This window comes from Choloepus didactylus, chromosome 6, assembly GCF_015220235.1.
Source record: "Choloepus didactylus isolate mChoDid1 chromosome 6, mChoDid1.pri, whole genome shotgun sequence".
NCBI lineage: Eukaryota > Metazoa > Chordata > Mammalia > Pilosa > Megalonychidae > Choloepus > Choloepus didactylus.
The window spans coordinates 50,686,656-50,830,834 of record NC_051312.1 but is presented as its reverse complement, the minus strand read 5'-3'; the positions used below and the strand labels follow the sequence as shown (position 1 = coordinate 50,830,834).

At 37.6% G+C, this 144,179-nt stretch overlaps 1 pseudogene; it reads left to right on the top strand.

The window, feature by feature from the left end:
• The first annotated feature begins 43,815 nt into the window (after window positions 1-43,815).
• Window positions 43,816-96,179, top strand: LOC119536925 (annotated as a pseudogene).
• The last annotated feature ends 48,000 nt before the right edge of the window (window positions 96,180-144,179 follow it).

The window sequence follows — 144,179 nt, the reverse complement described above, 5'->3', positions numbered from 1 at the left end:
TTGGAGATGCAGACAGAAAGAGCTTTTGAGATGCTAAGCCAAGAGATGAAGCCCAGAGTTTGCCATGGGGGAGCTAAGAAAGGGCCTCCAGATGCTTAGAGAGAAATACCCTTGGGGAAACAAGCAAGAATGCACAGGAACTGTGAGAGATAAGCTAAGAGCGGCAGAGAAGCATTTTGGAGAAAACCATTTTGAAACAAGCACCTGGTAGGACCAGCAGACACCAGCCACGTGCCTTCCCAGCTGACAGAGGCATTACAAATGCCATAGGCCTTTCTTAAGTGAAGGTATCCTCTTGTTGATGCCTTAGTTTGGACACTTTTGTGGCCTTAGAACTGTAGGTTTGTTACCTAATAAATCCCCTTTTATAAAAGCCAAAAAAAAAAAATAAATAAATAAATAAAAAGAAAGAAAAGAAAAACAACAACCAGATGTTACTCCTAATTTGATATCCAACAGTATAATTCCTGTAAAAGAAGCATCGTAAATATGGGATTCTTTCTCTTTATTTATCTGTTTCTCTAAACAATGAATTGGCTTTCTGTCATTCTCCAAAAGTGACTAATTTGGTTTTTTTAAAAATCATTTTGGACTCATGGATTCCAACATATTCCATGAGTTGTAATAAACTGCAATTATCTTTTCTGAGGCTTAAATTTTCTCCTCTTTGGCCAATTGGACCTCTCTTTGATAGCTTCCTTGTCATCTGACAAAATGTTTCAAATTCATCTCATATATGTTCTGTCTCAGACCTATATAGAGAGATAAAATACCTTGTAAATTAATACTAATACTTCCAATCTAAATTAAGCACTACATGTTTTGTTGTTGTTGTTGTTGTTTTGTTCTTTACTTAACCTCTTCTTTATTTCAGTAGTATCTCTTTTGAATCCTATTTCTCAAGGGCACAGGAATGAAAGTATTAGAATACACCATTACTCATGTATTTGCACACACAATTCTCTCAGAATAATAACATCAAGACTATGACCACTAATAGAATTACTGAGAACAGTTAAAAGAAAAGTTTTTTTTTTTAATATTTTCTCCATCTCCCCAGACCAAATTTTTGCAGTTGTCTGAGCAATGCCATTACCATTACATATCAGACTTTCTTCCTTTTAACCAAAATTTAGTCCTACTTCTAAAGATAACTGTATTTTAATGCTCACTACCAGTCCTTAAATTGATAGCCCCAAGTCATTTTGATTGCCTAGAGATTATTTCTTAGTTCATTTCCAGGAAGTTCTTATGGGACCATTATTTCCCAAGTTTTTGCATGCACCTAACCTATTGACTGTGCCTGAACGTCACTTTTGCTGAATACCCTTGACTCAGTTTTTTTCTTTGTATATCTTAAATACGTTATCCAATATTCTTCTGACACAAAATATTACTATGGTAAAGTCTTACATAATCAAATTTTCTTTCTTTTTTTAATCCCAAATGAAGTCAGTCTTCATTCTGAAAGTCTAGTAACTTTACTAGACTATATCTTGATTTGTTTTTTCTGGATCATCAGTATTCTCAAGAGTGCAAAGTCCTTTGTCACCATCATATACTCAATTTAAAAAAATTGATTTTTGTATTTGTTGTTTTTTTCTTTTGCTTTGTTTTATTTTCTTCAGATTCTTGTTCTCCAAATGATGAATCTTCCTTATCTATACTCAGTATTTGCCACTTTCTTTTTAATTTTAATTTTCCCCTTCTATTTCTGACAAGAAATTGTGATAGACGGCCTATAAGATGGCTCCCAATGTTCCCAACTCCTGATATCCACATTCCTGTGTAATGTCCTTCCCTTGGGTGTGAACTGGAGCTAGTACCTCACTTCTAATGAATAGAGTGCAACAAAAATAATGGGATGTCACTCCCAGAACTAGGTTAAATAAACACCATGGCTTCCATCTTGCTTTCTCATGTGTTTGCTTGGAGAGGCCCACCAAGCAAGAAATCAGTGTCTCTTATAAACAGTCAGAGAGAACCTGAGGCCTGTCAGCATCACATAAATGAGCTTAAGAATGGACCCTTTGCTCTGTTGAGCTCTGATATGATTTCAGCTCTGCTGACACCTTGATTTCACCCTTGTGAGAAACCATGAGCTAGCGGCCCCTAGCTAGGTTGAACCCAGATTTCAGGGACTCTGTGAGTTATTAAGTGTTTGTTGTTCTAAACTGCTAAGATTTGGAGTGACTTGTTAAACAGCAATAGATAACAATATAGACATAATTTTTTGTGTTTACTAAATTTTGTGTTCCCTGTATGTTAGTATTCATTTCTAACACTAATATTTCTTTTCTTTTTAATTTTTCCCCATATTCTGGCACCTTATAGCAGAATTTTTGCATTAATGATTTATTCTTTCATGTCTTATATCACTGTCTTAATTTATTTTAGCTTGTTTTGAAATAGGTTAAAGTTTTGTTTTATTTTGTAGTCATAACTTTATGTGAGCTTTCTGTAGGGATGTTATTTTGCTTCTTATTCTCTTTTTTCCCTTTGTTTTATAATAAATTTTTATATTATTTGACCTTGATTCTCATCTGTTTCTCATTTTTATGTGAAATTAGTTTTCCTGAACTCTGAAAGCAGATTCAGGCAGCTTTTCTAATTCACAGAATGCCATCTTCTTTTGTTTTCATGTAGAGTTCAAAATATAGCAGCTTGTTTTCTGAGTGTCCTGCCTCTTTTCTATCCCTTGCTGGACCTCCTTTCCTCCATCCCTAATGTTCATATACTACTCAGCTTTTATTCTGGTTTCATCAGTTTCTTCTCCAGGTGGGACCATATCCAAGGAGGGAGATCTGGTAGCTCACTTTTGAGAGATCATAGGTCTTAGACTGTCCCAGCCCTTCAATCCTTACTGAGGGCCCTGTGTGCTGAAGGACTATTGGAATGGGCCAAACCTCTTCAGTTTTGGCTGCAATTCTCAAGTCATTGACCAATTTTCCTGGCAAACTATTGGCTATTTTGGAGGTTCTCTTGTTTTCAGGTTTATAAAACTCATTACACTCTTCTGCTTTCTCCCCCAAGGACTCTGACACCAAATAAGTTTTGTAGCTGCAAGTGGTTTGCTCTTACCACTTATATTTTGAGGTTTATGGGAAACATTTGTACCTAGTTTTGTTGTAAATGTCCATGGGTTTTTTATTTTGCTATCTATCCTTGTCTTTGTTTTATATGGGGATTTCAGTAGATTAAAAAACTATGCCCTGCCATTGCTACCATCTTACCACAATCTGTACACATGATGCTTTCAAATCCCACCTGCTAACTCTCCTTTTGACCAAACACATATACTGCAAGAAGGTGAACTGAAGTATAAAAGTGGAAGGAAATAAGTGTGATACACTGAGGAACTGTATCTTATTTTTTTATATTTCTGGAAAATATGATATGTAATTATTTATAGTAAAATATTTCTTCTCCAAACCTCTCTACTTTTATTCTCCATTGCCTTCTTACTGCTCATTGAACATGCTCTATCTTCTAAATGAGCCTCTTGAGAATAGAAAGTTAATTTGTTTAGGTAAACAAGTCTCAAGAATGTCATGGAAGGGAAAATATGTACATCAGCACTTTAATTGCCAAGGAAGTACTGATTAAGTCTCTGATATAAAAACTCAGGTTCCCACAGTTTATTTTTCTTTAATATAAGATGAAACAATGTTCAAAAGCAGAAATTAACATTTCAGAAATAAAAATTTAAAAACATTAAAAAATGGAACCCCATGTTTTGTTTTTCTCTGATCCCTTTAGTCCTTGGTATGAGATTCTTTTAAAGAGTTAGTAATGTCATCCAACAAATATTTAGCTGTCTCATTTTATTTCCTTAGGTACTCTTCTATATAAAAATGGGGCAGAGAAGTGGATACAGTACTTAATTATCAGAGTCAAGATGAATGATTATGCAACCTTCAAACAGTTAGTTTTATCCCTAGGAAGGCCTCCTATCCAAAGACTTCCTTCTCTTCCTAAATTTATAGGTCACTGCTCAGAATATGAAACATACATTGTGAATTCCTTACGAGTGGGCAGGAATTTCAAGTGAAGAATTTGTTCCAATGAAAATGGAATGGACTTGCTTCAAGGCCAGTTTCTGCACTTTTATTTCTATATTAAAAATATGACTATAAGCAACACAATGGAGAGTTCAAATTACAATCTATGTTCACAGCAATTTCATCCAAAATGTTCCTTGACAGTCAAACATATGTTACACAAGGCTTTTATTTCCAGAAAAGATAGGTTTAAAAACAAGTCAGAGAAGTCTAAATACATGTGTGTTCTGTGTGTATTAGGTTGAATGTATATGCAAACACTCAGACATGTGTCATTATACTTAAAACAGGCTAAGGAGAAACAATGGAAAAATGAAACCATTTGAACATATTTGGTATTCAGCTGCTGAGAAATTTGTTTTATCTTTAAAGAAAATGAAAGATATTAAACTCAATTTCCATTTGAACAAGTGCTATTCTACAAATTTTGAGGCAGGGCTAAAGTCCATAAGGATTCTGAAGGATTCTAATTTTATTTTCCTTTCTAACTGACCTCATGCAGAGAACACGAGAGTCACAGTACTATGTAATTGAGCAAGTTCTTTCTAATAGCAACATATTTAAATCTCTTTATATTTGTCCTATGAAATTAAGAAAAAAATGAGTCTAAGTATTTTTCAATGTCAACATTAATGATGTGACCTTAATATTACAATCAGTGCATTTACAAAATCAATAGTTACAACTCTAAAGAATGAGTACTTGCTCACAAACTAAGCTGAAGAATAGAAACTCAGAGATAAAATGCAAATAACCACTGTTATTTATTGACAACAATTTTGAAAATTCATGTTTGGTATTCAAAGATTTAACATTACCTGAAGTCTCTATTTGTAATAGACACTCTGATTTATAAAGAACTATGTGTCAAACATGAACATACATACACATACCTACCTCTGTATAAATAGTAAGTGCTTAATTTAAGTAATTATGAAATTATCAATTTATAGTACATGAACACTTAAAGGGATCCTTATAATCCAGAAAAGTCTTTGTCCACTCTTGCAGGGACAAGATTGTGTGAAGAAATAATGTTATGCATGAAAATATCCACTAGTGACTGATGCATTATAAAATTAGTTTCTATTTATACATCCCTCCAAATTTAAGAATAGATCCTGTCTTCCATATTATGGCAACATCTCCATAGGTCAGTCTTTCCTACAGTTGGCTATATGCTACAAATGTAATTCAAATAATTTCAAAGTGAAATATCAAATCTTGCAAAAATACAACACAATAAATTACCTCAACAGTATCTTGGATGTAATTTTTGAATTGCTTGAATTATAAAAAACTCAGGTCAGGTAGAATTCTATGATTTAACAATTGAAAAGAATTGACATGGATGATGGCACAGTAGATGCTTCTAAAAAAGGGACTGGTTTTAATATCAAAAAAAAAAAAAATTGGCAAACCCCTGAATATTTTAGCAAAAATTATCATCTTCATGACCTTACTATGAAAGTAAAAAAAATTTACACTTCATTTATTTTTGTTCATTCTAAACATTAGTTCATTATTTCATTTAAAACCTGAATTTCATTAGACAAAACATCAAAAATGCTTATTTTTGCAACATTTTCTCTCATCTTTTAAAAAGATAGCCTCAACTTTTTTTCTAATTTGATAAGATTTGTCAGTTTCTGTTTTAATAGAATCATTTTAGGGGGTTGCAATTTTGTGTGAACTATGGACAGTTAACACTATGTATTTAAAGTTGTTCTATTTGCTTGATGGTATATTGTCCAGGCATTCATGCACTTTATTTTTTTTGTACTGCTGGTACAGAAACATTTTTTTCTATTGTTACTTGCTGTTTAAACTTTCTTTAGCGACTTACTTGCCTAAAATGCAGTCTTGGTTGTGTATTTGTTTTCAATTAAAATTAAAATTTACCCCAATTTAAAAATATCCTCAGATACTGAAGATTTCCAGAATTTCCACACCACCCTTCAGAAAACCATTCAGCTCTCTGGTTTTCTACTTCATTATTATATCAAGGAAAAGATTCAACCAAATAATGTCTAATTTCCCTTCTAATCTAGATTTTAAATTATATAATCCTGTCAATTATATCATTATGATACCCCTCAGATGTGCTTGATCATTGCATTCCAACAGATCTCCTCCCCTTTAGTTCATGTTTGGACTGCCCTGCTCATATTTGATAGACATTACAAAAATATCTACTGAGCCAATACAAATGATGCTGTCAAGAAACTAGCATACACTAATACAATTAAAACAAATCCTTCCTACTTTAATTAACAACCACCAAAAACTTTTTGTTCACCATTGTACAAAGATATAAGATTTGCTTTAAGCTATAGAAAACCTTAGGGAAGCAGTTATTGCAATGTCAAGAGCATGTGCTTTGGAGTTAAAGAGCCCTGAATTCAAAGCCTAATTTGATGCTTACTATATGTGTATTTTTGGCAAAGTACTAAACTCCTTTGAGCCCTAATTTTATTATCCGAAATGCTAGAATATAGTAGCATGTAATAAATATTTGTTGAGTGAAGGATTAATATAAGATTCTGCTCATAAAGTGTGCATAGAAACTGTATAATGCATAGAAATCCCTCTATAGATTTTAGCTATTGTGAGCTTCAGGCTAAAGCTATGATAATGACTTTTTTTTTTTCTTTTTTAGTTCACATGTAGCATATTGGTGTCTTGCAGATGGGTATTGAACTAAGCTGAGTCCAGTTGGTTTGAATATTATAAAACCTCAACGTTGATTTGAAATATGCCATTTTAAAAAGAAACTGAAACCCTATGAATTTAAAGGAAGCCATCACATTGACATTTTAATAATTTAAATCATGCAATAATAATCTTAACTGCAAAATAAGTATCTTTTTTAAACCTTATATTTAAGTTTTAAATTCACTGTTTTCTAATTCACTGAAAATGTCTTCCACTCATCCTGTAGCTAAGTCTTGGATAAAACTTTTCTCTGCCAATTTTCATGTGGAAAAAAACAGTTTACCAAATTGTCAATTTATCTGCATGAATAATATGATGTATCAGTGTAACCAAGGTGATATTCAAAACACTTCTCAATACAGATTGCTGACCAATCATAATGGAAACCAGCCATGATTAACCATATGGTTTTATCAATGCACATCAATTGAATATCAGCCTTGAATGTTACAAATATCTTCTTTCACACCTCTCATTATTACTCACCACTCATATTACTCACCACTTGTGTATCACAAGTCATTTCTTAGAGATTGGAAGGGGCATGTATTTAATAGACTGTATCTCAAATTTGGAGGTAAGACAGATATTCTGTCCACTCAAACCTTTACAATATTCACCCCAGTGAATCATGCAGGTTCCCTGCAGGAAAAAAACAGCACACTCACATTTGTAAAACAATTGTAATGGGTAGAGCAAAGACAGGACGCCAGCAACTACACCCCTAGGCCTGAAGAAACAGGGACCAAGAAGTCTCCAGCAGCTGGACACAGAGAGTCCTGTAGAAAGGGCTATCCTGAGAGGAATGGGGGCATTTCATGGGAGAATATGGCCAGCTTGAAGCAACTTCCTTGGCTTCATAACATCCTACCTTCCTCCTCCCTATGTATGCTCTACTGCCAGGACTTATTACACACTAAGCCCTGCCAGAGCCAGAAGGCAAGTACCCTTCAGGGAGTCCATACAGGTAAGACTCTTGAAGTAAAATAAGAATGGAGATTGCTAGAGAGTAAATTGGAGGGGCAGAAAGAAGACGTCCGGCACAATCAATTTGCCTCTTTCCACCTAGTTGTTCTATAAAATATTTAACTCTGATACCATAAAGCAAACAAACAAACAAGAAACCTCCAAAGAAGGTTTCTACCTAGGTCTTGCTCCTGGTTTAAACCCTTACAAGGGAGCAAATACTCCAGGAATAGAATAAATATGTGATACCATCTATCATCAGACCATGTTACCTGAATTTTTCCTTTAGGAAAGTCAAACTACTGTTCTTAGTATTTGCACATTTACATAGTCTATCAATCCAGCCTTGAGACTGACACAGGAAGAGTTAAAACTTGGATCTTTAAACTTACTACAAAGATATATTTTCCTTAACTCAAAAAGAGAATTAGGGAGGCACAGTAAGGATAAGTGCTGGTTTCTCATCAGAAACCATGGAAGTGAGAAGGCAGTGGTGTGATATATTTAAGATATTGAAAGAGATAAACTTCCAGGCAAAAATTCTTTATCCAGCAACATTGCCCTTCAAAAGTAATGGAGAGTGCCTGCCACATTTCTTTGGTTGTGCGCTCACTCTTGCAAGACCGAGAATAAATTATTTTCTCCTCCACAATCGGGTGAGCATTTTTAGGAATGGTGCTTGTTTCTAACAACATGGGGGCTCATCCAGGATCTGAAGCATTGAGGGAGACCCCCAGGATAGAAGAAGTGAAGGTGTGCCCTGCCATTTGAGCAGTCTCGGACTTCATCATTGGGGACCCACCTCTGACTGCTGGTGAGATCCATGATCAGACACGTATGTCTGCCAATTGTGGACAAGACAAGGGGAAGGAAAAATGTGCCTCACAGTGACTGGATAACTCTATGCATAGACCAAGGTAAGAAAAAAAAAAAAGAAAGGCCTATTAAGCATTGCCTTGGTGGTTGGAACATTCTGATGGATCTGCAGCTGATCCTAAGGGAAAGATGCCCAGACAAGACTCAGAATGGTGAATAGAGGCAGTCAGCTGGCTGGGGATAAAGGGAAAGGGATACCTGTAGGGTCCCCTGGGAACATTCCTCTAAATAGTCCATGGGGAAAATGTTGAATAATTGGGCGGAAAGTGATCAGACCAAGGGAAAGGATAAAAGGAAAATGATCAAATATTGTTGTTACATTTAGACAAAAGAAAGCATTTTGCCACCCAAAGTATTCTGGCCAAAATACAGGGCAGATAAGGGTTGCTCTGTGCCAACCTTGTGCATTGTGTTGATGGAAGGAGGCCTTTTTCCAGGGAGGAATATGGCTGTGCCATGTGCTGGCTGTGGGGAGGGCAACTGGTTTTTATCCCATGGAAGTTGAAGCTCCTGAGTCTTTGGAGGATGGAACCTGGGATCCTTTGTTGGGCATTCCCCCACCTTGTGTTTCCCCTCCCCCACTGGGATGGGAACCACTGAAGCCTGGGGATTTGGTGGGACCAGTCCATGCCCCTGGCAATTGGAGAGCCAGTTGGTGCTGATTGCTCCACCAGTTACAACCACCAACAGTTAAGAAAAGAATTAAAACAGTGTAAGAAGAATATCCAAAAGTCTCCATTTCCAGAGGTTCCTAAGGAAAGGAGAGTGAGAATCATTAATGGAAGACCCAGGTGGGTAGCAGAACAATTAAATCAATTCTTAGGCCCCAGTTTATATACCTGGTCTGAACTTATGTCCATACTAAATATCCGCTTTACAGGAGAAGAAAGGGGAATGGTGAAAAGGGCAGCTATGAGAGAAAGGGAGAGGCAGCACCTGCCTGGAATAAAATTGGCTGTACCCAAATTCCAAAACCTAAGTAAAGCCTTTCAGGTAAATCAGGAAAAAGATGAAACCCCTTCAGCCTACCTGCAAAGGTTAAGAGACCAGTGATAAAATACTCAGGAATGGATCCTAATGATCCTGTAGCCCAGGGAATGCTAAAGTTCAGCTATATAAAGGGATCTTGGCCTAATATTCAGAAAAGATCCAGAAAGTGGACAAATGGCTGGATAGGCCATTGGAGGAGTTATTAAGAGAGTCTACAAAGCAGGGAGGAAAACAGACAGAAGTGAGATAGAGAAGTAGTCGGTTCCAGTTAAAAAGAAAGAGGGGGGATTTGTGCCATGGGATTTGTGAGATTCTCTATTCATATACTTAAGAAATATGGAACTAAATAGGTATTGGGGGATACATTTGCATATTTTAGTGTGTTTTGTAAGTGAGTCTATTTAAGACACATGGAAGTTGCATTTAAATTTCTTTAATGTGTGTATTCAGGGTGCATGGGAAGTTGTATGCACATTTTCTAGGACTGTGTATTTGGATTTTGTAGTAGAAAGTCATTAGTGTGCATTATGGGAGTTGAGAATTTGTGTATCTAATGGAAGTTTGGGTTGTGTGTTTATACAGGGATGTGGGATAAGACTGGGGATATTTCTTTTTGTCCTTGTAGTGTATACTAGTTTGTGTGTACTCAAGAGCTGGGCAATTGTGTGCAGGTTCATGATAGTGTGGAGAATGAGACAACACTTTACTTCAAAGTGTGAGAGAGACTGTGTAGAGGTTTTCTGTATATACATAACAGTAGTGTGTTGGCTGTACATGCTTGTAAATGAGCATAATCCGTACATGTTTTGTATGGTTATGGGTGTGTATATAAGTTATATGTGTCTGTCTGTGTTCCAGACATATAAGGGGCTGTGTGTTTTTGTGATTCATAGTATGGCTTTGCTAATATATTTTGGGCAAAAGCAAATGGTTCATACTCAAAGTGCAAGTGGATTATATGCACATGTTCCTGTAAAAGGGATTGAGGTTCACTAAAGCTGAATCAAACAAACTTAGGATGGTGAGTGATGCATATCTCTTCCCAGCTCTGCATTTGGTGATGCCAGGTTGCTAGCTTGAAATTGGCTCTTGTGGGAATAGAGACACCACATATATTGTCAAATGCCACACACCAAGGCTTGTCCTCCTCTCCCTGGAGAGTGGGTTATTACTCATCTGATGGCAAACCTTGTGTGTGTATTCAAGGTTTACATATATGTGAATCAGTCATCACTAAACTAGGTGTACTGAAGACTAGATTTTGAGTGGGCATTTAAGAATGGTGAGCCTTTTGTGTTCATTAGTCTAATTGTTCCATTCTTTTTAACCAGTAAGTAGCCCTAAATGTTGGTAAATTCTTGCTGCTCTTCATGCAAATGAGTTCAGGAGTGTCTGTACCTGAAGGAGATATTAGCAGTTTTACACCAGGGGAGTCATTGTGGGGCACAAGCCATGTGTAATTTAGTACTTAGGTAATTTGGATGTGTAGGCCTTTATACAGTTGCTAAACAAATATGTGAACAGTGCATAATTTGTCAAAAGATTAATAAAAAGCTCTTAAGAAAGCAGGTACAAGGGGGAAGAGAGCAGGGCCTCAGACTATTCCAAAGCCTTCAGGTTGATTGCACTGAAATGCCCCCAATAGGTTGGCTAAAGTATATTTGGGTAACTGTAGACCATCTAAACAAATGGGTGGAAGCCTGTCTTCTAGCCTCAGCTACAGCATTAGGAACTTCTAAAATTAACTTTAAACAAATCATTCCCCGTTATGGTTAGTAGAGAATATAGATTCTGACAGTGGTAGCCACTTTACCTCCCATGTGCTGCAGAATGCTATGGGAAGCCTGGGTGTCACTTGGTACTTCCTTACTCCCTGGCATCCACCATCCTCTGGGAGAGTGGAAAGAATGAATCAAACCTTAAGGAAACATCTTTCTAAATTGGTCTTGGAAACAAAGTTACCCTGGATCAAGGGCTTACCTATAGCCCTATTAAGGATCAGAACTGCCCCTATACAAGAACTGGGAATTACCCCTTACAAAATGCTTTTTGGTTTGCATTTTCCCAGGAGGACTGGAGAATTCCCTTCCCTAGACACAAAAGATCTCTTCCTTAAAAATTATATACTGGCCTTATCTTCTACTTTATCATCCCTCAGGCATCATAGTTTGCTGGCCCAGACCCTGCCTCTCAAATTTGCTGTCCATTGACACCAACCCAGCAGCTGGGTCCTAATCAAGTCATGGAAAGAATCCAAACTTCAACTGATCTGGAAAGGACCCTATCAAGTCTTGCTGATGACTGAAACAGCAGTCTGAATAGCAGAAAGAGGCTGGACTCATTTCACCCAAGTAAAGGGACCAGTGCCTGAACCAGACAATAAGTACCCAACCACTCAGCCTGAGTCCTGAAAAATAAATCTTACCTTGGATCCCCTGAGAATCACTCTAAAAAGGACACTAATTAGGAAAGTGTATTGGGAGGGAAGAGGGAGGTGGATGAAATCTTGTGCTTGTGTAGTACCTTACGTTCAGCCTGAAGATGAAATTACTTATATTGGTTGTAATGTTCCATGTTCAAAGTGTAACAAGTTCCATCAAATTGGTTGTAAATGTAATTAAGGGCTGAGCATCCCAAACTGTGCAGTTCAATGCTTGTCAGGTAATTAACTGTGAGAATATAAAACATCAGTGACAACTGAGGGAAGAACGTAAGTATTTATGTGTGTAGACTGTCCATATAGAGAGCGAGATTGTTGGGGGTTGAATATTTGGGAGTATAGCTTATGAGTCACCTGAACTGTGTTACTCTTGGAATGCTGTTTGGTAGACAGCACAGCATAAGGGATGGGTCTCACCCACGTCAAAGGGAAAAACCATTAAGGGAAACTTGGCTGGAGCCCAAATCTCCAGTTCAAAATGACCTCAAGGTCATTAGAGTACTTGAGGCCAGAAACTTCAAGCAGACCATAGAAACAGAGACAGGTTACAGAGATACAGATGCCTGGGTATAATGGGTCAAATACACCATCCAGAGTCTAAACAAAAGTGACTATTACGCTTGTGCAACAGGCCGACCCACTGCTCAGATTGTGCCCTTCTCCTTGGGTATGGAAAAGCATGAAAAGGAGTTTAAGTGTATGATACTCCTCTTTCAAAATGCTACTCCTGGTGAAAGTTGTAGTACGTTGTCTTCCCTTTTCCCTCCCATCTGGAAGGGAAGTGTCAAAGCCATACCAGCTTCTTGCCTTGGTCCTGGAAACCACTCTGCCTATCTCTCCAGATGGGAAGAAGGGCTCCAGGATCTTGGAACCATGGCCCTGTGTACACAAGTATGGAATGTAAGGATAATACTGGCAACTTCTCCAGCTTAGCTATACCCCGAGCAGACTTCTGGTGGTACAGCGGGAAGAGCATCCTCCAGCCAACACTACCTGAAAAGTGGGGAGGAACCTGTGCTCTGGCTCATTTGGCTATCCCATTCACCCTGGCATTTAAAAGTAAAGAAAAAGTACCAACCCAAGGCAAAAGAGATAAGAGAAATGTACAAAATGTACCTGGTTCTTTTGATGAATGAATCTATTTAGATAGTATAGGGGTTCCCCGGGGAGTTCCAGATGAGTTTAAAGCTAGAAATCAAGTGGCTGCAGAATTTGAATCATTCTTATTCTGGTGGGTCACCATCAATAAAAATGTGGATTGGATCAATTTTATCTATTATCAACTATACCAGGGATGTCATTAAGGGAATAGCAAGACAGTTAGATGCCACTAGCTGAATGGCATGGAAAAATAGGATAGCCCTAGACATAATGCTAGCTAAAAAGGGAGGTGTCTGTGTTATAATTGAGGGAAGCTGTTGGACATTCATCTCCAACAATATGGTACATGACAGAACTATCATCAAGGCATTACAAGGCTTACCAGCCTTAAAATTGGTTTGGGAAATGAAAAGGAGTTGCAATGTCTGTTTTAACTTCCCTTATCATTTCAGCCACAGTACCCACAGTGGTTGGGTGTTGCATTATCAGCAGAATAATCTATACCCCCCTCAAAGAGAAAGATCCCTATAATGAGGAATGTAAAAAAAGCTCTCAGCAAATTTGAGAAACTAAAATGTGAAAACTAAAAAGAGTTTAAAAAGAAAGAGGAGGGAATCTGTAAGAAAGAGTTTAATTTAGCTTTCACATAAAGGCAACGTGGAGTAGGGAAAATGGAAACTAAACAAGACTGGCTCAAATGGGCTCCACAGTTAAAGGGAAGGAGAGAGCCCCTGACATAAGCCCAGAGTTGGTGCTAGCTATCATCAAAGGCAGGAACTCTTGGTGGGAAATTTAAACTGGATGAGCTCTCTTGGATAGGCTGTATAGTTTAAAATCCCAAGGGCAAACTAGTTAGCTCTCTTGGATAGGATTACCCTCTGGAGTATACAGCCAATGGAGAAACAGGGGAGGGACTTGCGTGTTAGACTTAGGATATAAAATGTTGTTGTGTCCTATTGTTTGGCACACCTGCCACATTTCTTTGGTGGTGTGCCTGCTTTTGCAAGATCACAAATACATTCTTTTCTCCTACGGAAAAAAAAAGGAGTTTAAAATATTCACAGATAAACAGAAGCAGAAACAGAAAATTCATCAAGACCAGCTCTACAAGAAATACTTAAGGAAATTCTGTATGCTGAAAGGAAAAGACAGGAGAGAGAGACTTGGCATACAGCAAAGAAATGAAGATTATCAGTAGGGATAACTAAAGGATAAAAAAAGACAAAACAAAAACAAATAATAAAATGGCTGAAGTGAGTATTGCCTTTACAGTAATAACATTGAATGTTAATGGGTTAAACTGCCAAATAAAAGACACAGATTGGCAGAAGGGATTAAAAAAATTATGATCTAATTATATGCTGTTTACAAGGCACTCACCTTAGATCCAAAGGCACAAATAAGTTGAAAGTACAAGGTTGGAAAAAGATATTACATACAAACAGTAACCAAAAGAGAGCTGAGCTAGTTATACTAATATTGGACAAAATACACTTTAAATGCAAAAGTTATAAAAAGGGCACTATGTATTAATAAAAGGGTCAATCCACCAAGAAGAAATGACAATCATAAATATCTAAGTATCTAAACACAGTGTTCCAAAATACATGAGGCAAACACTGGCAAAACTGAAAGGAGAAATATATGTCACTACAATAATAGTTGGAGACTTCAAAACATCAATTTCTTCAGTAGATAGAGCATCCAGGTAGAGGATCAACAAGGAAACAGAGAATTTATATTCTATGATAAGTGAACCATACCTAAGAGACATATACAGAACATTGCAACACAAAACAGCAGTATATAAATTTTTCTCAACAGCCCATGGATCATTCTCCAGGATAGACCACATGTTGGTTCCAAAAGAACTCAATAAATTTTAAAAGATCAAAATTACACAAAGCACTTTCTCTGATCATAATGGAAACAAAGCTGAAAATCAATAACAGATGGAGAACTGGAAAATTCTCAAATATTGGGAAAGTAAACAACACACTCTTAGTCAAATATTGTGTAGAAGAAGAAATTTCAAAAGAAATCAGTAAATATCATAAGACAAATTAAAATGAGACTACAACATACCAAATCTTATGGGGTGCAGTGAAGGCTGTGCAGAGAGGGCAACTGAAAGCCCTAAATCCTTTCATTAAAAAAAGAAGAAAGAGAAAAAATCAAAGATCTTATTGCACACCTGGAGGAGCTAGAAAAAGTATAGCAAACTAATTTCAATGCAAGCCAAAGGAAAGAAATAGCAAAGATTAGAGCAGACATAAATGAAATTGAGAATTTAAAAAAATAGAGAGCATTAACAAAACCAAAAGTTGGTTCTTTGAAAAGACCAATAAAACTGACAAACCCTCAGATAGACTGAAAGAGAAAAAGAGGGAAGACGCAAATAAGTAAAATCAGAAATGGGGGCGGGCATTATTACCGACCTCACAGAAATAAAAAGATCATAAGAGTACACTATGAACAACTGTATGCCAACAAAGTAGATAATTTCAATGAAATGGACAAATTCCAAGAAATACACAAACAACCTACACTGACTCTAAAAGAAACAGAAGACCTCAACAGAACAATCACAAGAGATTGAATCGGTCATCAAAAACCTCCCAACGAAGAAAATCCCAGGACCAGATGGCTTCACAGGTGAATTCTACCAATCATTCCAAGAAGAGTTAATACCAATCCTGGTCCAACTCTTCCAAAAAAAATTCAAAGGAAGGAACACTACCTAACTCATTTTATAAAGCCAACATCACTCCAATACCAAAGCCAGACAAAGATACTACAAGAAAAGAAAATTACAGATCAATTTCTCTTATGAATATAGATGCAAAAATCCTCAATAAAATACTTACAAATCAAATCCAACACACATTTAAAGAAATATACACCATGATCAAATGGGTCTTATCCCAGGTATGCAAGGGTGGTTCAACTTAAGAAAATCAATTAATGTAATACGCCATATTAACATTACAAAAGGGGAAAAAACACACAGTCATCTCAATTGGTGCAGAAAGATAAAGATACTTTGAAAAATAGGAATCAAAGGAAACTTCCTCAACATGATAAAGGGCACATATGAAAAGCCCACAGCTAACATCATACTCAGTGGTGAAAGATTGAAAGCTTTACCTCTAAAGATCTGGTACAATACAAGGATGACCAGTATCACCACTATTATTCAACATTGTGCTGGAAGTTCTTGTTAGAGCTGTTAGGCAAGAAAAAGAAATAAAAGGCATCCAAATTGGAAAGGAAAAAGTCAACCTTTCACTATTTGCAGATGACATGATCCTATTTATAGACAGTCCCCAAAACTCCACAACAAAGCTCCCAGAGCAATAAACAAGTTCAGCAAAGTGGTGGGATACAAGACCAACATACAAAAATCCGTAGTGTTTCTATACAACTTGCAATGAACAATATGAGGAGGAAATCAAGAAAAAAAGTTCTGTTTACAATAGCAACTAAAATAATCAAATATCTAGGAATAAATTTAACCAAGGATGCAAAGGATTTGTACACAGAAAACTATGAAACATTACTAAGAGACATCAGAGAAGACCTATATGAATGGAAGGATATTCCAGGCTCATGAATTGGAAGACTGAATATAGTTAAGATGCCAATTCTACCTAAACTGATTTACAGATTCAATGCAACCCAATCAAAATTCTAACAACATACTTTGCAGAAATGAAAAAGCCAATTATAAAATTTATTTGGAAGGGTAAGGAGCCTAAAATAGGTACAAATATCTTGATAAAGGAGAACAAAGTCAGAGGTCTCACACTTCCTGACTTTAAAGCATATTACAAAGCTACAATGGTCAAAACAGCATGGTACTGGCATGGTAGATACATTGACCAATAGAATTTAATTAAGAGTTCAGAGATAGACTCTCACATCTACGGTCTGTTGATTTTTGACAAGGTTGCCAAGCCCACTTAACTGGGAAAGAATGGTCTTTTCAAAAAATGGTGCTGGGAGATCTGGATATCCATATGCAAAAGAATGAAAGAGGACCCCTATCTCATACCATACATAAAAATTAACTCAAAATGGGTGAAAGACTTAAATATAAAAACCAAGAATATAAATTCCTAGATGAAAATGTAAGTAAACATCTTCAAGATCTTGTGGTAGGCAGTGGTTTCTTAGACTTTACATATAAGTCACAAACAACAAAAGAAAAAAACGGATAAATGGGACCTCATCAAAATTAAAAACTTTTGTGCATCAAAGGACCTTTCACCAAAGTGAAAAGGCAACCTATTCAATGGTAGAAAACATTTGAAACCTACATATCCAATAAGAATTACTATCCAGAATGTGTAAAGAAATACTCCAACTCAACAGTAAAAAGAGAAACAACCCAATTAAAAATGGTCAAAAGATTTGAATAGCAATTTCTCCAAAGAGGAAATGCAAATGGCTAAAAAAGCACATAAAAAAATGCTCAATGTCACTAGCTATTAGGGAAATGCAAATAAAAACCACAATGAGATAAAATTTCACACCTACTAGAATGGCCTCTATTTACAACAACAACAGAAACTACAAGTGTTGCAGAGGATGTGAAGAAATAGGAACACTCATTCACTGGTGGTGGGAATGTAAAGGTGCAGCCACTGTGAAAGATGATTTGTCAGTTCCTCAGGAAGCTAAACATAGAGTTATCATATGATCTGGCAATCCTGCTACTAGGTGTATACCCAGAAGAACTAAAAGCAGGGACTGGAAAAGATATTTGCATACCGATGTTCATAGCAGCATTATTCATAATTGCCAAAAGATGGAAGCAACCCAAATATCCATCAACCAATTACTGGATAAACGAAAGATGATATATACATACAATGGAATATTATTCAGCTGTAAAAAGGAATGAAGTCCTGATCTTGCAACAACATGGATGAACCTTGAGGACATTATGTTGAGTGAAATAAGCCAGATAAAACAGGACAAACATTGTATGATATTGCTTATAAATTAATTATAATAAACAAACTCATGAAGTTTGAATCTAGAAAACAGGTTACCAGGAGATAGACCAGGGTTAGAGAGTGAGGAGTTGATGCTTAACTTATGGAGAATTTCTATTTAGGCTGATGGTAAAGGTTTGGAAATGGATGGTGGTGATGGCAGCACACTATTGTGAGTGTAATCGATAGCACTGAAAATTTTAGGATGTATGTATTACTAGATTAAAAGATGAAACATAGGACTATACAACACAGTGAACCCATTTGTAGATGATGGACTGCAGTTAATAATACAACTATAAGAATGTTCTTTCCTGAATTATAACAAATGTATGATACTAACACAAGGTGGTAATAACAGCCTGGTGCACGGGAAAAAAACACCTAATGTAAATCATGGACAATAGATAGAACTATTTTAATAATCTTTCATCAATTGAAACAAAGTTGCATAACTATTATAACTCACAAAAAATAATACAATCTGTTTTTAGAAGTGTTATCATTAATAGTAACAAATATTCCACACCAGTGCAAGGTGTTGGTGGTGAGGTGGTATACAGGAATCCTGTATTTTTTCATGGTTGTTTTGTAAACTCATGACTTCCCTAACAAACAAACAAAAAAAGATAAAATGACTGCTTCACTTACTTCGCAGTGTTGTTGAGGGGGTCAAATGAGATTATATATGTGAACTTTTTTTTGTTTTGTAGCAGGGAAAATACATATTACGATCAGTACATTATTTGCAGTAGAGGCAAGACTAGAAGAGAAGTCTGTTCTATCTCCTAGTTCTTTTACTTTTTTAACCATTCTCTATTGAATCGGTGACTATACTACACTGCCTTTTATGGGACATTGTATCTATCAACATATAGTATGGTGCTGATATATATGATATAAAACCATTACAGTGGTAGCTGATTTACATAGTCACGGCCCACATGCTTTACAACTTTGCTACTCAAAGTGTGATTGGTTCAAGAACCAGTAGCATCAGCCTCTCTAGTGAGCTTGTTAGTGATGCAAATCTCATGCTCCACCCTAGATCTACTGAATTCAAATTTTCAGTTTAACAAGATCCCCAGGTAATTCACATGCACATTAAGGTTTGGAAGTACTCTTCTAAAAGATCTCACAATGTCTTTGGCATGATGAAACTAGGATCAGTGTGTTTTAAGCAATATTTGTTTTATTTTAATTCTTCAAAAACCGGAAATTCATATGCTATTTATATGCACACAGAATTCTATTGCATCTGTTGGATTAAGTAAGTGTTCCCTTACTCTCTTTGGGCTAAACAAACAGCATGCATTTCACTACTTTCCTCAAACTCTTTTTAGATTTCCGCTCATAATAACCAATTCTTAGCAGCAATTCTCATTCATGTGAACTAATTACCATTAGATCCTGTGGAAGCTTAGGGATTCAGCATTCTTATTCTGAATGAGATTTCTTGAACAGAAATGATTAGAGTCTATATGATCAAAGTTCCCCATTGACTGTGGCATGTCTTTCCCCCCATTCTCCACAGCAACAGGCTAATTTTACCCAGTCTAGATTGATTCTTAGGGGTGCCCAATGCAATTTATTATTTGGATCACATTTTCTTAGCTGCAGAAGACACATTCTTGGTGATTTTAATTTAATCAGTGTATTGCAAGTTTGGGGGAATCAAAGGAGCAGAATCTGGTCTCATTATCCAGACATAAAATAAAAAAAAAGGAAAGAGAAAGAAGCAAACAATTTTGTCTGTATTTTTTCTGAAAGATACATGCTCCAAATTAATTTCCCTGTCTTAAGTCATTCCCCAGACTCTGCACAAATTAGGAGTGTTTGAGTGGAAATTAAATAAGGTGAGATCTTAACTAATGGCACCTATATCAGTTACTCTGCCATCAAGCAGCTACATACTGAGTGGAAATCTTCCTGCAACCTCAGATTTCCCTTCACATCTAATTGGGTGTAAACTGTTGCCTATTTATACTTGATCTATGAATAGATGCCAATCCAAAAGTGTCATGGACTTGAGGTATATTGTAAGCAGCTTATAATGAATTTGTTTCTGCAGAAGTTAATGATTTTTGAAAAGTGTGGCCACAAAACGTGAGCAGGGCAATAGGAAGTAGCAGGAAAAATGTTTCCTAGAATATCTTTTAAACTGTGAAAAATGAAATAGCAGAAAGGAAATGCAAAGTGATCCACTTTGGTTGAAGAAGGGGAATGGGGGCTCCCACTTTGTACAACTGTCGATTTCACTTTGGAAAGTATAGGAATTTTACCAAAGCATGGAGAGATAAACTAAGCCTCAGACATAAGGCAAAGCTTGTTGGGGAGGATGAATTTGTTTGACTAGGTTCCATTCACATACACCAAAAAAAAAAAAAAAAAAATTCTGGTTGTTATTAGATATATGTGACTTGTCAATACTTCTGGCATAGTTCTCTGGAATGCAACTTGTAGTAAATGAATTAAATAATGCAAAATGTATATATACCCTTAGTACTAGAAATAACATAATGAGCTATGTATGGAGCCCAACCTGTTTTATATTTATTAATAAGTCTTTATCATGTCATATATCCTTTTTGATTTATTACTACATGGAATTTTATCATCCTTTTCATTTTCTGCAGGAAAAGTCAACGCTGAAGCTCATTTGCACATTCATCAATATCGTCACCTTGGTTGGATTCTCACTCTCTCTCTCAACATAAGCCTTTCTCTCTATGGCTCCTCATCCCCACCCCAGTCATAAGGACACAGCTCAGGCAGGGATTATAGGCAGCCTGCAGAGATGCCTTCTTTATGACTGTAAGTATGTTCTTCCTCAGTTTATAGACAAAGACGATCTCTCAAGTGTAGTAAGTGGGGATGATAGAATGGATATTCGGTGACTATTGCACACATTGAGGGTAGTAAAGGGGTTCTAAATCCAGTTCACTTACTAACTAGCTAGGTTTTGCAGGTCACAAAAACGCTTAAATATTATAGCTTCTGGCAGAGCGTAACAGGAAGAGAATCAGAAAACTAGGATTCAAACCCGGGTTCTGCCACTCAGTTACAGAACAGTCTCAAATCCTTTAATATCCTTATCTATAAAATGGCTACCTGAGAAACATATGACATTGATAAAATGTGACTAGGTATATAATGCACCCAGCACAGTGCCCACTACATGTAAAGAAGGCTTTCAATAAATGCCACTTCCTTTCTTTTATTTTAAAAATAGTTCACAGTACTTTCATGAGGAGCAATTATAGAAAATGTGTGCAAATAAGCAACACAACATAAAGTTAGGGTATTATTAAAAATATAGTGAAGGGTATGATGTGAACACCCATATGCTATTTGTGATTGATAACTGACACTATGGAAGTTGGTTTGAGTATCACTGAGAAATGGAGAAGTGCACATACTCAAGCTATGTGTCTTTATTTGTCCTAGAACTTCTTTTCTGCCTAGCATCTCACAGAGTTTGTGACCATGAGAGCTGCTTCCCTTGGAGAATGAAATTTAATTTTGAACTGGTATTTTTCGATCAAATGGCTCATGTATCCAACCAACATCTTCTAAGACACATGGATATAACTATACTACGTAACCCCTCTTCAGTACAGTGCATCCATCGACACAGTATTTAACAGCACCACATGGCATACCTCTACTTTTTTTTCTGATATGTTTTTATTCTTTATGTATATATTAGTATAGCCATGCCAGTGGCCAAAATATTGAAATACTGCTATACAACTGGTAAAGAGCTACTGCCCTGAGTCCCTCAAGGGTCCTCTTATTCCCACTACCATTCCCCTGGAGCCTCATAAATGTCCCCACAATCCGGCAATCCAGTATTAAAAGTGTTTGGGCTCTGAGGCCTGCTCTGACACATGTACTAGAGTCTGCTCTCATTGATAGGTATTTGTGTTGTAGCTATCATTACATAGTTGCCTTTCTTATTCATCCTGTGTCTATCCTTGTCCCTCTTTCTCCCCAACATACCATAGAAAACCTCCCCGGCTTATTTCCACAATTGTTTTGATTTTCTTTGCTACCCACCCTGTTTCTTATTCCACTGACCTTCCATTGACAATCAGGCCATTGACTACAGCCTGGGTATAATCTCTTCTTTTAAGTACTCAGTTTATCTCTTGTGAGTCAATTTGGATACCCCTTTCTCAAATATCTCTAGGGAAGGTACCCAGAACTTAACTCCCTGAATAACTTTAGTCCTTTTTCCTACTTTAGTGTCATGACATTGAACTGTCCTTCAAAGTCTTCTAGGTTCTCTTCGAGTCTGACCTCTCTGACTGCTGCATCATAAGCATCATAATGTCCATTTCTATGAAGAAGGAGGGGTGAGGAGTTATTCTTAGTGCTGTAGTAGGAGTCCTGTCTGGCATTTACCCTCTAAAGGGTATGAGATGCTTTTAAAGGGCAGACAGAGAGTTACAAAAGAGGAGAATAGACTTTGGTTGGAAAGCCAGAGCTTTCCCATTGAGGCGAAACCATGAAAAGTCAGAAGAGATCATAGTCTATGTTACGAACAAGTCAGATACTGTAGCTTTCAAAGATGACCTGGGTTTTGTTAATATACTGTTTGGTGGTGTGGATGCAGGTGAAATTCTGTAGAATGGTAGAAGATTTGATAATAGTAAAATGCCCAAGATCGAAGACCTCAGCTTCGACTCTGTATCTTCCCCCCAGCAAGCCTACTCACTCAGCACCATGCTCTAAGAAAGCTCCAGTCAATCAAGTTCCACCCCCAGCTCTCTCATCTGCCTTACACATTGTTCTCTGTTACCCTCTCTGATTTTTTCATTATCTGGGTTCTGACTTTTGGGTTTGTTTTTCATTTTTATTCTCCCTACCCCTTCAGATTTAATGATTGATATGGTTTCTTTAGCTTGAATCTTTGCTCTCAGCTTTTTTTTTTTTTTTTTTTTTTTTCCTATGGTTAGAGGGAAGTTATCCCCCTTACTCTTTCCTAGGGTCATCGGCGTCACTCACCGATGTCTCCTGGGCCACAGGGAACTGGTGCAGACTGCCCGGGTCCTCCCGTGCGAGCGTTGACAAACTGTGAGCTGCTTCATTTGTGGAGTTTTATTACTGGGCTGGGAATAAAATGATCATCCCCCATGGCTGAGACTTCCGTTTCTTTGGTTAGCGATGAACTGGAAGCGCTTTCGTTGTGAGACATAGGACCCTACGAGAGGTCCGCCGAACCTGGGCCTCACGTGACCTCTGCCATCGGGGATCCGGCACACCATGTGACTCTCTAGTAGAACGCAGGGTTCACAAAGCCCCCTAGTGGTTTCCAAGCGTCTTCACTGGCTCTTTCGTTGATATACCTTTTTTTTTTTTTTTTAATCTTCATTTTATTGAGATATATTCACATACCACGCAGTCATACAAAACAAATCGTACTTTCGATTGTTTACAGTACCATTACATAGTTGTACATTCATCACCTAAATCAATCCCTGACACCTTCATTAGCACACACACAAAAATAACAAGAATAATAATTAGAGTGAAAAAGAGCAATTGAAGTAAAAAAGAACACTGGGTACCTTTGTCTGTTTGTTTCCTTCCCCTATTTTTCTACACATCCATCCATAAACTAGACAATGTGGAGTGTGGTCCTTATGGCTTTCCCAATCCCATTGTCACCCCTCATAAGCTACATTTTTATACAACTGTCTTCGAGATTCATGGGTTCTGGGTTGTAGTTTGATAGTTTCAGGTATCCACCACCAGCTACTCCAATTCTTTAGAACCTAAAAAAGGTTGTCTAAAGTGTGCGTAAGAGTGCCCACCAGAGTGAACTCTCGGCTCCTTTTGGAATCTCTCTGCCACTGAAGCTTATTTCATTTCCTTTCACATCCCCCTTTTGGTCAAGAAGATGTTCTCCGTCCCACGATGCCGGGTCTACATTCCTCCCCGGGAGTCATATTCCACGTTGCCAGGGAGATTCACTCCCCTGGGTGTCTGATCCCATGTAGGGGGGAGGGCAGTGATTTCACCTTTCAAGTTGGCTTAGCCAGAGAGAGAGGGCCACATCTGAGCAACAAAGAGGCATTCGGGAGGAGGCTCTTAGGCACAACCATAGGGAGGCCGAGCCTCTCCTTTGCAGCAACCGTCTTCCCAAGGGTAAAACTTATGGGAGAGGGCTCAACCCATCAAACCACCAGTCCCCTATGTCTGTGGTCATGTTAGCAACCATCGAGGTGGAGTAGGCCAATACCCCTGCATTCTCCACAGGCTCCTCAAGGGGGCACTACATCTTTTTTTTTTCCTTGTTTTTCTTTTTTTTTTTTTTTTAACTTTCCCTTCTTTTTTAAATCAACTGTATGAAAAAAAAGTTAAAAAGAAAACAAACATACAATAAAAGAACATTTCAAAGAGACCATAACAAGGGAGTAAGAAAAAGACAACTAACCTAAGATAACTGCTTAACTTCCAACATGTTCCTACTTTACCCCAAAAAAGTTACATAATATAGCAACATTTCTGTGAACTTGTTCCTACTATATCCATCAGAAATTAACAGACCATAGTCATTCCTGGGCATCCCCAGAACGTTAAATAGCTTATCTGTTCTTCTTGGATTATTGTTCCCCCTTCCTTAATTGCTCTCTATTGCTAGTTCCCCTACATTCTACATTATAAACCATTTGTTTTACATTTTTCAAAGTTCACATTAGTGGTAGCATATAATATTTCTCTTTTTGTGCCTGGCTTATTTCACTCAGCATTATGTCTTCAAGGTTCATCCATGTTGTCATATGTTTCACGAGATCGTTCCTTCTTACTGCCGCGTAGTATTCCATCGTGTGTATATACCACATTTTATTTATCCACTCATCTGTTGAAGGACATTTGGGTTGTTTCCATCTCTTGGCAATTGTGAATAATGCTGCTATGAACATTGGCGTGCAGATATCTGTTCGTGTCACTGCTTTCCGATCTTCCGGGTATATACCGAGAAGTGCAATCGCTGGATCGAATGGTAACTCTATATCTAGTTTTCTAAGGAACTGCCAGACTGACTTCCAGAGTGGCTGAACCATTATACAGTCCCACCAACAATGAATAAGAGTTCCAATTTCTCCACATCCCCTCCAGCATTTGTAGTTTCCTGTTTGTTTAATGGCAGCCATTCTAACCGGTGTTAGATGGTATCTCATTGTGGTCTTAATTTGCATCTCTCTAATAGCTAGTGAAGCTGAACATTTTTTCATGTGTTTCTTGGCCATTTGTATTTCCTCTTCAGAGAACTGTCTTTTCATATCTTTTGCCCATTTTATAATTGGGCTGTCTGTACTATTGTCATTGAGTTGTAGGATTTCTTTATATATGCAAGATATCAGTCTTTTGTCAGATACATGGTTTCCAAAATTTTTTTCCCATTGAGTTGGCTGCCTCTTTACCTTTTTGAGAAATTCGTTTGAGGTGCAGAAACCTCTAAGCTTGAGGAGTTCCCATTTATCTATTTTCTCTTTTGTTGCTTGTGCTTTGGGTGTAAAGTCTAGGAAGTGGCCGCCTAATACAAGGTCTTGAAGATGTTTTCCTACATTATCTTCTAGGAGTTTTATAGTACTTTCTTTTATATTGAGATCTTTGGTCCATTTTGAGTTAATTTTTGTGTAGGGGGTGAGGTAGGGGTCCTCTTTCATTCTTTTGGATATGGATATCCAACTCTCCCAGCCCCATTTGTTGAAAAGACCATTATGACTCAGTTCAGTGACTTTGGGGGCCTTATCAAAGATCAGTCGGCCATAGATCTGAGGGTCTATCTCTGAATTCTCAATTCGATTCCATTGATCTACATGTCTATCTTTGTGCCAGTACCATGCTGTTTTGGCAACTGTGGCTTTATAATAAGCTTCAAAGTCAGGGAGTGTAAGTCCTCCCACTTCGTTTTTCTTTTTTAGAGTGTCTTTAGCAATTCGAGGCATCTTCCCTTTCCAAATAAATTCGATAACTAGCTTTTCCAAGTCTGCAAAGTAGGTTGTTGGAATTTTGATTGGGATTGCATTGAATCTGTAGATGAGTTTGGGTAGAATTGACATCTTAATGACATTTAGCCTTCCTATCCATGAACATGGAATATTTTTCCATCTTTTAAGGTCCCCTTCTATTTCTTTTAGTAGAGTTATGTAGTTTTCTTTGTATAGGTCTTTTACATCTCTGGTTAAGTTTATTCCTAGGTACTTGATTTTTTTAGTTGCTATTGAAAATGGTATCTTTTTCTTGAGTGTCTCTTCAGTTTGTTCATTTCTAGCATATAGAAACATTACTGACTTATGTGCATTAATCTTGTATCCCGCTACTTTGCTAAATTTGTTTATTAGCTCTAGTAGCTGTATCGTCGATTTCTCAGGGTTTTCTAGATATAAGATCATATCATCTGCAAACAATGACAGTTTTACCTCTTCTTTTCCAATTTGGATGCCTTTTATTTCTTTGTCTTGCCGGATTGCCCTGGCTAGCACTTCCAGCACAATGTTGAATAACAGTGGTGACAGCGGGCATCCTTGTCTTGTTTCTGATCTTAGAGGGAAGGCTTTCAGTCTCTCACCATTGAGTACTATGCTGGCTGTGGGTTTTTCATATATGCTGTTTATCATTTTGAGGAAGTTTCCTTCAATTCCTACCTTTTGAAGTGTTTTTATCAAAAACGGATGTTGGATTTTGTCAAATGCTTTTTCAGCATCTATTGAGATGATCAATTGATTTTTCCCTTTTGACTTGTTAATGTGTTGTAATACATTGATTGATTTTCTTATGTTGAACAATCCTTGCATGCCTGGAATGAACCCCACTTGGTCATGGTGTATGATTTTTTTAATGTGTCTTTGGATTCGATTTGCAAGTATTTTGTTGAGGATTTTTGCATCTATATTCATTAGGGAGATTGGCCGGTAGTTTTCCTTTTTTGTAGCATCTTTGCCTGGTTTTGCTATTAGATTGATGTTAGCTTCATAAAATGAGTTAGGTAGTGTTCCATTTTCTTCAATGTTTTGAAAGAGTTTGAGTAAGATTGGTGTCAGTTCTTTCTGGAAAGTTTGGTAGAATTCCCCTGTGAAGCCATCTGGCCCTGGGCATTTATTTGTGGGAAGATTTTTGATGACTGATTGGATCTCTTTGCTTGTGATGGGTTGTTGAGGTCTTCTATTTCTTCTCTGGTCAGTCTAGGTTGTTCATATGTTTCCAGGAAATTGTCCATTTCTTCTACATTATCCAGTTTGTTGCCATACAGTTGTTCATAATATCCTCTTATAATTTTTTTAATTTCTTCAGGATCTGCAGTTATGTCACCTTTTTCATTCATTATTTTGTTTATCTGGGTCTTCTCTCTTTTTGATTTTGTCAGTCTAGCTAGGGGCTTGTCAATCTTGTTGATCTTCTCAAAGAACCAACTTTTGGTGATATTTATCCTCTCTATTGTTTTTTTGTTCTCTATGTCATTTATTTTTGCTTTAATCCTTGTTATTTCTTTTCTTCTACTTGGTTTAGGATTGGTTTGCTGTTCATTTTCTAGCTTCTTCAGTTGATCCATTAGTTCTTTGATTTTGGCTCTTTCTTCCTTTTTAATATATGCGTTTAGTGCTATAAATTTCCCCCTTAGCACTGCTTTTGCTGCATCCCATAGGTTTTGGTATGTTGTGTTCTCATTTTCATTCGTCTCTATATATTTAGCCATTTCTCTTGCTATTTCTTCTTTAACCCACTGATTGTTTAGGAGTGTGTTGTTTAACCTCCAGGTATTTGTGAATTTTCTAAGTCTCTGATGGTTATTGACTTCTAATTGTATTCCATTGTGGTCAGAGAATGTGCTTTGAATAATTTCAATCTTTTTAAATTTATTGAGGCTTGTTTTATGTCCCAGCATATGATCTATTCTGGAGAAAGTTCTGTGAGCACTAGAAAAGTATGTGTATCCTGGTGATTTGGGATGTAATGTCCTGTATATGTCTGTTAAATCTAATTCATTTATCAGATTGTTTAGGTTTTCAATTTCCTTATTGGTCTTCTGTCTGGTTGATCTATCTATAGGAGAGAGTGATGTGTTGAAATCTCCCACAATTATTGTGGAAACATCAATTGCTTCCTTTAGTTTTGCCAGTGTTTCTCTCATGTATTTTGTGGCACCTTGATTGGGTGCATAGACATTTATGATTGTTATTTCTTCTTGTTGAATTGCCCCTTTTATTAGTATGTAGTGGCCTTCTTTGTCTCTCAAAACATCCCTGCATTTGAAGTCTATTTTATCTGAGATTAATATTGCTACACCTGCTTTCTTTTGGCTGTAGCTTGCATGAAATATTTTTTTCCATCCTTTCACTTTCAGTTTCTTTGTGTCCTTGTGTCTAAGATGAGTCTCTTGTATGCAACATATTGATGGTTCATTTTTTTTGATCCATTCTGCGAATCTATATCTTTTAATTGGGGAGTTTAATCCATTTACATTCAATGTTATAACCGTGAAGGCATTTCTTGAATCAGCCATCTTATCCTTTGGTTTATGTTTGTCATATTTTTCCCCTCTGTCTATTAATATCCTTTATTGTACCCATACCGAATCTCTTTAGTACTGAACCTTTCTCCAAGTCTCTCTGTCCTTTCTTTGTTTCTCTGTCTGTAGGGCTCCCTTGAGTATCTCCAGTAGGGCAGGTCTCTTGTTAGCAAATTCTCTCAGCATTTGTTTGTCTGTGAAAAATTTAAGCTCTCCCTCAAATTTGAAGGAGAGCTTTGCTGGATAAAGTATTCTTGGCTGGAAATTTTTCTCACTCAGAATTTTAAATATACCGTGCCACAGCCTTCTCGCCTCCATGGTGGCTGCTGAGTAGTCACTACTTAGTCTTATGCTGTTTCCTTTGTATGTGGTGAATTGCTTTTCTCTTGCTGCTTTCAGAACTTGCTCCTTCTCTTCTGTGTTTGACAGTGTGATCAGTATATGTCTTGGAGTGGGTTTATTTGGATTTATTCTATTTGGAGTTCGCTGAGCATTTATGATTTGTGTATTTATGTTGTTTAGAAGATTTGGGAAGTTTTCCCCAACAATTTCTTTGAATACTCTTCCTAGACCTTTACCCTTTTCTTCCCCTTCTGGGACACCAATGAGTCTTATATTCGGACGTTTCATATTATCTATCATATCCCTGAGGTCCATTTCGAGTTTTTCAATTTTTTTCCCCATTCTTTCTTTTATGCTTTCATTTTCCATTCTGTCATCTTCCAGGTCACTGATTCGTTGTTCAACTTCCTCTAGTCTTGTACTATGAGTGTCCAGAATCTTTTTAATTTGGTCAACAGTTTCTTTAACTTCCATAAGATCATCCATTTTTTTATTTAGTCTTGCAATGTCTTCTTTATGCTCTTCTAGGGTCTTCTTGATATCCTTTGTATCCCGTACTATGGTCTCATTGTTCATCTTTATTCTTTGAGTAGCTGCTCTAGGTGCTGTGTCTCTTCTGATCTTTTGATTTGGGTGCTTGGGCTTGGGTTATCCATATCGTCTGGTTTTTTCATATGCTTTATAATTTTCTGTTGCTTTTGGCCTTGTGTCATTTGTTGAACTTGATAGGGTTCTTTTAGGATTTGTAGACCAATTGAAGTCCTTATCTCTAATTTATCAGATCTACAGCTTCGTGGAGTACACTTTCTCTAACTAACCAGCAGGTGGCATCCACGAGCCACCTGTTCTCCACAAGCCAGTTCTCCCCTGCTTAGCCTTTTTGGTGAGTGGGTGAGTGAGTCTTGTGTGGTCCAATTGGTGTACCAAGCTTGCGTGTGTACTTGGTGTTGCCTGCCCTGTATATGGGGCGTGTTTCTGGGCAGTCAGGGAGGGGGGGTGGCCCTAACAATCAAATCTCCCTGGTGATCCTAGAGTTTTAAAGCTGGTGCAATAGTCTAATCCTTCAGTTCAGTTCTGCCAAAGTTTGTCTCTGCCACTGACACACAAGTCCTTGGTATTGGCGTATGGCTCCTGATACTTGCAAGTGGGCCCCTCTTCCAGGCTGTGCACCCCTGTTCCTCTGTTGAGGGATGACTGTGCTATGTCACAGGTGAGTGCCGTCCCCCCAGGGCAGTTCTGGGCTGCTGGGCTGTGTAGGGAGGCTCCCAGTCTGCTGAAATGATGGCTGAATGGGGCTTTGTTAATTCACACTGCTCCACCTTCCCAACTCTGGGACAATCAGCTGAGGTTGCAGGGAAGGCTAATGTCCACGCCCAGTTTTGTGGTGTGTGCCTGTTATTTGAAGCACTTCCGTCACACTGGGTTGTCTGGGGCAGCTCTGGGCTATGGGGCTGGCGATGGGCAGGAGTGTTTCCTGTCCACCAGGATGGTGGCTGTGAGCGGATACCCCCCTTTTCTTGGGAAGTTGTGGTGTTTAGTGAATTTTCTCAGCCACTGGATTATTGCCTTTTGTCTCAGAGCTCTCTTAGTTCTGCTCTTGACTTGACCTGCCCAAATTGCAAGTCTTTGAAGCTTTCTGTATTGGGCTTCTTAGAGTAATTGTTTTAGAAAAAGAAAAAAGGATTTAAAAAAAAAAAAAAAGGGGGGCCCTCCTCAGAGATCTAATGGGTTATTGAAATGCTAAGAGACAAAGCAACCAGGGCCATTAAGGAAAGGTTCACAGGGCAGAGAGATCAGCTTTTCTTTGGGATTTGCATATGCGCCTCAGGGCCTGAGCTCTGCCCTTCCCCTTTCTATGTTCATCAGAACTCCAAAAATCCTCCACTTTTATTTTGGAGTTTTTCGTGTTGTTTTTTTTCTATGCCTGTCTCCTCTCTGCTGGGCTGGCTGCTCTCAGATTCTCTGGTGTCTGGTCTCAGTCTATCTATGGTTGGAGTTTGGATCAGTAGAATGAGTTTCTGGTTAGGGCTGCCACTGCAGTTCTCCCTTCTCCTTCCCGGAGCTGACAGCCCCTCCTCCCACGGGACTGAGCCTGGCAGGGAGGGCGCGGGTCCCCTGGCTGCAAAAACTTACAGATTTCACTGATCTCAGCAGTTCCACATGTTCATGAGTGTTGTATGAAGTATGCCCAAAGTCAAATTGCTCTGTGGTGTCCAGTCCACACAGTTCCTGGCTTTCTACCTACTTTCCTGGAGGAGTAACTAAAACATACAGCTCACCAGTCCGCCATCTTGCCCTGCCTCCCACTCTCAGCTTTTGCATGCAGAGATATGAATTCTCTTTAATATTCTACCCATTTTCTGTGGCTCCTGAAAAATACCCTGCCTTCTTCTGCTTTGCATTTATTCCACTGGTTTCCATATAACTGTAATCCAACAAAATGTAAACTTTCTAAGAGGTTGCATATATTTACTATGAAATTGGTCACTAAAAATAGAATATAAAATTATTTGATGTGTGTAAACTATAAACCATTTACATATATTCTTTTGGCATATTTGAAAAGGCCACAGAACCTTAAGCTCTAAACGTGTCCCTGAACTGGTCCATTAAAATTATATAGGAAGATAATCTCTCTTTTTCTCCAGTGACTAGACTGCCACTGAAGATCAATTCAAGTATTGGACCTCATGTTAGACTAATGTCCAGAGCCTTGGATTAGAATCTTCAAGTATAAGGAGAGCAGGGGGGCGACAAGCACCCCAAACCATCTGGTGTGGGTTTCCTGGGTATACAAATTGGGCACACTTCATACGTTTATGCCAATATCATGCTGTGACCAGAAAAGAGACAAAAAAATCCAATTTATCAATCCATCCCTTGGGAATTAACCTGTTTTTTCCCACTTGGCTACTTCATCAGACTGGCCTGCCTCAGTCTCTCCTATTGGTGTGTCATTTTTTTTTTTAAATCTAGAATGTGATGACAAAAGCAATCATACCTATTTATTTAGGATGGTTGTCATAAAGTGTTGCACTTTAGGCTATAATAGTTCCTTTCTGGTTTTTGCAGCTTACATTGTAAATCAAAATGTCTTTCTGTGCATTTCGGAAGAAAAAGAATAAAATAGGTATCCATTAGAGAAGTGTTGTATGGTATTTCTATCTCCAGATTTTACCTGGGAATTGGCTGGAAAACTTGTTTTAAAGTGTGGTTCCCTGGACCCCAACCTCAAATATTCGGATGCAGCCTTTCTCTGGAATCAGGGCCCAGGTATCCACAGCTTTAACGAGTACTCAGCATAATGCTGATGCAAACCATACTTTGAGGCACACCCCTCAAGGGATGGCAGGCCAATTCTGAACCGATGCTGTTGACTTCTTAACTGTTCAGCAGATGCAATCAAATACCTTAAATATACATCAGTTATTTGAACAGAGAGACCAATGAAATAGAATATCCATAAATAGACCAAAGTGCATATGGCAGTTTGATATTATCATAAAAGTAGCATCTCTAACTAAGGGCCAAAAAATAAACCACACACACTTTTTAAGAAATTCTATTAGGACAAGTAGATAGTCATTTAAGAAAAAGATAAATTTGGATGTATACCTCACACTTTCTACCACACGTGAGGGTAAACACAATTGATCAGAAATCCAAATGTAAAAATAAACCCATACGACAAATTTTTAAAATAGCATATTCTTTTACAATTTCTAAGTGAGGAAACTTTAACTATGGCTTGATCCAGAAGCAATTTTTACAAAATTAATACATTCCACTATCTGATTTTTTAACTTTCCTTGGGAACATTTATATTAAAGACAAAGGCAAGGGGATAATGCTACTATATATACAAAGAACTCATAAAAACAAAGAAGACCAAAAACCTATTTTTAAATATAAAATATAGAGACATCTCACAGAAGAAATGCAAATAGCCCTTAAACATATAAAATGCTTAGCCATACTCACAGTAAAAAATGCAAATTACAGTTACACTGAGATACCATTCTTCCCCTATTAGACTAGCAGAAATATAAAAGTCTGTTTATGTATGGCTATCAAGGAAAGTCTTTCTTGGGAGGTGGAATTTGAGTAGAAATAAGAGTGAAGTGAGGGAGTGAGTGAGGGTGCAAGTCATGTTGATATACTGGGAACAGTGTTCCAGGCAGAGGCAATAGCATGTGCAAAGGCCCTGGAGCAGGAGCATGCCTGGTATATGCAAGGAAACAGTGTGGCTGTCTCATACACTGAAGTGGAGTGAACAAGGGGGAGAGTGGTAAAAGACTGTGTGGGGCCTTGTAGGCTCAGGTTAGGTCTTTGGATTTCATCCTAAGCAAGTATGGAAGCCATTGGTGGGTTTTGAGTAGAGGAGAAACCTGCTATGACATACATTATAAAAGGATCACTCTGACTGCTGGGTGAGGAATACACTGACAGTGAATGGCCCATATATCCCTTTTCCTACTATGACCCATATCCTTCTTAAGGCACAAAGACAGGTATGTTACCTCCAAACCAAGCCCTCCAACTCGCCCTCCTCCCCCCCATACATGTATTCAAAAACAAAGGATTCTTAAATGCCAGAAGGCTCTGACTCTTATTAGCCCTGAAACCATGAGCAAATTATTTACCCTCTCTATCATCTATTATTTACCCTCAACATTATCTTCTATTGCATGGGTTAGTAATGGGTATTTCTTAAGACCACTGAGGGAATTCAGTGAAGTAGGGTGCGTAAATGTCTAACTTTAGATGCTTACCCATTGTTTGTTGTGTCTCTTTCTCTTTCCTTTCAGGCTAGGTTCTAAGGCTGAACTGTACAAGGAGATGTTTCATGCAAGGTGCCAAAGTCAGGGATGGAGAACCAGGTGAGAGACTGTTCTCTGCTGAAGGGTAAAAAGCCCCATTCTCAGAATCCTCACTGTTCTTGACAATGTTCACAGTCCAGCTCTAAGCTAAAAAGGAATCTACAGGAAAAGACTTTTTGAGTTGCTCCAAATTAGATCTGCTTTCACTGCTAACATCAGGCATCTGAAAAGAGAGTTCTCTATGCTTTATAAATACTATCTTGCCTAGACCAGAGTACTCACTGAGCCCACAGTTGAAACTTAAAATCCAAGAGTCGGGAAAAAGAGCCCACTAGTTTGTTTCACACACTGCCTGTGACATTCTTAGAGCCAGACCAGTCAGTCACTCATACGCTGTAGGCCTACTTTAACAATTACCCCCAGAAGTAGAAATGTGTCCAGAAAGATGTCACTGTTTGCTAATGGTTCTTCCTGACATATAACATTATTGATCAGCATTTTCTGCTATTCACTTATGTCATTGGGGGAAAATCAATTACCCACCATCTGCATCTGACCATGCTCTTCCCCTCTCCATAGCTGTCCAATAAAGTCAATTTCCTTCATTTTCCAACTTTTCTTGAATCATCTGTCTGGCCGCTTCAACAGATAACGAGGTGCATCTGAAAGACCACTGGTTATAAGGCTCTTACTCAATGTGTCTCTTTGATACTAAAGCAGAAGAAATAGATTTAAGATGCTGGGAACATTTACAGACAGAAGGTTGTCCCTAGTTGTCATCTGCATCTCTTTGTTCTCATCAACAAAGATGACAGTATAACAGTAGCCATAAAGGAGATACTTCTATTCACTCATTATGCCCTTCTTTCTGGCATAGCATCACAGCTGACATTTCCCTTGCTAAATCGCAAAAGCTCTGATTAAGGCACTGCCCTGGGCAAATCTCTTATCCAGCCTCAGGTGAAACGTGAGCCTTCTGCTTCTTAGAGCTTTCTTTATGTGCTATACATGAAGGAGCCTTGAAGCAGACACAAGCTCTGTACAGACACTGGCAAAGGAAGACAGATGGAATGATGATCTCTTCTTAATCAAAATCGATGGGAGCTTTGATTACATCTTCTTTCCCACCAGAAAAAGTCGAGTTACACATATTTGTTTGGAAAGAAGACTGGAAAAAAAAATGTGTTTATTAAATTATAGACGAGTGATTACCTCATATCTAGTACCATACCATTGTGAATTAGAAAAATTAGAAAAACTTCAGAGGGCAGAATGGAGGCTGGAAATTTAGGGCTTAACTTAAGGAAGAGAATTTTAACCTTTGAAATGTCCGACACAAAACAAACTGCTTTGGGAGGTAGTGAAGTTGTTACAAAGACAATTCATGCTTGAGTGAATCATTATCATCCTACCATCTCTAAAATTATTTGACTTTTTATGTTAAAATTCCAATAAAAATAAGTTGAAAGCATAAATGGACTGTAACTGAAACTGGAGAGATGCTGCTGGACTCTTCCTAAGGTTTCCTTATAGTACATTTGGATGTATATATTCAGCAACAGAAATTAATAGAGATTGCCATTTTTTTTTTTCATTTTACATTTTGTACCATGTTACACCACATCTAGCAAATTATGAGATTCCTGCTTTCCTACACTGTGGCTAACCCACGATGTGTAATCAAACCTTTTGACCTTTGCCACCTGAGAAGTAAATATGGAAACTGTAGTTTTAGTTTACATTCCTTTTATGATGAGTGAAGTTAAATAAGTTTTTAGATATTTAACATCCAGTTTTATTTCCTTCTAAGCAAACTGTTTGTCCATATCCTTTGCTTATTTATTTATTGAACTTTTGGTCTATTTCTTACAGATTCATGGAGCTCACAGCCATTTGTCTGTAAGATGATTAGTAAATGCTGCCCAGAGTTCCTTGTTTGAGTTATGACTTTATTTTGTTTTTCCAAAATAAATTTAAAAAAAAATTTTAGTGGGATTTATATCTTTTTTCTCTTTTTTTATACTTCTGGCTTTTATGTCATACTAAGAAAAATATTTTAAAAATTATTCTCCAGTTATTTAACCTATATTTTTATCGGTCAATTTTCCATGTTTAAATATGGAGTTCATTTAGGAGTGAAATATAAATCCAACGTTATTATTTGAGGAAGTTGTGTAAGAGAATCTACAAAGCTTCTTATGGTATAATATCAGAAGTCAAGTAGTATCCCTTCTGCCTATTCTATTGGTCACACAGGGCCAACTGCAAATCAGTGTGAGTAGAGAATGCACAAGAGCATGCATATGGGAGATGAGAATATCTGGGAACTGTCTAGAAGTCTGCCTACCGTACTGCCCTAGATTTATGCCTTTTTCTTATCTCATCAAATGTCAAATCCTGCCTTCTCAGAAAACAGTCTTTGCAATTAGATCTGCCACTCAGTTGTCTTTCTTTTTTTGTAAAACACTTAACTTCTATGTGCCCCAGTTTCTTGTTGCTTAAAGTGAGAGTAATTGTCTTTTCTCTTGATGGATTGTGGTGAAAATCAATGAGGTAACAAATGTAAACTTCCAGATAGAGTGCTAGCACAAAGTAGATGTTCTGTGCAAAGCAGATGAAATCTTCACTCTTCTAATTCCTATATCCTTCTTTCTCCCATTTTTTTCTGATCCTTTCTGATGGGGTTGCCACATTTTCCTTTCTATTATAGTTGTTATATATATTTCTTGTTTTACCTAATAAATTATAAAACTCTTTAGAGACAAGAATTAATCTTTGTAATCAATCCTATTCACTTGGTACTTGGTAGGTGCTTAATAAATAATCACTGATTAAATGTCTGCTACTTACTATTTTCACTATTCATCTGGCAGTATTCATTTGTTGTTGCCTAGTGAAGGGTAAGCTCCCTATTGGAAATGACCATGCCTTGCTACTCTTTATGTCTCCATTCTCATTCCCAAGTCTTGTACAAAAGGTTCACTACTTGTAGTCTTTGGAGCAAATTTAAATACCCACTGTTCACTTAACACATTCCTTTATTCCTTTAACTGGATCCTTCTTTCCTCCTAGTAGGAAGCAACAGTGCAAAGTGGAAGAAGACAGGATAATAGAGTGGTTTTGGACACTCATACTCAAGGATCAGACAAACTGGCTTTAAACCAAACTAAGGCAGTTACTACTTGTAGACCTTCAGAATGACTTAATATTGCTAAGATTCATTTTTATCACTTGTAAAATGGGGAAAAATACTTTCTCCTCTTAGCATAGTTGTGAGAATAAAATGGGATAATGCACATACAGAACTCAGTATGGTGCTTGTACAAAGTGTGTGATAAAACTTGATAAGTCAAATGTCATTTCTTCCATGAAACCTTCTTAGATGGCCCAAGCTGGAACTCCCCCTGGCACTTTTATATTATTTTAGCTGATTTTTCTTTATGGAAAATGCCTTACTCAAACTTGTATCATAATGACTGTGTTGTTCTCTTGTCAAGCACACAAAATTGAACATTCTTAAGCTTGTGTTGTTCTCTTGTCAAGCACACAAAATTGAACATTCTTAGGCTACAGCATCTGGACAAGATTTGGCAAGAAGTACTGAATATAGAACAGGTAAAGGAATAGTTGTTGAATTCTTCCCTCACTCTACCTCTGCCAGTCCTCATCTTAGTAACTAGAGCTGAAAGAAGCTGCTGTTGTTATTGGTTAAAATCAATGGACCATTTTCCCTCGGCAGCACCCCTTCAATGCTGTCTCCTTCAGCCTACTGTTCTGATTACCGCTCTTGTGGTAGCAGGCTCAGAGCACCTCTGTAACAGCATGTCTCTCTCTGAAGGCACACCTAAGTGTGCGTTTCCCATCTCCCACCCACCCCCAATAAGGATCATCCTTTTTTAGCCTTCCTGGAAATAAAAAGGTGAATAGATTTCTAAACTTCATTTTCCAGTACAAATCTAATCAGAGAGCCCCACTTTGGGCATTTTAGTACTGGCTCAATATTACTCACTCTTCTTTTATTCCTTGTGTATATTTCTCTCAACTTAGAATTCTATAAGGAAGAGAGGTAAATGGAGAAAGGATATGGGTATACTGTTTTTCCCAAATGTAATCCAAAATCCACCCCCTGAATATCTACTGCATTATAATAGCAACAAGCTTAATGTAATCCAAAGTCCACCCCCTGAATATCTACTGCATTATAATAGCAACAAGCTTAATAACAACAGGAGCTGACAGGCTCTGAGCTCCTCCAGGGCCCTTTTATATGTTTTATATGCATAAATCATGTAATCCCCAGAACAACCCAATGAAGTAAATACTGAGCCATGAGGAAGTTAACCATCTTACCCAGTGCCATCCAGCTGATAAGTATCAACATTGGGGTATAGACTCAGGGAATTTGGCTTTAACAAGAGATAGCTTTTAACCTCTATAATATACCGTCTCTCACTGGGTGCTTATAAATACGTGGTGAATACAGAAATTGAACTGTTCCAATATACCCCACTATTATGCTGGAACTAAAAAGTTAAGACAAACTGCCTACTAGCCAGATCTCAACTAAATAAAAATAAAGCAAATATAATTCCATTTGCCGGTAGAGATAGAAATAAAAGAAACTTTGAAGGATATAATAGGAGATTAATATGACAAATTTCTGACATAATTAGTAGGGAAACATTATTATCAAAGCTTTAGAGTAGTCAGCAATAATAACTTATTTTCTCAAATGGGTTTGAGGTTCTTACATTTGATTTTTGGAAACAAGGGGTCATAGTCCATCCACATTCCTACGTACCAAGCCTTCATATTAACCAAAGGCCTACCATCCACTAATAAGGAGTTAAGACTGTCTATATTTGGAAACTGTCACTCCTTCATTCCTTTTATCCTTTGGCAGTGGAAGGGTCTAAGGCTATAATACCTACACGGTCACTGAGGAGGATGAGGCTAGGAGGTTTATTCAACTAAGTTCAACTTTGGTAATTTACCTGGCAAAGGCCCAGTGCCATGAAAGCCAGATTCCACTAACTTTTAAGACTTGCAATGTTTAGAACGATGGGCTAATCAACAACACATACATTGGTTGATTGACTGATGGGGCTGTGAGGATCCTGACACTTGCTCAGCGTTCATCCACTGATGACCTATGTAAAAGAAGGAAGAAGTGCATCAGCAAATCAATACATATTATTCAAGCACACATTAGAGGCACGGTCTCTCAACAACACAATGGTGAATCAGGCTGGATCTTGTCTTCAAACAGCCTAAAGTCTTCTTAGGTAAATAAGATAAATAAATAAGGAAGCTAACTCAAAACCACCACAACAAAAGGTATCAAAAAGAAACAAAAGCGAAGGGGTAGTACTGATTATGATTTGGGTATTTCTCAGTTAGCAATTTGGTTCTAAATAATAGCATTGCATACACAGAGTATTATACAGTTGGAAACAAATTTCAAAAACATTTGAAAGTTTATTTTTTATATTGTTGACATGTACTGAGTATAAAAAGTTAACAGAGTTCCACAATATGTATGTGCTGGGGTGGGGTGGTGTGGGAGGAAATACTAATAATAGAAGGATGCAATACCTAAAGCCTTCTAAAAAAAGAAATATCCTGTGATTTTCCATTGTGCCATATATTTCTAGAGTAATTTGTGTGGTTATTTGCTTAGTATCAGTCTAGCTCTTTTAGGAAAAGAATTATATCCGGTTTTGCTGCTTATCTCCAGGAACTATTATAGCACCTGATGCAGAGTAGGTGCTCAATAAATAATTATCAATGAATACATGAACATTAGATGAAAGTATTTAAACAATGAGGCAAATGGAACAATTCCCTTCAAGCTGAAAGAAATTGAGAATTATAGAATGACAGCATTCAAGTTCTATGCAGAAAAGGTTCTTTCTTTTCTTAAAGCATTAATTATGCATATACACAAGTTCTGGGTGAACATGCCTACGTGTACTAACACGACCAGCTTCTTCACGTGTCTCACTGTGATTTGCCTGTCAGATTAAAGAGTGACATTTTCCTTGACTCCAGAAATACACTGAGGGAACTTGTTAAATGGTGTGTTGTACAAATGCCAAACATGCCAAATACTCAGCACTCCCCAGCCATTTCATAAACAAACTTCAAAAGTCAATTGGTTTAATTGAACTGTCAAAGTAGGCCAGACTGAAAATGCGGAGAGTATATATAAATAGTACAATGTCTGTCAGTCTCAGGGAGGTAGTCATTAGATTTTAATCTGATCATAATTAATATGTTATTAAAATCCTCACAAAACAAATTGGCTTCATTTAAATCAGAGATTTGAAGGCTCACAAGAGAAGCGAGGAGGAAGAAGATTCAGGGCAAAGTTCTGTACTTTCCTGACATTCCAAATTTGAGCAAACCAACATGGACTATCTTATTTTATTGCTTGAAGAAAATGTGAGATCTTTTCATTTATTAGTAACCTACTAATATTTTAAAGCCTCAGAAACTTTGAACAAACTTACCTAAAATTTTTTATATTGAGTTAGAGCCATGATTTTCCCAACCCAACATTTTGTCTCCAACAAAAGAAACATGTGGAATGTTTTGCTCACCTGCACACAGTCTTCAAGGTTTAGTTATGTTCTCAAAATATATGTGTGTGTAATGCAGTGCCTAGAAGAGAGCAGAAAATATTTGTTGAAATGAATTGAAATACTAATTTCCAAACATAACTCATTCATACATTTTCTCCACCATTCTTTAGTTTTGAATCCATCTCTTTTCTGCCTTACAACTATGGTGGAATTATCACATATGAGGTACAATATTTATAGGGAATTTTTACTTGACTGTTCTCTATGCATCAAGCACAGTAACTCATTTTAACCTCATAAGAGCCTTATATAGATCAGGAAACTGAGACTTTGAGAAATTCAGTAAGTTATCCAAGCTTATGCAGCAGAAAAGTGAGAGAGACAGAATTCAAACAAATTCCTTATGTCTTCAAAACATCAACTTCTCTTTACTCCAGCTTTCAAGTTAAATGCAGTGGCAGTAACAGCATTATCCCTCCTGCCTCAGCACAGTGTTTTCTCTCTCTGTGTCCTGGAATGTCCTGTTTCAGAATGTTCAGGATCATGGGGGAAAGAGAGACATCTTTAAATATACAAATTCATCAGCTTAACCCAGACCTACTGAAGGAAAATATCCAGAGGGAAGGTGGAACCCTAAAATAATAATAGCAATTATAACAAACATCTGTCACACTGGAAGGAAGCTGCAAGAAATCAAATGAAATTTTGATTAAATACTGTTGATAGTTTCAGAATTCACTTATGTGAAATGCAAATATATTGTTCATCTTTGGAAGCTAAGATTAAATTTGAAGGAGAATCTCAATCACTTTAAATTCCACAATTACTCATAGAGACAAAACCTAACAGTTTAATAAAGAAAGTTGCATACTGTTGAAAGGAAGCTAAGAATTAGTTAGATAGAAGTGACTGTTATAGTTTCCTAGGCTACTTAAAGACAGCTACCATGAAATGTGTTGGTTTAAATAATGGGAATTTATTAGCTTACAGTTTAAGTCTGTGAAAATGTCCAAATCAAGGCATCATCAAGGCTATGTTTTCTTCCCAAAGACTGGCTGCCAGCGATCCTTGGCTTCTCTGCCACACGACAGGTTCATTAATTTTAGCTTCTTGCTCCCATGGCTTTTCTCTCTTTGCATTCATCCCATGTATTAAGGACCCCCGTAAGAGGATTAAGACCCATCCTGACTGAAGTATGAACATCATCAAAAGACCCTACCTTCAATGGGTCCACACCCATAGGAATGGATTATATTTAAGAACATATTTTTCTGGGTGCATACGTATTCAAACCACCACAGTGAACAATCTGCACACTTTACTAGGTGATCCTGAACATATTAGTTAAACCTACCTAAACCTCAGTTCACTCATGTATAAAATGGGGAAAATAACATCTATAAAGGATAAAAATAAAAAAAAAAAATTGTAAGTAAAAATGTGTAGCTGAGTTCCTGGCATAGAACAGGCACTAAGTTAGAAATAGCTTCCTTTTATTTCAAAATAGCTATTTTCTCCTGTGTGGATAGCCCTAAATTCTCTGTACATTTTTATAGCCCTATGCTTAATTTTGACTGTATTCTAGGCTAAAGAGCTGATTCTATGGCCAAATAACTATGCTGCAAAACCACCCTCCAGGATCAAATTCAGGAAACATGGAGTTGTCGTATAGGTCCCCAAGAATAGCAAGCATTCACTTTCTCACAAACCAAATACCCTTTACAAACACTAACCAATGAGAAAGTTGTTCTGCTCCAGATATTCTAAAAATGGAATAAAGACTTTTTCAGGTTAACTAGCCAGTTCTTTGTTGGGTCAGACATATGATCTTGGAGTTAAGATAGCAGGGGTCATCTGAAAGAAAGTCAGCAACCATTTTAGAGTCAGTTCTGCAGGCAGACTGTGCTAATAAGGACTGGATCACAGCTTCTATCCCTGTGTGGGCTGATTATATTCACTTTCTTACAGAACTTCCTGTAAGATAGACTGTGATGGTGCAAAAATTAGCTTCGGGATTAATATTCTATAACTTGATTTGGGAAGTGGTCATATCACCATATAAATTTGTGAAAATTCATAGAAATATATAATTAAAGTAGGTGCAATGCATTATATTTAAACCATATTCCAATGAATTGATTTAAAATGTAACTACAACTCTCATTGCAACATTTCTCATCTTCTCCTAATTTCAGCCCTTTCCAACTGCCATTATAGAACATGGCAAGAGTGGAAGGAACACACTGTCAGGAGAGATAGGAGTTGTCACCCTGTCACTAGGATCTTCACAAATAGTTTCAGTTGTCTTTTCTGTTTGTTCTCTCCTAGAACTGTGTGACCTTCAGAAGCTTCCCATGAACACTTTAGTGAGCAATTAGCAGCAAAAAACTTTACCCAAATTAACCCCTCAAGTGCAATCAATGAATCAGAGAAAAGCACCAGAATTTTATAGATACAGCTTATCAACATCTGAAAAAGAAAAAAGTGCTGTAAGAGAACACTGTTTATCTCCTGTTGTCCTGTTTAACTGATGCACGTACAGGATGACACAGGACTGAAATGTTGCCTAATCTGGGAGAACAATGATGAAGAAATTTAAAGCAAAGAATATTTAGCTCTGCTGGTTAAGAAAAAAAGTCAAGAAAACTCCACAATTTCAATAAATTATTCATTTTTGTTTCCCCAACCCAATAAATACTAATAAATTTAAGTTTATTTTATCTTATTAATTCATAGACATGGGAGAGCTTTAATTTGAAGTGAAGAGTTGAAAAGAGGAAAAACTGAATGCAGGAAGGAAGATGGGTGGGTGACAGGAATAACACAAGGTATGTGATTAGTGTTGCTTGTTTGGTTTACCTATGAACATGAACATCCTCTGTTTCACAGAATCTGAATTATCTATATAAAAATGGAAGCTGAAATTTTCTCAGAAAATAGCAGAAATAATTTCTTTTCCATTAGATTATAAATGATACATTTTTCTCACTTGTATAAATGGGAATATCTAAAATATGAGAAAAACGAGCACTGACTAAGCCAGCAAAAGTCATTCACAGAACTAACGGGCCTTGTGCTAACTCTCTTAGAGATGGATCATAAATCACATGAGGGCCTCCTTTCTCCCAATTTGCACACAAAATTAAACAATGGAATATAATTTGAGTGTTCACTGTCAGCAAAACTATCAAGTTTACATGTAGAATTCCATCCCAAATCTATCTTTCTAGCCATTCTTCAACTTCTGAAAATATTACCCAACATTTACAGCCACAATTTAGGGTAAATTTTTAACCATGGCATACAGGAGGCCAATTAGACCGGGGTGACTAGCCTTGGCCAGTCCCTGACAAACAATCCCAAATAAAACTGAAAAGAGGGGAGACACTCCCGTTCCCATGAGTCTGCTGAACCTGTCCCTGCAACGCCTGCCATATCTTTCCGTAAATACCTGCTGTAGTAAGAAATGGAAACGTAAGTCAGTCAGAAATAGATGCCTTAAGAGGGAGCTTTCCACCAGAAACAGCCCAAATAAAGCAATGTAGCTTAGATATCCAATCAGAACATTCCCTCACTTTCCTCCCTTTTGCCCTGTATAAGCTTCTTCCCCGTACTCCCTTGGCAAAGCTTGTTACCACTTTTGGTTTAATGCTGCTCAGTTTGGCAATCTTTTGTTGCCTAAATGAAGCTGGACAGAATTTTTTAATTACCTCAATTTATCTTTTACAACAGAAAGAAGACCTTGAATCTATTCTATCTAAATCACATTTCATTGCAATGTTCAGTATTTATGATTCAGGAGAAATGTTCCAGCCACATACACTCGCTTTCGCCTTCAACCCCTTTCTGGGCACTGACCTGATATGTTACTGTGGTGGGTTGAATTATGTAGCCCACCAAGATATGTTCTCAATCTTAATCCACATTCCTGTGGCTATGAACCCATTTGTAAATAGGACCCCTTGTAAACAAGAATGTAATGGAGCTCAAGTTTTTCCACACTCTTTACCACCATTCCATATAGAACCTTACCAAATGTTGGGTTGGGCTCCACTGTCACAAAAGCAAAAAGAGAATGAAAACTATCATTATACTTTTTTGCAGGTAAGGAAAATGAAATTGATTTTCGAAAGGTATCTCAAATGTCATTGGATCCATCAGGCCGTAGAAGCCAAGTGAGAGAGATGCTTGCAATGGGTCACCTAGAACAGTTAGTTAAACGACTCCCTAATGAGACAACTGTCATATGTATTATAATCTCTTGCTTTTTAAGGGACAAAGAAAAAGCATTTGATTTTGTGTATAGAAAAATAACACTATATTAGGCAGAAACATTTGTTGCTTTTGTTGTAGTTTGGATTTTAAATATCATCTAAGCATGTAATTTGATATTAGACAACAAAAAGGTGGACTATAGTAGATATTTTTCTTTAATTTGATGCTCTAAGCCTTTGAACACTCTATGTTTATGGAATTCTGCACTTTATGAGATCTTGGGTCCCTTTTTAGAAGTCAGATATAGAAGCTTTCATCAAAAATATGCATCCATATAGAAGTATTTTTATTCCAAAGCTATTGATATAAAAAAAGCATGTCCCATGTAAAATCAGTTTTGTTGAGGGTGGCAGCACATAAATCAATATCCTAGCAGCAACAATGCAGAGGTTCTAGCAGCAGCATTCAGAGTCCAGCATCCACGGAGTTAGCAAGTTAGCCATGAAAACCTCATGTTCAATTTCCAGCATTAGTGTCACCACTGTATGAGTTCTGGAACTGGATTTTAGACATTATTCCAACTTCATGGCCCCTAAATATGGTTCTCTCATCCTTCTAGGAAACTAATGAGCTATGTAGTATTTTTAAATAAATGTATTTGCTGCTTTAAAATGATTTGAATAGTTTTCTGATATTTGTAACAATAATCTCTGACCGAAACAAGCAATACTTTTAAATATTATTTATTAGTACTTTGTGCAAGGCAATGTATTGAATTACTTCTGTTCATTATCTCATTTGTCACAGAAGTAAAAAGAGATGAAAACTATCATTATACTTTTTTGCAGGTAAGGAAAATGAAATCACCTGGGATTAATTACCTTGCCCAAGGTCACATAAACAGCAAATGGCCAAACCAAAACTGGAACCTAGAGTTGCCTGATGCCAAGGTCTGTGCTCTTAACCATTGCCCTATGAAAGTTACTGATTGATAGTCTTTCCCTAATATATTCCCAAGGTACTTTACTTTTAAGACTTAAGAGAAGTGATATACTTTAGGATGGCAATTGAACTAAAGTCTGAAGACCTGAGTTAGAGATCTGACTCTCTTCTAACACATGACCCATTTTCCCTGGGACCCAAATTTCTCCTCTGTAACATGAGTGGTTTGGATCAACCTAGAGTTTAGGTCCTCTAGGGCTCTGCCTTTCCACAGTTCTAGTTGTCTAATTAGAAGTCTCTCCTTTTATCCGTCTCATTAAGAAAGAAATGTATAAAAAGCTATTAACTATCCATAGAGCTTTGAAACTGCCCTCACATCCTCCTCATTCCCCTCATCTTTAGGCCTGGCTAGAGTCATGTTCTGATTAAAAGTCCAAGGAACTTTTTTATGTGCAACTCAGATAATCCAAGGTCAGGCTTCAGAAGCTGTTGTATAACTGCCAGTGGAAAATCAATAGTACATGCCCTGTACTCAGGGACACACACACACACAAACAAGCACAAATCACTTAGAATGACCTCTGTTCCTTTGACTTCATATAATAGAAATGCCAAAGGGTTGTATTTTCCTCAATGTCATCTTTCACAGGCAAAGTTTTCCAGGGGGCAGGCATTGGACCCAAATATAAGAAAGGTCATTATTGTTGAATTCCAGGATTCTGCCTGGGAATCTAGGTATCACTGAAGAGGCCATGTTGTTTTCATCCTTGAGCAACCAATCAATGTCCATACATCAGTTCTTTTTTCATTGTGACTGCTGTACCAACTCGAACATCACTGATCTTTTCATTACCTCAAATTAGCTTACAGGCTCTATTACCAGACTGGGAACTCCAGCTTACAGACTATTCCATCCCATTATACTATTTGTAGATGATTTACTATTGATAATAAAATAATAATACCTGTACTATTTATTTAGTTTGTTCCAGGCATTGGTTTATGAGTTTTATAATCATTATCTAATAGCATGGTGTGCCGGTTTGTATATTTATGTCCCCCAGTAAAAGCCATAGTCTTTAATGCATTCTTGTAGGGGCAGACTTATTAGTGCTGATTGGGTTGGAACCTATTGGTTCAGTGTCCATGGAGATGTGACCCACCCAACTGTAGGTGATAATTCTGATTGGATAATTTCCATGGAGTTGTGGCCCTACCCATTCAGCGTGGGCCTTGTTTAGTTTACTGGAGCACTGTATAAGCTCAGACAGAAGGAGCTCATAGCTAGCTGGAGCTAAGACAGACATTTTGAAGATGGCCGTTGGAAGCTGATGCAGACATTTTGGAGAATGCATTTTGAAATGCAACCTGGGAGCAAGCAGACGCCAGCCGCATGCCTTCCCATCTAACAGAGGTTTTCCGGATGCCAATGGCCTTTCTCCAGTGAAGGTACCCTTTGTTGATGGACACTTTATGGCCTTAAGACTGTAACTGTGTAAACAAATAACCCCCCCTTTATAAAAGCCAGTCCATTTCTGGTGTTTCACATTCTGGCAGCATTAGCAAACCAGAACATATGGCAACATTACATGATAGATGCTATTATTATCATCCTCATTTTACATCTGGAGAAACTGAGGCTTGGAGAGGAGGAATGATCTCCTCAAAGTCACATAGCTAGTGATGTAGGGCTGCCTGACATCAGAGCCTATGCTCTTAACCTCTGCATTATTGAGATAAAAATTCCCATTGAGAATCATTCTGCCTAAAATACACATGAAATAAAACCTTGTTTAGAAATTCTAACAGAATAGCTGAGCTAGTCACCTATACATTACTGGAAAAAAGGTTCGTTTAAATCTGAGACTGAGTTTCATTAGGGAGTAGCTTTGTCATTCACCTCTGCTTCAGGGTAGAGCCTCCCAAATAGGACAGAACCTTGGGCAGGTCAGGGCATTTTCTGGAGTCCAGAAAATTCCATGCAATATAAGATGCAGTACAGGATAATGATCGAGAAAAAAATCTTTAGAGTCAGAATAGTTAAGTTAGATACACAGCTTAAGCACTAATTGTGCACCCATAAGCAAATCATTTATCCTCTTTATGTCTCAGTTTGCTCATCTATAAAATAAGGATAATAATATCTATATCACAAGGTTGATAAGTAAATAGATAATGTCAGTACAGTATGAGCTTTTGGAATCACAGACATAGACACTTCACTCAGCCTTTGAACAACGAATCATTCATACCATGAAAAAAAAAAAAGAGGAAAGAAGCATATAAAGTCCACGTGTCCACAAAAAGAAAGGAAAAGAGGCCTTGGTTTTATCCAAATCTTATTGAAAGATATTTCCATTCTTACTGCATGCAAAGAGCCAATAAGTTAGTTTACTTTTGCAATGCTGTCTATACAGATAAATGAAAACAACAGTCAGTTTAGATTATATCTGTGCCACTAAAGAGTACGTAAGTGTACATGATGATTGTTCTAACTTTCTTGCCAACAAGTCCTTTCCAGGATGTCCCCTGCTGTTGAAAGGTTCAGAACCTCTCACAGCATGGCAGATTGGAAGGAAACTCAAGTCCATTAATGGTCAGCTTGGCAGAAATTAAGAGGCAAGCATATGTAGTTTGAAATAATATTCTCAAAGGAGAAATTATAGCTGTTGACTTTTTTCCCACTGATGAAGAGATTCACTTGTGATAGGTGATGGATTTCCAAGTCTCTCTGAGATGCTGAAGGACAGAAGAGGCCATCTCCTGAGATTCCTTCTCCACATATCCTATAATGCTTAGAGCGCAGTTTGGCCAAGTATGTTGGCAACAATACCTGGGAAGTTGATCCCAGGCCCAGATGCCAGTTGTCTGCTCCCAAAGCCCGGAGGACTTGCAGGGCCAGCATGCTGGATGACAGCTGGCTCTTGCATTCATGAGGAACATTGGAGTTTTGGCCTCTTAGCCAAAGCCACTCACCAAAGATATTAAAATGCTTAAATACGTCCTAAAGTCAGGAGGCAGATAACTAAACCCCATAGCAGGAACCAGATTCCACTTCAAGTAAAGACATCTTGTGCAAGAATGAAACAAATATTTCAGTCTTATCTCCCAATGAGCCTTCTGTTCGAGGCATTTTAGCCTGGCAGAATTCTATATGTGATATGCACAGTTTTACATTCAGTCTTGACTCCTGCGGGTTATGTCTCCTCTCTGGCACTCAAAACCCTATCAATTGTTTGAGGTCTAGCTCCAGAACTAACTCCTCTACTGAAGAGGCCTGCATACTCTACCCTGGAGTAATCTTGCTTTACTCAGAACTCCTCCACTTTACAGGCTTGGAAGGGAGGGAAATGGCTTAATCAAACTCCTGATGATATAAATATAGGTAATACAAATAAAATGGCAGCTATAAACATGCATTCACATGTCAAATGAAATCAGATGTTTCCTAGATTTTCCCATTAATCTATTGTTACTGGTTTATTTGTTTTGTCTACAATGAGCTCTTGTTAGCAGGTAATAAATAAGTACAGGTATCAGTGTTTTGAAAAAAAATATTTCTTTCTCAATTTTAATATTTTTCTGAGCTTTTGGGAAATTAAGATTAAGACATTTCAAATATGAGATATCACAGTGTGGTCTACAGAATACTGATGTTCGTGGTAAATATATTGGGACTCAGTGACCCAGATTCTTTAATAATATATGTTCAGTTCTGTCCATACAACCATATTTAGCATCCCCTTCCAGATAGAGACTGAGCTTCTTGTACAAGGCAAGGAATGCTGAAATTACCTGCATTTTGCCTGACCAATCACCTTGCAGACAAATAGGCTGTTGGACTTAAGGTTTGACAGGCCAACTGGAAAATTCCTTTGGAAATGTATAATCCCAATATAAATGTACCCAAATATAGTATGTTTAATAAGTCTCAGAAAAAAGAGCTCCCTCTAAGGACTAGAGCTGAGTCTTACTGGCTTTCTTAGATATCTTTTCCCACAACTGGAGTTCATTTGCTTCTGGGATGTGGTGGTGATATAGCACTGCCGTCATAGCTATCTATGTTGATTGAACTGATCCATTCCAGAACTTAAAGTAGCACACAAACATGCCTTCTCCACAGGCTGCTGGTATGGACACAAGACAGAGGGCTGATTCTCATGCTACTAGATAAGACAGAGTCATCCCCACAAATGATTGCTCAGATCAGATGCTCTTCCCACTGCCTGCCCCACCACAACCCCAGGAAAGGAGGATCTGGCAGGGAGGATATTATCAAAGGCAAGGGATTTAAATACACATATGCACATGCACAAACAACACACTCACACACACACACACACACACACCATATCCTCTGCATTCTTATCTTAAGGGAAAGTCAGCCCTTTTTAAAAAGCATCCTCTTTAGACTTAACAAAACAAAGGGAATAGAGATTTGTGTCTTTGTTTTTTAACAAATTTTCCCAAAAAACATATTTCCTGAATGTGAAAGAGGCAACTTGGAACATTTGTGCCTAAAACAGGAAACTGGCAACCCAAAATGTGCTCCACAGACAAAAGGGATGGGACTTGTATTGAAATCCGCAGTGTACCCTACCTTGGGGGCTAGAGAAGGAACTAACACCTGTTACCTATTGGTACCTGGGGCTCTTCATCTTCTCAGAAGCCCAACTAAACAAGGAGTGTAGAATCTGCTTGTCTCCAGCAGTGCTCTTGGCCAGTCTCCTGACTTAGGTCTGAGTGAATGGCAGGAAACCAAAGCTTAGACAGAGTCCTTGGCAGACTGGCTGCACCATTGCTTCTCACCATCAAATCCCAGCAGCATCAGAGGGCTCTGCATCTTGACTTTTCACGTTTTCATAATCAATTAACTGGTAATACTCTAGGACCAGAAAAAAAATCTAGCAAAATCCCAAATTCATCTGGAAAATTTAATTTTTTCAACTTCTTAGCTTTATCTCCTAAACTACTCATATCTCTGTCTCATATGCATTAAGTGTATCATATTTTCACCACATTATTTCACCCATTTGATAATCCTATACTATAGATATGAAAATACATTCATTATTACTGTTTTTTAAATTAAATTCAGTTTTATTGAGATATATTCACATACCATATAATCATACATGGTGTACAATCAACTGTTCATAGCACCATCATATAGTTATGCATTCATTATCTCAATCTATTTTTGAATATTTTCCTTACACCAGAAAGAATAAGAATAAAAAAAAAAAATAAAAGTAAAGAAGAACACCCAAATCATTCCCCCCCATCTCACTGTATTTTTCATTTAGTTTTTGTCCCTATTTTTCTACTCATCCATCCATACACTGGATAAAGGAAGTGTGATCCACAAGGTTTTCACAATCACATTGCCATCCCTTGTAAGCTACATTGTTACACAATCGTCTTTAAGAGTCAAGGCTACTGGGTTGGAGTTTGATAGTTTCAGGTATTTACTTCTAGCTATTCCAATACATTAAAACATAAAAAGTGTTATCTATATAGTGCTTAAGAATGTCCACCAGAGTGACCTCTCAACTCCATTTGAAATCCCTCAGTCACTAAAACTTTATTTTGTTTCATTTTGCTTCCTCCTTTTGGTCAAGAAGATGTTCTCAATCCCATGATGTCGGGTCCAGATTCATCCCTGGGAGTCATATCCTGCATTGTCAGGGAGATTCACTCCCCTGGGAGTCAGATCCCACGTAGGGGGGAGGGCAGTGAGTTCACCTGCCGAGTTGGCTTAGCTAGAGAGAGAGAGGGCCACATCTGAGCAACAAAGAGGCACTCAGGGGGAGACTCTTCAGGCACAATTATAAGTAGGTTCGCCTCTCCTTGTAGTAACAAGCTTCATAAGGACAAGCCCCAAGATAGAGGGCTTGGCATACCAAGCAGTCAGTACTCAATGAATTATTATTGTTTTTATAGCAAACAATTCTAAATATCATTCAAAATGGATAGGTATATGTGTTTGATAAAGGATGACTTTGCAAAGTTATATATAATATGGGACCTACAGTTATAAAACCTAGCTGAGTTACATTTTATCTGTAGTATAAACTTGAAAAAGGTATTTAATCTGCATGGGCTTCAATCTATATAAATGTAATGGGACAATTATTTCAGCTCCACTCTTATAGTAATGATTAAATAAAATAAGAAGTAAGAAAGATTTTTTTAATGCTAAACACCAATTCAATAATAAGGAATTTTCTGGAAAATCATAAGATGATGCCGATCATAGTATATGATTGTTAAGATCTTTAGCTCTGGTGGCTCTGTAATCAATAGCACTGAATCCAAGTAACAGTTCTGCTACTTACTAGCTCTGTGAACTTTGTTAAGGCTCCAAATTTCTGCCTTGGCTGCTTCATTTGTAAAAAGGGAGTGACAATATTTACTTCATATTGATGTTTTGTCCAGTTTATCTTATTTAATGAACAATAGGCTCTTTACATAGTGTCTAGCAAGGAATAAATGCTTAATAAATTGTCAGCCAGGGTCCCATTGGATCACATAGGTTAGAGAAATTTGAGAAGAGTTTAATAAAGGGACTATTTGCAAAGATGTGGAGAAGCATTGGAAAACCACAAGCGATGGTGCAGAGCCATTATAATCACTATGTGTGATGTAATGAAGGTACAGGGTTACCTGACCTAGCAGATGAGAGTAAGGGAGAGAGAGCTGCCTTGAGAACAGCTAGGACTCCCTAGTCCAAGGGGACATTGCAGAGAACTCACTCCCCTCCCTCCCTCCGCTCTCTACCTCTGTGCCATTGATCAAACCAACTGGAATTTAGAGTGCAGGGAACTCACTGATATAGTCCAGAATTTACCAACTGTTTCTTTAAAATGCCAGAGAGTAAATATTTTAGGTTTAGAAACCAAATCATTTCTTAAAAGCAGCCATAGACACTACATAAATGAATGCGTATGACTGTATTCCATAAATGAATGCGTATGACTGTATTCCATTAAAACTTTATTTGCATAATCATGCTATTAGTTTACAGACCTCTGATACAGTCCATACAAAACAGATTGCTGGTACAGAGGGGAAGATTGGAAAATGAATCAGAAGGAGTGGTTGGAAGATATCCAGCTCAAAGCAAATGTTAGCTATTTTAGCAGTTATGGTTGCTATTATTGTGAACATCATTTTAACTGTACATAAATTGAACATATTGGTATATTTTCCTCAGCTGTATAGTAGCTTTTGCTTAGCCACACCCATTGTATACAAGTGTGTACAATTAATTAATGAATCCTAAAATGTATCCAATGTCTTGAGAAGGATAGGATCATTGTCTTGTATAGAAATCCAACACACATACATAAGAGGACACACATTATAAATGTACAGGCTCAATAACATTTAAGAAAGCTAATGCATCCATTTAATCATCACTCACATAAAAAATAAAATGTTACCAGCACCTTAGAAAACCTCCTTGAGCTTCTTCTTTCACTATCCCCTTCCCCCAAAGGTAATTACTGTCTTTATTTCTACCATCATAGATTAGTTTTACCTATTTTTGCTTTGTGTCAGATTTCCTTCATTCAATATTGTGTTTACAACATACATTCATGTTGTTGCTTATAGCAGCAATTCATTCTTTGTTATTGTTGTGCAGTATTCCATTATATGACTACACCACTAATTAATTTTCAATTCTACTGTTTATATGCATTGTTTACTTTTTTGCTATTACAAATAAGACTATCAACATTTTTGTGCATGTAGTTTGTTGCATATATGGATGCATTCTTTTTGGACATGCTGGATCCTATGGTTTGAGCTTGTTTAGCTTTAGTAAACACTAGCAAAGAGTTTCCACAGTAACCCTAATAATTTGCGCCCCCACCTGCAGAGTATGACGCTTAATTTGCTCTACTTTTTGCTGATACTTTGTATTATCAGTCTGTTTAGTTTTAGCCATTCTTTTAGAGATGAAACTTGCTATTTTAATTTGTCTCTCTCTTTTGACTATTGAGGATAAAAACTTTTTCTTATGTTTATAAACCATGTGAACATCCTCTTCTATGAAGTGTCTCTTCATGTCTTTTGCACATTTTTCTATTGAGTTGCCTATCTTTATCTTAGTGTTTGGAGGCATTTTTATATACTTTGGCTTTGGGTCCTTATTCAGATATATATTTTTGGCAAATATCTTACTCTTTAGCTTCACTTTTTATGGCTACTTTGAGAAATCTTTTCCACCCTAATGACACTAAGATATTTTCCAATGTTAACTTCTAGAAACTTTATTGTTTCACTTTTCTTCTTAAGTCCACAATCTGCAAGAAATTTACTTTTGTGTATAGTGTTAAGTAAGGACAGAGATTTGTTCTTTCCTTACAGATTTCCAATTGATCTAGAACCATTTATTTAAAGTTCATCTTTTACTCACTGCACAGAAATGTCACCTTTGTTATAGTTAAAACGCCTATAAATGCATGGGTATGTTTTTAAGCTCTCTATTCTGATCCATTGGTATATTTGCCTAAGTTAGACTCTCTTAATTGTTGCACCTTTATAAAAAGTATTTTTATTTCCAATTCTTTCTTCATCAAGGCTGTGTTAGCAATTCTTGGTCATTTTCATTTCTAAATATATGTTAAGAACAGCCCATAAATTTCCACCAAAGTATGGCCGAGATTATTATTGCAATTACCGTGACTCTTTAGATAAATTTGGAGATAATTTTTATCCAGATAGTATTGAGACTTTCACTATATCAACATGATATGTTCCTCCTTGTATTTGGTATTGCTTTAATATGTTGTAGTTTTCTGTTTACATATCTTTCAAATCCTTTATTAGATGTTTTCTTAGGTGTCAAGTGTCATGTCCTGTTATAAATTTTTTCCTTCTTAAATTGTTGAAGTGTCTGATGTTGGTGTATAGAAGTACAAATGCTTCCTGTATATTGACCAAATGTCATGCAGTTTTGATAAATTCAATGATTACTTCTATAGAATCTTTTAGCTATTCCATGTATACAAACTTTACATTGGAAAATAATGCCACTTTTTTTTCTTTCTCTCCGATCTTTATGCCTTAAATTTATTTTTCTTACCTTATTGCACTAGCTAGAACCTCCAGGATGAAGTTGAATTAAATAGCGAGAGCAGCTCTCCTTGTCACATTCCCAATTTTTGCAGTAAGTATTTTATTATTTCAATTCATATGAAGTTTGCTGTGGAAATTGTACAGATATCTTTTATCAGGGAATTCCCTGCTACTCCAAATTTGTTGAAAGTTTTATCAGTAAGGGATGTGGAATTGTATCAATATTTTTCACACCAATTGAAATGACCACATGGTTTTTCTCCTTTATTCTCTAAAAGCGGTGAAATAATGATTGATTTAAATGTTAAACACTGCATTTCTGGAATCTAGTCAACTCTGACATGGCCCATTATCCTTTAATACATAGGTGGATTCAATTTGTTAAGATTAAGGATTTTTACATATTTGATCATGAAAGACATTATCACATCAATATCTACCTTATAATAATCTTATCATTAAGGTTATGCTGGCTGCATGATACAAGTTAGGAGCTATTTCCTGTAAATTTTCTATTTTTTTGGAAGCATTTTGGTAAGATTAAAATCTATTTTATCTAATTAATTTTTGAGGGAGGGGGGTATGGCCCTGAAACCACATACACCTGGAGTTTTCTTTCTTTTTTTTTTTTTTGGTTAAAATTCAATTTTATTGAGATATATTCACATACCATACAATCATCCATTGTGTACAATCAGTTGTTCACAGTACCATTATAGAGTTATGCATTCATCACCACAATCAATTTTGGTATATTTTCATTATCACATACACAAAAGAATAAGAATAAAAGTTAAAGTAAAAAAGGACACCCAAAACATCCCATGCTCCCCATCCCTCCCTATTACTCATTTACTTTTTGTCCTCATTCTTCTATTCATCTATCCATACATTGCATAAAGGGAATAGAAGCCACAAAGTTTTCACAATCACTTGGTCACACAGTATAAGCTATATAGTTATACAATTGTCTTCAAGAATAAAGGCTACTGGGTTGCAGTTCAATAGTTTCAGGTATTTCCTTCTAGCTATTCCAATACACTAAAAACTAAAGAGGGATATCTATATAATGCATAAGAATAACCTCCAGAATGACCTCTCAACTCTGTTTGAGATCTCTCAGCCACTGAAACTTTATTTTGTTTCATTTTTCTTCCCCCTTTTGGTCCAAAAAGGCTTTCTCAATCCCATGATGACAAGATCATTTCTGTGAGTGATTTCCCATGTTGTCAGGAAGATTTATATCCTTGGGAGTCATGCCCCATGTAGGGGGAGGGCAGTGAGTTTAGCTGCATAGTTGGCTTACAGTGAGAGGCCACATCTGAGCAACAAAAGAGGTTCTCTGGGGGTGACCCTTAGGCACAATTTTAAGTAAGCTTAGCCTCTCCTTTGCAGCAACAAACTTCACAAGGGCAAGCCCTAAGATTGAGGGCTTGGCCTTCTAATTTGGTAGCCCCCGATGCTTGTGAGAATATCATTAATTCCCCAGGTGGGAAAATTTAATATTTCCACATTTTCTCCCAGTCCCTGAAGAGGGCTTGGAAAAAACATTTTTATTATCTGCCCAGATTACTCTGGGATATACTGGGGCTTCACACTAACCTGTACAAACCAACCAGATTTCACTCCCCATTCAACATCCCATGCAATTATGTTGATTGAATAAATCGACCATACAAGTTAAATCATATAGAGTACAAAAAATATAGATTTTACACCCAACAAACATCTCTTCCCTTGGTCTCACACAGAAGTTGAAGTTTTAAAAACACCATTAATATCGTCCAATTTACCTTAGTCCCAATGAAGTCCATTTTGTTCATATTTCTAATTGAAGTCTGATCTCTTTTTTCAGACTCCTTAGCATTTGTTGTATGGGGTAATGCTGACATTCATAGCTGCTGGACTCTGACTCTGAGTCTCAAGTGTCACACAGATACCAAAAGTTCCAGGAACTGACCAGGTCATACACAATGAGCTCAGCATCTCAGAATTTAGAAATAACCATTAAAACTCAGGAATAGCTGTAACTGCCATAAAAGCTTCCAATCTAGGAACCTTTACAATAAGCCTTCCCCTTATAACCTATGCTCTCAGACTCAACTCTCAGAGTTGGCACATGATAGTTAGTCCATATTAGTCAGGCGTTATAATGTTTTTCTTTTCATTTATGGCTTATTTCACTCAACATACTCTCCTCAAGGCCCATTCACCTCACAACTTCACTGCCTCTTGTAGTAGCTCACTATTCCATGTATGTACACACCACAGTTCACCATTCCGTTCATCAGTAGATGTACCCTTAGAATACCTCCATCCACTGCAAATCATGAATACTGACACCATAAACCCCACTGTGCAAATGTCCATTCCTGTCCCTCTTTTCAGTTCTCCCAAGTATATACCCAATAACTGAGTTTCAGGACCATGTGGCAACCCTATGCTTAGCTTCTTATGGAACCACCACATTGCCCTCCAGATGGGCTGCACCATTCTACTTTCCCATCAATGGTTATTAGGTACATCCCTTTATCCACATTTTCTCCAGCACTTATATCCCTCTGTTTATTTTTAGGCTGTTTTATTCACACACCATACATTACATCCTAAATAGTCAATGGTTCCCTGTATAATCACAAAGTTTTGCATTCACCATCACTATCTATGCAAGGAAATTTCCATTTCTTCCACAAAGAAAGAGGAAGAGGTGAAAAAAGTAAAAAGAAAAAGAAACAAAAAAATGACAAAATGAAACAAAAGAAAAATAAAATTAAAATAAAATACAATTGAAAACTCAGACAGAAAACACCAACACAAAGAATCCCTCCCATACCCCTCTCTGATATCCTCCTCTTATAGACAATCAGCTTTGGTGTTTTGCTTTTGTTACAATTAATGGATGCATATTTCAATGTTACTGCTAACCATAGATTACAGTTTGCATCAACTGTATTTTTTCCCCAATAACACCCTATTTTCAACACCTTGCAAAGCTGACAATCCTTTGTTCTCCCTCATGTAAAAACATATCTGTACATTTAATCAAAATCACTGACCGCTCTAGTCTTCACTAAGTTACAAAGTCCCAGTCTTTAACTTCTATCTTTCCTTCTGGGGTCCTATGTGTCCCTAACCTTCCTCTTTCAACTGTACTCACAGTCATCTTTGTTCAGTTTACTTACATTATTGTGTCACCATCACCCAATATTGTGCTCCAAACCTCTCTCTCCTGTGTTTTCCTATCTGTCTATAGTGCTCCCTTTAGTATTTCCCATAGAGCAGGTATCTTGTTCACAAACTCTCTCAGTGTCTGTTTGTCTGAAAATATTTTAAACTCTCCCTCATATTTGAAGGACAGTTTTGCTGGATAAGAATTCTTGGTTGGCAGTTTCTCTCTTTCAGTATCTTAAATATATCATGCCACTACCTTCTCACCTCCATGGTTTCTACTGAGAAATCTGCACATAGTCCTATCAAGCTTCCTTTGTATGTGATGGATCACTTTTCTCTTTCTGCTTTCAGAATTCTCTCTTTGTCTTTGATGTTTGGTAATCTGATTAATATGTTTCTTGGAGTAGGTCTATTCAGATCTACTCTGTTTGGAGTATGCTGAACTTCTTGGATCTGAAATTTTGTGTCTTCCAGAAGAAATAGGAAATTTTCAGTGATTATTTCCCCCTTATTGTTTCTGTCCCTTTTCCCTTCTCTTCTCCTTCTGGGACACCCATGACATGTACATTAATGCACTTCATGTTGTCATTCAGTTCCCTGAGACACTGCTCATATTTTTCCATTCTTTTCCCCATCTGTTCTTTTGAGTTTAGGATTTCTGATGTCATGTCCTCCAGTTCATGAATGTTTTCTTCTGCCTCTTCATATCTGCTGCTGAATGCCTCCATTGTGTTTTTCATCTCTTGTATTTTGTCTTTCATTCCCTTAAGTTCTGCCAATTGTTTGTTTTTCAAACTTCCAAGTTCTTCCTTATGTTCTCCCAATGTCCTCCTTATATCCTATGATCTCTTTTGCCATATCTTCCCTCAACTCATAGATTTGATTTTTGAATTGATTTAGGAGATTTGTTTGATTAATAATTAAGTTGTTTCAATTCCTGTATCTCAGTTGAAGTGTAAGTTTGTTACTTTAACTGGGCCATATCTGCATTTTTCTTAGAGTGATTCGTAATTTTTTTGCTGTCTAGGCATCTGGTTTCCTTGATTACACCAATCAGATTTTCCCAGACCAGATGGGCCCAGGTCTCAGGAGGAGGCTGTATTCAGTATCAGGTTTCCCTGAGGGTGAGACCCAGAAGATTGTCAGACTTTCCTGTGAGGCCTCTAGACTCTGTGCTTTTCCTGTCCTGCCCAGCTGATGGTGCTTGTCAGCCTACAGCTCTCCACTAGTGTAAGGAGGTGTTGTCCCTTTAATTCTCTGCAGACCCTGTCCTGGCCAGGGGCTGAATGTGTCAGAAGCCAAGCATAAGTTGTTTCTGCCTTGTTTGTTTGTTTTTACCCCCCGTCTCTGGGGTCTGAATTCTCTGAGGGAGGGCAGCCACATGAGCTGGGCCTGAACCCCCATTTCTTAGGGAAGATACACCCTTTAGGGAGTTATCTTCTACACTTGTATTCCTCCTTTGTCTCTCTGACTCTATTAACTCCACCCTTGCCTGGGTCAACACTGACAATTGAAAATGCCTGAGGCTTTCTCTAGTGAGCTACTTAGAATGAGAGAAAAAAAAAAGGAAAAAGAGAGAGAAAGCCCCTGTTCAGAGTCAGTCCCCAGCACCCTAGTTTCACCAGTCAATTGGTGTTAGTACCCAGTTCTCTGTGCCCCTTTTCTTGGGACACAGTTGTTTCCAGTACTCTGAGCTCAGCAGTCTCCAAAAGCCTCTGTTTTTATTTATTTATTTAGTTAGTTTTCCATCAGCCCTGCCTCCTCTCTGCCAGGAGGAACATGAAGTTCCTTTCCTACTTGCTCAGGTTTATCTGGGCTTGTAGCTTGTATTCAGAAGTCCACATTTGTTACTTAAAACCACAAGTGGAGCTTGGTTGAGTTACTTTCCCTCACTCCAGGTAACTTGCTTCTTTTTTCCACACGGAAGTGTTTCAGCTCAGCCTGCCATGCCAGTGAGGGAGGGGCACCAGCTCCACAGTTTGGGGAGCTTTACTTACAGTTCTTATGCTATGATCTCAGCCGTTCCAACCATTCCAGGCTGGTGTATGATTTGTGTCCCATCATGATATCCCCCAACAGTTGTTCCAGACTATTTACTAGTTGTTCCTGACTATTTACTAGTTGCTCTAGAGGACTAACTAAATTCCACACTTCTCTATGCTGCCATCTTGCCCTGCCTCTGGAGTTTTCTTTTTATGAAAGTTTTTAACTACAAATTAAATTTCCTCAAAAGTTACAGAACAAATAAGATTCCTATTTCTTCTTATATTAGTTTTAGTAAATAGTGATGTTCAAACAATTTTTTCCATTTCTTCAAACTTTCCAAATATCAGCATACAGTTTTTAATAATATCCTCTTCTTACCTGTAATATGTTAAGGATCTGTGGTGCTGTCTTGTTTTATATTACTGATATTGGTAACTTATTCTTTATTTTTTTTGTATGTTTGTTTCTGTTTTCATAAGTCCTGCTAGAAATTTATTAATCTTATCAGTTTGCTCAAAGACCTGGTTTTTATCTCTGTTGAACCTCTCTTTGGTACTTATTTTTTATGATGAATTTCTGCTCATCACTATTTCTTCTCTATTGTTTTCTATGGGTTTAATATGCTATCATTTTCTAACTTCTTGAGATATTTAAATCATTGATTTAAGTACATTTTCTAATTATACATTAACAACTAGAAATTTCCCTCTAGTCCATTTTTATATGTCATATTTTCATGTATAAAATTTTAGTAATTTTCCTATTTTTAAAAATCCATGGATTATTTAGATGTGTATTGCTTAACTTTCTAAAAATTTGGACCTTCTGGTTTTAAATTTTTAAATTGAATTCTAGACTGGTTTCACCCTAGCCAAAAATACACTTTAAATGATTTCAGTCCATTGAAATTTGTTGAACCTTCACTCATGGCAAACACATAATCAATATTGGTAAATATTCTTTGTACAATTAAAAACAATATATATTCTGCAGTTATTGGGTTCTGCGGTATCTATCATATTTCTATATAACTATTCATCTATCATCTAAACTATTACTGATATTTGGGGCTGCTTTTTCTGTCACCTACTGAGAGGCATATTTTAAGATCTCCAACAATTTGGATTTCTAATGTTAATTTTGTCAATTTTCCTTTTTGGTATTTGTAGGAATATTATTATAAGTACATAAATTTATAATTCCTTGGTATATTATGTATATAAGCCTGGTAGATTGACCTTTAATCAATATGAAATATCCCTCTTTAATGATGCATCTTGGCTTAAATGCTACTGCATCTGATATAAATATGTAAATGCAGTTTTCTTTGGCTAATGTTTGCATGACATAGCTTTTTTCCCTATTTGCAACCTTTTACACCTTGTATTTAAGATACATGTCTTGTAAGAAGCCTACAGTTTGTTATTTTATCCCGTATTACAATTTTTGTCACTTAATTAGAATATTTAGTACTTGCACTTACAATGTAATTCCTAGGGATTTAAATCTACCTTACTGCTAATTGATTTTTATTCTTGCTTGACCCACCAATTCTATGTTCCTTTTTCTCTCCTTTGTTCCTTGTGGATTAGGTAGACTTATCATTATTATTATTATTATTACATTGCTTATTCTATTAGCATTTAGTCACACATTCTTTTACTATTGCTTTAGTGATTACACTAAAGAAATGGTTTACAAAGTGTCCTCCTCAAATTCCCAGCATCAATATCATCTGGGATATTGGCAGAAATGAAAATTATTTAACCCATCCCAGACTTATTGGATCAGAAATCTGATAGTGGGGCCCAACAATCTCTGTCTGAACAAGCCCTCCATGTAATTCTCATGCACACTAAAATTTGAGAACCACTGCTTTACCAATTAAATAAGTATTCTTGACTTATTAGAGTTTAATATATATGAGTATATTTGCCACTTTGCAGACATATTAGACCATTCAGAGTACATTTATGGCCTTTTGTGTTATAATTGTCAAGTATTTTAATTTTTACAAATATTTTAAACTGCAGAAGACATTATTATTGCTTAATAGAGTCAATATTCATTTTGAACTATCCATATGTTTACTATTTCTTTTGCTCTTCCTGCCCACAATAAGCTGGGTATTTTCTGGCCAACAAAATATAAGCCTAAGAATGTATAGCAATATCAATCTTCACTTGAGAATGGTATATAGGGAATATAGCTTAGAAAATGCAGATGGCAGAGGTAATTTTCATGACTAAGTGACTCAGACTATTTAGACACCTATCCCTGCTGCATTATATTCTCTCTTTCAATCTACCCTCATTTCATTATGGAGAGTTGCTTATGACAAGCTGACTGAAGAGGAAAACTGTCAGACATATTCTACAGATGATACTGCATTATATGCTGGTGCCAACTGGAAGTCAGTTGCTCTAGTGTTACAACATTGAACAGGAGTATTCCACAAGCTGGGGAGAGGTTAAGTCTAGTGTAAAGGCTTGCCTAGACTTTAAACATGGAGACCCAGAAAAAGCATCACCAAATGCTTATCAGAACAGGAATTCTGTGGCAGTATCCCTTCTCCCCAGCATGGGTAAAAAATACACTCAAACAGTACAGATTTGTCTCTGTTCTCCAACATGAAATGGAGTATGAAGAGTTGCCATCTACCAAGCCCAACCAGAGCAGTTTTGGCCACCCCAGGAAACTGGCCATAATGGGACTTTTCTCCCACTCTTTTGGACTCTTTATACTCTGTAAGCAAAAAAGGTTCATTTTCTGAATGTTTCTGGTGGACCCTGAATGTGTGTCCCCACAACACACCATTTGTTCTAGTTTGCTAATGCTGCCAGGATGCAAAACACCAGAAATGGATCGGCTCTTATAAACGGGGTTTATTTGGTTACAAAGTTACAGTCTGAAGGCCATAAAGTGTCCAAGGTAACACATCAACAATTGGGTACCTTCACTAGAGGATGTCTGATGGAGTCCGAAAAACCTCTGGTAGCTGGGAAGGCATGTGGCTGGCATCGGCTCCAGAGTTATGGTTTCAAAATGGCTTTCTCCCAGGATATTCCTCTCTAGGCTGCAGCTCCTGCTCCAAATGTCACTCTCAGTTACTCTTGGGGCATTTTTCCTCTTTTAGCTTCTCTGGAGCAAAATCTGCTTTTAAGGGCTGTCTTCAAACTGTCTCTCATTTGTAGCTCTTCTCTCAGTTCCTGTGCATTCTTCGAAGTGTCCCATTTGGCGGTAGCAAACTTGCTCCTTCTGTCTGAGCCTACACAGTGTTCCAGCAATTTAATTCAGATCTACCTTGAATGGGTGGGGAAACACCTCCATGGAAACCATCCAACCAAAGGTCTTGTCCACAGTTGATTGAATCACATCTCCGTGGAAACACCCAAAGGATTCCAAACACCAATACATCTACCCACACAAGACTGCATCAAAGATAATGGCATTCTGGGGGAAATAATACACTGAACCAGCATACCATTGTAGCTACTAGCTCCACAGATATGGTCACATTAAAAGTGGGTAAGAAGCTAGAATGTTTATTGCTAAAGGCCAAGTGTGGGCACAAGTGGAGAACCATTTGGGGAAGGGTGTGGGGTGGAGAAGACAATCAAAAGAGAAAACAAAAAGCAGAAAATAGTCTATCTCTGGAAAAGGAGGAGGATAACTGAAAAGCCCCAATCTCTGACACCGAGACTAAGGCTGAACCAGAACAATTGCAAATTTCCTACGTCTTTCCACTGCAAGAATTGAGTAACAAGCAACAGCTCTCTACACTAGGGGAGGGGCAAAAGTATAGAGAGAGGCCTGCTCTAAGTTACAAGTTCAAAAGGAAGTCAAAAGCTGATGGTGGAGCAGGAACTTTAAGAAACTTTTAAGAACACCTTCCAACTTTAAGAAAAACCTTCTACCAACCCATCTCCAACTCTAAGCAAAATATATGCCTAGAGGAATTTGAAGACTATGGTTTGCCAAACTCACCCAGTTCAGGAATCAATTGACTCAATCTTCCACTGTGTTACTTTTGATTTCTTTCTACATTTATGTTCTTCCCTTTCAAATAATATACCTCAGCCTTGAAGAGTATATGTTGGTATTTAACTGTGGATCTGAAGACAATTTTCTAAAATTTATGTGTTTTCTATTTTTACTTGAAAACATCTTTAATTAACCTTAATTTACAAATATATGCCTATACATACAAACATGGCATGAAACTATGGCCATTTGATGTTAGCATATTTAAGGTGCCTTTCTGTTTTCTCCGAGCTTCCATCATTTCTGTTGGCTAATTAGTTGTCAACCTTATGGTAACTCTATTGATAGTAAAATACCTTTTCTTCTGGCTGCTTTAATACTTCATCCTTTTCTTTACTTTTCAATAGTTTTACCTCTTCTTAGGGTTTACAGAGCTGCTTTAGTTTGTGACTTGAAGGTTTTTCATCATTTTTGGAATTCCCAGTCTAGCCATTCAAATAATACTGATGCCTGATTCTCCTCTCCCCTACTGGGAGAACAAGGTCAAGTAGGTTAGGCCTTGTAACTATGTACTAAAATATGTCTTATACTCTTTTCTGTATTTTATTTTTCTCTCTCTGGGTTTTTCTGTGTGTCCTATTAATCTGTATTCCAGGTCACAATCTTTTCTTCAGCTTTGTCAAATCTAGTATTGAACAATCTATTGCATTCTTAATTTTAGTTATGGTATTTTGGTCTCAAATTTCTATTTGATTATCTTTAAAGATTTCAGTTCTCTTATGAAATCCTCCATCTTATCTACTTTTTTAAACATATTAATCATAAAAATTTTAAAGCTCATATGTGAAAAGTCCAATATTTGGAATGCCTAGAGATTGGTTACTTGTGCCTTTTTTTTCCTTATTGCTACTATATTTTGGTACCTTTTGTAAGTCTACTTTTTTAATGTATTCATTTTCTATAAAGAAATTCTAGAAGTTCTAGATAAACCTTCATGTCTGAAAATCAGAGAAGGGAAAAATCACCTTAATCCAATCCAGGATAAAAATGTTTCAGAGTTGGCCTTTTTTATAAAGTCTGGTCTGTTTCTGGCTCACTCGTAGGATGCAATCCTTCAGAGTTTCCACTGAAAGCTTTGGGTATTTATCAAAGTCCCCCCTCATTGGTTAAGTACTGAGCTCCAATGTTTATTTTTATAGCACCGTGAGACTGCCAAAATCCCTAATAATCTCCTCAACCACTTAGCTGCACTTTTCTGCTTGACTTCTTCACATATCAGCTCATGTTGCTTGTGATTGGCAAATGCTTCAAGTGAAAACGAGGATGTTTCCCTGATTTTTCTGTACTTTCTATTTGTCATGGCTCTTGATCCATCAAGAGTGAACCTGTTTGGCAGCCCTCAACTCAAATTTGTATCTCTGCAGGCCCATGAGACTGTCAAAAGCTCATTTGAACATCTTAGCTTCTTAGGAGCAGCTTACTATTCAGCCTCTCAACATTTCTGTTCATGACTCAGGGGAGTACAAGGGATATGTCAGGCTCACACAACACAATGAGTTTACTTTCTCTGATCTTAACTCCTCTTTCCAGATGCCTTGGTAACTCTCTGCTGCATTACAACCATTTATTTCAATTATTCCATTAACGTTTTTAGTAGTTCTTTTTGGGAGGGTTGATCTCCTAGCCCATCATAGCTAGAAACAGAAATTCATACAAATTCTGATTGAGAAGTTTTTGAGAGGAAGGAAGATTGAGTTGGAGCTTAATAAGAATCACATAGCGTATAGATAGTGAAAAACATGGTAGAGAGGTAGTATAATATTAGAGAAATTCCAGAGGCAAAAATCAGTCTATGGTGATATGGAATATATCTTAGAAATAAGATTAAAAAGTCAGCAATTACTGATTGAGCACAAACTACTGAAAAGCATGATGGCAGACTATAAGGACATAGTCCCTGGTTTCTGGGAACTCATAATATTGGAAGGGAAAGAATAGATGTTAACAAATAACTATGATGCAAGATTGAATGGACATGTGCTTTATAATTTTAAAAATATTTTTAATTCTAAAGGAATTTAGATGAGGGAGAAAACAAAGTAGGCATTTTAGATGGAGCATGAAAATGTTTTAACCACACAGAAGGGAAAAAAAGGACATCTGAGATAAAATAAGGGAGGAGGCAAAAAGTATGATCTAGAGCAGTGGTTCTCAAAATTAAGCAAGAATGAAAGTCACCCAGAAGGCCTGTTAAAAATGCAAATTACTGAGCTCCACCCCCAGAGTTTCTGATGCAAATAGATCTGGAATGTGGACACAGCTGATGCTGCTGGTCTTAGGACCACATTTTGAGAAACTAGTATAAAGTAACCACTAAAAAATCAGTAAAATAACATGCAAATAACAGCTAATGGGGGCAAAACTGCATAATAAAAACAAATACTTGTTTCAAAGAATTGAAATGTGTTTCATTTGTCTGAAGCACAGGACATAAGAACAGAAGTTCCATCACATAAAATCATAAATAATTTAGGTGCTAAAAGATGAACAAAATTCTTATTTTCTAGGAGATGTGATGGCCCACAGCTAGTAAGTAGTACAATTACTTTATGAATCATTTTTCCTGACCCTGCATCCCATTATCTCCATAAATGTGAAAACAGTACAATTTCTCTATCCCATATTTCTGCAAAAAGTAAGACTGATTAGTTTAAAAGCTGTTGATAGCACCATCGATAATTAAACATATTAATAATTGTAAGGAACACCACTATATTGCATTTTGTTTTAATTACATACATTGTGACTGTCACTTTCCATAGACTACATTCTTGGCATAGAGAGCAGTTGAGCCATCACTTAAGAAAGAAATCTAGGTGTGCCAGTGTGAATGTATTGTGTCCCCCAAATGCCATTATCTTTGTGGTCTTGCTGGACAGACGTTTTTGGTGCTGGTTAGATTTGCTTGGAATGTGCCCCACTCAGCTGTGGGTAATAATTTTGATGAGCTGTTCCCATGGAGGTGTGGCCCCGCCCATTCGGGGTGGGCCTTGATCAGTAGAGCCATATAAATGAACTGACTGAGAGAGAGAAAACTCAGTGAGTGCAGCTGGGAGTGATGTTTTGAAGAGGAGCAAGCTTGCTGGAGAGGAATGTCCCGGGAGAAAGCCGTTTTGAGGCCGGAGCTTTGGAGCAGATGCCAGCTGCCTTCCTAGCTAGCAGAGGTTTTCCGGACACCATTGGCCATCCTCCAGTGAAGGTACCCGATTGCTGGTGTGTTACCTTGGACGCTTTGTGGCCTTAAGACTGTAACTGTGTAGGAAAATAAACCCCCGTTTTATAAAAGCCTATCCATCTCTGGTGTTTTGCGTTCTGCAGCATTAGCAAACTAGGACACTAGGTGAAACAAATTCCCTTTAATATCAGGGGAAATCATCTAATAAAAAAGTCAACTTAGAAAAAGTCAAATTGATATTAAGGTACAGCAAAAAACTTATAATTATATGTTTCTGGGAAATGAAAAGGAAATGTTGCTATAGTTGTAAGATAAAACTGAAGGAAAATTACAAATAATCAGCATGCTGCTTCTTATAAACACACCAGAAGGTTAAGTTTATTTTAAATATAAAATAAAATGCAATTATGCAAGAAATTTTTCAACTCCATCTCCTTTAGTGTTTTCTTGGGAAAGTCTATTTAATTGTCTTCAATAATTATGCAACAATTTTCTTTATGTGAAATGCATGTCATTGTTTTAAGAAAACTTAAAATCTTTAAAGAAGATGCAAAACACTCTTTGGCAAGTCTCTCTGTCCTTCTTAGTTTAATAGCTGATGATGGGTTAACCCATAATCATTTCTGAGAAATCTTGTAAAGGCAAAAATCACAGTGGAAATTGCCAGAACTTGGTACATTAGTACATTAACAATTTGAAAAAGATAATGAATCTGGAGATAGAATAGATGAAAACCTGGGGAAATGTCAATTGTGATAACATCAATGAGGAAATTCATTCTATTCAGGTGTAGATGAGATTTGATGAGCCAAGTCTCTTAGCACTTCAAAAATGATTTTTACATGTCCAATCATTTTCATCACCTTCAACTTGGGTCTGATCTGCTAGCAATGAAGGAAAGGCAAATTGGATTTCTAAGCTTTAAGCACTCAGTCAGCAAATCCCCTATTGGCTCCTGGCTCTTTTAAATAATTGAATGGGTGTGATTTTATTAAACAAGACATTAAAGACAGAGGAAGTAAAAAACTCCACAGGATGCTATGGTAGGACGAATCATTCTGATTTTATCAAGATCAAATATTCTGCTTTTTGTAGTAAAGCATCAAATTGTTTGTGGTTACCCAGAAAGACCTTGCAGAATACTGGAATTTACTGCCCACTTCGATGTCATGCAAAGTGCAATGTGTCCTCTCGGAATGTTCCAGTCTTTGATGATGAAGCAAACGCAGTCTTCCAGGCCTCCTGAGGTTGATGAGGCACTCTTCCCTCTGGATCACAGTTGGATTGCTACAGCTCATCAGGCTGCTGGCTAACGCTCCCATTACCATTTTCCCACAGGGAGAAACTATCAGTTCAGTCCATAACATATAGGTCCCACTCTCTCTAGCCTAACCAGTTATGATAGGGAGTTGAACTACATGTTTAATTGCAGTATTTATTGACTAGCTTTACGTTTTTCCTTCTTACTATCAAAATCAAATTAAAATAAAAGCTTTCTCTTTCAACAATTTGCCACAAGCTAAGTTGATTTTACTAGCATGCAGCTCTTGGTGAATGCTTTTGGCATCTCAAAAGGTCTTGTTCTACTTTGCTAATGCTGCGGAATGCAAAACACCAGAGACAGATTGGCTTTTATAAAAAGAGGGTTTATTTGGCTACACAGTTACAGTCTTAAGGCTATAAAGTGTCCAAGATAACACATCAGTAATCGGGTACCTTCACTGGAGGATGGCCGATGGCATACGGAAAACCTCTGTTAGCTGGGAAGGCATGTGGCTGGCGTCTGCTCCAAGGTTCTGGTTTCAAAATGGCTTTCTCCAAGGACGTTCCTCTCTAGCAAGCTTGCTCCTCTTCAAAACGTCACTCACAGCTGCACTCCCTTCCTTCTCTTTGAGCCAGCTCATTTATATGGCTCCACTGCTCAAGGCCAACCCTGAATGGGTGGGGCCACGCCTCCATGGGAGTATCCCACCAGTTATCATCTACAGTTGGGTGGGGCACATCTCCATGCAAACAACCTAATCCAAACATTCCAACTTAATCCCCACTATTCTGTCTGCCCCACAAGATTGCATCAAAGAATATGGCTTTTTCTGGGGGACATAATAAATTCAAACCGGCAAAGGCTTCAATGGGCAGAGGTTTTATACTCTTGCTTTAAATTCAGAATTTTGCCAAACTTTTTCTGAAAAAGGGCACAGAATAAATATTTTGGGGTTTATGGGCTACATGGAGTCTTGCACAACTATTCAACTCTGTCGTCGTACCAGTATATAAATTCGAATCAGACTGACCTGGGATTGACATCTAGCTCTGCCATTATGTATTTTAGGGTAAGTTATTTAACATCTCTGAGCCACAATTCATCTGTAAAATGGGAGAATAAAGTCTCTCTCATTTGCTTGTTGGTGATTGTAACTGAGTCCCTTGTATATGTCAGGGACCCACAATTTCACACTGTATTTGTCCTCACAACAGCACCGTTGTGGAGGGATTAATAGTCCCTTGGAAAATTACAGCTCAATAGGTTTAGAGAAATTAGTTCCAGTCACTCAGCTAGGAAAACAGCTGGAATTCTGAACCAAATTTCTGAGAATCCAAAGTCTAATCTAACCTGTGTTGTCTGGCTGTTGCTGTTATTCTTAGGAAGGAGAGAGTTTGCAAAAAAAGAGACTAGCACATTTTGTGGCCTGTGGTAGGTACTAAATAAATACTGGTTTTTCTTTCCCTCCCCAGAGAGGTAACCCAAGGCTTATTAATAGCAGCACTAGAAAGAGAGCCTTATAAATCTTCCTGAGGAGAGGAGAGAAGGAAGAAACCTATTGATAGCTCTATGTAGAAAATTCAGTAGTTGTCTGGCTCGTACACAAGAGAACTTTCTGATGGGCAACGAAATAGGACCTGAGACCTGAAACTTGGCTGTAGTTGTGAAATCTCCATAGAGAATACAATTCTGTTCAATTTTCAATTCCAGATCCCTTATCAGATTTGTAGCATTCTCATTACTTTCAGTGGCATCTGTTCAGTATGCCTAGGAATTAAGGATATGAAGTCTAGCTCCTAAAATTCCATTTTGTTCCAGCAGTCAAGAGATGAACCAGAGTTTATGGCAAGGCTGGTGCTAGGAAAGGAAGTTTCTGCAATACATAGGGAAACAGGTCTAACCAAGGCAGCAGCAACAATCAAGATGCAACCATCCTTCTGACACCAGCCCCACCTGGAGGAAGGTGGGCTCGATGGTGTTGGTGGGCAGAACTGGACAAAAGTAAGAAGGTATGGGGGAAGGATTCAGGGGAATTGCTGCTGGAATTGGAAACCCAAGTTTGAAACTGAGCTGGAGTTGCATGCCAGTGATAAAGGGTTAATTTCTCCCATTACCACTGTTCCTGGGGCATACAGAAAAGTAGGATCCCAGCAATAGAGCGAGCTGTCCCAAGTAAAGAAATTCCTGTTAATAGGAACATTTATAAAATAGCTGGGTGACCACCCATCAAGGTTGTTGTAGAAGACTTCCTTCCTGCTTTGACTAAGAAAATGTGGAGGACACCTAAGATCCCTTCTGTGATATATGGTGTTGCGAAGAGTCTGTTTCCTTTGGGGTTTAGTTATGTTACAACATTTTCGCATGTGCATGTGTCCTCCTATAATTCAAAACTCTGTCAGTCAATCGTCATTTGAAGAATTAAAGAGAAAATGTATAGGAGAATGAAACAGAAGCATATGAACACACCAAACACACTGCTTAACACATATAATCCTAACTCTCTCCTAATTTCTGTCCCTATCATCAGGCTCAGCCATCCTATAAAATAGGCACTTCCCATCCGCCATGTCAGTGCTTCTTTTAATGACAGTCTGAACCTGTCTTTTGATTCAAGATGAGGTTTGAGATTAGTGGCAAAGCTGCATTTATGTGTTTTTCACTGGAAACAGCAACAGGCAGAGACAACAGTCGCAGATCCCTTTGCACCTCTTGACAGGTGAACTTCTGACCTCTGTTTGGAATCCTGCTCCACCTCTGCTCTGGAGGCACCATGATTCCCTTCCCCACCCCAGCCTGATGTCCCATCCACTCCCCACACAGAAAAGGAGGCTGGATGGCATCACTCCACTCAGGGCTGGGGCCCGAATGCATGGCGTGTTCTTCTGCTCCTTCCCAAAGCTTAGGCCTGCTCTGGATGCTTCCATTGGAACAGAACGTGTTTCACTTGCAGCCCTCCAATGATGAGGCCCAGGCTGATTTGGATTCAGTGCACCCTGCTTTCTGCCAACATGATTTTCCTTCCATTTTTGATCAATAAATCACTAGCCTACTTGGCCTTTCCCCAGCTATGAGAGAAGCATGACTTGAAGTCTAAAAAGAAAAGAAGCCAAATAAATTCCCACCTTCTCCTTGCATTCCACAAGCTCCCATTCCCAGCAGTGTGCCCAGGCTCTCTCCTATCCCCAGGCTCAAGTTTATGTGGAAGTGAGTACAGAATGGAAATAAAAAGAAGCAAAGATAGAAAAGAGGAATGGAAAGACAGAAGGAAGAAGGGTGAATGGAAAGGGACAGAGAGAAACAATTATTTGTTGAATAAATACAGACAAGAAGCTGAGAAATCATCCTTCTAATCTGAAAATAGATTCACTCACTCTTATCTTTTCCATTGGCTTGAAGCAGAAATCACAGGCTATGTCTTTTCCCATCCTCTCCAAGCCCACCTGCTTCTCTCTAATCTGATCCCACACCAAAAGCAAAGCCTCTGCTATACGCCCTTCATTTCACAGCCTCCCCAACATGGACACAATATTTGTCCAACTACTACTTATGTCGTCATATAATTGTCATTAATTATTGAGTGCTTCCTATGAGCCAGGCACTGTTCCAAGTGCTCTATAATGATTCTTCTTTCCAATTGTCATGACTGCTCTCTAAGTATTATTACCGGCTCATTTTACAAATGAGGGGATGAATTAAATAATTTGCCTTGGGGCACATGGAAAGTAAGAGTTCATAATTCAAACCCAGGCAGTCTGGGGCTGAAACTCATGCTCCTAATCCCTCCTCTCAATGTCACTTCCCATGAAGAAAATGAGGCACATGTCAAATACTTACCCCAGACCCTTAAGGCACTGTCTTCTCCTCAAGCTACCATTTCCTAGAAAGAGAGAAACTATGGTTTCCTCAGAATCTGTGGAGGGTTTTGGAAATGCAGCTATTCTTTTCTTTCCTCTCCCCTGCCCTTTGAAGCATTATGGAGAAAAGTAGAACAGAAATGGTTAAATCACAGAATATCACAGCTAGAAGAATATGCATCCAATTCTTTATTTTACAAATGAAAACCCCAAGTATCTCAAACCTGAGCAGTAAAGAACATTAGAGCTAGAAGATATCTGCATATCCATCAAGTCCAGGTCTCTCATTCTCACTCTCCTCTATTTTACAGATGGGGGCCCTACAGAGCCTAAGTAAGTGGTCCACCTTTGAATCCTAAAATGTGGAGGGAGGTGATGGCAGCCTTTGTGGCCTATTTTAAAGGAGTATTAAGGTCCACTAGAGAATAAATGGTCCCCAGAATGAGGAGGCCAAGTGAGAGGGACCACATATAGTGCCTGAAATACAGTAGACAGTCAATAAATAGTTGTTAAGTGAGTGAACAATTGCATGATGAATGAGTGAATGAATGAATTTTTAGTTGGCAGCAGAAGTAAGTGAAGCCTTTTTGTGTAGTTCCAAATGTACCATCTTAAAATCTTCACTGATGACAAGAGACCTCTGTCCAAAAAAAAAATCCTGACAGTGCCTCCTAAGGAACTCTTTTCACTATGATAGAGTAAATGTCCTTTTACCAAAGTGTAAGTTGGTTCCAACATTTCTATGTGATCCACAGCTTTACTAACTTCATTGGTACAGCAAACTGAAACAAGAGGAAAATTGCAGTTATCCTAGTTACCTTGAGACAAGGGTCTAGGGTCATAGGCTACCATCTTGTACAGAACTTTGTCAGAGATGCTCTCAGTGCTTGTGGATTGCTCTGCTTGTTTCACATTCATCTCAGATTGCCTGGTGCTGTTAGTTATCAATTTTGTATGTCTCCACAAGTGAACACCTTTAAGGAAGGTTAACTCAGTAGTGGTTAGTCAGGAGCTTGGGCTTCAGAGTCAGAGAGTTCTCATTCAGATTTTGGCTCTATCACTTAATAACTATGAGGCCTTCAAAACACTATTCACTCTCTCTAAACTCTATTCAGTACTCATCTCTAAAATGGAGGTTAGTAATACTCACTGAATTAGGAGGTTCTTGGAGTAGAGAATGCATTGTGATATTATTTTGCAGAGATCTCATTTCTAACCTCCAAGAAGTTGCCCACATACTGCAGACCTCACCAAAGCAGTTACTCTCCTTGACCACCAGTAGACAACGATCTAATGACCTCACCCTCCTGTTCAAATTTCATTTTTGCAAAGCAAGCTTCTCCTTGATCCTTAAGATATTTAATTCCCAAGGCACTAACTATGGAGTTATAGTCTGAATTAAGACTATTACCTAGCTTCCAAAGACAATTTCAGGCAAGAGTGAAGACAAATTGCCTGAGAACAGAGATTCGATTCCATTTACACAATATTCACTCTCCCCATGGTCAGTGAACAAGTCTCGTTCAAAATTCAATTTGGGGAATTCTGGTGCTTCAGAATGAGAGAAAGAGAAACGTACATGAACTTGGCCCCAAAGTGACATATTTCTATTTCTGCCTTTGGACAAGACACTGCAAATAGAAGAGAACTTTCCTGCTCAGAGGTCTCCTCTGGCAAGTATCCTAGAAGGAGAGCATAAAAGGGAAAGGAAGGAAAGCACTCTGTCTACCACAGAGCATTCCAGGAGCTTCCAGAAAGGAGGGGGACAGGGTATGGCTGGAGAGAGAAGCCAGAGCATTCTTTTTCCCTTTATTTAACTAATAAATACAGGAAATTAAAGGAGACAGTTGTTCTCAGAGACACTGCATTAGACCATGAACCAAAAGAGTCGCTGGGTTGCAGGCAGTTCTCTTTTCTCTTTATTCATAAGAATTTAATATCTCACTTCATCCCCTCTTATTTGAAATTGCTCCTCAAACTCAATCCTGGCATTTGATCCTTCTCAGGAAGGCCAATTAAAGGAAGATTACTAATATTATTTTTCCTACCCTATCTGTCTTTCACGGTGCAGAAGCTCAATGTACCTCCACTGTGGAATAATAATTGATGAGACAACTCACTTCTAGCAGAAGCTAAGAAGGATGGAAATATACTCAGAAAGTAGGATTCAGACAGGATAAACTAACATTTAAGCATTTGCTCTACAGCTGGCTTTCTATACATCATCTCATTTAGAATTCACCACAATCCCATGATGCAGGGCTTTACAGATGGGAAAACTGACATGGAAACATTAAGTAGGTTGCCCAAAGTCATACAGTTACCAAGTGGCAAACTCAGGTCAGAATTTCTAGTCTAGATAATAGTTTTGATTCAGGCTCCAACTCTACAGTTAGTACTGTGGATAAATATTTTAACAATCATCCCAAGAGGAGATTGCTTTACAAAAATGAAACCTGGGAAAGAATATGAGCTCATTAGATCATTGTCCGCTTGTGGTCCATGCTCTTGCCAAATCATTATCTTTCCTAAGCAGAAGCAGTTGTCAATTTAACCAAAAGAGTATCTCTTCTGCCTCACAGGTCCTTTGCTTGGTGCTAAATGGGTGAGCTAGAGAGAAAGTTCTCCTTTCCACACACAAACAGATATGCATGCCCATAAGCAAACATATCCAAGAGTTTAAGAGGGGTAATCAAAATTGATTTTATACACTCATCATCAGCATCATCATAATCATCATCATACCAGAACAAAGCTTAATTAAATAGGTAATGAGATTCCTTACTTTCCAATTTTGGGCATATTCTTCCTTTGTCTCAGTGACTCTATAGGTTCTCTGAAACAGAAGTCTAAAGCTGTTCTGAGTACCAGAATGAAACCAGACTCTCCTAAATGTTTGTGTTTCAAGCAATGCCTCCTAAGGAACTCTTTTCACTATGCAGCAAATGTAAGTTCACCATTGTTATCTTTAAAGAAGACTCTTGAGGCCTCTCATGAATGGTGATTGTTCTGGTTTGCTAATGCTGCCGAAATGCAAAATACCAGAAATGGATTGGCTTTTATAAAAGGGGGTTTATTTGGTTACACAGTTACAGTCTAAAGGCCATAAAGTTTCCAAGATAAATCATCAACAATTGGGTACCCTCACTGGAGGATGGCCAATGGCGTCCAGAAAACCAGTGTTAGCTGAGAAGGCACATGGCTGGTGTCTGCTCCAGAGTTCTGGTTTCAAAAAGGGCTTTCTCCCAAGATGTTCCTCTCTAGGCTGTAGCTTCTCTTAATATGTCACTCTTAGTTACTCTTGGGGCATTTGTCCTCTCTTAGCTTCTCTGGAGCAAGAGTCTACTTTCAATGGCCATCTTCAAACTGTCTCTCATCTGCAGCTCCTGTGCTTTCTTCAAATCCCTCTTGGCTGTAGCAAGCTCGAACCTTCTGTCTGAGCTTATATAGTGCTCTAGTAAACTAATCGAGGCCCATGCTGAATGGGCAGGTCCACACCTCCATGGAAATTATCCAATCAGAGTTATCACCTACAGTTGGGTGTGTCACATCTCCAAGGAAACACTCAAAGAATTAAAAACTAATCAACATTAATACGTCTGCCCACACAGGATTGCATCAAAGATAATGGCACTTTGGGGGACACGATACATTCAAACTGGCACAGTGATCATCCCTGTATTTCTTCCTGTCTCCCTCCCTCCTTTCTTGCTTTCCTTTCTGCCTTCCTTCCTTTTGCCTCCCTTCCTTCCTTCAACAAATGTTTACTGAAGACCTATGTTGCATTAAGGACTGGACTAAGTGCAAGGTTTGAAACTGCAATAAAAGCCAGGTGTAACTATTGAATGGCACTCAGACATGTGAGAGAGATGGGCATTAATCAAGCAGTTGCACTGTGAGATGGCGACTGTGGCAGGTGCACTGAAGAAGATGGACACAGAGTTTTGAGAGAGAGCCTCGTCAGGGAGGTAAAAGACATCTTCCTGAAGAAGAGACACTTGAGATCTGAAGGATAAGTAGGATAAAACTTGTCAAACAAGGGAAGGAGAATGTTTCAGAAAGATGGGCCAGCACATACAATGGGCCTGTGTTGAGGGGAACGTGGCAAGTCAGAGGAAATGAAAAGAAGCCAGTTGTGGATGAAGCACACTCACTGAGGGGAAGTTTGTTGTAACATGAGATTGAAAAGACAAATGGGGCCATAAAGGGACTTGTAAATCATTCATTATAAGGAGTTTTTCATGAAAGCTTCAGAAGGGTTCCAAGCAGGAGATGACATAATCAAGTTTGTGCTTTGAAATCTTCATTTTTGCTTGAGTGTGAAGAACTGATTCTCAGGGCAGGATTGGGGGGAGACGCAAATATGTTCTTTTGGCCACCTCATGCTCTGAATGCCTGTCTCACTGAATTCCAGATTACGCCACACATCAGTATGCATCCTGTGGTTAAAATTCTCTTTCATCCCCTGGTCACCACACTGGACCTCGCACTGTTTTCTTTAGACCTCTAACGCTGCTAACACAAGGTTCTTGCATGTGCCATGTTTTCTACTAATGTTTAGGGATTACAGAGGGGAATTTCAGCAGAGTAGAGAGGAAACAAAGACTGAGTCATGAGCATTAAACTTTACTCTCTTGAAATATCCTGAATAATTTCTACCAGGATTGTCTCACTGGTGTCCTTCTACCTCCTGCTCCACCTCACTGCACTCTTGATACAAGACCTCTCTATTGATCGCCATCTTTCCCCTTGGTCATCTGCAAGTCTCAGGGCCTTGGCAGCACCTGTCTGCTCCTCACCATCAATCAGAGGCAGGTTTCAAATTCCTGCTTCCCTGGATCTATTTCTCTCCCATATATATCACTAAAAGAGGTCAGAATGAGAAATGCAAGATTATGCTTTTCACAACCAAACCAGAGAAGGGTATTTCCTAAGCCAAAGAGCAATTCTCTCACTAAAATGAATCCTGCTTCAACCTAACTAAGTAGTTTAAAGTACCATCAGCTTTCAAAATAGCAATTATTTTCTTTGCCTTACATGTGCAAGAGTCATTTGCTTCTTATTTGACTGTCTCTATCTGATTATGCCAAATCAAAAACAAATTGCAAGACGTATGAGGATGGTTGAAACAAAATAATTGTAGCAGATAAAAATCAAATGATAAGAAATTAAATGGGTCATCAGCAAATTAAAGAGGAGATTAAAAAAAAAGATGTCTTGACAAGCAAGTCATAAAACAGATCTGTGTATGAATTTGGAGATGGAGAGGAAAAAGAAAACAAAATAAATTTGCCATAGGAAACATCAGTTCCCAAAAGACACTGAGAAGTGACAGCATAAACAGCAATAGAGGGGGAAAAAGAAGTAAAAGAGAGCGAATGAGAAAATGTGAAGGCTGACAAGATGAATAGAACATTTTGCCACCATATGTGTTATTCTTCTCACAGATTAACTTCATTGATGGACTTAATTATTTGAAAAAATGGGATGGAGCTATTTTCAGAGCAATTATTTATTTGAATCACCAACTCCTTGCATTGAATGGAACTGCAGAGAAATCATGCTTTCGCATGCTACATCATTTCAGTTAAATATTTACACATTCAAATTGACACTAGAAGTAGTTGCTGCTTCTTGGGCTCCTGAAGGATGTGGTTTAGGGCAATAGACACGTTGGTTGGCCACGGATAGTTCCCTCAAGGAAGAGAGCCATGTCGCTGCTCACTCTCTGCTGGCAAGGGGCTTCCTGATTCCTTCTACTCAGACTCCTCCTGATCTGTCACTAAGCCAAGAGCCCAATCAAACCTTGTCTCTGGACCCTGCTCAGTTTTTCCTGGACTGAAATTTTACATTATTCATTTTCTAAAATTTGAACCTTAATCCTCCAGGTAATACATCATATTGTGCTCAAATGAAAATGGTAAGGAAAAAAAAAAGAATATTATTAATTCATGAAGTTCACAGCAGCATGAATCAATTTAATTTTCTGGAGGATTAAGAGCAAGGCTCTGGCATCAGAAGGCTGAAGTTCAATTCCTGACTCCATTATTCCCCAGCTAAGTGGCCTTCACCAAGTGACTTATCCTCTCCATACTTTAGTTTCCTATCTTCTAAAATGGGGACAATAATAGTTTATATCTCATAGGACTGTCGTAAAAATTAAATGAGGTAAACATGAAAATGCTTTGAATCATGGCTGTCACATAATCAGCCTCAAAAGTGTCAGTTATTGTTATATTATTCTTGTTTATTAGCATGTGTTAATAGATGTGATGAAGTTGAAGCATACTAATTCCTCCAGATATGTTTGTAGACAAAGTAGACAAAGACAAGGGTTTGAGTGCAGGAGGCTTATGTGAAAGGTACAGGGAACACCTCCAAGGAAATAAGAAAATGATACAAGGAAGGGAAGGCAGTCATACTATTTGAGTTACACCAGTCACTACCCTAAGTGTATGAAGCTTAATCCTGCAGGAAATTCCTGGGAAAAAGTGGTATACCACTTTAAGATCGAGGGAGTTGGGGTATTTATACACTCACTCGCTTCTGTAATTGGTTGGAGGTGTTAATTCCCCAGCATTTCTAGCCCGTGGTCCATGGGCAGAGCAGTTTCCTGGAAAAAGGACTTAGGCAAAGAGATGCATACACTGGCAGCTGGATGATATCCAGAACACTGAAATGGACATCTGAAATTAATAATAACTCATGGGTTATAAGACAGGAGCTCTCAGGACTGCAGCTCTGGACCATGGCAGGTGACTTCCTAGTAACCCTGAGATTTAGGTGGCATTTGAAATGATCATACCATGTGTGCATCAGTCAAGTTTGCTGTGCAGATTCATTGATCCAAAAGCAGTAAGGAATGAAGCATTGAATATACATACCATTACAATAATTTTAGAAACAGAAATAATTTGGGGTTCAGAATATATGTGTTTGAATCTTGGCTTGTCGTCTTACAAGTTTGTGACTTTTTAGCCATGTTATTCAATCTACTTGAGCCTCTATTCCCACTTCATTAAACTGTAAATAATAATATTTATCATTCATAGTTCTTAAAGTCATTTGAAAATGTCAGATGCCTTATAGCTGTAAGTTATTCTTAAAATCATTATGTCCAGATAACTGAAGCTGACCTCTTTAAATAACAAACTTAATTTGGGGGAGTATTTTTTATGGAAATGATTGCAAAATACAAATCCACAATAAAGAGTATTTGATTAAAAAGTGGATTATTTCCCCAGACTGTAACACAGCAAGCACAAAGATCTTCTGGCTAATAGGATATGTCACAGTATCTGCTTTCATACTTCTTTCTTCCTCATGGTATGCTTGTCCCTCCTTATTCCTATTAGTTTCTATGGCAACTAAATAATTAAGCTTATTAAATCAGTAACCCAAGTTAACACTTAATACCAATGGAACAAGCTCCAGCTAGCTTGAGGGTATGCACCAACATAAATAAGCTTTGTGATAGCTATTTTCCTTCCCACTCAGGGGAATTTTTCATTTAATTTCAGATTCTTTGCTGTATTTGGATAGTTGAGGATGCACTCCATAAAAAATAGTGCTATAGTATAGACTGACTGTAGCATTATAGAAGTTGTGGTGAAAAGAGAGCTTCCAGACCCCACTATAAATACCTCATTCACTTATTCAATCAGTATGCCATCCATTCGTTCAACAAATTGCCTCCCAATGTATGCTGCAAATATAATAAGGAACCATACATTTACCTCACTGTAAAAGAAATTATAATTTAGACATGGAAAGGTTGTAAAATTGATTTAAATTTGTTTATAGTGTACATTAATCATGATGTCTCATTGAAAGATAGGTTTCAATGTTTCAAGTGTCACAAGGCAGTGAATGTAGTTTATATTTCAAGGAGAGGAAAAATAATTCGAGTTTGAGGGATCAGGAATAATTTTACGAAGAAGATGAAGTATTCACTGGGTCTTCAAGAATGGGTAGAATTTGGATTGGGGAACGGGCAATAGAGGAAATGTTCTTTCCAAATAGAAAACACTATGAACAAAGGCATAAGAGGCAGCTCCTTCAGCGATGTCAAGCCTGGACTGGCAAGTGGTCAGTTTGATTTGAGATATATATTGTTCTGGTTTGCTAATCTGCCGTTTTGCAAAACACCAGAAATGATTGGCTTTTATAAAGGGGGTTTATTTGGCTACAAAGTTACAGTCTTAAGGCCATTAAGTGCCCACAGGATAAGGCATCAACCATAGGGTACCTTCACTGGAGAAAGGCTATTGGCATCCAGAAAACCTCTGTTAGCTGGGAAAGCACATCGCTGGTGTCTGCTTGCTCCCAGGTTGCGTTTCAAAATGGCATTCTCCAAAATGTCAGTGTCAGCTTTCAGTGGCCATCTTCAGAATGTCTGTCTCAGCTGCAGCTTCTCTCAGCTCCTTCTGTCTGAGCTCCAGTAAACTAATCAAGACCCACACTGAATGGGTGGGGCCATATCTCCATGAAACATTCAGTCAGAGGTCAAACCCTAACCAAAGGTGTTACTCACAGTTGGATGGGCCACATCTCCATGGAAACAACCTAATCCCAATATCCCATGTGACTGGATTAAAAGATCATGTCTTTTTCTTGGGGGACATAATATATCCAAACTGGCACATATATATAAACAAAGTTGGGGGAAATAATTTTCAAAAAGCGTGGCCTGAAAGTAGAAGGCATTAAATGCCTAACGGGTATGTGTAATGAGAGCTACTGAATGACAGTGAACAGTTGTGGGATTTGCCTTGTCTGTACTTGGGGCATTATTATATTAGGTAAAGCAGGGAAACTCTGGAGCAGGGGAGACTGTTAAACAGGTATTCAAAAGGAGCATTTGGAGAAGAGTGACTGACAAGTAAGAAGAAACATAGATTATAGGTTTTCAGGGGATATGGTGGGAATAGGGAATAGGGAGTGGGGGAATAAAAGAAAAAGAAACGTAAATGATGTTCCTGAGAAAAAACAGAGTGGGCTGAAAGACAGTCTTGGGGCCTTGACAAATGCAGAGGGCCACTCTGCATCACTCAGTTGCACAAATCATTCCCTTCTCTTGGAAATGAGGTTATCTATTATGAACTTGTTCTGCTTTCCACTTGCCTGTCATCAAAACATTTATCTCAAAATAATTGCTCCTTAGTCATCTCTCACCCTAAAGAACAAGTGCATGAATCATAATTTCTGTTTTGCAGCATGAAACAGGTAGACATGAGAAGTTCTGAAACTCACTTATATTTAAAAGTTCAGGCATGAGCTAAGACTACATCGTAATAACCCTGGATGTTAATGAAGAAAAACAAGTCTAGGTAGAACAGAAAAAGCATGGAATTATTCAGAATCTAACATGGTAAATTATAGACACCCAATAAATATATTATAGATGAATAAATAATTGATTAAATGAGTGATTAAATTAATGAATGAAAGAAGGGAATGAATCCTTGAAACAGTGGGCAAATGAGTTGTCAAACAAAATTCTACGTGTTTCAGTGATGTTACCTCAATCGTTTCTATTCATATTTTTCTAACTTTTATATGTATAACAAGCCTCAGTCTCAAGTGAAGTCAAACTTTATTCAAGTCATGATTCTCCATGTGTTCTGATGAGACATTCATTCAAAGTATATTTATTTGAGCAACAATTTTGTGCCAAGAAATGTACTAGGTCCAATGGATGCAAATATATACAGAAGGATCTTGACCTTGAGAAGCTTACAATCAGGGGAGCCAAGTTATTGAATAAATAATTATAAAACTGTAATAAGAGTGAAAAACAGACATTTGTGCAGGCTGAAATGAAATATTTGTAAAGTGTAGTAAATAAGTCCTGTTTACACTCACTCTTTGATTTGAATCTTAAAAAAAAAAAAACAGAGGAATGGTAATGTTTGATTATTTCTCAGGGGTATTGTAAAAGTCCTTCTGAATGGAAAACTTTAAATACCCCAGTGTGAGATACTATTATTACCATGATCATTATTATTTTTCATTAGACATTTAACGCATCATTGTCTCAACATTCCAAATAAGCTATTAGCAAAGCCTAGGAATTAATGAAATCAGATCTAGGAATTAGTGAAAGTTGTGCTTATTGATTGAAATGTCAGAAAGTGCTGTCTATCCAAGTTGAATAAGTGGCTTTATAAGTAGAAAAGTTTGCCACTAGAATTTTCATCTGCCCTAAAACTTTTCAGACAAACAATTTTCTATGAGAAAAAATAGATAACCAGTCCCTTTCAGGCAATTTTTTTTTTTACTCTAACCACTTAAAATCTAATTATTTAAAATAACATCTAATAGAATGGACTACAGCAAGCGGTAGCTCCTATTTGCCTTGCCCAGATGTCTACACTTGAATTCTAATCATATTCAGTGGAAGGAGAAATGTTTTTCACATCAGCTCTGAGTTGCATTCGTGTAGCAGACTGATATGGAAAAGTTTATGTACAAATCTATGGAAAAGTTTCTGTACAAAAGCTCATCATCAAGAAATGAGACCCTTTTCAATAAGATTTCTTTTCACCAGAGAATGAAATTCACTTCTTGCCTCTGATAAAGGCTGGGCACAGTTTGCTCACATGACACTTGCAAGGAGAATTGGGGGGAGGGTGATTAAGTCCACTGAATTTTTTCAGGGTTGTTTCACTTTGTATTCAAGTCTGAAACTAGATTCCTCACAAGGTAAACTAGTAAATTGGGCTGCATATGACTTGAATCTATAATCCATGGCATTAAAATATAACAGTGAAGTGAGAATTAAACGTAAAGAGAAACTTCTTGCTTTCTTACTGACAAACAAAACCTGCCACAAACACATTAAATATTAGATTTGTACCCAGTTATTATCTTGGAATTAATGAATATTGAATTTTCAAACCAAAAGGAATCTTGGAAATTATTCTTTCCATTGTGCCGCACTCCCTACCCAGTCACTTCCATTTTATAGGTGAAGAAATTCACAACCAGAAAAGTGAAGTTACCTCCAAGAAGTTGAGAAGTAAATACAATGCATCCAGCTTCTACCGTGTGCCAGACACAGTACCTATGGGTGCTATGTGCCCCAAGTTCACCTCAGACCATGAATTTACCCAAGGACAGGGGACATTCCTATTTTTGCTCATCTTTTGTTTTCATTGTGTAGCGTAGCTCCTGACACCTAGCAGCTGCTCAGTTAATATATACGACATGAAGAAATATCTCTCTTATTAAAAACACAAGTCTACTCCTAAGGGTACATCGACAGGCGAACAGAAGGGCTAACTGTGAAGTATGCATATAACAGAATATTGAACAGCTACAAGAAGGAATGAAGTTGTAAGGCATGCAACTAGGTGAATGAACCTTGGGGACATTATATTGAGTGAAATAAGCCAGAAGTGAAAGGACAAATATTGAAAGCCCTCACTAATATAAACTAACTCTAATGAGCAAATGCTGAGAATTGAATTTGAGAGTATAGGTATCAAGATAGAACGTGAGCAGAGATTGGGTAATTGATGATGCAGGAGTACAGAATATTCAATAAGGCTTATTGTAAAGGTTCGTAGATTGTAAGCTCTTACAGCAGTCACATCTATTCCTGAGTTTTAACTGTTATTTAAGACATGTTTATTTGGTACAAAATTTATATTCTCTATAGCACACTATCTAATTTAACCTGTGTGGTCAGTTTATTTAAACAATATAATTACAAGGAACTAGAACAGGGAATGAGATCATGTTATTCTGATACATCCCATAGTATTTTGGGCAGAAAACTTTAAAATATATGCAAATTTGAGGGACTAGGGGAAAATGTGAAAATATTAAACTTCCCCACCTGGGAAATTCCTGATATTCTCACAAGCATTAGGGAATCACAATTTAATAAGTCAAACCCTCAGTCTTGGGGATTGCCCTTATGACACTTATTCCTGTAAAGGAGAAGCTAAGCCTACTTATAATTATGCCTAAGAGTCACCCCTAGAGAATCTGTTTTATTGCTCAGATGTGGCCTCTCTCTCTCAGCCAACTTTGCAAATAAACTCACTACCCTCCTGCCTACATGGGATGTGACTCCCAGGGATAAGCCTGGCCCTGGCATCATGTGATGGAGAATGCCTTCTTGGCCAAAAGGGGGGAAAGAAATGAAACAAAATAAAGTTTCAGAGGCTAAGAGATTTCAAATAAAGCTGAGAAGTCATTCTGGAGGTTATTCTTATGCATTACGTAGATATTGCTTTTTAGTTTCAAGTGTATTAGAATAGCTAGAAGGAAATAACTGAATCTGTTGAATTGCAATCCATTAGACTTGACTCTTGACAATGATTGTATAACTATATAAGTTTTATCATGTGATCGTGTGATTATGAAAACCTTATGACTGACACTCCCTTTATCCAGTGTGTAGGCAGATGAATAATAAAATAAAGACATATATATATAAATAAAATTTAATAGGGGGGAAGTGGTATGGGATGTTTTGGGTGTCTTTTTTCATTTTTTTTTTCCTTTATTTTGGAGTAATGAAAATGTTCTGAAATTGATTGGGACCATGAATGCACAACTTTATGATCATACTGTGAGCCACTGATTTTATGATTTGGATGGATTATATAGTGTGTGAATGTATCTCAAAAAATTGCATTTAAAAAAAGCTCCATCACTAAAAAAGAAAAAGACCACAAAGTAAGCCAATGGCAAAGTCTGGCTTACAACCCAGACCTATGAACTTTTCATTGTGCCACAAAGTCATCCCCAAGCTTTATAATTAGGTATTTACTACCAAGGACTAGCCTTCTAAGAGTGGTGACCCCTGTTAATTTTATTCCCAGATAAATATGCCAGAAAAAGGTGCCCATCTTATTTCAAATTAAAACATTTTTTAGCATTTTAGCCAAATCTGTAGGTATCTTTTGAAATAAATTTCATTGAAAGCTACATTCCCAAATATTTATTCCAAAATCACAAATAATTCCATCAAAGGAACATGTCCATAGTAGTTTAGAGAAATAAGAGATAGTCTCAGAAAGAGGAGCAATGAGATTAAAGAACCACTTACGTCCTATCAGCTTTAACATTAACATTAAAATTTATGAAAAAAATGGGAAAAATACAATTAGGAAAATATATATTTATTATTCATTATTCATGATAGTAATAATAATAGAAAGTTGTAATTACGTGGCATATAAAAATTTACAAAGAAAATTACATAAATAAAAATATTGTGAAAATTAACTAATACACATAAACTACTTAGAATAATGCCTATGTATAAAAAAAATTTGCAATCCTCATTATTATTAATAATCACATTAGGAATTAGAAGTTAATAAACCATAGGTAAATTAATCAGATGGACCTGGATTTGAAATCCATTTCCTCCACCTTCTTCTATCTGTGTGAATTTGAGAAACCTACATAACAATTTCAAGCCTCAATCTGCTCATCTGCAAAATGAGGATAATAATCCTCTTTCATGGTTGCCACTGAGCTTAAAAAAGAAATAATGTATGGAATACCTAATTGTGTTCCTGGCAGTAGCAGGAACAAAATAAACATAGATGTTTTACTAGTTTTATTATTGGCATTATTATTTAGTCACAATATTCATATGAGGTAGTTTTTATGGCATCCACTTTATTTTTACTCTATCTGTTTTACTGAAGAGGAAACTAAAGCTTATAGAAGAAAACTTACTTGAATAAGTTCCCTCAGCCTCTTGAAGTTCAGAACTGGGGTGACAATAGAGATCTACCTGTTCTTAAAACGTTTGATCTCCAGTAAGACAAAATACATGGCAGAAAGTACTGTTCTGCTGTCACAACTTGTTAGTCTATGTTTGAAGTATTCCAGCTAATACTATTGACATATTTGTTGGAACTTTGCAGAGATACTGTGCCTTAAGCACTTCTCAAAGTGCATTTTAACAAACAAAACTTTCCTGTGAAACTTAGGGAAAAAAATCTCAATTTGAGAATGTCTCTATATTTTATTTACCTAACGTATTATAGATTGACAATATACATTAGTGTATCAACAGATTCCTGCAGTAAGCTATTTTAAAAATAAATTTAACTGTGTTTAACCCCACATTTCCCAAACTATTTGAACATGGAACACCTATTAATACCCACAGAACTCATGTTGGGAAAAAACACCTTCCATGAAACTGGGGATTAGAGATACATTGACTATTTGGGGGGAGGGGGACAGATAACCAAGAACAAGGTAGACTGTAAATTTCCTCTCAAATTCCTCAATGCATATATATCTATATAAAGACTTGAGATTAAGTGCTTTGTTAAAGTTTTGAGCAGCAAAAAATGTCAATGAGAGTTAAAATGAAACACTGGAGAAATTGTCAGAATGTAAATTCTGGTCCTATGTTTGTAATTACTCCTTTGTAGCTAGATGACTTGGGTTAAAATCCTACTCTTTAACAAAATAGCTATGTGACTTTATGCAAGTCGGTGTCTACAAGCCTCTGCTTACTCATCTGCAAAATGGGGATAAATAACAAAAATCTTTCATAGTTGCTACCAAGTTGAATGTGAAGTGGAACTAACATTACCCACTTGGAATGGTTGATGATAATGCATGAAGAGTACCTACCAGAGCTGGAGCATGGTAGGAATCTAATCAATTATAGCTACAATTACTACCTCATTAACATCCTAAGTCTTCTTTATCAGTAAACTGGAGCTGACCAGGATCTGTCCATCTCTCAGGGTACCCATCATTCTTTCTTTCATTCATTTACTTGTTCTTTTATCTCCTCATTTATTAAACATTTGTTACCTATCTGTCAACACTAGGGCAAGTCCTAGGCAGAGATGAATGAGGTAGATGCCTGACATTCAAAGAGCATACCATTCAACTGAAAAACCAAATGTGTATATGGTACAACAAAAATTTTTAGGGCTGCAAGAGAAGGGTGTGGAAGCACCATAAAAGGGGTGAAATTATTCCTGTCAGAGAGAATGGAAGAGAAGTTGAGAAGGTTATACTGAGAAAATAATCTTTGAGCTGCATTTTGGAAATTGAGGAAGAGTTCACGAGGCAGAGAAGTATCATTTTTTTAAAAATGCTACTGTTTATAAAACCCTTAAAAATAAGCCTGTCAGATGGAAAACCAAGTTTCTGTGCAGACAATTGTGATGAAAGTGACCTGGGTGGTCACTGTCTACTTCGTCTCTGAGTGTCCCCCTAAGAGGGGGCATTAACATGGGCATGGACATGACCATTGCCACTGGCCACTTCATCTCATCACTGCCACTTTGTGCTTATTTGAGATCTGTCCGAATCCACACTTTGACCACAATTTTAAAAAGAATCTATACAGCATCTGAGGAAGAGGATAATCACTTATTTTAAAAAGTCAATTTCTATACTTCTTTATGCACTTCCTAAAATGCCTTGTTTTCATTAAGACAAGTTTTTTTTTTTTTTTTTTTAAGTTTAGTTTTATTGAAATACATTCACATACCATACAATCATCCATGGTATACAATCAACTATTCACAGTATGATCATATAGTTATGTGTTCATCACCACAATCTATTTCTGAACATTTTCCTTTCATCAGAAAGAATCAGAATAAGAATAAAAAATAAAAGTGAAAAAAGAACGTCCAAACCATCCCCCCATCTCACCCTGTTTGTCATTTAGTTTTTATCCCCATTTTTCTACGCATCCATCCATACACTAGATAAAGGGGGTTTTCACAATCACACTGTCACCCCTTGTAATCTACATTATTATATAATTGTCTTCAGGAGTCTAGACTGCTGGGTTGGAGTTTGGTAGTTTCAGGTATTTAGTTCTAGCTATTCCAATACATTGAAACCTAAGAGGTGTTATCTATATAGTGTATAAGAATGTCCACCAGAGTGACCTCTCAACTCCATTTGAAATCTCTCAGCCACTGAAACTATTTCGTCTCATTGTGCATCCGCCTTTTGGTCAAGAAGATACTCTCAGTCCCACGATGCTGGGTCCAGATTCATCCCCGGGAGTCATATCCTGCGTTGCCAGGGAGATTTACACCCCTGGGAGTCAGGTCCCACGTAGTGGGGAGGGCAGTGAGTTCACCTGCCAAGGTGGCTCAGTTAGAGAGAGAGAGGGCCGCATCTGAGCAACAAAAGGTACTCAGGGGGAGACTCTTAGGCACAATTATATGCAAGTTTAGCCTCTCCTTTGCAGTAACAAGCTTCATAAGGGCAAGTCCCATGATTGAGGGCTCGGCACATCAAACCGCCAGTCCCAGTGATTGTGACAACATCAACGCCAGTCCAGGTGAGGAAGTCTAACACTTCTTCACCTTCCCCCAGCTCCTTGGGGCTGGGGGCAGGGAGGCTGTAAATATACTCTTTATTATCTGCCCAAATTACTTTGGGATGTGTCACTATTTCACTCTAGCCTATACTAACCTACTGTATCTCACTTTCTATTCAAAGTTCCATGTAATTGTGGTGTTTGAACAAACTGACTATAGGGTTGTACTGTTTAGAAAATATAGATCCTGTACCAAATAGACATCTCTTCCCTTGGTCTCATATGGAAGTGGAAGTTTTAAAAGACAGTCAGTTTTGACCTTTACCCTTTGGCCTGGTTTTCCCTGGTCTTAACTAGACCTGCTTCATTCATATCACTAATTGAAGTCTGGGCTCTTTTTCAGCTTTTTTTTTTTTTAACAGTGGCTGTATGCACTAATAGTGACATTCATATCCGCTGAGCTCTAGCTCTGAGTTTCAGGTGTCTCAGAGATACACATTGTTCCAGAGACCAATCAGGTTATACACTAAGGGATCAGCATCTCAAAGTTTAGAGATAGGTATTACAATTCAGGAATAGAGTTAACTGCTGTAAGAGCTTATAATCTAGGGACTATTACAATAATTATGCCCACGTTAGGCTATGTTCTAAGATTCAATTCTGAGTTTACACATTGTAGTTAGTCCATATTGGTGAGGCATTAAAGTGTTTGCCTTTATTTCTGGATGAAGACACCTTTTTTAATTACAGTTTTCTTAAATATTTACCTGAAGGTCATTTGAATTCCTTACTCTAAATTTTAGCATATTTTTAAATATTTTAATTTTAAAAAGGACATTCCTCTTTTAAATTATACCAAAAACACAGTTCATATGGTTTTGTTTTGTGTTGTTTTTATAATTTAATTTTTTAATTTTTATTAATTTATTTACTTATTTATTTTTTTATTTTTTGAGAAAGGAGAATGCTCTTTGGGGCAGGTATGTGTAGCACTGATTTTAGCTCAGATCTTCCACTCCATTAAGATTGAAATTAGATTAGTTTCTTTGGCATATTCCTTGTAAGGAATTCAAATTCCCATAGCTGACATTCTCAAGGTCTTTTGGAGCTGGTTCCTTTAGGTAGCTGAATGTTAATGCCCTGGTCTGAGTCTTTCCTTATACTCACCCAACCTCTCTGTACTTCCTCTCCTTTCCAGGAAGATTTGAGGGCCATGGGGAGGGGCTAGCATACGAAATAGCAAACACCCCAGCCAGGTATCAAGGCACTCAGCTGAACCAAGGGACCCACTAAATAATATAACCTCTGCCCTTAAAAGATAACTGTGTTAAGAACTGGCATGTTCTCCTTTAGATTAATCTTCCTTTTTGAATCTGACAGGCTGAAGATGACTTCTTATTTTTCTCTTTATTCCTACATTCTTTCTAAAAAATGTTTCTTGAGGGTCTACTATATGCCAGGTACATTCTAGGCACTGGGGATATTGCAGGAATGAAGCAAAATACCTAGTCTAAACCTCAGTTTATATTTCATTTGTAAAGAAATGGGGATAGAAATAGCGACCTTGAATTTTGTTTTGAGGATTAAATGAGATTTTGTGCTTAAAGCACGTAATGAGGTGCTGGCACATAACTAATAATAATACCATCACCACCACCACCAACAAGAGCATTAAGGAAGGATCTTAGACTTGTGGAGAAACTTGGAGAAAATCATTCCTTACATTCTATAGGCAGTAGCAAGGGCGGTAGTGGTTAGGAAACAGATATAAACAAACAACTAAAATATTATGATTAAGTTTGTAAATGCTAAGAACACAATTAAAGCATGGAAAGGTAGACAGACAATGGGAGAAGTACATGAAAACAAACTGTACATGGAAATATTTAACACATGTATGTGCACAAGCTACTTCAATAGTACATATGATTACAATTGTAAAAATCCAAAGGAAAGAAAACCCATGGGGACAATTTTTTATACTTGATATAGTTATATCAAAGTCCATTTATAAGAAGATTTAATTTTTTGTTTCTTTTACCTTTTACATGGAAAAATATACAATGTATTCTAAAAATGACAGGTGTAATTATCATGATGAGTGTACACCAACAAGCTCCAAAACATAAACCAAGATTGAGATGAGAAATGTGCCACCCAGTTGCCATGTGATTCACTCTAAGTATCAGGTTTGAACTTGCAATTAGGATCCAAGGTTTTTATGTATATATATTATACTCTACAATTTTAAAAAGTGTTTTAAAAAATTACAGCCACCATAATTCCAAAAATGGAAATCTACCAAATAGCCCTCCTCCCTCAACAGCTTTAGGTGCCAGCAGGAACAACATAAACAAAATTATTTTTCTCTGGTCCACTTGGGATCTTCTACAGATTTATACAGGAAGAGAGGACTGACAGACTGGGTGTCTGGTCCAGGTGTGCTTTTAGAATGAAATGTCTGCCCTGAGGTTGGAGTTAAGAACAGAGAAGAGCATTTGGCAGGTTGTTTAGCTGGATGAAAACACCTGTTGATATTCCCAAGTTGGTATACTGTTTTTCCCCTACTTAAGCAATGGAGGTGAAGAAGAGAGATAGAAAGATCTGCTGTTTCATTAAATAACTGAGATGGCTGCAAAAATGTATACTAGCATACCTATGGAAAGAGTCCTAACATAAAAATTAGACTTATTGACAGAAGGCCCCCTCCTTGGAGTGATGTCTTGCCTCACTATCTAACACTGACTCACCATTCTTTTGTCCTTTGCTTCTCCATCTTTATTCCTCTCTCCCATTCCCCATGCCTACAGGATCCCTTGAGAACCTGCTCTGAAATCCATTATGTCCTTAGGCAAGGGAAGGTAAGGAGCTAAGTTCAAAAACTTGGATGACTTATCATTAATCAACTTGAATTTGGTTCCATTCTGACCCAGTATTCCAGTGCTAGAAAATGAACTTCTTTCTTATTCTGGCTAAATGTTCCATCTTAGACCACATTTTGAAGAACTTTCTTCCCTATCTTTCTTCCCAAGCCATAGCTTCTGCCTTAGTACTGTTGTCATTACTGAGATTAGTAGTTTATGCATCAGGCATTTGTTAAGTGTTTTATGTGTATGATCTGCATTTGTCCTCACAACAAAAATTCAAGGTAGCTATTTTTACTGTCACTTTTTTTTTTTAATAATAAAACTGAAGAGTGGAGATGATGCGTAACCTCTCAAGTTTGCAGAGTTAATAAATGGAGGGACTGGGACAACCTAAAGCCAGTGTTTGAAACAGAATCTTTCTTGATAAGCACCTTATTTACCTTACTTCTTTCCCTATCTTATTATCTCCAGGTCTTCCAGCATATAGGGTTATATTACGTGCTCTTAGGGCCCCCTTTTGCCAAATTCTTCCTTGCTTTCATCACCACATGCTGATCCCCCTTGATAATCCCCACCAATGTACCCTGTCCATCTAAAGACCACGGATTTGCCTTCCTGACATCCTTGAATGCCCAAAAGCACCAATTTTTAGTGCTCTCTTGGAGATCATGTATTCTGCCCTCCAGGCCCTTCTTAACTGTACGGTCTGCAAAACCTTCACAATAGGTGAGTCTGTTTCTAATTTCTGGTTCCTTCCTATCCTTCTGCTGTTCCACTGCCCACCAAATTTAGTCATTATCCATCACATGTCATAGATAGAGTTGGTAGTCAAATCCAAAGAGGGAGAAAAATCACTTCTTTCCAGGCAAGGCCAGTGTGCCGGTTTGAATGTATTATGTCCCCCAAAACGTCATTATCTTTTATGTAATCTTGTGTGGGCAGACGTATCAGTGTTGATTAGATTGTAATTCTTTGAGTGTTTCCATAGAGATGTGCCCCACCCAACTGTGGGGTGATGACTCTGATTGAATGTTTCCATGGAGGTTTTGGCCCCACCCATTGTGGGCTTTGATTAGTTTACTAGAGCACTATATAAGCTCAGACAGAAGGAGAGAGCTTGCTAAAGCCAAGAGGGACTCTTTGAAGAATGCACAGGAACTGAGAGAGGAGCTGCAGATGAGAGATAGTTTGAAGACGGCTATTGAAAGCAGACTTTTGCTCTGGAGAACCTAAGAGAGGAAAAACACCCCAAGAGCAACTAAGAGTGACAGTTTTGAGGAACTGCAGCCTAGAGAGGAACATCCTGGGAGAAAGCCATTTTGAAACCAAAACTTGGAGCAGACGCCAGCCATGTGCCTTCCCAGCTAACAGAGGTTTTCCGGATACCATTGGCCATCCTCCAGTGAAGGTACCTGATTGTTGATCTGTTACCTTGGACACTTTATGGCTTTAAGACTGTAACTGTGTAACCAAATAAACCCCCTTTTATAAAAGCCAATCCATTTCTGGTATTTTGCATCCTGGCAGCATTAGCAAACCAGAACAGCCAGATAGAGACAATATCAATGGTATACTTCAAAAGGTAAAATTAACAAACTTCTTTACACTTAAGTATATTTACTTTTAATTGTCCAGTTAAACTTGTCTATGTGTTGTCTTCATCAAAGTTATTTTGAGATACAACCTCTTTAAGGATGGAAAGGGTTAAAGCTTGATGTAATAGAAGCCCAGCCTTCAGTACTGGAAAGGCTTTAGAGAATATGTAGTTCAATTTCTTATACAGAATTCAGGCAAGTGGATATATATATGCTTGGTAGAAGACATTCAGGAATGAGTAACTTGCTTTCTCCCCAAGTAATATATTTTATTTCAATCCAGTTCAAAGATGTTAGATTGTCCCTCCTTTGCACTGAAATCTACCAGTTCACAAAGTAAATGTCTTACCAAAGACTCATATTTATCTAGATCAACATTCTCCAGATGCTGCCTTCATATTTGACTGATCAGAAAATCCTTTGTGCTTGATGAAAATGCATATCCCCAGGCCATTTAGCCTGACCTACTGAATCTGAATTTTAGAATGGTTCCTCATATCTGCATTTTTAACTTGTGCCCCAGGACTTTCTTATATGTACCAAGGTCTAAGAACCTCTGCCTTATTCTCTAAGCAACTTAACGAAAGGAGCACAATCTTATTTGGTTTAGCATCCCCAGCCCTTGGCCTAGTGGCTGGTATATATGGGACTCAATAATGTTTCTCAAAGAAATGACTAAACAAAAGAGTAAACAGATAGTGAATGATATATATAGTTCTAAAGCTTAGCTATTACCATGTCCCATCAATCTCCACTTCAGTTTAAACATCCTTTTTAAATGGAGAGAAATCCATATGGTATCTAAAACTGCAAGGTACAAACAGATCTGAAGATTTATTCACTTGTCCTCACACTCACTAAGCTCACTGATAATCTTCCTTCTCAGATTCTGGAACCTGCCTGACTGTAGTCAGGGAAACTTTAAGAAATATGGCCTATTACTCTAGTCTCATTTTCTTGCACAGGGTTGGTGCTTAACATATATTTGCTGAAAGATTTTTTTTGAAATTTTTGCTGGTCTGTTTCTCAGTACTGGTTATAGTCTGAGTAGTTGGTTTTCTGTTCTGATACCTGAGATTTTAGCCTTTTGTCCTGACAAACTGCCCAAGCTCGTCTCCCTATATAAGACTTTAGATCTCTTACCAACATCTTCAGACAAGGACACCTGACACCAAACCCACCTCACCCAGTGACTGGGTTTCTGTGAACTGCTGCCCAATGCCCTTCTAGCTGCCTTTCCAGACCCAAATAGTGCCTGTTCCTGCAGACTTCATACCTGCAGTCTACCCACAAGCCCTCCCTGAAAGTTACTGCTTGCCTGATCCCATTTGCTATTCTCATCTCCTCTGAACACTCATGTCCTAACTCCCTCCACCCTTCGTAGATCCAACTTCAGATTCCAGCCCCACACTGGCTGAACCATTCCACTCTAAGGGTAGAATGTCATAACATTTTCAACGGACTGCTTTCTTCATTTCCAGTCCAAGGACTAGAGAGCAATGTACCTAGCAAATAATGAAAGGCCAGGGAATCATTTCTGAAATTTGATTTGAGAGCCCAGGCTTTAAACTAATTTTATTCCATTCTCCCTTTCCAATTGTGCTTTGGGTTTGGAGCCAGCTGGAGCTGGACTTGAAACCAGGCTCTTCTGTTCACACCTAAACACTTATTTTTAGGAGTAACTTCTAAAGTAGAAGTTCCATAAAATAGGGATAATATTTTTGTGCCACATTGGATTGTTGTTGGGATGCACTGGAATAATGTACTTAGCCAGTGCTAGGTGTACAGTGAAGTCTTGATAAACAGTAGCATTATTAGGATTCTTTTCTGTATGGCACCTCTCCAGATGATCATCATCTTAGATCACCTTACAGGGTGTTAGGAAACAGTGTGGGCATTTTTTCATTTCCTCTAAGATACAGATGCATCTGGATCATTTCTGGTGCATAGCTCCTTTTGCCTAAAAACAGAACACCTTCTGCTTTATGTCAGGAACTACCATTATTCCATTAGCAGCTTCGCTGAAAGCCACAGACAGCTCAGCAGAACTACTGTGTCTGCAGCTTGCTCTTTGACCCTCTCTGGACCACAGGGGCTGAATTCCATTCCACTCACTGGTACGATGGGCCACACATCCCTCACAGCTCTTCTCTCTTATATTTCCTACTCCATTAATAAATATGTCACTCTTTTCTAGCTAGGAGGAAACATGGAAATCATGGCCATGCTCATGATAACTGACCAATTAGTTCATTAATTTCAAGGAAGTGACTAATTACAAGGAGCTTACAAACACACTGAAAGACAATTCATGCTGGTTAGGAAATGCATATTCTGATTTCTCTGCAAGAGGAGAGAGACAGATGACAGATAGCCCAGGATAGTGGTTTGCAAGCAACATAGTAAATTTCAATATTTGGCCCTGATATAAACTCTAATTTAAAAAGGAGCCATTTTCTCTTTTTTCTAACTGGAGGGGTCATAGATTTGGCTAAGCAAAGAAGAAAAAATTAAGTCTTCATTATGATACAATAAAAATAATAATGATAAAAATACTATAGTGAAACACAGGACTGAGGCTAATGTCAGTGTCCATGAACCAGGCCACTGGACCTGGAGGAGGAAGAACTGCGAAACTTTCCTTATTACTCCAGCTTCCACACTTCAGAGTTGCAGCTCTGCCTTATGCCCCCACAGCTGCTAGGACAGCTCTTCCCTCTGGAAAGCCCCCAGATGAGTCCACTCCTGGAGCTCCAGGAGGAGAGTAGTTCCTGGTACTGGCAGGTCCCTGGAGCCAAGTATTCATGCCTTTAAAAAGCACTGAGTTGATGGGAGTACAGTGGAGAGGCTCAAGAAAGAAAATACAGCATCCTGCTGGAGGACTTCCTTTCCCTGCTGACGAAAAGACTTGCTCAGATGCCTCAAGAGAACTCCCCTGCTGCCTCCTTTATCCAGTCCTGGTGGAGTGAGCTGAAAAAGAATGACTTCCTGAGGCCTTGACCTTTATCAACCTGAACTTCATAAACTGAAGGATACCAAAGCTTCTCTTTAGCCCTTTCTTAAGCCAGTTTGGACACTCAGTTTTTGACATTATCATCTACATGTAGATAACATGGATTCACCTGAACCATGAAGCCTGGGAGCCATGGGAGTTCCTGGCCCATACTTGTTCCCTCTGTCCTTAACTCCTTGTGGAGCCACAGCCCTGGAAGTGTTACCAGCAGCTGCAAGGTGTCTCCAAAAGCTGGGCCACCATGGTTTTGAACATTTCATTAATTAAAATAATAATAATAATTCTGCCATTTCCAACATGTGTAACTTTGAGAAAGAACACAACCTCAAAAAGTCAATTTCCTTAACAGTAAAAGAAGTAGTAAAATAATAATAACTATCTAATTGTGCTCTAATGAATAGTAAATGAGATAGTGCATGTATACTGCCTAGCACGGAACTAGTACAAAGAACAGACTCAAACACAGTGTTTATCATTATCCCTGGGGCTCAGATACCTCTGCTATTCACAGTCTATATCACAAAGGGCTATGCCCTATATTATTCAACCCAGTTTTTACCAAAAGGAAGCATATTGAGGTCTGTGTAAAATAAAGATTCCATTGGATATTGCTGTGGCTTTGAAAATATGCCACTCAAAATGTGCTGCTCTGATCTGCTGTGGAGAGCATAACTGATTAACAGCCCCCACATCTGCCCTTCTGGATCTCTCTTTGCAATCACGCCAAGACCCCACTTCCTATAGCTGCTCCCAGCCAATGACTGAGCATGGTGGGAGTGGGGTTACCAATAGAGGCCCATTGGTGAGACACAGGATTCTTTCAACATGCACTGTTGGGTCTAGGACACACCTCCAGCCTGACTGAAACTTTCTTAGATCATGTCCTCAAGTCTGAGACTTCTTGCCCAGTCCTCCTTCCTTGCCCTCTCTTTCACAAGTGTCAAAACTTTAGAGTGGTTGGCAAGTTCCCCTTCCTTCTCTGGCTCTCTCCCCTTTCCCCTTCATAGGCATTTCCCAATAAATGTTCTGCAGTTTAATGTCATCTTGGCATCTGCTTACAGGATCAAAGTGACATAGATGCCTATAATTTATTTAAAGAGTTCCTGACCTATTAGGCATGATGTGTCTTACCCCACTCTTGGCTCTAGTTTTCAACCATGTTCTATTGACTGTTCAAATAAACCCCTTCAATCTGACACACAATACTGATTTTTAGGCCTCTGATTTTTCCATAATTTCAAGCTACAGTATTATCTCCCTTCCACAAATCAGTGTTTCTATGCTCTTATCAGCAATACCCTTTCCCCTCACCAACCCCCAAACCAGGCCACTGTGACCACCTATGCTTCCCCTCTTATAGATTGCCCAGTGACTGCCCAGGCTCTCTTGAACTCATGGTGGCTTTCCAAATTGTCTGTGCAAATAAGGGTCCACCTTATTTCTTCATGGTACTGATTACAAGATGGAAAATGCTGGGTCTAAGAAGGATCTGAGAATTTACTTTTTCCAATCATGACTTTTTAAAGAAGAGGAGTCTAAGGACAAAGTGACTTGCCCAAGGTATCACAAGGAAGAAGTATGGGATAAAAAGAAGAAATACTGTGTTCCCAAAGAAATGAGGAGGTAATGAAAATGTTCAAAAATTGTTTGTGATGATAAATGCACAACTATATAATGGTACTATAAACGATTGATTGTACACTGTGGATGATTGTATGGTTTGTAAATATATCTCAATAAAATTAAATTTAAATAAAGGAAAAAGAAATAAGGAGGCCAAAAGAGCAGAAGTAACAACTTTTTGAAAATCCCCATCACCCATAACTGAGGGACACGGGTAAAAGATTGAAGGCAGTATGTGGGGAAAAGGGTTCTAAAAGAGGAAAGGACACATACTTTTAAGGAGTTTGGTGTGAAGAGAAAAAAATGACTATTAATAAAATTACAATTCAGAATAATGACCTAGACAATCAAGTCCTTAAGAAGTCAAATTTAGTAATCAAGGGCTCTTAGATGGACATTTAGCTACAGGCTTACATGTAATGATGAGTGTTCTGATAATCACCAGGTGCAAATGTAGCCTTACAGCACTTCCTGGTAAGAATATAATTTAAGTTAACAGATACTATTTTTTTCTCACAATAAAATTGGATCATTTATCCACAATATTATTTTTTCCTATAAACAGTAACGAAGACAATACCTTTCTTTTTCCCAGAGGGAAAATATTGTCTTTTTGTCTTTACCATGTATAGTTTTATACTTCAATATTAACCATATATTAGCACCAGGTAATTTTCCTTCACAAGTGGACAGCATGTTTAACCACCTAATATTATATTGGTTATTTGTATTTCTTGAACCAATGCTCCACAAACTCTAACAACATATCATATGCTCAACTATCAGCAAAATTTTTGAGTATGCATTACCCAATAAATACATATTTTTTTATTTATTTTATAAGTTATGCACAAGTATCATATTAATTGAACATATTTTGCATAATACACAACATAAACAAAGACTGTATTATAAGGAAATATGATATATAATATCAGGTCTAGTATTTTCTCCCTAATGGATCTTGAATATACCACTTTTTAGACCACTGGTCTATGTAATGAAAGTAGAACAAAAAATCTTCTACATTTTATCAAAACAAAATTCCATTCACTTTTCTTTGTTTTTACATTTCCATCAATATAAAGTCAAACCATTTTTTTCTAGTATTTTAAATCTTGACAATGTCTAAGTTATCCATATAGTCTACATCTCCCAACATTCAACACACATCGAGAGTTACAAACAGGTTGACAATTGTGAAAATCCAACTTATAAACATACTCTATGAGCTAAACAGTGGTTTTTAAATATCTGAATTCTAACATCCATAGGAGGGACAAGATCGCCCCTGATTTCCATAATCTCCATTGCTCTTTTCATCTCACACCTGGCCTGCCTCACTCATTTACATTGGGGCAGATTAAATTCGTGGCCACAAATTCTTAACTCTCTTCACAATCAGAGTGAATCTATTTCTCTTCTGGATCTGGGATGGCCTGTGATTTGCTCTGACTGATAGAATATAGTGGGAAGTGGCATTGTATAGACTCAAGAAATAGGTAGCTTCCATTTTCACACATTTTCCATTGGATACCAGATGCCAATATGTAGAAAGCCCAGGCCATATGGAAAGGCCTCATAGAGGAGAACCAAGACACACCAGGCAACACCCCTACTGAGCTCCCAGCTGATGGCCAGCACCATCTGTGAGCCATTCAAGTAAGTCATCTTGGACATTCCAACTGATTCAAGCCTCTGGATGACTGCAGCTGTAGTTGACAACATGGGGAGCAGAGAAGTCACCCTGCTTTGCCCCATCCACCTATAGACTTTGAAGAGATAATAAATGGTTGCTGTTTAAGCATCAAGTTTTGGGTGATTTGTTACACAGCAATAGATAACCAAAACATGCATTATCTTTAAATGGCATGTGAATTTGTGATACCTTCCCTACACAAACTGTTTATTATAGTTGGTTTGGTCTATTCATAGTTTTATAATTTGGCTTCACATGCACATTTTCCATTTGCTTGTGATCTTTGCCAAAAGGTTTTGTATACCTGTTCAAATTCTAACCATCTTTCAACACAGAACTGCATATAATTCAAGCTCCCATGTGCTAATTAACTAATATGAATTGCTTCATCTCTCTAAATCCTCTCTATTTATAATGTATATACTAATAGTATCCATCTCTCAGGGTTGTTAGTAAGATTAAAGGACATAATGCGTGCAAAGCCTTTAACACAGTGCCTGACCCATAGTAAGTATTCAATGAAGGCTATCTACCATTGAAACCCATTTCATTTAAATAGACTTTTTCTTTATCCAATCTAGTGTTTTTCAGCTGAGTGATCCCTGTGTCCAGAATTCTCTTCCCAAAGCTATGAATAAATCCATTTCCATCCCTTCAAACTTTGACTCTAAATGGATGAATGAAAGAAGTGGCTATCAAAGAGCTATGACTCACTTTCCAAAAGGGAAATATTTTTTTTTGTCAGGTTAAGCCTAACAAATAGTAGAAAGTCAATATATATTTGTTGAATTAATAAATGAATGAATGAACGAGGAGGCAAAGTTGACATTCACCTAAAAATTGGAAGAAATAATCATTTTGGATGTTCCATGGTTTGTGATGCATTACCAACACCTTATATTTCATTGACAAATTGGAATGACCATTAACCAAATCAACTATTTGGGATATGCACACTGTTATGGTATGTTATGAGAATTATAATCCATAAATGTATGTAAAATAAAATAAATGTCTTAAAATTCATCAAATCCGTTGTCTAAGAAAGGTCCTCAGAAACTATGAGAGGCTCTGGATAGTTTAACAATGTGGTATAACCTAAGAGCAGGCCTATAAAATGCTGATATTTCATGCCACCCTTAACTTTTGACCCTTACTCTTATATCACACACCCCAAATGAATAAAGGCTCTAGACATTCCATTGACCCTCAAAAAGTAGAGGAGCAACAGAGGTGACTCTCGAGGGAAGAGCCAAACACAGATCTAAGCACAATGTCAAGACAGCAGCTTAGAAATATAGCATATTTCCTGCCTATGTAAAGCAATATTCTCTTGAAGATCAGATGTTATGTATAAAAAAACAAACCAAGCAAAACAAAACAAAACAATACCCAGAAGCTTATTTTCCATTATTTTATATGAGGAAAACTATAATGTGTTGTGCATCCACCCAAAACTCTTAACTGACTTGCTAAAATATAGCTAAAACAGAGAAAGAATGCTGATAGTTAATTAAACAATCATGTTAAAGGGCAAAGTACTTAGAATATAGTTTTGTGATTATCAAATAATTAATACAGTTTTTTAAAAATTACAATTTATGCAGTAACATTTTCAGTTCCATTGCAATCATTCTCTCACTAGCTTTGCTTATTTCCCCACAATTTTGTGACTACTTTCTTGTGTTTTGGGAGTCACCTCACACAATTGGGAAAAACTTGGCAACAATATGAAAAGCTTTCAGGACAAGTGTTCAGTAGCAGAAAATCACAGTGAGATTTTGTAAACTCCATGAAGTTTGGATATTGAAAGACCAGAGGCATCCTTCCATCAGGAAATATTAACTGGGCAGGTACTCTGTATTAGTTTCCCAGCCGCTAAAACAAATATACCATGGGTTGGCTTAACAACAAGAATTTATTGGCTCACAGTTTCAGAGCTAGAAGGCTTGCTTCTTCCTCCTAGGGTCAGTAACTTCTGGCTTTTCTGTCACATGGCAATACACATGGCCATGTTTTCTCCTTTCCCTTCCAGGTTCTGTTGACTTCCAACTTCTGGCAGCTCCCTGTGGCCTCTCTCTCCATCTGTCTTTTACTCTATTTATAAAGGACTCTAATAATCCAGATTAAAGCCCAACCTGGTTCAGTTGGGCCACATTTTAACTGAAATAACATCTTGAAGAGATCTTTTTGCAAATGGGCTCCACACCCACCAGAACGCAGAACAAGACCAAGAACATATCCAAACTGGAGTATACCACTCAATGTACACACTCTAGGGCATAGTCTGTACCCTAGGCTGTACACTCTATAGAGAACACTTGTACAATTTTGCCTAGAATTATAAGGGGATAATGCACGTATTGGAAGTCTTTTAATTAATGTGGACTTTTTTGTCTCCCAACATCAATCTCTCCTTTTTTAGTAATACCTATTATATTTTACTGTGGAGAACCACTCTGAACTCACTAGTCTGTGTGATTTGAATGTAACTGATTATCCCCCCTGGCTCCTGGGTGAGCAGGGGACTGTGACAAGGCCAATAATAAAACCTCATATTCATGGATTCATACATTCATAGTCATGGATAGAGCAATAGGTACATGATCTGAGTCAGTACAATGATAATCAATTCCAGGATTGTTCATTTGTTTGTTTCATTGAAGTGAGAGAAGTGTTAGGGCAATTTACAAAGTCCACTTTCTAATCGATTGCTGAACTATGTGGTTGTAAGCCTGAACTGCTTCAGAGAGAGCGTGTATGAGAATGGAGTTATCAAAGAGGAACACAAAACAAGAATCAGAAACATTTGAGTCCATGAATCCAACCATTCCTCAGGACAGTTTCCCCTGAAATTTTGGTTTATGTGCATTTTTTGCACAAGTCACACTGACTTATAATACTAGGCAATGTCTATGAGCAAGACTGTGGTAACATATAAACCATGTAGACTCAACAATTTTACAGAACAAAGATTTATTTCTTGCTCACATAAAATCTGATTTGGATCAGGTGACTCTCTGGGGCAACTCTTCTCCATGCAGTAACTGAAGGATCCTGGCTGATTTCTACATGTAGGCTGCACGTTCCCACCAAGACGCAGCATGGGGTGACACGTTGTAAACTTAAATGTCTTGGATTAGAAGTGACATATGCCACTTCTGCTCATTGGCTAAAAATACCCACAAGAGGGCTGAGAAGTAAAATCTTCCTTTGTGCCAAAGAAACATGGAGAAACAAATACTGTGAAAAATAGTAGTTTCTACCAAAATTGTTTTAAGGTATTTTTAAATAAAAATGTCCTGACTAATAGAGAAATAATTTTTCAAGTAAATTATCAATATCTTCTTTGCCATTATTACTTAGTGGAAAGAGTATGGACAGAAAAAGATCTGAGGGTGAAATGTAGTGACAAAGATGAAACTGAGTTTCTTTGGAAAAAGCAAGATCTGTATGAAACATCGTATAAATGCCTAATATGACTTATTTGATGGATGCACACTAGCACCAATCATCCTGTCACTTTTCAGAAATGATACATCATACGGTATGTCTTTGTACTCAGTGTATACCACCTAACATCTGATAATCACCCCCTTTTAGTTTGCCATCCTAGCATCTGTTATACTTCATATTTGAGAAATGACAGTGGCAATTCAGGCTCAGCTGTGATATACAAGATGTAGAGTTTTCATTCATCTTTATCAGCTCCTCCATCAACTCAGTTGCTGTTCTCAGAAGCATCACCAGTGTCTCAGCCACCAAGCGATGGTATTCTGTAGTTAAACATTTTCAGTTCCATCCAATCCTAGCAACAATTCTTCTCCATTCTGATTACCAATCCTCAAATCCAGGACCTTATCATCTAGCTTCTGGTTCAGTTCAATATCCTACTGTTTTGTTCTCTTGAGAGTAGGCTCTATTCTCTCTGATCCATCTTGCACCCTTGCCAGACCAATTTTATACAAGCCCTCAAAACATATTTCTACCCATTATTGTTTTGATTTCCTAACAGATCTTTGTTTTCTAACAAACCAAATCTAAACATCAGTTCTTCATTTTATTAATATGGCCCCATCCTTTCTACTCAACCTAAGGGTGCTTTCTTTCCAACATCTATCCCTTATTCTAGTTAAAGCTGTCTCTAAATAATCTCATACAGAGTATTCTAAGTCAAGTTGGCTTCAAGTCCTGCTAGTTCTACTGAAGAAAGCTGGTTGGGAAGAAAAATTTCTTGGACCATGTGCTAGTTTGAATGTATTATGTCCCCCAAAACGTCATGTTCTTTGATACAGTCTTGTGGGGGCAAATGTATTTAGTCTTGATTAGATTGGAACATTTGGATCAGGTTGTTTCCATGGAGATGGGACCCACCCAACTGTGAGTGACACCTTTGGTTAGGGCGTGACCTCTGATTGAATATTTCCATGGAGGTGTGGCCCCACTCATTCAGCATGGGCCTTGATTAGTTTACTGGAGTCTTATAAAGGGTCTCACAAACAGGACTTCAGAGCAACTGCAGTTGAAAGAGGACAGAATGCCCCAAGAGCGACATTTTGGAGAATGCCATTTTGAAATGCCACTTGGGAGCAAGGGGACACCAGACACATGCCTTCCCAGTTAACAGGCTTTCTGGACACCAATGGCCATCCTTCAGTGAAGGTACGCAATTGTTGATGCCTTACCTTGGACACTTTATGGCCTTCAGACTGTAACTTTTTAACCAAATAAACTCCCTTTATAAAAGCCAATCCATTTCTGGTATTTTGCATAACAGCAGCATTAGCAAACTGAACAGTCTATGACCAAGGAAATACTGCCATCAGTGTACTTCGACTCCAAGCTGGGTAGACAGCAGTCTAAATTAGAAAGTTCAGAAATACGATAACTCATCTGTTTAATTTAAAGAGGTCTAACCTGCTAAGCCAGGTACTATAGTGGACAACTACAGGATAATGAAAAACAAAAAACAAAAAGTCTCAACACCACATCTCAAATATAATAAAATCACTGAAGTATACTCTTTAAAAGGGGGAACTTTATGGTATGTCAATGTGTAACAGTAAAGCTGTTATTTAAAAAAATTGCATATTAATTTGGGTACAACCCTCTACTACCAGATGTATGAACTCTACCCGTGTTTCTCAAATTTTTGTGTAGAGTTTCTCAAACTTTTGCGAAGTGTGAAAGTTTATTCACTTGTAAAGCTTGGGGTCCCACACACAGATATTATGACTTAACAAGTCTTCAGTGGGGTCTTGAACTATGCATTTTGATTAATCATTCTAGGGGAACCCGTAAGTATCCCTTGGCACACACTTTAAAAAATTAATAAAAACACTGGTTTCTAGTCCTAGGAAGAGAGGCAGACCATGTTTAGGGAGGTTGTTAAAGTCCCAGTCAATTGTGTCAGTCAGGGAAAAAGTCAAGGTTTTCAGAACTAGAGTATAATCATGAAAATAAGAAAAACGCATTTCATTCAGACTGTACAAGTACAACAGATGCAATAGTTAGGAGACGGTTACAGCTCATTAGTCACAGAAGGAATCTGAGGTTGACCTCAGGGATTCAAATTATCAGGCTCCATAATGCTTAATAAAGTAAGACTAATCTAGTCCCCACTTATTTATGGGTATGATAAATTGCTAATATACTGCCCGTTTTGACTCAGCAGTTGGGATAGATAAGGCTGCAGTTTGATGACATCAGGGCTTGCACTCAGTAAAGGTTGGAAACATACGGAGTGCCTAATGTTCAAACACCAGTATTCAATCCTGCTTTCCTATATCAGGAGACATTACATTCTCAGATACCAACTTCAGACCAGGTAGGGTGGGGATTAATAGAGATAAAACATGGGAATTAGTAGAGATAAAACACGTTTTGCCTGTAAGGTCACTTCTGGGTATTTAAAAGCTATTGACCAGCTAAACTGCTAATTGAAAGGGCAGTTTTGAGAGCAAATGGATTCCAAGGGAGCATAAAATCATGCTTAGAACTTACCAAGAAAGAAAAAAAGACACCCACCCACCCCCACTGCCACCAGGAAAAAGTAAAGGAAGCACACCTGAGAAACAGTCTCAGGAATTAGAAAAGAGAAATATGGGTTCAGTCATAGGGAAAGAGCAACAACATTTTTTTACCAAGCCTGTATCTTTAAGGCCACATTTAAGTCATAGCTTTGACCCAAAGACATTTTAAAAGTCAGTATTCAACATGTGACATCAGCTTTCATGCCTTCTAGCTATTTTTTATTCCCTCTGATCAGCACTTTAAAGCAAGAATCATCTATCAATTCCACATCAAGTCCTAAAGTGTTCCTTTCCTTTATCAGTCTATCATATATTCATTTAGTAAACACTTATTGAATAATTTATTGGCCAAAGATGGTAAGAAAAACTTCTTGTCCTCAAGAAACACAGAGCCCAATATAACTTACCTCTTTGCCCCAAGAAAATAAGAAATGTTTTTGGTAAAGACTGGACCATATCTTCTTCCTGTGTTCACTTTAACTTCCATTAGAGTAAGACTCAAGGCTGCCCCTTAGTATATTTGTGCTGACTATCAAATGCATTTATTAAACACCGGCTTTCTCATGGAAGTGTTCCAGGAGACTTGAGTTAGGTTATGCCTCAGGAGGGCTGGGGTTTATAATCTACAGCACTGGGGCTGCCAACGTCCACAATTAGTTTGGGTCTTTTTTACTGAAATGGAAAATTGGTACTATTAAAGGGTTTTAATATTAAAAAAAAAACTGACTGGAGTGGTTTTAGACAGCAGGAATTTGTGTAGGTACTAGACAGGCTTGAATCTAGGTAGATTCTTTTGAGAAGAACACCTAAGCATCACCATGTCTACATGAAGATGAGATTGAATTAAGTGGAGAAAAGGATGGTATGGGAGGAAAACTAGCAGTGAATTAGTTGTTTGACATGAATTATCTAAACAAAACTTTTGATCAATTGCAGAAAAACAGGTTGCTAAATTGGCTGCCTCTACTCATTATAAAGGCCAGCAGAGTTAGGAGTTGGGTTCATATTTATATAAATCATTTATCTCATGAATAGTCACCGTTCTGGTATTTGTTTCTATTGACCAACTTCAGCAGGTTTCAAGGACATTTGGGCAAGCAGTACCAGTTATGGAGCAAACAGTGGAGTCTGGGACACAGGTACTGTGTTTTCATAAAATCAGAGTTGATTCTTTTTTCAATTTTACACTTAAAATTGTCATTATGTTTAAATTTGGGCTTCCCCAGAAAATAAAGGGACGGCTTTAAACCTCCTGACTTTCCATGAGCATCTGCATACAGACAAAAACACATATGAAATATCTGTGTCAGGACATCTGACAGTACTATAGTCCCTCTTAGTTCCTTAAGCCTATCAGATCAAGAAGACCTAAGGTCTCAAATAAGTGAATTCTTCATCCAACTGTCTAATCAATTCTTATTATGATACTAGGCTGTTACATCTAAATATTACACGAATTAGATAGGTTTAAAGAAAAAATAGGGATTCTCAGGCCTTTTAAAACCACTGCCCAGCTACAGTGGGTTTTCTTGGTTAATCTAAGGGAAATGCTTTAAAATGATGTCACACAGCTATAGTGTATTTAGGAGAATAAGAATGGCTCTTTGCAGAGATGATTAACAATTCATCCCAACAATTCAAAAGGACTACAAACACCAAATATTGTATGTTATCTCTAATTGCAGCTATAAATATTATGGGTAAATGTCATGAGTTATCTGTGATCAGTCTAAGTACATTCCAAATCCCTAGATAAAGGATTAGCATGGGACAGGGTGAAAGGAGTCCTGTGTGGATTCTGGTGACCAGATTGGCCCTAGAAGAAAGAAAAGAAGTCAAGTTTTTCAACGGCCTGTGCATGAAACAGTGTCAGCTGAAAGAGTGACTGTGGTTATCAGAGGAAAGTGGAAGAAAAATGGAATATGAGATTTTTCACATTATATCAAGGGGTAACTGTCAAATTCAGAAACGAGTATCAGCAAATGAACAAGGATACACTAAGTGTGTATGTTTCTGGGAATGAAGGGTGAATCCCATTTTGTCTGAACATCCCTCTGTTCTGAGATTCTAGGAATGAGTAAACTACTATTGAGCAATCCGTGGAGCAAAACCATTCCAGAGGCCTGACCTATCAAAAGTACCATATCAATCCCTACCTTTCAGTCACATTGCCTTGGTTTTTTTTTTTTTTTTTCCATTCCAGTTTCTTGAGTGAAAATGGATGCAGTCTCAGCAAGAAGGCTCATAAGAAGGAAAGAAAATGAAATTAGGTCCTTGTATTAGCTGATATGTCCTGGGAAGCAGATGCCATGATGGAATTGGAAGTACAAGAGATTTATGAGGAGAAAGGCCACTGAAAGATAAAGAGGAGAAGGAACCAGAGCAGGCACATAATGGCTTCAGACTGTGATGCATTTCTGACAGCTGTGAAAGGAGAGGGGAAAGGAAGGAGAATAAAGTAGGAAGAGTGTCCTACCGTACTGCAGCTCCATGAAAATCTCAACCAACTCAATTGGGAGTCCCAGAGCAGAGATTGCCCATTACAGGTATCCTGCACTGGGCAAAAATGGCCAGGGTCTAGTACCCCCGCAGCACTCAGTCAATGGATGGGGGGAGTAGAGCCTTGATGTGAACAATGCATCAGCTTCCAATAGCAGTAGAGTTGGAGACTGTTAGCTACTAAACTCCTCACAAGTTTCTCTCTTGGAATGATATCTGAGCAACACAACTCTGTGGCTGCCCCAATCCACCCCTTGCTAATGCACAGATCCACTTCTCCATATATGTTTGGGGAACAGTTCCTCCATTTTCACCTTGAATCTCTCTTCCTAAGAGGACACTTAGAAGAAAGGTTAGTAGGCTGAACTACATCATCATTACTGCAGTTGGTCTTTGTACTGAAAATGGTATAAATCTTCTCCCTCTTCCACTTGCCATTCTAAATTCCTCTCATGCTCAGTTATCACCTCTGTGAGTCTTAGAAGCTTCCCCAGTGGTATAAACTAAACCTTCATTCCTGAGGGGTCTAAACCTCTGTTAATTCTATGCACCTCAGACTAGGGTCACGTTAATAGTCGCAATTGTAAAAAGAAAACTAAGAGGCAGCCAAGTAGATAGCCTGAGTTCCATGAATATTGTTCCCCACCCCCATTGTTTAAACGCAATGGCATCTCCTCCTGCTGATCAGGATCAATTGTGCTGGCCAAGATTGTGATCCTTTTTCACCTGCTGTTCCTTATTCAAGAGGAGTCCTAGGATCACAGGCAGCAGCCATAGCTTACAGTTCAATGAAATCTGTTCTGTCCCCTGACAAGAGTATTCCCTTTAGAACCTATCCTTCTAATCCTGAATACCCCATTGTTTCAAAATTGAGAAGTATAAAGTCCCCCAGTGGGTCATTGGAAGTAATGCTAAGTAAGGTCATTACTGCTTCCACACATCGGTCCAGTTATAGTGCTATTTAGAGGTCTTTGATCTAGTGTGTACACAGCATCCTGCAGAATGGCATCCTCCTATCTTTGCAGAATATTGTCTCTGAGTTGGTGCTTCAACTACAACTTCAATGGCCATGCCATTTTTCTACAGTTGGGTGGTTTCTAGGTAGTGCATTACATGAGCAAATCAATGGACCCCATGATTGTTAGTCCATGCCCAAACCTCCTTCTCCACAAATTGGGTATCCAGGTTGGATGCTGTGTTGTTAGGATTCCATACCCGTAGATCAGGCACTCCATAAGTCCCGATACAGTGATGCTGGCTAAGATTCTGCAGACAGGAAAGGCAAACCTGTACCAAAATAGGTGACTGTTGATGTGAGGATGAGCTTCTGGCCCTTCCTGGATGGAAGTGGCCCAAAGTATTAAACTTGTCCCCAGCAAGTTTTTTTCCAACATGTAGTCTATCAGATTGTATGGCCTTAGTGGCAGGACTGTTTGTACTACAACCTGGTGCCCTCCTCAAGGAATAGTGCCAAATCAGAGTTTCAGCATTGATCTCAGTTGCTAGTTGGCTGAATTTTCAGAGGTGAAAAGATTTAGTTCAGTTTTATAAGTGGGAGTCCTTGCTGTTGAGCCCATGTATAGCCTTCATTGTAGCACATGGGCACTTTATTCATGTGTCCATATTGGCAGGTTTATAGTGGCTGATGAATAAATAATGCCCACTAGCCAAATAATCCTGTATACTTGGTATTTTAGTGGTTCTTTCATGGTAGTTACTTTCTGGTGGACATTAAAATGTGAAACAAAAATCTGAACACTGTGTCCATTACAATATGATTATCTATATGCTTCTACCCTGGACTTCTATTTTCCTTTTCTTTCAGTCTTTCCTTCCCAGGCCTCTGACCAGCCAGCCAAGCCATTGACCACTGACCCAAATTCTGTATACACACTGGCCTCAGGCCACTTCACCTTCCACACAAAGGGGTGACCAGAGGCACTGCTTTGCCCATTGGGAAGGTTTTATCTTATCAACGTTTTTCAAGGTCACTCCTAAATGTGGTTGCAGTGCAGCCAACATCCATTTTCAGCTTGTACTAACTTACCAAGCCAACTCATAAAAAAAAAAAAAAAAATGAAGTTTTCTTCCTTCTGCTGCTGCTGATCACATAGGACCCCTCCACACAGCCATGAGCATGAGTTGAGACAGAGTCACTGGTACAACCTTAATGAGTGATATGGGGGTCTGTTCTAACTACTCATGCAGCCTACTCAGTCCTTCTGGTTCTACTCAATATATTTTCCATCTTATGTTGGATTGCTGCTGGGTATGTCCAATTTTATGACTTAATGAGTCTGAGAAAACCTACTCAGAATGTGCAGTTACTTGGTGTCCCATGGCCAAGCATTCCATCTCTCCCCTGACCTAGTAAAATTTTGGCAGATTTTTCATGGAAGGTATAGTTGATAGCATGTCCATGCTCAACAATTCCAGGACCTTCAATATGATCATCCTTCTGGGGCTTGTCATAAACTCCACATTGCATATTTTTCCAACATCCAGTCTATCAGATTGTATGGCCTTGCTGGCAGGACTGTTTGTACTACAGCCTGGACATGTTGTAGAGCCCTTTCCTGCTCTGGATCCCACATAAAGGTGGCAATTTTTCATGTCACCCTGCATATAATCCGAAGCAGTATTCCTAGTTACGAAATAAGTGGCCTCTGGAACCACAAGGAACTGTCTATGTGATGTGCTTCTTTCTTTGTACTAGATGATACGAGATGCAAAAATTTGTCTTTTACTTCAGAGTGAATGTACAGTCATGCCCCTGACTACTGGGTCCCTAAAAATCCCCTCTAAGAGTCAAGTTCCTGTATTTTTGTAGAATTTTTCTCCCATCTGCTGGAGATCATGTAATTTAACAAAGCCTCCAGCGTGTTAACAACCTCTTGCTCTTCCTGTCCTATTAGCATAATTTTACCACTAGAATGAATCAATATGATATTCTGCAAGATGGCCAGAAGGTCCAGATTTCTTCAGACTATTTTATGGAACACATAGTGGGAAATTAACATAGCCTGAGGCAAAACTATAAATGAATATTTTTGTCCATTCCATATGAACTGTTTCTGATCCTCTTTCTTTAGTGGGCTAGAAAATAACTCATTTTTTTTATCAGGGGGTAATTATCACATATCTGGGGCCTTATTAATCTGCTCTAGCAACAATATTACATCTGGCATGGCAGCTGCAATTGGGGCAATTACCTGGTTAAGCTTGTGATAGTCTGTAGTCATTTTCCAGGACCAATATGATTTCTGCAAGAGCCAGATTGGTAAATTAAATATAAGGACTACCACCCTGCATCCTTTAGAACTTTAAAGGTGGCACTAACCTGCACTATCTACCCTGAGGATGCAATATTGTTTTCAATTTACTGTCTTGGCTAAGGAACAGGGACAGTTTCAGAGGCTTCCATTAAGTTTACACAATAATAGCACTTACCCTATAGATTAAAAACCCAGTATGAGAGTTACTCCATTTGCCAAATATTTCAATCCCAATTATACATTTGAGTAATGGGTAAACAACCACTAGTTGTGTCCTTGGATCCACTGGAAACACTGCAGGACAAACTTTATCCAGGACTCCATTTTCCAACACTCTAATGGGGGTGGGAGAAGAGGCAATGCTTTGGGTCTCAAAGCATTAATGTCACTTCTGAAATCCTCAAAATGTCTGGACATCTCCCTTTCTCCAGGGTGCAGTCATATGAGTAAGCTACTAAATAAAGCTCTCCAATCTTCCCACTTACCTTTTCACTGTTTGCTATTCATTCTCAGTTTGTCATCACCTCTGTCAAGGCATCCATACCGTTTAGTAATAAGCAGCCAACTCCACTGTGTTTGCATTCATTGTTCCCTGCACACCTTTTCACACCAGCAAAGAGGTTTCCCTCCATTAGGACATTTTCTCAGATTACCAAGAGTGAAATGTTTAGCACTTGGGCTGCCATCTTTTGATCAGGTATTGTGTGCCATAAACAATTCAAAATGATCCCATTTTCCAGATGAGTGATCCAGTTCCAAAATTCCATTTTATTGACCACTTTCAGGGTACCTGGTACCAGCTGCTTAATTTCAAGACTTCTGGCAAACAGAAGCAGATGCAAAGGGAAAGTTAGATGTGCAAGGGATTTATTTGGGGAAACATTTGTGAAAGACAAAGAGGAAAGGAAGTCAAAGGATAAAAGCCTTCAGACTGAGATGCTAGAATAGACACTTGTAAATAGAGAAGGGGATTGGATAGGAAAAGACCCAGTCTCCAGTGTGAAAGTTTCAGTCCCCTTCATGTGGAGCTCCAGAGCAAAGATTGCCCATTAGAGGAGCCCACTTGGAACAGAACTGATGAAGCTCTAGTAACCCAACCATGCTCAGACATGAGCTGAGAGAAACCAGGAGTGTGGTCTTAGTGTGATCACTACAGTAGATACTGAAAACTCTTCAGTTAGTGGCTATCAGTCAACTACATTCCTCAGAGAAGATTCTTTCTTGAAGTAAGATTTTCATGGCATACTTCTATAACTACCACAGTCCTATAAAGGGTTGTATTTGAGATGCTTATTTTTCCCAAAATTTTATATAATGACCAAATCAATTTTGATAGTCAGTGGCATCTCATAGACATGGCAAAGAGGTTAAACACAAATATTTTCCTTAGTATTTTTATGCTTTGACTTTTCATTTAAAACAAAAAGGGAGAAACTATGCATTGAATGAAAGAGGGAAAAATGTCATAGTTATATTTATCTACTCATATATTCATTCAGTAAATATTCCATTCACTTCCTTAGGCTACTGAATCAGGGTTAAGAGACCCATATTGGGAAAGAAGAAAGAAGTTGAATAAGAAGTAATAGAGTGATACTTTCCTAATATGTTCAATTTTAAGAAAATAGTAAGGCAATCCAAGAAGCAGAAACTACTTCATTTTAGTGCCTACTCAGAATTTATTGGTTTCCCTTTAATGAGAATTTTAATACAAATATCTTATTTTGCCACAAATTTTGAAGAATCAGGCAGCAAAGAGAGAAAGAGAGAGAGAGAGATCCAAGGATACATTAATCCACTGCATTCTGCCAGACTATACTCCCTCCTTGTACAAGTCTATTTCTTTTATACCATAGAGAACTCAGAGATGGATCCAAAATAGCAATTTTGTATATTAAAACAATAAATTGGCAAAAAAATTGCCAGGTAACCTTATACCCTCAGACCATCTCAAATACATATTATGAAATAGTGTGTCTGTATTTTCAAGGGCTTCCTGTAATACTCATGACCAACTCTCCACCATCAATAGCCTAAAAGGATCATACATGTGAAAGAAAGACGTTATTTGTTTAAATAGTAGCAATCTGTCTACTGATTTCCAGAAGGAAATGTGGCACTTTCCCAAGTTACCTTTCAGCAACCTCTGCTTTAATTTTGATGACAGACTTCTATCTCCAGGGCAACTTTACACTGACCCTGTGACAACCCTCATCTCTGTCCATGACTTCTGGATTCACAACCCCCTTCTGAAGTTCCCTTCCTGGTATTGATGTCTTATGTAGATAACTCTGTTCTGAGCCTCACTTAGAAAATAATAAGAAAACATTTAGCACTTCAGTTTAAGGTATTTTCTCATTCATAAATTCATGCATTCAATAAATTTTAGTGCTTCCTGTATCCAGCAGTGAGTAATACAACAATAGAAAACTAGAAAAAGTTCTGAATGTATAGTAGATGATGTGGGCTTGAGCTCTGCTCCCACAATTCAAGTCAGCATGATGGTGAGGCAGTTACCTGGTCTCTCTGAGACATTGTTTTATTTGTAAAATGGAGATAATACAAATTAATGAGATAATTTTTTCTGAAGACAAATTAAATAATAGATGTGAAAGTCCATTGCAAACTCAAAAATGCATTATACTTGATATGGGGTTATCAATATTATTATTATTTACAATGCAAAGAACATAGTGGGAAGACACTGAAAGTAAGGTACACTTTCTGGAATCCTTTAAGTTGTGTAAGGGATTCTCTACTCAGCTTATTCTAAAATCAACCAACTTTACCTCTCCCTAGTACTGTGTGATCTTGGGTCGATTATTTAGAGTATAGCCACAGGTTTTTCATCAATCATCAGGTTTAATGAGTCCTATCTATTCACTTCCAGTAGTAGTTGTGAAACTATATACAATGATAAAAATAAAGCATTTTGTACACTGTTCTGTGACATGCAAGTTATAGGTTTTATCTTTCTTATTGTTTTAGATGGTGACTAGAAATCAATCTTAGCTTGGCTCTATTTGAAAAGGCTTACCAACAGTCTTCAGTGTAGTTATGTTCTTGATATTTGGCACCAAGAAGACTTAAATCAAACACATTTGTTTCAAGCCTTTTTATTCTGTCACTATGAGTCGGACGGACTGTTCTGTGTCAACTGTGTGGTTCTAGTTCACAGTTGGCCAAAAGAGGAATGTGCATATCATTCAGAAGGCAGAAGGTAAGCTGAGCCATCACTCTCTGAAAGTTGTTGTAGTCAGTCACGTTAAACAGTAAGACCAGATGAAGAGGTACCCAGCAGGTCCAAGCTTGCCCATGTTCTCTGCTCCACATCCAACTATTTCCTGACTACAGGTTCTGCTGGCCAACAGCAACCCCAGGCCCAACACCAGAGAACTAGCCATACATCCAAAAAAGGGTAGCTTCACCTCTGTAGAGACAACAGCCTCCCCTGAGGCACCAATTTCCATAGACTCTTCCCAAATTCCCCTTTGCTGCCCACCTTGGCTCCCATCTATCTACTCACACCAGTGGAAGGCAGAACTGGTTAGTGACTATTGCTCTGACCCTCTGACTTCCGCTTTCCAGACCTCCACTTCCCCATCTTCTCTTACATTTGTGTAAATTGTAATTTCTACGATAAACCCCAAATTCCCATAAGACTTAGTGGTTCTGTTTTCCTAACTGATACAAGGATACTGTAATTCTCATGCCTGCTGCAATGCACTGAATAGAGTTGATATCTACCCAAAGCTTGTAAGAATGTGTAAAAACTGTGAGGCCATTAATTTAAAACAAACAGGGACTTAATTATTTTTTTTCTTTTGATACATGGTTTTCATTATTGATAACATTTAATAGTCAAAGTTACTATTTAATGCCCTAGAGTGCTCTGAAAGACTTAGAGAACCTTGAGGAACCAAGGGCCTAGGGAACTACCTTCTCTGTGTTCTTATGAGATAGTTGAGGAATCTGGTGTCCAGATATGTCAAGTGATTTGCCTAAAGTCTCTCAGAGTTGTTAACTGGATATTCTGTTAAAGGCAGATTTGTTAAGCCCTTCCCTCAACTGACCGACCATAAAGGAATGCAAACCATCTCACTCGGTGGATTCATTTAAGTCAGAATATCTGTTTCTATGTTTTAAACAGCTTCCTTTTCTTATCCGTGATCATATTCCTTACCCTTTGTTCCATTATGTCTTTGTCTTCCAAGCTACCAGCTTCTGTTCCTTCAATACAAATTACATTGCTCTTTTCTTACCAAAACATATACTAAGATTTATTCTCCCCACCTCATTTGGCCTCAAATAATAAACAAATTCCTAGTCCTATCAGACATTCAGTGCATTTCTTATACTGTGCTCTATTAGTAATACCTATTCTATGTTATCTTTCCTTGCAGGTTGTTATTTCAAAGATAATGAAATAGGGGAGAGTTGGTGCAGATGGGGTTTTCCACGAATAAAACCATCAAATGAATGGAACACTGAAATCTATTCAGGCAGATGAAATAAACTCCATTATAACAAGATGCTAGTGCATGTTGATGAACGCCCATCTGAGTATAATTGTTAGAAATGAAAGTAGTTTCAGAGGTTTGAAATACCTGCGGGGCACCCTTTTCTTAGGTCAGCACTGGAAAGTTTTAAAAATGATGGATTGCTCACTCAAAATTCATTGGTAATGCAGCAGCCTTCTCCAAAATTAAATTTTGCCTTGCCCTAGAAAGATATGTTTCACAAAGTACTTTACCTATCTCAACTGTTTCCTTTGCCCAGGAGATTCTCAGTATAGTCTACATTTTTTATAACTAGATATTGGTAAATTCAGTCATCTATTTCATTAAGTTTATTAACTACAAATTTAGTTTTTCATTATTTATTCTGACAACATTTACCAACTACCTTCTGGATGCTGGACTCAGCAGAATGTGTTGGGAGTATGGAGTGACAGATAAAGTCCATTAGATTCTAAATTTTGTAAGAGCAGGATCTTGTCCCTCTAATTTATCAATATATACTCTATGCCTAGCACTTAACCTGACACAGGACAAGAGCTCAATAAATAAGTGATTTATTCAGTGAATGAATGAATTTATAAATGAATGAAAGGTCCCAGTTGCAAGCAATTCAAAGTCTGGTGGAGATAATTACACTATTTGTAATAAGTGTTGATAGTGATACAAATACAGAGTTGTGGGAGCTGAGAAGAAGAAAGGTGCCATGGATATTCAGAATTCAAGGGTACCATCACTTGGAAAGTGAGTCAGGTGACTTTTTGGACTCACCTACAGAGAAATGATGAAGGAGATCAATGTAGAAGGGCAATAGAAGGGAAGAATGTTAAAATATAAAAGGGCCCCAGATGAGCAAAATGCACTTCTGGTACTTGCCATCACTCAGGGAGCCTCAAAAAAGTCAGAAAAAGGGAAGGAAGGGAAGGGTAAGGGTAGGGAAGGGAAGGAAAGGGGAGGGGAGGGGAGGGGAAGGGAGGGGAAGGGAAGGGAAAAAAGAAAAGAAAAGAAAAACCCAAACAAAACAAGAGGGGGGGAGGTGGCTGAGATTCCTGAGAAGTGAATGGCTTTGCTAAAATTTTAGAGACTTCACAGAGTAACAAGGAGGCAGCCCTACTTGAATGTATTTAAGCCTTTTCCAAATAAATGCAACAATAAAAAATAAAATAAAATGAAAATGAAAAGTGTCAAAAAGCCAACTAATCAAACAAACAAACAAAATAAAACCAGTGCACTTCTTTACCCATATCCCTATTGGCTTTGCCAGTGAAGTAAGGGACTGAACATAAAAGGAATTGGCAAAGCATCTAAAGATTTCTGTCCTGGCAAAAGAGACAGAGCAAATCAGCAAGTTCAAACTAAGTGGGCTGCCGTAGAATTTTGTATATTTACAATAAGGTCTAAAATTACAGATCTTGCTGGTAAATCATAAACATTATAAATTCAGTTAGAAAATCAAGAATATCTGGAGTAGTAGGAAAAATATGAAGCTTAAATCTAAAATTAAACCTATGAGTATAAACAATTCAACCAAGAGCCAGGTGCTGGATGCAAAATCAACTAAAATTTCAGCGACTTCAGTGTTATTTTAGCTAGCAGGAATCATTTCAGGAGGCTTGAAGGCACAGCTTGCCATACCCAAGAGACTGAGCTTACATCCCAAACTTAGAACAGAGCCTTTCCTGGGTATGTTGTTGATATTTTAAGAAACATGACAGCCCCATCTGCCATCCATAAGAGAAGTCACTCTTTCCAAGATGTCACTGAATTTATGCCTGTAACCCTAAACTAACAGGAAAAGGAAATATCATTCTCCCCCATTTCCTTCCAAGAAAAGCTTAATGTGAAATAGTCTAGCACTTTTTCCAAGAAGATAACTGAAGACTTTTTTCTACACAGACATATCAAAGTATATCAATATCCATAAAGTATGAAGTAAAAAAAAATAAAGAGTAGCATTACTCACAATGATTCATTTTAACCTAAAATTCCCCTGCCAAACCTTTGCTAATCACTTCACATGCATTATCTCATTTAATCCTTACAACTACTCTAACAGTTTAGTTACAGCTGTAGTCATTTAATAGGCAAACAAAAGCAGTGGGGAAGTGAATTTACTGGCTACATTCATAAAGGTAGTAAAGTTATGGACCTGGTATTCAACTCCACATTTTTCTAATGCCAGATTTTATGCTCTTAACTATTTTGGTATAGTATCTCTAATGCCAGATTTTATGCTCTTAACTATTTTGGTATAGTATCTCTAATCACGTCACTCCCTTGATTACAATCTTTTAACAGCTCTCATTATCTGCAGCAAGGTTCCTCACTCTGCTAGAAACTGCCTGTGAATAGAATTCAGGGTTTCCATGAACTTACATGAGAAAAAAATTTACATCTTTATTTTCACCAGCCTCAAATGCAATTTAGCATATCCTTCTATTATGAATGTTGGCAAAACACTACAGCAATATTAGCAATATCTCCAACTCTGTTACTAATACAAACCACAGATATTTTCATATCACTTTATAGTTGCAAATATCTTAAAATATGATTTATTTTATCACCATTTTTAATTATGTTAGCTGTTAAACCTGTCACTAATCTTGTTATTTAATATTCTAATAAAGAAGCACATATATTATGTTATCACAATTTTTTAAATATTTTGATTGAATCAAAATGTCTTCCTTTAAAATCCTAACAGATTTGTTTTATATCATTTAAAAAATATGTATCCTTAGAAGGGATCATAGGGTTCACTAGACTGCCAAAGAAGTGCATGGCACACAAAACAAGTTAAGAAATCCTGCTCTATAGGATACAATCCAAACTCCCTAGTATGGATAAGGAGCAATTACCTGACCCAGGTGAAGCCCATTAGAGTCCTTAATGATTTTTTCAGCTGAAGATGAGGATTGGGTAAACTTCTCTCTGGAGACATACTGTGAAGATGTTAGACTCTGGAACCTTTGGTGGTTGTGTTTGCCCCACACTGGCCAAAGGAACCTATATGCATTAAAGCTGAATCAAAGAAAAACAAGACTCTTGGTGCACGAGACCCAGCAGCATTTTGTCCTGGCGTTAGTCCTTTTTGAAGGTCAACAGAATTCCTGTACTTTCTATAGTTTGGTTGCCAAATGCTTTAATACATATACATATTAATACATAATATTTATTGTATATACCCAATACATTCCAGTCTTTTGCCTAAGTTGGTTCAGGTTGTATTCCGTTTCTGGCAATAAGCCAGACCCTAATAAAACTATATTTTAAATTTTGCCTTCCATATCTGCCCTCCACTAAGGAGAGATAAAAAAAAGGAAAAACAGCCAAGATGACTTGAGACTATTCCTATCCAGAAGCAAGAGATCAGATTGAATTGGACATTCATTCATTCATTCATTTGTTCATTCTTAAGCATTCATTGATATCGATTGTGTGTCAGAAATTGTATTAAATGCTCAGAACAGAGAAGCAATATACCATATTTTCCTTCAAGGTCATCAATTACAATTATCTTGTAATAATACAGTATCTACAGGAGGTAAAGAAACACAGGCAGCAGTTCCCAATACTTAATCTACTTTGGGAATTTAGGGGAATGGTAAGTAAGGGAGGTTTTTTTGGAGAAGATAAAACTTGCAGAATATACAGTAACAAAATGAAATTTCAAATTTTTCCAGAGTATACAGTTGTGCAACTTATTTGGTTTTTCTTTTCTTTCTCATTCTTTTTCATAGCCATCCATTAGTGTTCCCACTGTTTCATTTATGAGGACTCAAAGGAAAAAAATCTCTTTGACATCTCTGAGTCACTAACAGTGGGTTTTTTTCCCTTGGCAATTGATATGCATTTCTCAACTGATATGCATGCAATTCCTGAAGCTGATCATATTGCCTTTGGCTTTAGCCATCAGGAATTTTTGAGCTAAGTTTTTAATTCACTCTGGAAATCATATGACAACTTAGGGACTCCTTTCTATTAACTTTTCCTTTGATCACATTTCATCTCTTCTCTACTTCCTCTATTCTCACGTCACCTTTTTCTTCCTTCACCTTCTATCTTTTAATGCATTTTTCTGTTTTACTATATTGTCTGCTTTTTTAAAAAGTGATTGCAAAATCCTATTTGGATCTAGAAATAGAAACATAAATAAAACATAAATAAAATAAATAAGCAGGATTTAGTCACCTCCACTGCCTTCCTGTCTCTCCCCAGGCTCAATTTAAAATTCTGCTAAATGATTGTCCTTGAGCTTTCTATCCCTTCCCAAGTCCATTCTGTATATTATTAATCTGTACACCCAGGTTAATCTTCCTAAATGCTGACTATGTTCACGTCACAGCCCTCCTCAAAAAGCCTCCATGACTCCTCATTGTCTACAAACCAACGTTCAGACTTCACAGTCAGATTCACGTTCAAGGATTTCCATGTACTGGACCTATCTTGCCTTTCAACTTCTTCTCTCAACCTCTCCCTTTCTATCATCCTGCATTATAGCCAAATTAAATCTATTACTATTTCCTGATTGTGGCCCTGTTCTTCCCTCCCTCTGTGCTTTTAATGAAAATATTCCCTCTACCTGGAATGCCTTTTTACTCTTCACAAATCTCAATCTAACTTATTTGTCAAGGTTCCGCCCAAATGCAACTTTTCCATGATGGCAAATTCCTGAGTCTCCCAATAGAAAGAGAATCTATTGTCTAAGCTTTATTTTAATTCTCCTATACCTCACATTGCCATTTATCTCACTCTATCTTATTGTATCATTATTTAATAAATAACTTTTCTCCTCTGTAGCAGGAATAGTAATAGCAATTGAGCATTTATTCTGTGCGAGGCATTATGAAGCATTTTAATTGGGTTGTTTATCTAATTCCCACAATAATCCTATGAGTGGGGACCTGTTATTATTCCATTTTACAGATGAAAGAAACTAAGGGGCTAATATTTAGAATATCTTGTACAAGGTGGAAGTAGTATCTTCAAACCTAGTCATCGACTCCAGGGCTCACTCTTGCTCTTATTCCACTATTCTGCCTTCCCTGAAAACAGACTGCAAGCTCACTGAGAACAGTTCTGAGTTTGCTATGACTTAATAGCCTACATAATGTCCAACATCATGCTTTGGGTTTAATTGGTGTTCAAAAAAGATTTGAGTAGAAATAAATAAATAAACAAATCATCCTTAGATGATTCTCCAAAGAAACAGACTGTGTAAGAGATAATATACATATGAGAGAGAGATTTCCAGGAATTTGCTTACATGATTATGGGGGCTGGCAAATCCAAAATCCACAGGGCAGGGTCAGAAGGCTGGCAACTCTTGGGCAGGAGATGGTGCTGCAGTCTTAAGACACAATTTCTTCTTCCTGAAAAGAAACCTCAGTTTTGCTCTTAAAAGGTGTCAACTGATTGGATGAGGCCCACTTACATCATTGAGGATAATCTTCATTACTTAAAATCAACTGATTATAGATTTTAACAACATATACAGAACACCTTCACAGCAACACCTAGGTTAGTGTTTGATTCAATAATTAGGTGCTATAGCCTGGTCAATTTGATACATAAAGCTACCATCACAGTGCTTACACAGGTATTACAGTGTTCAAAACAAAAAAATAATCTCTCCTTCTTAAGAGAATAACTTCTTCTCTTTTAGTAGCAATATCAGCTGTGAATTTAACTTTTATATATTTAACAATCTGATTTAAGTGTTTAATATGGTGGTATACAGATAAATAAATATAATGGTAGTTATCGTTCTTATTCCTTCTGTTATTGTTACTGCAGTAGGTTAGGAAGGGGCATTCAGGATTCCTGTTGCACATCAGAGAACACAGAGCGAGTTGGAAGATTTGGTGAAGATTATGGTCTAGTTGGTTTCAAAGCCAGAACTGAAATCAGTGTCTTTTCGTTCAAACCTAAGGCTGGGACCAACAGAGTCCACACCTATCATCTAATCTCAAGAGTCACAGCTGCTTTTATAACAAAGACTAGAAATGAAATCCATTCATTATTGGCCTGTGACATATTTATTAGCATTCAGAAACTCAATTTCTATGATCATCTTTATTCATTTATTTAAAACAGAAGTTATGATGGGAAAGAAATTTTGGAGACAATTTATGAGCTTAACTAGCACCAGAAAATTCAAGATGTTATGCAACTTCAGTTTTAAAATAGCATTTTCTTCCACCTCAAAATCACAAGCTTAAGAAAAATAACCAACCTTTGTTTGTGAAGTCCCTGGCTTTTGTCATTTCATGGCAAATTCTAAAATGCTTAAAGATATTATCTTTTATTCATTCTGGCCAAGAAGATGAAGCCAGTCTAATAACAAATGCTGGTATTCCAACTTCAAAAGACATTTACTGCTAAGTCATTCCCTATTTATGAGCTATCATCCTTTCTGAGGAATGAAAAATGTTGCATAGACTATGGACAGAAGGGGGAAAATTAAACTTAACAGCTTTCTGAAACAGGCATGCCTTTCTCTAGAGAAAACTCCAATTATCTTAACTGGAATAAAAAGTTAATTGCTAGTAGCCATCTCTCTGCCAGATTTCTTCAAGTTCAGTCCCAAAACAAGCAGATTGCCTTCAAAGTAAATAGAGATTCATTGCAGGGATGGGGGAATGTGAATGGCTCAAGCTGGAAGCAATGCCCCAAGTCATTCATATTCCATTCGGTCTCTGACTTTCACTGTGACTCTAAACAGATGACAGATTACCCCTATTTGAACTCAACAGCTGTCTACTCTCCCCACCTCTATTTCACTCTGTCCCGATTACCCCCACACAATGCTATCCTCTTCCAACATCTCCTACCTCTAGCAATAAAACCGTGATTTACCTAGTCCCTGTGTCCTTTCACGATCTCTACAAAAGTCTCTATTCACTTGTGCCTTCCCCTCTCCTAAGCCTTGTCCAGGTACTAAGGAATTCATTCTTTTTCATATTGTCTATCCTATTCCTTCACCTGCAGATATTCTGAGCTTACTTTTCCACTTTTAGGTGTTGTCAAAAGCAAAGGGGACAATCCCAATTACTGTGCCATGACAACAGGAGAGGATTTATTCCTTTGAACTAAAAGAGAATATGTTACAACTGGAATAACATGTTCAACAGCAACAATATGGACTCAGCCTCTGATGGACTTGACAAACTGTTGGACCTCACATAGCTCTCCTTCTTTTTAGACTGCTAAACCTTCATCTCTGCCCAGCATCTTTCTGTTCTCTCAAGTGTGGCTGAGAAAGGGACCTAAGAACTGGAGCTCTGATAGCACAATGTCATGGTTTTATAGTTCAGGTCAAAAAAATAAAAAATAAAAAAACTGCCATCACTTTTATTATTTGGGTTAATTTTACGTTTTTCATAGTGCTTGAGAAATGCTGCTTAAAATGGCCACTGGCCACTTGGTTGTTGTTTTCAACCATATCATATGATTACTCTTCCAATAGAATGAAAGAGAAAGAGGGAGAAGGGAGGGAGGGAGAGAGAGAGGGTGTGTGGGAAGTCAACTTTTGGCTGGACTTCAGGTAGCAGAGAAAATCGGTTTGTGATACCATATCAGCTGGCATGGATCTTTTAGTGCTCTCCAAAGCGGAGGCCAGATCATCCATTAAGGCATGGAAGAAGCAGTAGAACTTCTTTTTCAACTTTTTCAAAATATTTGAGATTTAAATTTTCTTATTTTACATATATATTTTCATATGTATATAATTTATAAATAAATCCACGTGAAAATATTGGAGGAGGGTCAAAAATGCTTCACCTGTATAGGTATGTGTGGTGGTTTGGAGCCATATGTAGGTGTGGTTATCCATTGCAAGTAGGATTTTTTGATGAAGTTACTTCAGTTAAGGAAGTTGTGGTCCATCTCAATCAGGATGGGTTTTAATCTTATTACTGGAGTCCTTTATAAACAGAATGAAATTCTAACAGATAGCAAGAGAAAGCCACAGGAAGCAAGAAGCTGAAATTCAGTGGAACCCAGAAGAGAGCAGAAAGGCCAGGAGAGGCTGCCATGAGCATTGCCATGTGACAGACAAGCCCAGAACCAAGAATCATCAGCTGCCAGCCCCAGAGTGCCACAGCCCTTCGGGAAGAAAGCATTGCCTTTCTGATGCCTCAATTTTGGACTTTCTCTTAACCTCAAAACCGTGAGCCATTAAATTCCCATTGTTTAATCCAGCCCATTGCATGGTATTTGCTTAAGCAGCTGAGGAATCTAAAACAGTATGCTAGAAAAACTTTTGGAAACTATTGGATTAATCCATCACACACAAAAAAGAAAGATTCCCTAGAGAAACATAACATTCCAGCTATTCACTTTTGTTGAGCCATTGCCCCTTATCCCCATGAACTCAAGACAAAGCTATTTTTCTTCTTTTATATGTGGTCTTGTTTACAAAGGCAAAGAGTAGGATCTGTGGCATTTCTGGACAAAAGAGCACTCATCAAACACTTGAAACATAATTTTCAGACTTTTATATTCATTGAAACCAGAATCTCCCTAGATCCCTCCCTTTTCGTCACCACTGGAACACCAGCTGCTCACCAAGGACTGCAGATATTTGCCCCCAAATTCTGCCAGAATCTGTCCTTCCAGTCCATTTGCCCCATAGCTTTGATACACTGCACACTGTGGTTCATGTGAACAGTGTCTCCTGGGATTGCACACTCTGCACTTGTATTCAGTGGCTGTCTACTGTTGCTTTCCTAAATTGGGTACCTATCACCTCTCACCTCAACAATTGCAATTGCTCTTGCCTTTTGTATTGTCTCCTTCCAATCCATTCTTCTCAGGGTTTTTCACTTAAAATGCATATTTGATTGTGACCCACATGCCACATTCTTAAAATTCTCCTGTGACTTACCAATTACCTTCAAGATAAAGTTTGAGCTCCTTCACATGGTATAGAATTTACTCCATTCACTGAATCCAGATTCATCTACTAGCATTCCCCTTATACTCCCACTCCAGAAATACTGCATTGTTTGCAGTCACCCTCACATGCACAAAATTTTATCAGGTCCTCATATTTCTGTGCACTAATTTCTAACTTCCTTGGATGCCCTTCATTCCCCACCCACAACCCTATTTGCCTGGGTAACTCATATTCTTCCTTGCAGACTCAGCTCCCTTATGTTCTCTTAGAATAAGACTTACGTTAATCTGCACACTCGGTTCAGTGACCTGTTAGACTTCTATCACTTAATTTATTAAATTTATTCTCAACATATTATCTTGATTTTATTTGTTTATGTGTCATTTTCTTCCCCTAAAATGGGAGTCCTTTGAAGTCAAGGACCTTCTCTTACTACTTTTTTGTATCCCCATTACATAACACATAATATAAGTTCAAAGAGGTTTATTACATTGAACCTGAATGTGTGCTATGTTTTCCCCAGCATATCATATGTAATAGGTGACTAAAGTGTTTATCTAGGACATCCCTAAATATATTCACAGACAACATTCTTTGGAACTGAGATAGTTCACAGCTTATACCTCTTAAACCTGTGGGTAAGCTGACAAATAGAACTTTAAAAGGCCTTTTTATTTCTAAAAAATATGGATTCTGTTAATTCAAATTTTCCTTGTTCTGATGAGCACTTGATGGGTTTGGGTTTACAACTATAGGGAAGGAGCAAAGAGAGCTGAATTTCTGTGTAAAATAGATGGAAAAGTTAGAGTTGGAATGACCAATCTAGGAGGGGAAGCAAGGGGAAGGAGAAAGAATAAGCAGTGCTGTAAGAGGGAGGACAATTGGCACTGCATAAAGAAAAGAGATGCCCCCCATTGCTCCTATATCTTCATGGTATGAGTTTATCTCTTGTGGAAAATGGGGAAGGGGATAAAGGGCATACACATGTATATATTAGCAGGAAAAGTAGAGGAAAGCATAAGAGTAAATGTCCATAGAAATTAGTAGCAACCCTTCTCAGGAATTGGAATTTGTCAGGCATGGAGGTAGCTGGGATTGAAACCAGTCATAATTATATCTCTGAGCAGCAAGGGAGCCCTGGCTAATATCTGGAGCCACAATCCCCCCCAAAAAACATCATGTAATAGTCCCAACACTACAGGTGTTTGAAAAGACATGCCAGAAACACATTGGAAAAGTTCTTCAACTAAACATGTAAAAGATGAAACAGAGGATTATCAGATTTCAGGGAGGACAGAAATAAAGCTGGGTGAGGTTAATCTGGGAAGACTTTTTGGATAAAGCAGGGCTGAAACTTGGCCCTGACTGATCTGGAGAAATGAGTTAACGGGACATAACTTAGAAAGAAATTATAACTGGTAGAAAGAGAATAAGGAAAAGTACAGAAACAGCAGTTAAAAAAAAAAAAAAAGCCCAATCTGATGAGAGCAGAGGATATATTTGAGGGAAATAATATGTTTTTCATCCAAGAAATTTATCATCTTACCTCTTTCAACTGGTATCAAATAGCCTAGCATTCTGACCAAATGTTTTCATTCAGCTATCAGTCATCTCATTACCAATTGTGATGCTCTAACAACCAAGCCATCCTATTAAGAACCTTCAGGAATAAGAGTACCCTGAGCATCCATGACTAATAAATTCCAATTTCCCCTATGGCCCTTTACTAACCACAGTATTTGAATGATTTTGATGATAACAATGCTTTCTCTTTTATATTTCGAAGGCTGACCCTAGCTCTTTACACAACATTAAAGTCATCCTAAGTCCTTGGTGTACCAATGCTCAATTTCTTACATTGGCTTCTGGAAAATGAGATAACTAGATGATATTTTATAAAATTCCATTAATATTGTGTCAGTCTATATTAATGCCATGAATGCTCACTGTTTGTTTTTGTCTTTTTTTTTTTTTTTTCAGATAGACTGAGATGGATCTTCTTGCTTGTTTCACATATAGGGCAAAAGTTAAGTGGCCCTGGAGGAGGATTGCCTGAATTCGAATCCTGTCTTATCCCTATAGAGATCTGTTACCCTTTCCTCATCTGCAAAATGGGGGTGCTGATAATGGTTTCTACCTTGTTTGTATGGATTAAATGAGCTAATGCTAATATATGTGTATTAATTACAATTAGGTGCAGCTGTGAGAAACGAAGACTCAGAGAAATAGGTCCAGGGTCAGAATCAGGGACCCAAGCTCTTTCTCCCTTGTTGCTTTGCAGTGTTTAGCTTCTATTCTCATTATCCTAGAGATCTGTTGAAGCTGGAGATACCACATTTGTATTTCAGACAGGAAGAGGAGGAATGGCAAAGACCAGAGTGTTACTTACCTTGTAAAGGATCCTTCACACCTCACATAATAGTCCCACTTTGATCTCACTAAGCAAAGCTTAGTCATGTGGTTTACATGTAAGGGATGCTGAAAGAAAGATAGTAATCTTGCTAAGTGGCAATATGCCTGTATTTTTAAAAATCAGATTTGACTTACTAAACAAGGGAAATAACTAGCAGTCTGTACCATATACCATATGAATATTCAACAGATCATGTGGCATAAAATTTGTGCTCAGTAGGTTCTAGTTAATTTATTATGAATATTCGTAATTACTATGGTTTGTTAAGTTTTGTCATTGCTTAACATGTTTAATCCAAATTCCAGTATTGGGAGCCAAAATGCACTTGTTGATTAAACTACAGAAAATCTCTTTAAAGTTCACTGTAATTCTACATTTATTTAGTAACCATCACTACAATTGTTTTCTACTTGTCCTTTCCTAATTCTCTTGTAGCAACTACATCATTGTAGTGAAATTACAATTCAGTCTACATTAGCTGAACACAACGCTTGGGGAATGGGTCTCTGCTTGCTTTGATTTCTTTGTTTAACTGAGAGATAGCTGGAAAATGTTCTTTTATTCTTGTTTTGTTTTCATGTTTCAGTTCTAAAACTAAAAATAAAATGGTTGTTTTGGTGCCTTACTAAATATTATATTTAAAATGATTCATTCTTTATTTAATGTTAAATCCATAAAGTGCTTAGGGTCTGTATTCTGATCAATAACACCATTGTTTAACCCTATAGATGTATACATCCTGTATAGATGAGAGTGGTGTAAAAGTATACAGTAAACTGACCACAGGACAGACCACAGAGGCTTTTCTGTGTTTGTTATTTTAAAAATTCTACAAAAAAAAAGATTTTCTTATCTTCAACCTCATTGTCATAAAAGTAGAGTTAACTCTGCTTAAAGTTCCAATCAGTGGCATGACAATCAAATAGGATTTCATATACCAATGAAATCATTGAAATCATTAATCCATTTTCTGGGCCCAACTAATGCCTATGTCTTTAACATTATGCAAAACATCAATGCTATTTAGCATCAAAATGAACCTAAAAAAATATTTCACCTCAAAAGGATCCACTGCAGTCGTTACTTTGGGAAAACATGAAGAATAGTCTTGGGAAAATCAGATTTATTTGTTGTCCTAAACTAAGCACTTTCTAATTTATCCAATTTCCATATATGGTCTTTATTCATAAATTTAAACTAGATTATAATAAAAAGTTCTTAGCATGGTAAACAGCTAAAATAAAATAGGCACGCTCATAAATGATTAGCCTGCAAAATGTCATCTATTAACATCCTTCCTGAACAAATACAAAAATCCATGCTTTCAATTTGTTTTTGTTTTTTTACCTAATAAACTCATTACTCCAGATGTGATTAATGTACCATTACTTCACTGAGGCATATATTCAGTTACATGAATCCCATACTTGTAATAAAAACTTGTCAGAAGTGAATTGTTGAAAAGGTTGAGGTTTCAAAGCAGCAAAATCATTTGAAATTCAATCAATAATATCTTTAGGAATTGAGGCACTTGTTCTAGTTGTAAATAGAGTTTCTCTGAAAATTACATGGTCAATTTTGTTATTTCTTCTTTTAGGAATAAAATAACTTTGCAGCACTATATTGGTCAAGAATTTGGGTTCATGTTCAGATGGGCTGTAAGCATCCAGAAAAATAGACTTCTATAAGCATATGTTCCAAAGTTAATTATTTCATAAAGAAACACTACAGTGAGGGTTATTCAAGTTTCAAGGACTTACTATAGATATGTTAGCAGCTCATGGAAATGTTTTCTTTTGTTTGTTTTTTTAATTAGGAGACAGTGCTAAGAAAAAATACATAGAAGCAAAATGGGTGATAAAACTATGGATACTTCTGCAAGGTAGCTTTCGGAAAGCTAAACGAAAGCAAAGCAAATGGTATTCAAGCCAGGACTTGCAATCCTGAGTTGCTTACAGAGAAGAAACTTATATACATACATACATATATATGCACAAAGGGCAGTAAAGAAGATTGATAAAACCAGCCTTTATGGTTTTCTGCTGTATTCTTATGTACTCTGCCATGAAGTACCTAATCCTGCAAATTGGAATGGATTTTGAAAAACATACTTTAGTGCACATGATTATTTTTCTCCAGCTATTTCGACTGAGAGGAAAAGAAATGTCAGGTTTTTTTATCCATTTCAAGAAAATCTAAAAGCATAGTGGGATCCAGGAGACAAAAGTCAATTGGTTCCTTTACAGACAAATATACACAATGGACACAAGATCAGATGCTTCTTCTGCCAAGTACAGGTGCTGTGTCTTAAGATGTTTACGGAAAGACTTTGTGGAGGAAGGATGGATTCTCTTGCCTGTGGTCATATCCAGTGGTGTACTGGAGCTCTCTCATAATGGAACACAAGAGCTAAGAGTTAAATTTTCAGGAATCTTGCCAGTCAATGGTTAAACAAAGCCACTACTAAAAAATTAGATTATATAAACATGCAATTAAATAAATTATATTTAAAAGAAAGGTTATAAAAACTAAAAACTCATTTCATAACTATTTTACCACATTTTAATATTGACTATGCTCTTGAGGTTATTTCTGTCTATTTTACCTCTGTAATGGTAATACTCTATAATGGTAGATACTGTACATCTCTTCTTAATTCCATGTTCAATGGCATTAAATTGGTAGCTGGAAACTGGCCATGCTGGAAATATTTTCACCATGGAAACCAGAAAATGCTATAAATTAAAGCTTTGATGTATTGTTTTGTTGATTTTCCGGACTTAAAGTGATGGAAAATGGTAATAATGAAGGTTATGCCTCTAGCTATAACATTATGAAATGCAATAAAAAATGAGAAAATAGTCTTAGGATTCAAATACTGTTATTCAATTAAGCAAAGCAATCACTAGCATCTTAAGAATAAAGTTGCGACAAATATCTTCCTGTTTTATTTTTATCTTACCCATTGATGGAAATGAAAATATCAGTCAACATTCATATGGGATCTACATTCATTCATTAAAGAAATGAGTGATTCGTTTTGCCAAATCTGATAATAATTAAGCATTTATTCATACCCTGATTTTGTCAGGTCATTGTTGAGTTGCAGCCATAGGTTGTCTATAGATATAAGAATTTAGCAAAATTAACAAAAACATTCTATGAGAATAAATTACTTAAATATAACAGAATTTTGTATTTTATTGTTATTTGTAAATTATGTGCTACTTAAACTTTATATCAGTAATGTTAATCATAAACTTGAGTACAGAAATATAAACATGCTGTTTGCTTTCAGAGTACCAGTTAAATATTTTCAACACACCACTGTCAATATCAAAGTTATGGACCATTCCTCAAAAAATGTTACCGCAATAACTCAATATGACTTTGTGCTCCAAGAACTTAATTCTTTCTTGAATCTATTTATAATTTAACCTTCACTTCCTCTTGCCCTTACTGGGATCAGTTATCACAGCGTAAATTATTTCTTCTCTCAGATTGGTTAAAGAATTTAGGTATAATATATAAGAATTTGATAAATTTATGTTTATCATTCTCATATTTTGCTCATGCATGAGCTCATACATCTCGATCTCTTCCCATGTCAGCTTGCATTATTAGAAAATGAAACATCCTTCACGTGACTGCTTAGGCTTCTGTCTTCGCTTGTGTCTGTTATTCAGATGTCTCCTATCAATCAAAGGCCACGATGTGCTGCCATTTGATCAAAGTGTTTTCTCAGATTATCTAAAATCTAGAATTTAGAAAGCCTGGGGAGACTTATGCTGACAATGGAGTTATCAATAGCTGGAGGATAGTTCCACTCTCAGCTCTCTGCCAGAGTCCGCAAATGGCAGGGGCACAAGAGGGTCAAGAGTCAGGCACAAATGAGACCACGCTGGGAATGGGGACTGCAATGGTGAGAGTACTGGGCGGTGGTAAAAAAAAACAGCATTTTAGCACCTGCAGATTCACATGGATGGTTTTCCCAATTGAGGTTCACAGATAAACAACTGGCTGTAATTACAAGGTTCTTCCATGCTTTAAATACGTAGTGACCACCTACAACATACCATGCACTGTGCTAACTTCTGGGGATACAGCAGTGAAGAAGGTATCCTAAGTGCCTGTCCTTGGGGGGCTACACTCCAAAAGTCAGAGAGAGAACTCCGTGTTTTCTTATCTTTTAGAGAAGTTTGTTTTTTGTTTCTATTGTGGCACATATCCTTTCCTTGGCCTTCTTCGGAGTTGTATTGCCCAAGATCATTCAGAGAAATGTCTTGATTTCAAATATTTTTGTGTTGTCCATCTACTTCCTAATTATTCTTCTTTCATCCCCTAATTAAAATGGTCTATAAGGCCCTGTGTTATTTGTTTCTTTCACTTTATTCTCTGACTACATATTCTATTATTCTCCTACTCTTTCACTCACTCCAGGCATGCTGGACCCTTGTTGTTTCTTGGACAGGCCAGGCCTGCTTTGACCTTAGGGACATTGCACTGGATGTTCCTTGTGCCTGGAAAGTTCTTTCTCCAGATATTGACATAACTAACTCCTTCACTTCCTTCAAATATTAGCTCAATATCATTTTATTAATAAGACCTACCCTGATTACTTAAAACTGTACTCATTGGGACTTCCAGTCACCCTTATCTTTTTATACTCATTCTTTTTTTCCATAGCATTCTTCTCATTATGACATATACTGTTCAATTTACTTTACTTTTTTTTTTCAGTTTATTTTTATGTACCTCTCTCATCCACTGGAAAGAAATAACACAAAGGCTGAGATTTTTGTCACTTTCATTCATTGATGTTTCCCAGTGGAGAAAACCAACCAAAACAACACCTAACAGATAGACATTGAAACAACATTTGCTAAATGTACGTATCAGCTGTGTCCTACAAAGTTAATGTAGAAGGCATATTTGTGGTAACTATTTGTATGACTAAAAACAATGTTGCCACCATTATCTGAATTTTAATAGCATTATTATTGCTATTAACAATTCCTATTATTTATAGAGAAATTACTATATATGAGAAAAGTCACTATCTCATCTTTTTGCATGTATATCATTTAAAATCATAAGAACTCTATGAGTTAGTTCCTATAATTAGTCCTGGTTTTCAAATGAAGACACAGGTTTACAGAGAGGCTAGGTAACTTACCTAAGCTTTCACAGCTCACAAGTGGCAAGATTTACTAAATGAGCCAAAACTCATGCATGTCTTTCTATAGAGACTATGGTCTAAATCACTCTGATACTGGGGACAATTTGTGCTTATTCAGGAGTTGAAACTTTCCACATTTCTATGCATGACTTGAAAATTAACAAAGCTAAACTTGGCCAAGTTACTTTGTAAAGACAGCAAGATTTTGCCCTAATGAGACCCATCTCAAATGTACACTCATCTAGTAATCTGACTTGTTTTCATTCTGATCTAAAGAAAGACTTAGGTTTTATTTTAGCAAAGCCTTTATATTTCTACTCATATTCTTCCACTGTTATGAATTGTTCATCTTTAATTTAAAATTATGAACTATAAATCTTCCTAATAGCTGTGCATATCTCCTCAGAAGACTCTTCATACTTCCTGGGTTTTATTATTATAATTTGTCAGATTGGTTGGCAATTAAGAGACTGGTTCTTATCTATCAGTTAAAATAAATGGTGAAATAATCAGCAATTTAAGCCCATATTCATTGATCATCTTTCCCCAATTCTTTTCTGTAATGAAACTCATATGCCTTTGAAAGCAAGTTGTTTCATGAGCTTCCAGGAAATAAGCAGAGAATGGAAACGAACAAAATAGATTCTGCTGAAGGTCTGATTCGAGGATATACCCATTACAACGAGGCCCCAAGAAATGCTTGTCTCCGAGATCCTGTGATCAGCATGTACGGGAGAGCACACGGTGGCTGATGAGTTGGCTCTGCTGTGGTAGAATTGTATCCCTGTTATGTTTGACTCAGAGGTGATTTAAGTTATTTGTAAGATAATGGCATTGCCTTTTGCTTTTATTATATCAATGTCAGACATTTCATAATGAGAACCCATTTCTCCATTCCTTTATACAAGGGAATCAATCTTTAAAAAGGCACAAGCTCTAAATGATCACCATGACCTCAAATTCCAATTAACACATTTATTAAGATATTTTGATTGCAAATGACACAACCTTAAACTGGTTTGGGCAAAAAATAAAAATTACCGTCTCCTAACAAAAAGTTCAGAAATAGGGTAACGTCAGGCACATATGAATACAGGTGCTACATCCAGGTGCGCTTCATTTCTCAACACCGCATTCCTCTCTGTTAGCTTTATTCTTAGGAGATAGCTCACCCTGCTGTAGAAGGTGGCCACCACTTCTCCACGTTCACTATTCACAGCTTAACAACTCTACTTGGGGTAGGTGACAAAGATGTTTTCATATTTTCTTGTGAACATTTTTGAATTTGAGTTCTAGATTTGAGCCCCATTGGCTCAAATTATCATTAATAAAAACTCACAGCCCTGTTGGATAGACAGAGTGGAGATTCTCATCTGTATTTTACGTATGCAGTAACTGAGACTAAAACAACTTATCCAGGCTTACTGACTGCTACTTCAGAATTCAGATGAGGTTCAATATTAAGCATTCTGAATAAAAGTGGGAATTTCTTTACCTGTAGAAAAATAGATTTCAGAGTAGTCTGGGGTCTCCTTATTATTCTGGGTTTAGGGATTAATATGGCTTAATACTTTCTGTATTTCATTCACTTTCCTAGGTGAATTACAATCAGTCTCTCAATAGTATCTATAACCACCACCCAGACAGTTGTAGGCCCATTTTCCAGGGAGGGAGCTGATGTTGGAGAGGAGAGCCATTTACTCAAAGTCATACAACTTGTGATTGTAGAAACAAGATTCAAACCTAGATTACTCACATTTCTAAATTTGCACTCATTTCATTTCCTCCCACTGCCTCTCATACTCACAAAGGGTCAACTAAGGTTGTGCATGTACCATTGTCTGTGCATTATAAGTTAGCATCATTTGTTGCATGCAGTTTGGACAACACAAATCTAAGGTCTTCCAATACTCATTTGGGCATGTCAAGGGAAACTTTAACTCTTTTTGAAGACCTGCTTCTTGCTTGTCTAGCATGGTTAAGAGGCAGACAATTTGCCTTGATGCTTAGCAGCACAAGATGATATAAATATAAATGGTGCTGTCTTCCTAAAGGATAATTACTAGACACTTCACTCTCAGCTCCACTCTTCAAGCACTAGATCTTTTTGTGACACTCAGTTCTACTCAGCAGCTTTGATCAGGAGTATTAATAAGGTATGATCATGAAGTCATGCAGAATCCCCAAAAGAAGCTACAATTTAAAATCAGTGGAAAAGGTGAGCAAGACAGAAAGGACAGATCAAAAGAGCTCTGACTTATAGAACCAGACATCAGATAGAAAAATGGATATAATTTAACTTCTGAAGGTGTTGAGGGAAATGTCATCACAGTCTAATGCCCTGCTGATGGTTTCCTTTTAGCCTCAGTTGATGTTTGGAAATCCAAAAATCTTATATGAACCATGCAGTGAAGTAGCATATGCTGTTACATGCCATTTGTTTCAAAGAGCTCTTGCCAGAAAATATTGTTTCTTGCCAATCTTAACCAGTAGAGAGAGTCAAGTGGCAGGAAAAAGGAAGGGAAAGAACATTCACAGCTAGACCACATTCAACAAGTATTAATTGATCACTTACTTTTGCAAGTGACTCTTCTAGTCATGTTGGACATAGCTTTGACGAAAGCTCTGGAGCTTTCATTCTAGCGTAGTCTGCTATACGCCAGGTATTTTATGAATGATACATTATTTAATCCTCACCAGACTCTGTCATGGAGATGCAGGTGATTTCATCCCTTTTTTTTTTTTTTTTTTTGCGTGCTTGGCACATATTTTCCCTTCTTTTGGAAAACACCGTTTACAGGATTGTCTCCTATTAATCGAAGTGTTTTGTGGTCTTCTAGCCAAATTATAGGCATGCAAGTCATGGTAAGCCAATTGGACTCTCTTTCCAGCGACCTTGAAATTTGATCAGAGTAATTCATGGGTGGGCAGATAAAACAGTTGGAGGGCGTCCATTCCAGCAGTGCTGCCCGAGGAGACAATAGAATACTTCTGCCTCTTGAACTGCCATGGCAGCCCTACTTCCTGTACATTTATAATCCTGGTTCTTCTGCCTTCCCATCTATTCTTTGAATTTCCCCTAACATCCTTCAAAAACTTCCCTTTCTGTTAAGTTTACCAATCAGTATCTGTGACTAGTAAACAATGAACCCTAACTATTACAATGGTGTAACTGGCATAATGATACATAATGATACGGATGAAGAAATTAAGGCTCAGAGAGGTTAAAAAAAAAAAACAAAACTTGACAAAGTTCACATGGTGTTAACTGTGCCTGATTCCTTTACATCACACCATGTTCTCTGCTTCTTGACGAGAGTGATTTAACGAAAGAACGCTCTTTCTATAGCTGGTGATATAGCCACTGCTTCTTTCCAAGACAATTTGTTAAATGATGGAAATGACATCAAAGCACACAGGATAGAACTGTCTCCTCTTCAAAAGAACAGAAAATGCAAAGGCAAACTGCCAGGAGCTCCAAGTTCTAACCTTTGTCTGAAATAAACAACACAATACAGAAAGAAATGCAGCAGAGACTCTTTAAAGGGATTTACTGGGATAGTTCACTCTAATCCTTTGTTTGTAGTTTCTTCACTGGCTAACGTGATTATATTCCTTGAATCCTTTGCCAATAAAAAACAGGCATGGTATAGTTCATAATGCCAGATAAATGAATTTTATATCAAAATACCTTGAGAAAAAAAAATACCTTGAGAAGAAGAAAAACTGCATGCAGCTAGATATGATATATGTATTTTATGGACCTTGCATCCTCCACATTCAATATATTCCCATGGGAATTCTCTTATTATTTTTATTAGGCATAGTGCTTTTGGCCCAAACTGAAAGAAACTTCCTTCAGAAATGCATGGTCTCATTTACTCTAAAGCTATTGTTCACTATAAGGTAAGTTGTTACTCAGTGAAGACTCTGAAGTAGATCTACCAAAGTGCCTCCTTAACTGGTGGTTTGTTCACTACCCTGCATGTAACTGAATGTATTTCTGCCTTCCCCTTGATCTTAAAATATTGGATGCAAGTGTGTGTAAGGAATTCATGGCTCAAATTATTCTCCCAACCTTTTCAATTATTAGCCTCACTCACTTATTACTTTCTTCTTGTCCTGTTCACCCACATCCCCTCACTTAGTTGTATATGTTTTTGCATGTTATTTTCAACTTATTTGAATAAAAACCATATAGGAATAAACAGCCAACCAAATAAAACAGGTAATATGTAGATTAATTTAATTCACCTGTCATTTGCTGAGTGCCTTCTTTGTGCTAGATCTTAGCCTTGGCCAGCGTGATATCATGTATCACCAGGAAATTGCCAATCAAAATATATAAATGTGTAGAATATTCTGAACTAATCCTTTGGAGAATCAGGGTGATTTGAGAACTTCCCTGTAGCAGAATATTTAGGAAATTATGGAAGCTCTTAATATCCTCCAGCTTCAGGGTGAGAGATGAAGCCTGCAATAAATAGTGGAAACATTTCTTCCTATTGATTTTCTTCTCTTCTCTTCTGACTGTGTCACTGAAATTACCCACAAGGACTGAGCTCATTTCTTCCTTACTATTAAATTTATGTTCAATTACTGTTTGGGCTGCAACAGCCTTGGTGTAGGTTTTTCTCTTGGTAATGCTTGACATTTTTTAAATACAGATCAGTTCCCCTTATATAAAGCAAATGTAAGAACCACCAATGGGCAGGTAGGGGTTGGAGGTTTCTGAATGCCTTGAGAGCTAATAGAATTAATTGCCAATCAAACATTAATTCAAAGATATGAGAATTGTTTTTCAAAATTATACCCTACAATTTAAGAACTCAGAAGCTCTGGTCATATCATACGTCATTCAATCAGTGCAATATTGTGATTAAAAGCAAAGACTTTAGGATGAGACAGAATTGGATTTGGGGCACTTACTAATTACATGGTCTTGGAGTATGGTCTTATTTAAACTAAGCCTCAGTTTTTATTTTTCTTTTGTGAAATGTGAATATCAATGCTAAATTCTCACTCAGAGTTCCTCATAAAATAAAATAAGATGGTTAAAGTTATTATCTCAGACCCCATCAAATAATAGATGCACTTTAAAAGACAGCTAATAATTGCATGTAAATGTGTGGGCTTGTGGGTGTGTGTGGAATATCTACTACACAGTAGAATCTACTAAGGATTTACTAAATATACTACTAAGAATTTTGGTGGGACATGGAAAGTATATGTTGGACATAGTTCTAACCCCAACAAATAACCAAATTTGGGGGGAGATAAGAAAAACCAAAATGCCGAATTGTGTGGTAAAGACTTAAGTTCAAAAGTAGTCCCTAAAATAAAACCAACATTTAGACATGGTTTTATTTTTAAAATAGCAGTTGGAGGTCAGCATTAAAAACCTGATGCTAATTGTAAGTTAAATGGGAACTGAAGCCAAATCAAAAGTTTTAAAATTTCCTTTACATCTTTTGTTGCCTGTTATCTCTAGCCAACCACCCTTTCCTATTTCTAACTAAACCCAGCACTCGAAAATATTCTTTTTGCCTCATTTACATGTAGTCCAGCTGGAAAGCTCTCTGCATACTAAGAGACTTGGTATCATCTAAATTATCATATGTTAATTATCATATCATAGCATAAAGCTAAGACCCTTCTATGGATCTCCTTCATTTCCTCTAACAAATTCAGAAGAACTTCAGCAAAGTATGATATTTAGTGCCACTGTGGGCATGACACTATGTGACACTACATGATAATACTGCATGGCTCTCATGTATTAAATGTTTATATGCAACAGGTAGTATGATGGTTAGGTTCATGTGTCAACTTGTCCAACTGATGGTGCCCAGGTGTCTGGTCAAGCAAGTACTGGCCTAACCATTACTGCAAGGACATTTGTGGCTGGTTAATAAACCAGAAGTCTTGTTTATTAAATCATCAGTCAATTGACTGCATCTGTGGCTGATACATCAACAAAGGGCATGACTTCTGCAATGAGAGAATTCGAACAGCTGGATTTAATCCAATCAGCTGAACATTTTTAAGGGAGAAGAGAGAGAACTTTCACTTCTTCTTCAGCCAGCCAGCCTCTCCTGGGGAGTTCATCGAAGACCTTCATCAGAGTTGCCAGCTTTCTGCCTGCTGTACAGAATTTGGGCTTGTGCATCCCCACAGTTGTGTGAGACACTTTCATAAAATCTCATATTTACCGATATCTTCTAGGTTCTGTTTCCCTAAAGACCCCTAACTCATACAGCTAGTGTGTGAAGCAATTTTCACACACTAGGCTATTTAATCTTTGCAATAACACTGGAAAGTATGTATGATCATCCCATTTTCATAAGTGAGGAAACTGAATCTTAGAAAGAGAAGTGGTTAAACCAGAATTTTAAATGAGGTCTTCTGGAATTCAAAGTCTGTGCTTTTAATAAGTGTACTTCACTACCGCCCCACATATCATTTTATTTCAAATAAAAAATAGAATTTCTAAATGGCCTCTCTTTCAATTAGTTGAAGACGTTTGGCAAAACCTGCTCTAACTGAACACAGAGACTCACAGTGGTCCCTTTGAAGTTAATTTCCAAGACTGGCTCAATTCTCTTTCTCACATTTGGGTTTAAGCTAAACTACTTCATTATTATAACAGGCATAGTTGGCTTTCAGCTTTAAGGTGGAAAGTGGAGATACTCAATACATTGCTATCAATCAATGTTTGAAGATTTTTTTATGTCCATTCTGTTCAACACTCTGATCAGAGTACGTTTCTTAAAATTGATTCAAGACATGAAGATTGGAACATAGAATAAGTTGCAAGAATAAAGACATGACCAATATAGAAAACAAAGAAATAAGACATTAATAAATAAAATTTAATAAATCAACATGGGTGTAGCCCTGCACATCACATAATCAAGCCAAGTGAATGATATCTCCTTCCTGGGAAAGGTGAACTTTCAGATTGCTCCTAGCTGATTCTCTTGATGGATCCAAAACTTGCCCCATCAGATAGTCTACAGAGATACAACTCTATTGAATTAGGAAACAATCTCACTTAGAGAATAAGTTATAGTTTCTGCACCTAAAATGTAGCTTGTGAAATATTTTTGAAGCAGTAGTTGCGAGAGCAGGGTAGGAGGGGCCATTTTGTGGATACTTCTGGACTGTGCTGCCTCATACTCTTGATAAATTCCTTGGAACTTCCTGAGTGGAAAAGTGAGAACCAGATCCATAATTAACCATTTGGAGTCAGGTTGATGTGAAAGCAGCAGGGTAGCTTCCACTGGACAAAATTCAAATCTGTCACTTGAAAGCAGCCCAAAGGAAGCTTTGGTTGAAGTTTCCCTTTGTATTTCACTTGAGAGATAAAAATTATATTCAGTTCATTTCTATTTTAGGATATTGTTATTATTCATTTTTATTATCTTACAATAAATTATTATTTAGATTGACTTCATAACACTTCTCTCTCCCATGCTTAATGAGAACATTTTCCTTGAGCAGAAATCTGTTGTAGACAACAGGGAAGAAGTTTTATTTATTGTCAGATACTAATTAATTGTGTACAATTATTATTATTGCTATCACAGTTGTGTTTTTGATGACCTTAAATATGAGCATCCACTTTTCAAAAATACATTGGCAAATAGTCACATAGCTAAATTAACACCTCCACAGACATGTAGGAGTGATAACCTCAAACATCATTAGAGAGAAGTGACACAAAGATTCACAGCTCATATACATCATGATTTCACATTTACATGAAGATATTAATTAATTATTGTTCTTTTTCTAAGACATATTGATGATTTTATTTACAATTTTTACTTCTGGTTAGTAAATTCTTATATATATACTGGAGAAAAGGCACAAAATTCAGAAAAACTAATGGAAGAGAATAATACCATCACTTAAGGATCAATACTGTTAATGCTTTGGTATATCCAGTGAGGCTTTTTCATATGAATACCTATAAATAATTCTCCTCTCTCCAAGTTTAAATTATATTAGACATGCTGTTCCAAAACAGACCTCTTTGTTTAATACATTCATGAAAACATTTCATGTTATTATTGTACTACATGAGTTTTAATATCTGCAAACTATTCTTTGAATAAATGCACTACATTTCTAAAAAAAACTATTGCTAAATATCTGCTTCCAATCTTTTACAGCTATAAATAATCCTATAGTGAATATCCTTATGTTTAAAACATTTGCCATATCTATGCCACATGTAGCACATGGCAGTTTTGGCTTTCCCAGGTTTCCTGGGATAACATAAAGATAACAGGGACCACTCTGATTTACAGAATCCCACTAGAGGCATCTTCCTGACGACTGCCTTTATCCCTGGAACATCTCAGGGCCAACTAGAGGGAATAAATACCCTGAGTTGGTCATGCCCAGCATTTTTCTGTTCCCTCTGTTGAGAATTGAATCATGTCCCCCACAAAAGATATGGTCAAGTCTTAGACACTGGTCCTGTGTGTGTGAACCCATTTGTAACTAGAACCCTTGAAGATGTTATTATTAGTTAAGATGTGGACTTACATATGAATAGGATCTTCTTAAGATCCTATTTAGATGAGGCCAAATAGAATCAGGATGGGCCTTAATCCACATTGCTGAAGTCTTTATTAAGCAAAGGAGATTGGACACAGAAAGGAAACCAGAAGTCAATGGAAACCAGAGATGCAGACACAAGGAAAGAGAGATCACCATGTGACAGAGGGTTGCTGGAATACTACAGACTTTGGGAGAACACAAGCCCTGCCCAATGCCTTAATTTTGGACTTCTAGCTTCCCAAACCTTGAAATAATAAATTCCTACTGTTTAAGCCAACTACTGTGTGGTGTTTGTCATAACAATCCTGGCAAACTAAGACATCCCCTCTTAATTCAGTTCCCTACCTTCACTATACTAACACTTATACCAGAATAAAAAACTCAATAAACAACATGTAATAATTCTGTTGTATTTTCAGTGGTCCCATTTGGGGATCATCCTTTTCCTTGAAGTCCTTTAGTACTTGTCATTTACCTCTTTAATAATCTCCTGATGTGAAGGATCCTACAACCCATCAAAATAAGAGACATATAAAAGTTAAAGAAATTCTTATAGCAAATAGGGACATCAGCAAGGCCATGCATTCTTCCCAAAATCTTCTGGTGCTGGCTTGCCACAATCCTTGGGGTTCCTCGGTTTGCATCTGTGCCTCCTGTCACATGGCGATGTCCTTGGTCCCCTCCTGTGCCTCTCTCTGACTTCTGGTTTTTTACAAAGTCTCCAGTAATATGGATTAAGGCCCATCCTGATTCTGTTTGGCCTAACCTAAACAGAATCTTAGAAGACCCTATTCACAAATAAGCCCACACCTTAGCGGGTTAATACATCTTCAACAGGTCCTATTTACAATGTATTCACACCCATAGGAACACGCATTAAGACTGAAAAAATGTCTTTTGAGAGGGTACATAATTCAATCTACCACACTGATGACATGCTGACCAAAGTACTGAGCATCCTGCCTTTAGACCTGGGTTAATTATCCTATTTCCGGGGCCCCACACTTTAGAGGGCCTCAATTTGGGCCACCTCTGCCATTCCTTTTACAATAAATTCCAAGGGTTAAGATTATATGCTTCCCTAGAAACCAAGCCCTCTCTCTCTCTTTCTGGATGATGTTCTTGGTACCTGGAACCCTGGGTTGGATGCTCGAAAGGCCAGAAGTTCAACTCCAGGGCCTGTGCTGGTGGTTCCTTCCCAGCAGACCCTACTACCAGCATATATATCCTTAAGCCTTAGGGGCAGCCTACGGGTGTCTGTGGGGGTGGAATGAATGGAACCGGACATGAGGTCTAGCGTCCTCAGAAAGAGAAGAGGGAAGGTTGTGAATGGGAGCTTCCATTTGTAATCTTGTCTCAGACACCACAAATGTTAGAAAGGAACTACTCCCCTGGCCCTTAGGCTTAATGATTGTTTGGTTTGATAAAGCTGACAAAATGCAATATATCAGAAATGGACTGGCTTTTAACAATGGGGATTTTTTAGCTTGCAAATTTACAGCTCTAATGCCATCAAAATGTCCCACTTAAGGCATCAACAGGGCAATAATTTCTCTGAAAACAGGCTACCAACATCCAGGACACCTCTGTCACAAGGGAAGGCACAAGGCTGGTGTCTGCTGGTCCTTCTTTCCCGAGTTTCATTGCTTCAGCTTCTGGCTTCAGTGGTTTCCTGTCTCAGCTCCTGTGGGTGTGTCCTTGTCTCCGCTTCTCTAGGGCTTCTCTGAACTCTGTGGGCTTTTTCTGTGTGTCATTTCTCCACTTAGAAAGGACTCCAGTTAGGGGATTAAGACCCACCTTGAATGGGATGGGTCACATCTCAATTGAAATAACCTAATCAAAAGGTCCCTCCTACTATTGGCCTGCATGCACAGGAGTAGATTAAAAGAACATGGCCTTTTCTGAGGGTACATAACAGCTTCAAATGATCACACTACACCTTCTGGACTCCAAAAAGACTTATATTCTTTCCATATGCAAAATACGTTAATTTAATCACAGTATCAAAAAAGCCTTAAATCATTTCAGTAACAATATTAAGTACAAAGTCTCAGCTACAGGTGTGGTCTGTGAAACTTAGAACAAGTTATCTGCTTCCAATATAAAAAGGAGGGACAGTCATAGAGTGAATGTTCCCATTTCCATAGGGAGAAATTGGAAGGAAAACAGGGGTCACCAGACCCAAACAGTTCTTAAAACCTGCAGGGTAGACTTCATTAGATTTTAAAGTCTGAGAGTCATATATAGAAAGATATTTTGTCCTCGGGGTTTGATAGAGTGGCAGCCCCACCCTTTCCAAGGGCTTATGCAGCAGCCCGGCTCTCTTCAAACATTAGGGTGAGGATGCCTATATCTCCAAGCATTGGGGTGATGGCCAAACTCTAGGCTCCACCGTCCTCAAGCATCAGGGTGTCAGCCAGACTTTCCCCAGTCTCCAGGGCATAGGCTCAAACTCCTCAGAAGAGTGGGGTGGCAGCCAGACTCTTCCCAATCCCAAGGGATGTGCTCCAACCCCTCTGAAGCCTTCGGTGACAGCATTCTTCCTGAAAAAAATGGGGCAGAAGGCTTGCCCTCTGTAAGCTCTGGAGCACACTCACTCTTTTCTCACACAAGGTTGCGTCTCCTCTCTTCACTGGAGAAGATGACTTTGCTCCAGACCTCAGCTTCCAGGGTTCTGCCTTTGAAGTCCTTTCTCCTTCAATCTGTCCCTTTTAGTCCAGGCTGATGGTGGTTCCATTTGTACAGATCTTACAAAAAATGTGTCAGTTTCACATGCAGCACACAGGAGTTCCAAACATCAGACAACAGGATTTTCCACAAATCCTTTTTGGATAACTGCATTTCCAATCCCGACTCACACTGAAATTATTGACTGGTTCCATGTTCAGTTAAATTGTCACATGGGGCACTATCCTCTGGGGACTCACTTTCGAGAAGTTCAGACACCATCTGAACTCCAAGAGATCAGTTCTCAGCTTATCCCTCTCCTCTCCCATTTTACTATAAACTGCAAGGAGAAGCCAGGCTGTACTTTTAAATTTAATTTGGAAATCACCTCAGCTAAACATCCAAGCTCATCAGTTTCAAATTCTGCCTTCCGTCTGACTTTGGGACTCAAATTTGCCAAATTCTCTGTCAGTTCAATGACACAGTCTTCATTGCTGTCTAAGGCCTCATTGGAAGTACCTTTAGCTTCCATATTTCTACCAACAGTCTCTTTAAAGCAATCTAGGCCTTTTCTATCAAGCATTTCACAGTTCTTCCAGAATCTTCCCTTTATCCATTTACAACACCATTCCAACATTTTTGGTGTTTGCAAATCACCAAACCCCACTTTTTGGTAACAAAATACATGTTACCTAATTTTCCTTTTCAGCATCCTCTTTTTAGGATGGGGTAGTTCTTTGAGGATAACAGCCTATTTTAAAAAAGTATAGACATGCTATATCTTTTAAAAAATAAAAGATCTAAGATATTGCAGTACCCTACCCATTTCTGAGCTATAACTAGGGGTCTACAGATGAGAGTTAATGTTTTCAGAGGCACTGCGAAGATTC